General features: G+C 40.0%; 6 protein-coding genes across 8 annotated transcripts; 1 reads left to right on the top strand and 5 right to left on the bottom strand.

Annotated features, from left to right (window-relative positions):
* Nucleotides 1-4327: 4327 nt before the first annotated feature.
* On the bottom strand, nucleotides 4328-5398 carry LOC138620181 (trace amine-associated receptor 3). The gene has a single exon (XM_069697156.1). It carries the CDS (start codon nucleotides 5396-5398, stop codon nucleotides 4328-4330), a length of 1071 nt encoding a protein of 356 aa, XP_069553257.1.
* Nucleotides 5399-13396: 7998 nt separating this feature from the next.
* Nucleotides 13397-16617, bottom strand: LOC138620389 (uncharacterized). Its single transcript, XM_069697562.1, has 8 exons — nucleotides 16488-16617; nucleotides 16134-16330; nucleotides 15702-15766; nucleotides 14968-15116; nucleotides 14521-14849; nucleotides 14240-14304; nucleotides 14009-14148; nucleotides 13397-13766 (listed from the first exon to the last, which is right to left on the bottom strand). The coding sequence occupies exons 1-8, from the start codon at nucleotides 16591-16593 to the stop codon at nucleotides 13660-13662; spliced, it is 1158 nt and encodes a 385-aa protein (XP_069553663.1). The 5' UTR covers nucleotides 16594-16617; the 3' UTR covers nucleotides 13397-13659.
* On the bottom strand, nucleotides 16611-20536 carry LOC138620180 (mucin-2-like). Its single transcript, XM_069697155.1, has 7 exons — nucleotides 19399-20536; nucleotides 19010-19215; nucleotides 18422-18486; nucleotides 17775-17923; nucleotides 17579-17650; nucleotides 16684-17345; nucleotides 16611-16619 (listed from the first exon to the last, which is right to left on the bottom strand). Exons 1-7 carry the CDS (start codon nucleotides 20534-20536, stop codon nucleotides 16611-16613), a joined length of 2301 nt encoding a protein of 766 aa, XP_069553256.1.
* Nucleotides 20537-31429: 10893 nt separating this feature from the next.
* mettl14 (methyltransferase 14, N6-adenosine-methyltransferase non-catalytic subunit) lies at nucleotides 31430-39368 on the bottom strand. Its single transcript, XM_069697561.1, has 11 exons — nucleotides 38984-39368; nucleotides 38440-38528; nucleotides 38017-38104; nucleotides 36907-36984; nucleotides 35298-35385; nucleotides 35118-35208; nucleotides 34714-34855; nucleotides 34206-34298; nucleotides 32567-32683; nucleotides 32104-32314; nucleotides 31430-31967 (listed from the first exon to the last, which is right to left on the bottom strand). The coding sequence occupies exons 1-11, from the start codon at nucleotides 39047-39049 to the stop codon at nucleotides 31660-31662; spliced, it is 1371 nt and encodes a 456-aa protein (XP_069553662.1). The 5' UTR covers nucleotides 39050-39368; the 3' UTR covers nucleotides 31430-31659.
* Nucleotides 39369-40444: 1076 nt separating this feature from the next.
* prss12 (serine protease 12) lies at nucleotides 40445-61952 on the top strand. 3 transcript variants are annotated; one of them, XM_069697559.1, is made up of 13 exons: nucleotides 40445-40954; nucleotides 42450-42588; nucleotides 43809-43981; nucleotides 44230-44377; nucleotides 45096-45274; nucleotides 46144-46285; nucleotides 46383-46603; nucleotides 50344-50485; nucleotides 53998-54203; nucleotides 54800-54878; nucleotides 55753-55875; nucleotides 58709-59010; nucleotides 60842-61952. In XM_069697559.1, exons 1-13 carry the CDS (start codon nucleotides 40624-40626, stop codon nucleotides 61162-61164), a joined length of 2508 nt encoding a protein of 835 aa, XP_069553660.1. In that variant the 5' UTR covers nucleotides 40445-40623; the 3' UTR covers nucleotides 61165-61952. The 3 variants fall into 3 exon arrangements, with proteins under 3 accessions (XP_069553660.1, XP_069553659.1, XP_069553661.1); XM_069697558.1 differs by having other exon boundaries at nucleotides 40446-40954; nucleotides 44227-44377; XM_069697560.1 differs by having other exon boundaries at nucleotides 40447-40954; nucleotides 44227-44377; nucleotides 58709-59004.
* A 2600-nt stretch (nucleotides 61953-64552) lies between these two features.
* On the bottom strand, nucleotides 64553-106799 carry ndst3 (N-deacetylase/N-sulfotransferase (heparan glucosaminyl) 3). The gene is given in 16 exon segments (XM_069697546.1): nucleotides 64553-65676; nucleotides 66569-66679; nucleotides 68092-68194; nucleotides 71213-71322; nucleotides 71808-71978; nucleotides 72389-72489; nucleotides 72492-72562; nucleotides 73068-73191; nucleotides 74176-74272; nucleotides 74772-74954; nucleotides 85449-85577; nucleotides 91155-91340; nucleotides 92592-92746; nucleotides 93770-93857; nucleotides 103254-104540; nucleotides 106382-106799. Coding segments are annotated over 15 exon segments (2637 nt in total). The 5' UTR covers nucleotides 104253-104540; nucleotides 106382-106799; the 3' UTR covers nucleotides 64553-65667.
* Between the last annotated feature and the right edge of the window lie 15268 nt (nucleotides 106800-122067).

Here is a 122067-nt window from a genome sequence, read left to right as displayed (position 1 = left end):
TCACCTAATTCCACCATGAGTTTGCTCAAATCTTTTCTTGACCTGAGGGAAAGTCAAACAGTGGATTTAATAATTTTTTTCTTTCATTTCTATCCCTTTCCAAAACTAATACATGACAGACAGAAATCTCTGTGAGGAGAAAAAGAGGATGAAAAATTAAAAAAAAAACAAAAAAACACTGCTTATCTTTGGATTTTATGGGATCATGAAGGAGTGAAATGCTAAGTAAACACTACAAAAAAATACAGGAACTGCTAACACTTGTACAAATACAAAGTATTCATATTTATATGAAAATAAGCAAGACCAATACATTTTACAATTTACTATTATTCACCCTTCTGTTCCTCAGATACGAGAACAGACATGAAACAATATTACGACTCTTTTAAAGCTATTTTGTAACTCTCATTGCAATGTTTTAATGACTCTTTCCAGTTTGCAGTCTCCTAAAACAAAAGAGCCAAGAACTAAACAAATAGCCACAGTCTCGACTCCTTATTGTGCAATGACAGCATTAATGCTGTTTTTTATTTTTTTTTATTTTAAAGATATGGCATTGACTGTGGCTCAGAGCTAATACATAGACTGCAGCTAGACATTTAAGTTCATCATTTAAACAAAACTGTCTGGTCCTTGACTATCCTGAGGAGATCTAATTTGTTATGCACTCTGAGTTCTGGGTTTCTAAGAGCTTCGCAGGATTAGGTTTCAAGAAGAACGAGGCAATCACACTTTCAAAGAAGCTACTTAGGTTTCCAGAAACTCTTTCCACTGTCATTGCTCACTTTACAGCAATGTTAAACCTTAAATTCAGTCATGTTTTCTTCTGTTTGTCATTTGTCAGCAGATGTGATTGTTTATTACCATGGAAACACAGCCCGTAGCACTCTCTGAAATAGCCTGGGGTTAGGTTCGCTGCTTTTTCAGCCTTTAAGTTGAACATTTGAGCTTTTTAGTCAAAATCAGCCTGCCTTTGTATTTGTGCATCCAACCCAAAATCAAGGAACAAAACTGAGACTGGCTATAAAAGACCTAAAAACATTTACAGTGATGACTAACAGATAAACACAAAAACACAAAACAACTAATACAAAAACAACAACACAAATAGCAAAAAACATGTTGTGAATGAGATTTTGGGATCAGATTAAAGATAGGTGAAAAGTAAGAGAGAGATTGGAAGTGAAATTATAGCTTTAATAACAATTATCTTCTGTTATAAGGCTCATTTCTTTATGATAACATGTCATGACAGGATTTTGGCTGACCTAAGATTAATACTTAAAGAATAATTCTATGTAAATAAATGTGTGATTAAGACAGATTACAAAACCATAGCCAAAAAAAAAGAAGAAAGTATCTCCAAACCTACAATATCATCTGGCAGTGCCCAGTAAAGCTGTCTCAATAGAGTGTACGAGTAGCTGGTGTCATAGTGGGACCACAGGAAGGAAAGGACAATATCCAATCACCTCAAATAGAACAGCACATATATGGTTAGAGAGATACTTTAGGTTGTGTCATTCCACATAATTTACATGATAAGATGGCCTTTAATTTATGTAATCAATGTATGAAGTCAAGCACAGGTTTACACACCAAAAAACAAACTTTAGCCATGTTTGTGTTATGGTTAACATTTTATATTCACATCAGTTATTCTTTATTTAAACATTCAACATGTACAGTACGTGTAATAATGAGCAGCCTGTATCTTACACACAAACATTTCTGAATCCACATTGTATGATCCCTGCATCTCTACTGTTTTTGCTTGTTTGATTTTTCTCATAGTTTGACGTATAACATGTCTATACACAACAATTTTAAGGAAATTTACCCTCACAAATTGGGAGGGTGAAAAACTACCAATTTAGTAGTTTATACCTTGGTGTTCAATCTGAAAGGATCCTCAGGTTCAGTTTATGTTACCATTATAACAGGCAAACCACACAGCAAAGTTATGAAGATGATTATTTTTAATTTTAACTATTGCACCCTGATCTTCAAACTTGTGTAAAATCCCCCTTAATTGTCAGTCAGTTCGGTCAGGATGTTTTTTTTTTTTTTACTGTCTTGCAGTTGCCTGAAGTCCTGCTTTTCTTTCCTAGTTAATGTTGACCTGCATGGCTTTTTCTACCTTTAAAATAAATCAATTTCATTTCACACATCTCACTCTTTATACCAAAAATCAATAATCCACATGTAAACACAGGAGTTACCCTATTATCAGAAAAAGATAATGAAACAAAGTCATGAGTTTACTTTCAAATTAAATTACCACTCTGTTTCCCAAAAAGTTGGGATGCTGTTCGCTCATATAAAGCTGGGTGGTCCCTCTCCTCTTTAGCCTGGAGTATGCAGCGTCCATGATTTCCAAATAGAATTTCAAATTTGGATTTGTCAGTGACCAATGACAATTTTCCACCTCGCATAAACCCATTTTTAATTAGCTCGAGCCCAAAGAAGGTGGCGGCATTTCTGGATCATGTTTATAGATAGTTTCTTCTTTGCATGGTCAAGTTTTAACCTGCATGTGTGGATACAGCAATGACCTGGGTTCACATACAATGGTTTTCAGAAGTGTTTCTGAACCCCAGGCAATAATTTCCATCACAGAATTGTGGCTGTTTTTAATGCTGCCTGAGGGTGGAAGGGTCACGACCATCCAATATTGATTTTCCACCTTGTCCCTTGTGCACAGAGATTTTTCCAGATTCTCTAAATCATGAAATGATGTTATGTACCGTAGATGATGAAATCCCCAATTTTCTTTAGCACATTTACATTGAGAAACATTATTTGTAGATTGTTGCAGTATTTGTCTGTGTAGTCTTTCACAGAGTGGTGAACCCCTCCCCCCCACCCATCTTCACTGCTAAGAGACTAGGATGCTCTTTTTATACCCAATCATGTTACTGACCTGTTGCCAGTTAACCATAGTTGAGATGTTTGATCAGTTTCATTTAGCATTACACAACTTTTTCAGTCTCTTCATACCCCTATCCCAACTTTTTTGAAACGTGTTGCTGCCATGTAATATAAAATGAGATCATATTTTTTTTATAAAACAATGACATTTCTCAGTTTCAACATTTGATATCTTGTCTTTGTTCTATTTTCAAATACATATGGGTTTACATGATTTCCAAATCATCACGTTCTGCTTTTATTTACATTTTACACAGTGTCACAACTTATTTGATTTTATATTACAACCAAACTAGACAACTTATGGTGTCAAAGGTTTGTGCACTTCACTAATGCTTTTAAACAGGAATAAAATAGACCTTTGTTTTTATGATTTCATATTTTGTCTGTTTGGACTTTTTATTTATTTTTTATTTTAAAATACTTGTATATGTATTTTTATTTTAAAATTATACAGGAGATACATCAGATAAGGTGAGGATACCAAACGTTTCTATGAACTTCAACAGTTTACCTTTGGTTTGGAATCGAAAGGACAATATTATAAGAAAAAGGGGAATTCATAAGCATATGTGAGGTTTTTACCTGAGATATAAATCTGCATGTCATCCACGTGAAGCTTCATTATACCCCTTTGATGTTGCCTCTTCAAGTTTTGCCTTGCAAGTCCCAACCTTTCCCCTTAATAGGTCTTGGTAATTGTTTTCTCTTGCATAAAACATGTTATCTGTGTAGGAATAGTTTGGTCCTCCTTCTCCATACTGTATGTAGATTGAAAAAAATAAATAGGAAAATATTATCTCCCTGAAATGGTCATACAACAGTTTGATTATAGCTATACTATATGTGGCAGTCATTTAGATGGCTTCTCTACAACGTTCAGACATACACATGATACAGGGATACACCGATTGTCTGGTAAATAATAGATGCTAAATAGTTGGTACATGCCAAAATATTCCTGCAGGTACACTTCCTACATTGAACAACTAACAACCAATCTTTCATGGTTAGAGCAACATATGGAATTCATCCAAGCTAATTTACGTGTAAGTGCTTGAACTGGGAAAATCTTTTGTGACCGAATCCAACTGGGTTCATTTTCTGTCAGAAAGTCTAAATATTTGGACCACAAGGAACACACTTGGAAAGACAAGAGGTGATTTTGTAAATTATGCTTGAAGGTATGGGTGTTGGAAGGCCCACCTCATTAATTTCCAACTTCTATAATGCTAATTCTTCCTAATTCAAACATTTTCTGCCTTGCAGTTAACAAAAATTGTTGGCTACAGCAATGAATAGTGCCACTGATTCACAAAAACATAGCCCCTCACTGTTCACTGATCTGTCTGTACCTACACAAAATGTAGAGATATTCTCATTATTTTCATGGTTAATCTGCACATTCATTTGCCTCTTTCCTTGTGTGCGATAAATCCATCCCGGGGGATGATCCAGGCAGACATACCCTGCAGCCCATGAACATGAGGAATGCCCTACGAAAGGAACGGTTGAAGAAACCATACAGAAAGGGATTTAGAGATGAGTTGATATATCCTAACCACAAAAATATATCCCAGACGACCACTTCCGTGCTGTAGTCAATGAAGGGGTCCACAATGTTGACTGTGAAGAAGGGCATCCAGAAGATAAGGAAAACTCCCATGATGATACCCAAAGTTTTTGCTGCCTTTCTCTCCCTCTTCATGGTATTCCGATGTCTTTTTTTTTTGCTCGAATCTTTGCCCACTCCAGCAGCCATCTGGCTTTCCATGGCACTGATTTGCATGGCTTGCCGTTTCGCAGCTTTAAAGATCTTCCAGTAAGCCACTAGCATGATAGCCATGGGCAGGTAAAAGGCTACCAATGAAGCCATGACGGCATAAATGCGATTTACCAAAAATACACATACATCTTTCGGAATTGGTATGTCTACACCTGCGATATGAAGATCTAGCATTATGGGGCCAAAGGAGATGAGCATGGGAACAGCCCAACACACGGCAATAAGGAGAGTGACTCGACTAGGGGACATCTTTAAGGAGTAAACTAGTGGGTTGCAGACTGCATAATAGCGGTCAAAGGCAATGCAGCTGAGATGAAATATGGAGGCAGTGCAGAGCATAACGTCGAGGCTAGAGTGAAGCTGACAGAAAAGGGAACCAAAGTACCAGCATCCCTCCACAGTCCGAATCATACTATAAGGCATCACTACCAGGCCAACAAGGCAGTCAGCCACTGCCAGGGACATGACGAAGGAGTTTGTGGGGGAGTGCAGCTGCTTGAAGTAACCGATGGACAAGACCACCAAGAAGTTGCCCACCACCGTGCAGATGATGCCGATGGAGAGGAAAGCATACAGGAAAATGCGAGACGCCTGGTTCCTCAATGTGGAACAAGACTGAAGCTCAATCTGAAGGGATATGTTGGCATCTTCGGGCCATCCCAAGCTGCTGTTATCCATGGTCTAATCAAAGCTGTCAAAACACACAGATACCGTTGGAAATAATGACTTTGCAGTTAGTGAGGCATTTCAAAGCAGCTTGCACCTCTTTGGTACATTAACAATGAAAAAGTGGACAAACCACCCAGAACTCTGTTTCTTTCAGACTCAATTGCTGAATCACAAGAGGACTATGCACTCGGAAAGATTTTTCCTGGTGCAGTTGCTTTATCTAACATGCCATCTATTTGGTTGGAGTGGTGAAAATAGGTCTCAACACAGATCTCGACATGAGGAAAAAGATGATTACTTTTTGCACGTTCTCTTTAATAATTATACAAACAGTCTAAACTGTCAAATAATATGCTGAGTGCCTCGAGAGAATGGTGAGTTTTCCAAATGAGTTGACTGTCATCGGGTCTGTTGGAGTGGAGCTTCTTTAATAACTACAACAAATTATGACAAATACTAAAGATATATAGGAATTTGAAACTTTCATGTTAAATTAATATCTATATATGTTGAAGTTTGTTAGAATGTCAGTAACGCATTTGATTTCAGTGTTTTTCTGCACATTTCCGTGCATTACACGTCATAGTATCACACAGCAGAAGAATCTGATTACATTTCCAGTGCCAGTGGAATGAGTAGGGAGCAGATGTTCCAGCTGTCATGGAATAGATTTTAATGAACACCGTAGGGACAATGCAGTGGTGATGGGAAATGATAGAAGACATTTTTTTTCTGCTCTAACAAGTCAAGGTAAAATAGCTGAATATACTGATTGAAATTTATTCAACACTGTAAAAAATTTCAACTTACATTCTTCAGTATAAACCACTATTGAAAGTTATTAGAACTTAGTAAATTAGATTAGCAACACTTGCAGTAAATACTGCGGTTGTGCCAAGAATTGAAGCTACTTTCATGTTTCAATAAAAACTGAGTGATAGCTTTGGATTTTAATGAGTCATCACAAATTGAGAGAGCTCTTAAGTTTCGGGCTTTGGTTAAGGAAAGCAGAAAAAAACTTGTTTTCATTCACTGTACTTGATGTTTTGTGCTATGAAATCTCACAATTAATGTACATTTCTTTGATTAATAATTTCATCGAACAAGACAAAATTATATTTCAAAAACAAATTCATTATCACTTTCAAAGCTTAAATTATTTTGTTCAATTGAGTGAATGTCCAATGGATTGTTTATTTAACTCATTAAGTTACGAGTTTATACATCCTAGTATGAAATATATTCATTCATAAAGTTTCCAGAAATCCTTTATTTTCTGATATGAAAATATTAATTTATAATGGGAGCCATTATGTGCCTCTTTATTCAAGTGTTTCAGAGGAGTCAGACGGTTTGCTTTGTGATCCAAATGAAAAAGATGAAACCATCATGAAGACAGAGCCTCTATATCTCAGACACTTCTGCCGCTGAGGATTTAATCCTCAGTGTTTGTTCTGAGAAGAAATGTTTCTGAGATTAGGAACTAATTGTAAAAGCAGTCAAAAGAGCTTAAAGTTTAACATGATCATTTTAAATTAGTTGTTTTCTTTTTCTTTCTTCCTTTCTTTTTTTTGCTAAACCGAGAATTTAAAGAAAATAACATATAGAATTGAATGACTTTAAGTTTTAGGTTATAGCAGAAGACATACATCTTACTTCTGATTAAAAAAAAGGATTTTTTTTTTCTTTCTTCCATTAACGTTTTCCACTTTTGTTTGCTGCCTTAAGATGTTGTCTCATCCTTTCAATCGTATCTGTGTGTGTGTATTAGTTTCTGCTGTGATTGTCATAAATTCTGTTTATCTACAATATTAATAATTTTTTCAGTGAAAGTGGGTGTGATTGCCTTTTACTCTGATTTTCACACAACATAGAGGGAAAAAATAGTGTTGGTGCAGCTGTCTCCACACCCGACACCACTGCATACACTATTCCATTTCGTCCATCTAATTCTTCTGTTTATCATAAATCCATCCTATCGTCATATCTGATCCAAACCTCCTCACTGCCACAAAACCATCTTTTTTATGTAAGTCTGGTCATTTACATGATCAGCAGACAGTAATTATTGTTTTATTATTGAGAAATAATTTTATAATGACTCCATGTCAAGTTTATCAAACTGTAATTCAGTGTATACAAATTACATTTACATCTGATGCTTACATCTGTCGCAATGTAGCAAAACTGGACAATATTAGTATGATGTTGGCACAAATAAAATGAAAAATGGAATATGAAACAAGGAAGTTCCACTTATCATTTCGAAGATAATTTCTACAACTCAGAGAAAGCCACATTTAAAGTATTATAAATTAAATATAATTCTGCACCTTTCTATTTGATGATTTTACCTAGAGTGTTTTAGCACGTGACTCAAATTAACTTCCTTATTGATGCAAACATTTCAAACAAAGTCTTCAGAGAACATTTTAAAAACAAAGATTTGTTTACTGTAACTGGTTCACCTCAGGTTCTAACTGAAAAGTAAGAAAACAATGACACTCACCTTAAGAGGAGAGGGATGATCGTCTGCCCTCATCTCTGTATCATACTGCAGATCTGTCAACCTTGGTTTTACACAAATGAGAGGGATGGGAGAGGTGGGAAGTGGGCTGTAATGAACGCATGCAACAATAACCACAGAAACAAAACACAGCCTGCTACTTACTCCCTTGCCAACTCAATCCTAATGACTGTAGAAATGGCAACCAGGGGGCCTACATCTAAAATTTTTGGATGATATGACCATTCTTATTGAACTTATTGAACTGTGTTCAATAAGGGAAAACCAGCATCTGTATGACTTTAAATTGTTTAAGTCTGTACAGCAGCACGCAAAAAATGTACACAGGAAACTAGATTAGACTTTACAATTAAGAATATTGATATACACAACATACTATACAGTACAACACACTTTTAATTTTTTCAAGTGTAATCAGGGAAAATTCTGATTGTGTTTGTGTGGCTCAAAGCATTGTGTTTTTTTTTTTTTTTTTAGTGACACCAGTAGTGTGGCTTGACTTGTCCTTAATTCAGTCCACCACTCTCCTGTGGCACAACTAGCAGGTTTTTAGTAACTGTTGGATGGGCTTGACTCATACATTTGTGTCCCCTTCAGGATGAACTGTGATAACTTCACCGGGCAGTGACCAATCTAACTCAGTTCAGGCCTCTTCATAAAGAATGAGCTTTGCCTTTTCCCCCATTACATCAGGATGAGCTGCTGCAATGCACAATTGGTCTTCACAAAGGAAAACTTTGATTGCTGTCACTGTTATCTAAATTAAATAATGGCACACCAAATGCATTTTGAAAGTATCTTAAAAGTAGGAATGTCTTTCAACAAGTAAATATGGAAGTTGGCAAAAAAAAAAAAGGGCCAATAGCTGTACAGTAAATACAAGTAAAATACATTGTTTATGGATTACTTAAGCATTGTGTCTATGCCAGAAAGATTGCACGGGAAAAAAATGTGAATGTGTTGCTATGTATCGTTTGCTCTTCTGAAATATTGTGCAATACAATCTTTATGAATTAATTAAAGGGAAAAAAAACAAATAAATCCACTAAATAACACAGTATCTAAACTACTATTGTGCACATACAGAAATAATGTAATAAGAACAATTTACAAGTCAAACCTAATGAAATACATTTTTAGTTAATGCATTTTTAATAAGTCTTCAATGTCTATTTTATTGAACATGTCTGCATAGACCTCATGTATTATATCATACTCTTCAATTTTTGTTAATATTTTCAAAACCCCTACTTCTGCTGAAAGGAGTATCATATAAAATAATTGCACAGCGTGACTGGCTGTTTTGCTGTATGATAATAAACTTAAAATCTTGGTATAAAAAAATTAAGGCAGCATATTTACTTATTATATGCAAATGATTTAAAATGAGTTTTGCATTGGTGCAATTCATTTTCTACATACCCCTAAAACAGCTCTCACCATCCCTTTCATGTGTTTCAGTGTGCAATAGACCACAGCCAATCCTGTTGAGCTTGAATACCTTGGGCCTCAGCCAGTGACAGACGTATCTCAAGTGTGGCCGATGCGTTCTAATTAAACATGGGGGGATTTTTAATGAAGGGTGCAATAAAAGGCACATTGGCTCAATAACTAGTGTTTTTTCAAACCAGTCATTCATATGTGTAATGTAAGTAGTCCTGACAGACAGAATAGACTGCTGCACATCTGTCCTTTTGTTTCTGAAAGAGAAGTGAGGAGAGGTTGATTCCAGCGCTTTGTTGCGTTTACCAGAGGGCAAATATAGTGATCTATCTCATATGATTACACATTTCATTGTACTACACATTTATTGGTTAATCGTTCAAATTTGTATTCTTTCATTGCCAATTAATTTTGTAAGAATATACAATCTTGTCTCCTTTAAATTATGATCATTATTGGCAATAATGAATTGAAGAGAAATGTAATGCTATCCAGTTTATTCTTTTATTTTATATCAGCATGATTAGGAACTGTTTTAGTGAACAAATGAGACAATTTGGAAACAATGTCACACTGAATACAACTGCAAAGTGTTTACAGACAATGTATTCCATATGCATATTAATTTTACTGACTTGCATACAAGCTCTTTCTGGTGTGGAGCAAAATGTTGTTTGGAAACCTCAAATGTCACTTTCCTTTGAAAATAACTAGTAACTGACAAAACAAATGAATAGTATATTGGTGGATAAGTCTGGTAGACAGGGCTGTAGGAGACCAAATGCCACACCATTGTTGAATGGAGCATTGTTGTTTTTTTAATTGCAGTGTTCAGTAGCAGCAAGCTCTGTACAAGCCAATTTGTCAATTTCTCTATTTATCTATAAAATAAAACTGAAAAATGATTTCAGGATTGTAAACATTTTTCTCCAGATATTTGTTTTTGTGGAGATCTTTCTCAGAGGTCATCATAACTTAGAAGAAGAATAAAACACATGGCTATAGTGTGACGTGAAACCTTCAACAGTACAACATCAATTTAGTAAAATTTAGGTGAATATGCTATGCTATGAATATGTTGAACAGTTGTCTACATTGAGAGTGGATATGACATGAGCGTCAAGGAATGTTATCACAAATTTACTTGAGTCCCAACGGCTAATCTAAACGTCACATCTGCTAAATACGGGCTATATGCATTTTGACTCTTTTTTTTTTTTTTTAGATAGCACCAAAGCCTGCTTTTTAATCAAACAAGAAAATGAAATCAGAATCTATACAATATAAGACCTTTAGTTTTTAAAACAATGGGTCTTTGATCTCACTCAGAAGTAATCAAAAGTACTATCTCATCTGTAGACGGCAACAGTGGAATCTTTTAGCTGAATTGACAACTGAAGCTATCATATTTTATTAATTAATGGATAGCGTTAATAGGTAGTTTAAGCTAACAAGTCTAATACAAACTCCACAAGTTGGTTGAAAATGTCCAGCTGATTTTTTTAATTCTGGCAGCAAAAAAACCCCAAAAAACCCAGGTCTATTATAGGGTCTGCGCCACAGAAGAAGAGGCTGCTTATCCCTGGAGGACTGATCTCGTCTGGTAAGTCTGATATATTTGCTTTCTCCCTCACCACGGGGTTTGGTTATTTATCTTCCTGAAGAGTGCGTTTCTCAAGTTGACTTTGTCCTCAGTTTAACTTTCATAGAAGACTGAAAAGACGTTCTTCTAGTTAGTAAAGTCAATTTCAATATGTCCTGAAATGACAAAATGTGTAGAGTTCAACACCCTCCGGAAACCCTCACTCCAGCAAAACAAAAGCACCAAAAAAAGGGGGATTTGCCAGAAATGAACCATTTCTCACCCAGTTGTCTCCATTCCCAGCAGTAAGGACCTGGTTTAGGTCTCTGTAAACATAATTTGCCATAAAACAATAAACAATAATAATTAATTGAACAATTTTGATTCCTCCCTTAATAGTTATAAAATGGTAAATTATATTAACCAGTTGGCATTAATTAGTTATGGTTGCAGCACCTTAATGTTGCTGATTAGTTACCATCCTGATCCCCTTTTATCAGAATAACTGATAATATCACAGCTTTGAAAAGTGTTCTTTTTCATCTGAAAACCTTTCAAATATATATGTTTATATATTTCCTTCTAATAATCCAAATTAACTTTTGGGTATAGCATGTGGAGTCCATGTGTCTTAATGTATAAAATATAATTTAAGAAGACGAGGTATAGGTATCGCAGACATTTTCAGAATAAACTTCTTCACAACAGTTACCTGAGAGATAATGTCTGATTCTTTGGTTTTTATGGGAGGAACTGAAAAAAAAAACATACTAGGGTAATTTTCATCAACACAGAACCAATTTTGCTCTGGTTTACAAACCTAAATTCAAATAATTGGCCATGCTCCACCAAAAATACAACAACAAAAAAAGTGGAGCCCAAAATGTTGGTTGGGTGCGTGGCTCTCTGGTTCCACAGTTCCAGAGTTCTCAGATGAATGTGCCTTTCTCTCCATTGTTCTTGTTCTTCTCACTGATTCTTGTTTTTTTCCATTTCAAATAGTTCTCCCTGACTATTTGTTCTAATCAAGGCTAAGTCCTGGTCATGGCCAGGGGTGATATTGGGGCTTTTTGTCATTGACTCACAAAGCTCACAAAATTGTAAATGTAACACTTTGGAGATAAAGGCAGTGCACACACAAGTTGAGATCATCCTTGGGGCAATGCAGCCCTCCTCTGGTAAGTCATTGTTATTACATGTACACAACAAGAACATGGCAAGCCATTGTCAAGAGAAACCTATAAATGATTCTGTCATTGTTCATAATATAATGCATGCAATATTGTGTATGCACAAACTGCACAAAGAGTATTGCTGTTCAGATTGATTAAACTTCAATTCTGTGTGTGACTGATTAACGCTCACACAAACAGCCATAAAAAGCTCTTTGAAATACATGCAAAAACAGTGTGTCAGACTGTTTGAAGGGATATTTGTTCCACCAATCCCGTGCAAATGTCAGTAATCTCATGCAGAGGTAAAAAATTGCTACAATTCAAAACCCTGTTGATCTGCCACACATAATTATTGCGTTCTATTCATAACCCAATAATGAAGAATTGGGGCTTTTGTTAGTAGCTGCCAACTGTCTTGCATCTATGAGTACCAACAGTCATTTCAAACCAGTCTTGCTGTGAAGATACCACAGCCAAAGCTTATTATTGTTTGAAAGGACTGTAATAAATTTGCCCCAAATCCACTCCACAGCCTTTTACCCTTGCAGGAGGAGCTGTTGCTACTTCACCATGGCAACTACTATAAATGCTGAAGTAAAAAAGAGCCACATGTGAAAAAAGTGTTATATTCACAATTTATCCTCTTGGTCAAATGATCTGGATCAACTGTTGTCTTGCCAACTATTTGTGAAGTTGGTTTCTTTGAATTACGATAAGTATAGATGAGAAAGAAGCAACATTTAAGAAGAACTAATTAACCTTAAAAAGGCATTGCTAATTGTCAATCATGGTTTTTTTTTTTGTTTGTTTGTTTTTTAGACTGTTTTTTTTGCAGACTGGTCACCATCAGATTGCACACATCATAATGCAATCATAGCCCAAGTATCAGAAAGATGATTGATTATATTCCTCTGAAATTCCCTGTAATTCGTAATGATGATTATTAACCTTGTTACAAATAAAAATAGTTTAAAAAAAAAACCCTATAACAAGCATTTCTTTCACACCGCTGGTAATAAATGTTTAAATTTGCCAAAAGCAATTATTTAAAAGTTAACATTTTAATACTTTGTTGATTAATAATACAATTTTAGCATTCCCATTTTCAAAACAAAACCAAGTTAATATAATAATAATAGTACCTGCACATTTATAAACTAGTATTCAGCAGCTAATTGAAAAACACGTTCTTTTCACTTGATACTGGATGATTCTGCAAAACGCAGCACATTTAAAAACCAAGCGCTAGCGGTTTTTCCAATACTACTCTCACTACTATTAAAAACTACAGAAGGAAAATATCAAATATATCTCATTTTCATGTATTAATGATGAGGAAAGTAAAATGTAACATTGAATTTGTAAAGTATCTTAAAACACTCTTAAACATTGATACATAGCACACATCATTTTACCACATTACATTGTACTGGTAAATTTCATATTGCACACTTCTGTCTTTTGTTTGTTGATTCATGGTTTTTCCACATTTTATAACAGTCAATGATGTTGGTCAAGTCAGTGTATCTGCCTTGGGTGCCAGCTATAACTCGATCAGCCTCTGTGCCACAGCCAGCAGTGTTAGTGAAAAGACTGCCAATGTGCCCATTGTCGGCCGAGGAGGACTGCTTGATGCTGAAGATGTTGACTCTGAAATATTTGTAAAAGCAGAAGTATTAATTTATGAAATTCTAGAGGGCTTAAGTTACCTCAAAAGGTCAAAATTCAGCTTTAGCAGGAAGACATTTCCCAAAATAGAGCTCTTAATTTGATTTTAGGTTTACCAATGATGACAGAAATGCGATAAGATATTGTGTCCCTGAATTTACGAATTTATTAGATTGATAATGCTAATGATAAAATTCCTAACTTTTAAGTCAACAGGGACTTACGTGCAGAAACACTGCCGGGTATAACATTCAGGGAGGAGCTGCTAAGTTCAGTGCTGAATTGTGAAGTTGCAGTGCTTGCTGAAGGAACTGAGTTTCCGTTGTTGAACACAAGCGTCATATTAACTACCACTGATCCACTCCTACAGTGAAAAAGAGAGAAAGCAACATTTATTAAAATCAAGTCAAATGCAAATATGTAAAAAAGTAAATCAAAAGTTAATTTTGTCTTACTGGAATGAGTTGACGATGGAGCGAACGAAAGATGTGCCATAGAGCCTATTACCAATTACGTTTATCTGAAAGAAAACAATACTGTCACATGCTGGCAAGTACCAAGTAACGGATTGGAAAAAGTTAATAATTTCTCTGAGATCTGTATCCTAGAATTTACAAGCAGTTGGTGACATTATTATCTGCATATACTGTTCTTTCAAGGCCTGCAAATACATCTCTGTTTATTTACAGTAGGCAGTTTTGTTGTTTCACTCATTTATATTGTGTTGACATCTTACCGCTTCAACCACTGTTGCAGCTAAAGTTGTAAAAGCTGTTGAGGATGAGATGGCGAGATCCGGTGTAAAAGTTTGGTCGAGACTAAATTGTAGGCCAAGCGTTCCCTCACTGGATGTAGGAGGATCCGTTGATGCAGGGTTTGTGGCTGTAGTAACGGTAGTCATCACTGCAGGCGCAGTAGAGGCAGCAGTTGCAGTGGGAGCCATGGTTGGAGCCGCAGTAGAGGCACCAGTTGCAGTGAGAGCCATGGTTGGAGCCGCAGTAGAGGCAGCTGAGCTGACAGGCATTGTCGGAACAGATATAGGTGCAGCTGTTGATGTTGTAACTCCTGCAAAAACAAAAATCTGATTGTTTTTGTATTTGCTTTAGCTTTCGGTGCAGTAATAAATCCAGCTTTACATACTGTATTCCATAATAGTAACCAACACGTATGAAATAGCACTTACTGGTTGCAACAACGCTTGATACATTCAGAGGTAGGGAGAAGCTGGAATTGCTGGGTGCATTCACCAGAGCATTTTCCACATCACTAGATCCTGGCACTGAAGTGGCATTGTTAAAGAGCAGCTCAGCATCTACCACAACTGATCCTTGACTGTGAGAGAAATTATTGTAATAAGAATTATTAGAATTATTTGTGTTAAGTCAGTGTAAAATAAGTGTACTGTCGATATTTTATAGCAAAACTGTTTTTAAGCAAATTGTGGGACAACTGCAAAGAGTGTAGTTTGTGGGTTCTGCTGTGTAAAAAACTAGATTGCCAATCCAGCTAAGTGGGCAGCTGCCATGGAGCCCCGGATTCTGACCTTTGTCCATGCAGTTGCTGGGAAATATACATCATTTAAACATAATAATAACTGAGCTGGTGATGCTCAATCATCTTGACTTTTATTGAAGCTCAAGAATCTCTTTAAATGGCCCCCTATCAAAATCTTCACTGTTTATTCTACTCTCAGTTGCCCTCAAGACCCATTTTATTTATTCACTATTTTTTGTTTTTAATCGACGCTCACTGGCTAACTGAAAACCTGTATTACAAACTGTTGAATCAGAGTTACTTAGTTTGAGCTAGGTGTTCCTAATAAACTGGAAACTGAATGTATATTCTGACTAAATTTGATGTAACACAATGCCATGCATACGACTTAATTATTTTTCTTATCTTGTAATTTTACAATACCTGAAAGAGTTGATCAGAGCTCGCAAGAAAATAATTCCAAATATGTTCCTGTAGACTTCATTGAGCTGGGAAAGGAAAATGACAGGCAGTTCAAATAATATCTAAACTGAATGATGAAAAATGTGCCAGAAATGTTATAAGCACAGTATGACAATTTAGTTATCCATTTTCCTGAATTATTTCAAAGTTGCATAATGTATGCCCACTTTCTATATGCTTATTAGTACAGGTTTGCTAAAATATGGATATACTGTATGACCTTTTTCCAATTAATGCTTACTCATTAATACATTACTCATTAGTGTTGCAGTGTGTTACAGGGGGGAATTCCCATTGTTGACCAGTACAAAATCCTTTGCATATGTTTAGTAACTGGTATTATTATTTCATTTAGAGTGGAATTAAGGAAAATAAAAATGTTGAGGTACTTACTGATGTTACCACTTTGCTTGCTAAAGTCTGAAACTCTTGAGAGGATTTGTTTTCAAGTTGTGGTATAAAGTCTTGCTGCAATCTAAATTCCAGCATTATCCTTGATTCTGCTGATGGGGCAGCTGTTGTAGCCGGAGCACCAGTGGTGATAACTGGTTGTACTGATGTTCCATTTGCTGGTGGAGAGGTTACATTTCCTAGAAGCATATGAAATATTAATTAAGTTTACAATTACAAGGTGCCGGTCAGTTAGGACGGTTTTGGTACTGATGTCATATCATGAAACACAAAGTTTTATTTAGTAAGTAAAATCAACCAGTGGTGATGTATTAACTGTGGGAGACTTTGAATTACCTGGTGGTGACATTGTGGTAAGTGGGGGCGCCGAGGTTGCATTGAGAGGTGGTGAAGTTATGTTGACTGGTGATGAGGTCATGTTGTCTGGTGGTGGTGAGGTCATGTTGACTGGTGGAGAGGTTACGTTGACTGGCGTTGGTGAGGTCATGTTGACTGGTGGTGGTGAGGTCATGTTGACTGGTGGAGAGGTTACGTTGACTGGTGGTGAGGTCATGTTGACTGGCGTTGGTGAGGTCATGTTGACTGGCGGAGGTGAGGTCATGTTGACTGGTGGTGGTGAGGTCATGTTGACTGGTGGAGAGGTTACGTTGACTGGCGTTGGTGAGGTCATGTTGACTGGTGGTGGTGAGGTCATGTTGACTGGTGGAGAGGTTACGTTGACTGGTGGTGAGGTCATGTTGACTGGCGTTGGTGAGGTCATGTTGACTGGCGGAGGTGAGGTCATGTTGACTGGTGGTGGTGAGGTCATGTTGACTGGTGGAGAGGTTACGTTGACTGGTGGTGAGGTCATGTTGACTGGCGGAGGTGAGGTCATGTTGACTGGTGGTGGTGAGGTCATGTTGACTGGTGGAGAGGTTACGTTGACTGGTGGTGAGGTCATGTTGACTGGTGGAGAGGTTACGTTGACTGGTGGTGAGGTCATGTTGACTGGCGTTGGTGAGGTCATGTTGACTGGCAGAGGTGAGGTCATGTTGACTGGCGTTGGTGAGGTCATGTTGACTGGCGGAGGTGAGGTCATGTTGACTGGTGGTGGTGAGGTCATGTTGACTGGTGGTGAGGTTGCATTGAGAGGTGGTGAGGTTATGTTGATTGCTGGTGATGAGGTTGCATTGAGTGGTGGTGAAGTTTGGTTAACTGGTGGTGGTATATTTTGATTAAGTTAATAAGATACAACATTTTCCTCACAACTTATCAATGTCTACAACCACAGTTCCCTTTAAGGCAGAATAATTCATACCGTACAGGTGTTAGTAAACTTGTCTTACAATCCTGTTATTCCATTATCTCTAAGTGGTGATTTGATCCTTATTTGATCTGTTAATCTAAACAGAGTTATAATTTCATGAACTGTTGTTTCATAATAATACCTGATGTGGCAGTTGAAAGCACCACTGTTGAAGGCACAGGTGTGGTTGGCGCTTGGGTTGGTGCCAACACAACTGAAAACAACAATTGTCAAATAAGTGATTGTGTTGTCCTTCAATTATATTCTTGAAATTATACATTCAGTATGTGCTTGCAAAAAATGTTTCTCAAAATGTAACACTCAATAAATAGCTTTACCTTCTGTAATGATCGATGATGTGTTGACATTGAGGGTAACATTTCCACTGGCAACAGCAGTTGTTAAAGCTTCCGCCACAGAACTGGCATTTGGTAGTGTTGTCACATTATTAAATATCAGCTCAGCATCTACCACAATGGATCCTTGACTGCAACAGAAGTATTAAATAAGATACTTTATTTTATTTGACTGTTATGGCCATTGTTGTTTACCTAAGGCTCCACGACATTGAGGAAACAATTGGTTTACATCTGTTCATAATTGCCGTGGCTCATATCAGTTTGTTTCCTATTACAGTTTTGTACCATTTTGGTCATGGTTTTCAGATCAGTTCATTACACTTTTGGTAATGTTAACCTGTGTAACCTTGTCCTTAGTTATGTATCTGGGTCCAGTCTATTTCTGCTGTCAGTGTGACAGTACCAAACAATAGAGACATGCCCAAACAGTGACCAGAGAGCCCACTCGGTTGGCGAACCATTCTACCCCTAGTTCATAAATATTGGAACACCCAAAATACCAATGATAAACCATATGATTACCAAAAAACAAAGGAATTATTCCTCTCAATCGATATAACAGGCCAAAGAAAAAATGGTACATTAGCAAACAAGTATATACAGGTTATTAACATGTAATAGTATACCTGAATCCATTGATGACAGTGCGATTGAAGAGAGATCCGTATGTTTGTGTATAGACTGCGTTGAGCTGTGAATGAATATTATGGAAAAACATAAATATATAGATCATATATAACATTTCAAAATATTTAATGAATATAACCTTTTCCTCATATTTCCTCAACTCGCCCATATACTTTCAGTTTTACTCTGTTTTTCGTTGACAGCTTTTGTGCCTGTGTGGAGTTTGCACCAACCAGTTAGCCACAATAGCAGACCCAAAGTTTCTCTTGAGAAAAGTTTTAGGTGGTGTTTGAAAATTCTCTAAATATTTTAGTATGTGTATGTTTCGTCCATCTTAAATGATATGTTTTTATATTTTAAGTGAAATCATTTTTTTAACTGCGCATTAACAGTGTATATTATATTACCTGCTACAGTATCTTAACAACTTGTTCCTACAACAGGTATCAAAGTTGAATCTATTTTCAGAGTTTGAGGTTCTATTGTCTAAATGTTTCATTTATTATTTAGAATGTGATTTTGAAAAGATGCAAAAAAAATTCTATATATTTCATTGATTCATTTTTAAAAAGAAATTGTAAACTCACCTGTGTTGAAACATTTTTTTCTAGTTGTCGGAACTGTGGTGATGATGTGTTTGTGAGCTCTGTTGTAAAAGTTTGTTCCAACCTAAATTCCAACTTAATTTGTGACTCTGGTGGTGGGGCAGGTGTTTTGGTTGTAGTTGGAACAGCAATGGTAGTGATTCTTGGTGGTGCTGATGTCACATTTACAGGTGGAGTGCTTGCATTACCTGTAAATTAATTCAATATTTACCGCCAACAAATATGATTTTATAGCAAAACAAGCTGCATTAAAAGATAAATGTATTTCTATTTTATCTAGAAAATAGTATTTCATTGACTGGTAGTAAAGCTGTTGTGATAACAAGAAAAATCAAAGCCTGGAAAGGCCATACTGGCTGAAGTTGCCTTACCCGGCAATGTCACAGAGGTAACTGGTGTTGGTGAGGTCATGTTGGCTGGTGGAGAGGTTACGTTGACTGGTGGTGAGGTCATGTTGACTGGCGGAGGTGAGGTCATGTTGGCTGGTGGTGGTGAAGTCATGTTGACTGGTGGTGGTGAGGTCATGTTGACTGGTGGTGGTGAGGTCAAGTTGGCTGGTGATGGTGAAGTCATGTTGGCTGGCGGTGGTGAGGTCATGTTGGCTGGTGGTGGTGAAGTCATGTTGGCTGGTGGTGGTGAAGTCATGTTGACTGGTGGAGAAGTTACGTTGACTGGTGGTGGTGACGTCATGTTGACTGGTGGCGGTGAGGTAATGTTGGCTGGTGGTGGTGAGGTCATGTTGACTGGTGGAGAGGTTACGTTGACTGGCGTTGGTGAGGTCATGTTGACTGGTGGTGGTGAGGTCATGTTGACTGGTGGAGAGGTTACGTTGACTGGTGGTGAGGTCATGTTGACTGGCGTTGGTGAGGTCATGTTGACTGGCGGAGGTGAGGTCATGTTGACTGGTGGTGGTGAGGTCATGTTGACTGGTGGAGAGGTTACGTTGACTGGTGGTGAGGTCATGTTGACTGGCGGAGGTGAGGTCATGTTGACTGGTGGTGGTGAGGTCATGTTGACTGGTGGAGAGGTTACGTTGACTGGTGGTGAGGTCATGTTGACTGGTGGAGAGGTTACGTTGACTGGTGGTGAGGTCATGTTGACTGGCGTTGGTGAGGTCATGTTGACTGGCGGAGGTGAGGTCATGTTGACTGGCGTTGGTGAGGTCATGTTGACTGGTGGAGAGGTTACGTTGACTTGTGGTGGTGAGGTCATGTTGACTGACAGTGGTGAGGTCATGTTGGCTGGCGGTGGTGAGGTCATGTTGACTGGTGGAGAGGTTACGTTGACTTGTGGTGGTGAGGTCATGTTGACTGACAGTGGTGAGGTCATGTTGGCTGGCGGTGGTGAGGTCATGTTGACTGGTGGAGAGGTTACGTTGACTTGTGGTGGTGAGGTCATGTTGACTGACAGTGGTGAGGTCATGTTGGCTGGCGGTGGTGAGGTCATGTTGACTGGGGATATAGTCATGTTAGCAGATGGGGAGGTCGTGTTGACTGGGGATATAGTCATGTTGGCCGATGGGGAGGTCGTGTTGACTGCTGCGGTTGAGTTGACAGGTGATAAGGTTGCATTAACTAGAAATGAAAACAAAATTACTTTAAGATGGAACGCAATATACAATTCATACAATTAAATGTCCCATTTGATAGAATTAGCATAAACAACTTCTATATTTCTATCTGAAAATGTACATGCTTTGTCCATAAGACTTGTTAAATTAATCTAGAAGCCTTTCTTTTTGCATACGCCAAAAATGTGACAGAGGCGTGAGTGAGCAATAATGTACGAGCCAAGAACTTGTGGCAACATATTTGGGGCCAGGGGATAAGGGGGAGAGTGCTTCCTCAGTGAGTGTAGTGTGGACAGAGATGTAGAGCTTGCAGTCAGAGCTAACCAGCCATCTGATGCTATTTCATAAACTGACAAAATGGACTTTAAGGTCTTACTTTTAATATGTCATGAAAAGGGAGGGGCCAGAATTATAATCTGAACCAAATTTTTAAATCTAAGCAGAAATAAACTAAATCCCTCGGAGCAAAAAAATATTTTTGCGAACAATGTTTTAAAAAAGGGTAGTTACTCTTTAATGACAGCTGGACTCTTCACTGCTAGCACTTAACACTATATGCAAATTTAAGTTGGAATTTGGACAATTATTTGGTTACACCAGTGATGCTTAACAAATGCATTATTTATTTTATTTTATTAACAAAGAGCAGTGTACAAAACCTTTAGCTGGCAGCTTTCCCATTTTTGCTCATTATTAGAGTAATAAATCATGTTGCTGGGAGAGTCGTATTCTTCCGGTTAATATTACAATCTTATCAATAATGTAAGTTTATCAATGTTATAGTATTGAATTAGAACCAGCCTGTTCCACCCGTTGCCTATATCATAACTGGCCTCTGGTGGCCCATGTTGTGCACTATAATTTATCACAATAATCGCTTTGCCTTTTAACAGAAAAACAAGCATATATTTTTTACGCTATTGAAAATCATTACAATTGGATTTCTAAATAGCATGGTATACCATTGCAAGTGATGCTACACAGGCCTACAATTACCACAATGTGTTAAAATGTATATAGTATCAATAAAGTATGGTATAAAAAGTACATAAATATCAGGGTCGCGATGTTATTAAAGCAGAGTTCAGCTCAGTCTTTTTCAGAAGTTTTTACCGCCTTGATTTAGATCAAACAAAGTTTCCCCATCTCTTCATTGTGGTTATTAGAAATTATGATTTGGATTTTTTTTATTAATGAAACTGTTCGCTTTTATTCGGCTAAAATCAATGGGTCCACCTGCTACCCTTTGATGATAGGCCAATTAAAATAACCAACTGGTCACATGTAACTACAAAAATACAATTTATTTTAGGGCATTGTTCTGAGATAATTGTGCCTTAAAAGAGATGTTGTCTTGAAAGCATTTACAATAGTAACATAACACCAATATTTCTGGGTTCTAAATTAAGACTTCTCCACTTTCCGTGTTACCTGTTGTTGTGTTCAAAGCTGATGATGATCCCAGCAGTCCTGTGAACAAAAATTTGATCAATGGTCAAATTTGAATTGAGTCAAATTCAGAATAATGCAATGAATATTATTTGTAAATATCATATATTTTTATACATTCATTCTCCCTTAATTACACACACACACGCACGCACGCACACACGCACGCACGCACGCACGCACACGCGCGCGCGCACACACACACACACACACACACACACACACACACACACACACACACACACACACACACACACACACACACACACACACACACACACAGAGAGAGAGAAAAGCATGCCCTGTAACAAATACCTCCTAATAGGAGAAGGAATACGAAAGGTTCCATCCTCTGTGTCTCGTTCCTGTGAAATATAACTCACTATAATTACATCTTTCAGACATTCTACCATATAGAGCCCTCCAAAAGTATTTGAACACTCTAGTATTTATACATATGTACAATATATGCATATCTATATATTTATATAGTTATGCATTTATATGTAAATAGTGTGAAATCCAAGTTCTACTTTTGTCTAATTGCCATGTTTTGATTTCAAATTCAAATGCCTAAATTAAAACAACAAAATTAATTTTCTACTGTTAACTACTATTGGAGGGCACTTTATAACATAACAACTCAAATGTCATAACAGAACAAGAGTGCTTTTAACACGATGAGTGGTTTTCCATCCTCTTCCTCTGTGGCAGTAATTCACTTATTATTTCAGAGTAGATTATTAAAAGAGATTGAAGACACTTAAACTCATTCTCAGTGTGAGACATATTGAATCAGGTATGCCAACATTCCTCAGAGACAAGTTTGCGACAACGTCTCCCATCTGCAGGTATAACCACCACCTACAGGACTATTCAAGATTTTCAAAAAACATGATCTTTTACCAGCTTAAAATGTATTCACACCATAACAGTATGTTGTGATCCATTCATGTTATTCAAAGGAAATTCTTTGCATTACTACTGGCCAGTCTTGTAGCCGTAATGTTCTACTCTTTATTTGTGGATTCAAATGTCTGCCACCTGATTATTTAATTTCTTTGTTTGAAAGACTCTACCAAAGTATTAGAGAGAAGAGGATGTCTATTAGCCACATGTGATATCACTTTCACTCAATAGACATGACAACACAAACTCCTTTTCTCTAATTAAATTAAATATAAGTATATATTTGTCAAATTAAACAAATACCTGAACATGAAAAAAAAAACACACTGCAGAAATCACAATTAGAAATTGATAGGTTTCGTCCAAATTCATTTTAGTGACTCGTGATGCAAAATCCACAAATTCAAATGAAGGATCTATACATATGTATATGAAAATGTGAAAATAAAGCAAAAGCTGTGGTTCGTTAACAGCCTCTTCAAACATTTTTTTAAACAATTTAAAATACGTTCAGCAGACTTCTGTGATGATTGCTTTTTTGAATATTCAGTTGTATACAGCAATGTCAATATGAAAATTGACTTTCTTACCCAAGTTGAGTCCAGCTGTGCAGCAATATTCTTATATTTACAGCAGCCTTTGTATAAAGGTTGACACTGAGAAGGCAACAGACACCTTACCCGCTTCGGTCCAAAAATGGAAGTGATAACTTGTCCGTGACGCAGCTTTTTGTAAGACGAGAAATTCTTGCTTTTTAAAAGTTTGACAGAACTTGCAGAACTTGTTTTTATGTGCATAGTCTCCATCTGAAAATAATGAAGTCAGGCTCACGGCAAAAATGTGGGTGTAGGTGGGGGGTTGGTTCAGCTTGAGTTGAGTGATTTAAAGGCTAATGTGGTGTAAGCAACGAAAGCAATTGCAAACATGCATAAAGTATCGGGTTGGCCAATGTATAATTCACCAGCAATTGACAATGTCTACATTGAACCATCACGATAGAATATGACATCAGCGGGTTGAAGGCGAGGGGGATGTGGTGGGGGATGTAGCTTTTATCGTGCACACTGTAGCTCAAACACCAGTGGTGCCTAAAACTGTCAAAACCATCTTAATGGTGAAGTACATGCTCTTTAACACAACAGCTAACAACTTTCCGACTTTAAATTACAGTTACCAAAACAAGTTGGATTACACTGTCTGTCCTACAGACAGATCAGGTGCCAGCCAAACACATCCTGAGTCCTGACCAGGGTTTGAATTGTGGCTCAGGTCCTGGATATCTACTGAAGAAGAGTCTGATGAGGTGGCTAGTAGCAAATTTGTTATAAATGTAGTAGCTCAGCTACTTGTACACAATACAAACAACAGGTGTGGCAAACGGGTTACCATATAAACCTTTTCGATAAAAACATTATCTCTTGTGTATCTCTTATGCAACAGTAACTTAATTGTCGTCCAACTGTTGTTCCCATAGAGGCATGAAAAAAATGATTTTCAAATAATATAATTCTCTCATATGCACAGTAAAGTCAATTATTAATCAGTGTGCAATATACTATTAAAATGATTTGCAAATGTATGTAGCTGATTGTTTGTCTCTTATGGTGCAGCCAGGATGAAAGCAGGTACCAGCAATGAGTTCAGCCTCATGATAAAGTGTGACTTAATCCATCTAATGTCACTGGTATACACACATACTGTGGTTTCTTTAATGAAGGACTTTTGGCATTTATGTATAGTATTTAGACTCCTTAGTTTTGGCCTAAAATCTACTTTTTGAAAAACATTTGCATCACAATGTCTGTACAGGACAACAATCACTTAACATAGAAACCCACCATCTAGTCTACACCTTACAAAACAATAAATATGTGAACACATAGTTCCAGTATGCGGCGTTTCAAAGGATGATGTTAGGATGACATTGCCATTCCTGCCATGACGTAAAAGATGACAAAAGGAAAACACTACATGACAGAGATTAAGCAGCAACACTTTTGACATGTTTTCGTGTACCTAATGACAGTAACTAAGTAATTTTGTTATTTTTACAGATAAATAAATTGAAAGATTACATGTTACATTTCTGATAATTAGAATATGCACTGGTTCTATCAGTAAGTAGGGAATCTCTTTTCAGAGCATGTCTTCCAGCATTAAGAGTGATATCTCCACACTGGTATTAACCAGTCCAGTATTGGATTGTTTCATTTCCAACACCTGCCTGGGTGACATGTCCAGAGCACATGGGTTAATTGGATAACACACAAATGACTGAAAGAATGATGTCCAAATGATATTTATCAAGTTCTTAAATCAATCTGTACTTAAACTAGTTCCCGTATGGTGTCACAACATTTTAAATCTGGAACAAATATATCTGTGTCTGTTTAACATTACTTGTTTTATTAGTTGTTCAAAGTTAAAACAAGACAGTACCAGGGAACTTGTCATTCACGAATTCATACTTAATAGATACACCTAATTATTTTGTGTCCTGTGTAGTTTCACACAAGTGATTTTTTGCAATTCTAAAATATGGCTCATTGCAATTTATACTTTCCTTGGACACTGACTTTTTTATTCAATTTTGGTAACTTTTGAGGGCAATATATACTGCATGCATTTCACACGAGGAATTTACAGTCTCTCTGTTCGTGAAACGCTGATTAGTATTCACATAATCACAAATAGTCACACGAATTAGATTCATGACATCTTTTACTTGTCATACCAGGATAATCTCAAGTGGCGCAAATAACATTGACAAATGGGACATTTCATTAGTTGGGGGGCCACTGGTTTAGTAATCAAAAACATTGAACAGCCTTTGTCAATTTCAGTCCTAAAATATGTCTATGAAGAAACTTGCTGGCAATCTGAATCTCTTTTCTCACGCAGGTCTTTAAAATAGACACACAATAGAAAAACATTCCTTTTCTCAGATACACCTGCAAACGTTAAGAAGGTACTATTTTTTTTACAAAAACACTGAAATATATGATGACATTAACTCATTTTAATCCTCATCACAACAATAAGTGCACTTTAGGTTTGCACTGACTATTAACATGTTTATTCAGGTGTGACCTTTACAGATATGAAGCAACATGATTATATAATATTCCTATTTTTAGATGCAAGGTAATAAAATGACACCTATTTTTCATGTGTGCCTCGTGGTTCCATTAGAATAGACAGGAAAACAATCTGTGATCACATGCTGTATATTATTGTAGCAAAATGCCAGTGTAAGATCATGATCATAGTTGAACAGATAAAGGGCATCGTTTTCCTGGTGCTCTCTTCCTCTCCAGCTCTTCTCTCTGTCAGTGTCTTGCTCTGAAAGAGGTTAAACAAAAATCACATGCTGGCTTTTTGGTTACAATTTTTAACTTGTTGGACCTCAAACATTTGATTACTGATGGTCATTATTTAACAAAAACTCACTGATTTAATAATAGGACTGACAGCCGCTGGTGACATGAAGCCGATGTGGAAACACATGCAAGTGAGCTGCGGCTGTGCAGCACAGAAGTACCTCACACTTCTAATGGATAATTCTGATTACTTTATGATTTATGAAGTATTACTTAAGGGATAAATGTTTTTTTTCTTTACAATAAGGGCCATAAAGTGCATTATTAAATGGTTAAGTTAATGAAAGCACATGTATCCCTTGTGTAATTTTAGGGACACATTTTTCTTAACTAATTAGGGTCACACCTAAGTTAACATGAAAACTTTTAATAAATAAGTATTTACACTAGTACATTAGTCAACTGTTAATTAGATGTTAGTTTATTCTTATAACGACATAGTTATATAACGGCTAGTTGATGTACCCTTATTGTCAAGTGTTACCATTATGAGTTTCTGATGTTTAAATTTGTGTTTTTTTTCTTCACCACAGACTTACTGTAGACCAGAACAAAGTGGCTCGGGGGAGTACACACTGAACTTGTCTGGTTTATGCTTTTAAATAATAAAAGTTGTCTTTGTTTTCTTGTGCGACTGCAGAAAAGGATGTGAACAGTATATGTATGTGATTTAAAGTCATTTATTTACAGGTACTGCTGCACGAGAGCGTCGGTGTTGGGTATATTTTTATTGCCTCTGTAATTTGAGGGAAAATGTTGACAATCATTTTCTGGAATAGTGAAGCGTCACATTACAACGGGGACTTTGCCTGTATGTGGGGTGTTGTGTTCCTGCTCTGAGAGTGGTAAGTATATTCTACTGACAAAGACATGGTTTGGCTCCATTTACATTTACATTTGACAGCCAATGGCAAAGAAATCTGTGTCTTTTCTGTTAGTGAAAAGCAATTACCTATAATGCACAGACTGGGTAGAGAAGACAAAATGCAATAAGTAATTACAATAGATCATATGTTACATTAGATGTAATACACTGAAACAAATCAAATCTGATGTGTAAAAGCAGTTTGAATACAAATGTGACACATTCTGTTGATAATTGTCCCCAAATCAGAAGTGAGAGTGTTAAGTTAGCATGTTGCAAAGAGCCCCATTGATAAGAAATACAATGGTAGCTTTAAACAAGAACAGGAACAGAATTAAAGGAGCCACCGAATTCGATTTTCCAACATTCTCGAGAGATGAGTCAAAGATGAGTTTAACAGCTTTTCAACATTCCACCTGCAGGTATATTTTTTAAAATTGTTATGTAGTTTCACCTCTCTTTCTTTAGTAAATGCCTGTAAACTGTATACATACCAAAATGTAGTCCACCCATCCTACAATGATAACAATTATACAAGGAAAGAGCTTGGAAGATTGAGTGAACAGTCTATTGTTAAGAAACCATGAACTTTTACAGGTAAAGGAAGTCACTTGGGAATTATTGTTCTGGGAAACAACACAGCTAGTGATGAATTGCTACACGATGACAGCTTATTATCATAAGAGTACAATAAACGTCACTGGCACATTTGTGAATTCCCCTTATGACATTGTGTGTCGTCCAAAGCCATTTGATAGCTTTAAAAATACAGGAATGTAAGGTTTGCTAACATTCTGGACAGACAGGTCCAGATTAAGTAAAGAGCTTTGGTGCTTCAGGGGTTTTGCAACATTCCACATGCAGTTGTATGTTTAACACGGAGGAGAAGTTACGGAGTTTTCTTTTTATTTGTATCGTAAATTGCTGATAGTTGCATAACAATAATGCACACCAAAAAGTGATCTGTCACACAGTGATTTATTGATTAAATATACATCGAAGCAACCACATCACTTAATTTAAACTTTAACAAATGTTATAGTTCTTTTTAAACTGTGCTGTTTCCTTGTCAGAAGCTGTTGTCAGGTAACAGATAGCTGTATTTGTCAAATGAAGTTATTGTTTATACAAGCCTTACGTTTAATAGAGAAACGTAAGCTGCTGGAGTTCTATAGCCAGCTGACAAATGATTTATAATTTCAAAAACATTTAAAAAAAAAATTACAATTCTAAAATGTTTGTAGCATATAGCTGTATTGATATTTACAGTTATTTTCAAAACCATACTTCAATGCCCCTCTCAAGGCCATGTAGCAGAATTGCTCAACCTGAAAACCTCTGCATGGCATTAATTTTGCAGGACCTACCCTTTTGATGTGCATATACTCTCATGTCTAAATCATGCTGCAGATGCACCTAGTTAGTCCCTAAACTTCTGAAAGGGGTTTGATAATCATATACACATTTTAATATTTTGTCTGAGCCTGGTGCCTAAACTACGTGGTACTAGACAGTGTATAGTAGAGTCTTGTCCTCTTGTATCTGTGCTATTTTGCACCTCTTCTGTATGTTCTACTGTATAAACTGTATTTGTCTTTACTTTTGGTCCGACTCGTAAACAAACATTTAAAATTATTTATGTAAAACTCATGCTTTGAAAAGCTCCAGGTAACTACAAGAGGATTATCCTTTGATATGCAGTTATATACTAACTCAAAATATACAAATAATGCTGAATGGTGACATTATCCCGCCAACTGACACATCCTAATAAACTGTGAGGACTTAATGTAGAGTTACAGTTGATTTTATTGTAAGCTCAAAGGTCAAATAAAAATGTTTTTGAAAGAACAGGATTAGCATTGACACTTGCAGGAAAATAATTCCTGCTCCAACCTAAGCAAAGATAAAATGAATGTATAAGAAGGCAGAAGATACAGAGGAGGAGATGAACAGTAGAGAGAACGAGTACCGTGCTTGCTGCTCTGAGGAAAGATTAAAGAGAACAAACTTGAAAACCAATCAGGAAATGATTCAGAAACGAATAAAACCGATGTTACAACACTGTCTCATAACTTGACTGAACAAATAATTGCGTTGACATCATCAAAGTGCTATTCGCATGTTTTATAACCAGCACGTTGCCAACAAGACAAACATACAGCTGTTTTTTTCTAGACATTTCCTGCTAGGAACAGCTATCAGTTTGAATGGCAGCGAGCCAGCAGCCAGTTCAACAGGGTATGTCACTTTTGGCTTCTCACATTCTTTGTGAACTCCCACGATCACAATTTTGTTATACAAAAAAAACAACCTTACAGACTTAGGTTCACTGTTTTGGATTAAATCCTTGTTATACTGAATCTTCACTTTCTAGCAATAAATTGCATGGAAACAGTCTACTGTTTCCTTTGCCAATTTTATGACGTTTGACTTAAAGAGGAAACTGATAATACAAGTCCAGCCAAGGTAAGATTATGATAAAAAGATAAGATAAAAAACAAAATGGTTGACACAAAGGCTCAACACTAGTTTGCAGCTATGCCAGTATCTCTTGAGGTGGTTCTTTTGCACAAGCTTAATGTGAAATACTGTACAACATGCTAACGTGCTCACAATGACAAGTTTAGCTAATTCATCAATTAATACTGAGGAGGATGTGAAGGTATTCACTAAATTGAATATCAGTTCATCCAACAGATCTCTGGACTGAAATATTGTTGACCGACATTGTTGCTCTTAAGCTGCGAAGGTGGCTAAAGAATTTGAAATGGATTTTAAACAGTTACACACAAATAACTGTTAACCAACACCAGACCCACACTCAGCTTTACTTCAAAGGAGTGTGTAAGTGTCTCAGTCGCATGAGTGGCATTCCTCAAACGGTACCATTCCTTAAACTATATTTACAATCACCACACCTGCGTGGCAGTACGTGGGAAGAGCATGACCTGATTAGAACAACCAATCGGCTTTAAGTAGAGATTATTTGCTTCCTGCTGTGACACAAATGTTAAAAAATGTAGAGCACATTTAAGCAAAAAGGCAATTCAAAGTGCTTCACATAAAACCATTAAAAGCATCAAAATAGAAGGCAACAGAAAAGGTCATTTAAAAACAATTGAGAAAGGTGATTAAGACATTAAACAAGTTACAGTGCAGTTTAAGAAATAAAATACAGTAGTAAAATGCAGAAATGCAATAAATTAATCAACATTCTTGAATCTGGTTCAATTAAAGGTAGCAGCAAATAGAAAAGTATTCAATCTTGATTTAAAGGACCTGAGGGTCTCAGCAGACCTGCAGGTTTCTGGGACTTTGTTCCAGATATGTGGAGCATAAGAACTGAACGTTGCTTCTCCATGTGTAGTTCTGACTCTAGGAACAGAAAGGAGACTTGTCCTAGATGACCTGAGGGGTCTGGATGGTTCATAAGGTAGCAGCAGATCAGAAATGTATTTCAGCCCCAAACCACACAGTGATTTCTTGACCAACAGCAGGATTTTAAAGTGGATTCTTTGTTGGACAGGAAGCCGGTGTAAAAACCTCAGAACTGGAGTGATGTGATCCAGTTTCTTGGTCTTGGTGAGGACTCGAGCAGTAGCGGTCTGAATCAGCTGCAGCTGTCTGATTTACTTTTTAGAGACCTGTAAACACACCGTTACAGTAGTCGAGTCTACTGAAGATAAATGCATGGACAAGTTTTTCCAAATCCTGTTGAGACATAAATCCTCTAATCCTTGATATATTCTTCAGGTGATAGTAGGCTGATTTTGTAATTGTCTTGATATGACTGTTTAGATTGAGGTCTGAATCCATGACCACACAGATTTCTGGCTTGGTTTGTATTTTTTACCATCAGTGATTGAAGCTGAGAGCTGACTTTTAATCATTCTACCTTGGCATTAAAAACAATTACTTCTGTTTTATCCTTGTTTAATTGAAGAAAATTATCTAAAGGCAGTAGAGGTGAACACTAGTGGAGCCAAGTGTTTGATAGACAGTATAATACAAGCAAATTATATATATACACACACACTCTTTTCACTCCATACAGTACTAAGGAAGAGATGTGCCTATTCTATGTCTCAACAACAATAGAGTGTTTTACGGTCTATCTTTTAAACATTAGTTTAAATCACCTGCTCTCTAAATAGTATAGCACCATAATATAAATATTATTGCCTTAAATGCAGACATTCAAGAACAAGACCCAAAACACAGATACAAACAGTTAAAATAATGTTTATTCTTATTCAATCTAAAGTATGTCAGTGGAAAAAAATAGAAAGAAACCAAATTAAAAAAATTAAAAAAAAAAAAAAAAGGCTGATCACACTCCCTAACTTCTCCGCTGCCACATACTAACCACACCAGCTGTGTTACAAATAAGCTTGCTTCTGCAGATAGTGCAAATTAGATTTCCTCACATCAGTCTGGTTGGGATGAGTTCTTTGATCTAGCGAGGTGGAAAGCCCCGATGTGGCCCTCCCCTGCCTCTGAACCCTCCTCTGTCCCCACGGAAATTTGGTCTGTTTCTTTCTCTGCCCCTGTCTCCACCTCTTCCAGCGTTTGGCCCTCCGCGCCCCCCTCTGGGTGCTCCGCCACCACGGTCCGACTTTAGCTTAGCAGGGGGAGATTTGGGCCGCAGTCGCTCTATTTCCTCAGTGCAGCCGGATAGATGAGAGTTAGGCAAAGCAAAATGCGAGGCATAGGTTTCCGGGTTAAAGTTGGTGTTTGTCAATGTTGGACCCACTGTCAGCCAGCCTAGACATGGAAAGGTGTTGAAAAAGCAACAACAGTGGGAGAGAAGTTAACTAAAAGCAAACATATAAACATGCTGTTATCACCTAAATTCACCTGGTGAATGTATTTCTCCAAAGAAAGAGCTTGTCAATCTCACCCGGTCTGATGGTTGAGTCTCGTCCAAACAGGTGCAACCTCCTTCGGCCCAAACAGAAATGCTCAATGATGTGGAAGATCTCCACTGGCTTCTCCACATTTCCCATCTCTGGCTCTTCAGTGATGATTAAGTCAATGTCCACGTTGGCGTGGATAAAGTCACCATCAGTGCTCCTGCGGACTGTTCCTTTGATTCCCATGAGGCAGTGTTCCTGGAAGGAATGTGTTGTGTGTCACCATAACTTGTATTATACTATTAACAGCGGTTTAACTTTAAATATATTGTGTGAAGATGCGTCTTATTGACTATTAACAGTAGATCTAACATCAACAGATTTTTTTAAGAGAAACTGATCCAAAACAAGATAAACTATATTATACTTTCGCTATTATCAACATATATTTGACTTGTTTTTTTTTTTATTCTGTAAATGCACGCACGTGTGAGTGTGTGTATACTGTACCTTGGTCCTCTGGAATACTGCCTTTGGGTCCAGTGCCTTGGTCTTGCCTGGGTTATTCTTGTTGGTCTTGATCCAACAGATATCCTCACACCTCCTAAAGCCCCACTTCCTCAAACACTGAAATCAGTATAATGACAGTGAGTACTGTAGTACTTGGCTCATACAGCACATGCATGGGCTAAACAAGTATTTGATTTAGGGCTGTTAAAACTGACAGGTTAATCTAAGGGTTCTACATAACTTTTTTTTCACTACCTGGCCGGAAGGTCAGAGTTTTACTGGCCTTTTGTATATTTTCACAGGCAAAAAATGAAAATAACAATCCATAATTTTTGTGATTTATCATACGTAATATACACAACAGTGATGTTCCCTTTAGATTTGGTTGTTTCTGATGTCAGAACAGAATTTATGATAATAACGTGTATAATTATGGATGACCTTAATAATAAACTCTTATATCAAGAACTGAAATACAACCAAGAGGTCTCAGTATTTCCCACAATAATTTGCTTGCGGTGGTGGGTGGCAGACCCACGTTCACGCAGAGACTCATGCAGTTTAGAGGGAGAGAGTGTAACTCCGGTTATTTTCTGCAGCTACAATTTAGGTGAGGTGTTCCCTACACACCTTACATGCATAATATTGGTAGACACTACAGTTTACTGATGCTCCCCAAAGGGCTCAGGGTATAGTTACGCCTAGTTAAACCACATTTCTGAACATGTGAAAAAAACCATGGCTTCGTCGGTGGTTCCACAACCATACAATGTCAGTCATCCTTTCATTTTACTTGTGTCAAAGTTTCCGCATGATCGACACAAAACATACTGTGGCTTTCATGCCAGTTTGACTTGTTACAAGTAGGATTAACTCTGTGTTGGATTTCATGATGGCCTTAGCAAAATGTTCAAAACAGTTAAACACACATTTTACTTTTTACATTAGACCAAAATACCTCTAGTACTGTCATCAGTCAAACATCATCTCTTATTTTCTCTTCAATTCAAATATAAAAGTTTACATCTGCTGGTCTCAATAAAAATGTGAATGTTAAGCTGAATTAATATTTAGTGAGATAGTAAGTTTAGCTCGCCTCCCAAAGTAATGAACAGACAATGGGGAAAACCTTGACCACACATTCTAAATGTGAAACACAAAATCTTTCAGGAAACACCATGTGGTGTCAACATATCTGCTCTGATAGAGGCTGCAGTAACATCTGTTTTCTAACACAAAGGCCAGGATTGTGAGTGACTGTTAGTGATTTGCTAAAAGAGAAAACAACATCACACCAATATCAGAAAATAATCTAACAAAGACACTTTGTTTGACTGCTTGCTTGACATGAACAATGTGTCTCTTGTGAGGGAGTTGAGGCTTTAAATAGTCCAGGTGTGAATGCACATACTTCAAAAGGCAGTGACGGAGGGCTTATTCACCCTTTAGTCATAACATTACCAAAACAAATGCATATCTCGGGTATCAGCTGCTCACTGGACCAACGGGTTCTGGAGTGATGTCAAGAACATCATTTAGAAAGATGTGAAAATGAAATGAATGACTTTAGATGGCAACCAGGAAACGTGATTTTGCCTGTATTAATTTCTGCTTCTAACTGAATGACGGATTGTCTTACCATTCTCCCCAAGTCCAGTCCTTCACCAGAGCCACACCACAGGAAGACAAAGGAACGAAGAGCTGATATTTCCTCAATCTCCAGTCTCATGATCTACAACAGAAAAAATGTAAGGGGGAGTGTACATGATATCATAAGGAAGTCAAATCTACTTTACCGTCAGTGAAACAATTGTTTTCCCTCAGGCCAAGCCCTTATACTTTCTCAATAAAAGGACAGCAAAGATGCTTGGGCCATTACAGACAGGCTGTCATTTCTGCTCACTGGCAAGGTAATTTTAGATCCTTGTTGCCATCTGTGGCAATTTTACTCATTCGATTTTTGTCTTGCATGGACAAGACATGTCACATCAGCCTTTATACACTTTCATATATCAATGAAGCTGACATCAACACCTCCTTTCATTTTTTAATTGAATGAAATCCAGTTTATTGAGGAGTTATTTTTGGCCTTTATTCACATATTAGCTTGAAATTCTAATTGCAAACAACTACAGAGTCATACATACATCATCCCAGGTCCAGAAACGTTCAGTGTGGCTGATGCCTGATTCTCTGTAGTATTCCTCTAAGGGAGGCTCAAGCAGAATCACATCAAATTTGCACTTCAAATCCTGCAGGTCAAAGTGCTCTGGGTCAGCCTGGAGGTACCTAAACACACACACACACACACACACACACACACACACACACACACACACACACACACACACACACACACACACACACACACACACACACACACACACACACACACACACACACACACACACACACACACACACACACACACACACACATCGTTAATAGAGCCAAGTCTTCTCAAACCCGTTGATGCCAACCTCAAATGTTTTAAGTGTAATTACACTGACAATCAGTTAAACATTAACATTTATGTTATCATTTAGCTTACATGGGAGGGATGTTAGTGGTGGAGATGAGTTCATCCTTCAGTCTGATCAGCTCTCGAAGTTTAGGGTACTCCTCAAATCGGTCAGCCAAGCCTTAAGCACAGAAGACATCGAGGGTCAGAGCGACACGCACACAAAAACACACATGTACACAAACACTCACACAGACAGCAAACACTCACCAACATCTCTGATGAAGTTTTGTGGCCTGTGGCCCGTGTCCACAAAATGCTGACAGTAGTCATTGTGAGGGTTCAAACTTTGGGTACCCTGAGAATGAAGAGACAGTAAGAGGAGCAGGGACAGAACAGAGTGAGAAAGGGTAATTAGAAAAATATAAACAAGCATATGAATAGCTGGAGAGTTATTTGTGTATTCTATTATGAATGTGATGCATACAAGTAGAAAGGCTGAACAGAACTTCCAAGTTTATTAACAATTTCTGTAACCTGTATATTTGTGCTCATGTAAGGGACGAAGTCTTTCTCCAGTAAATAAAGGTGTAACATCAACCATACGATTCATTCCGTTTCTTGATTCAAAATCAATTCTTGAGTCCATAAACAGAAAAAAGGACGAATTCTTCCTTGCGCTGTGTAATTAATCTTATGTCTGCAGCAGTGGTCAGAGCAATCGTTATGCAAATTGCTGCACAGGCTCAAGACTTATAAAACAAAACAGACTATATAAACAGGGTTATTGTTTTCAACCCACCAAGTTGATTAAAGTTCTGTAAAGTGCTGCAGTGAATCGGTCTGAGCTTTCAGTGCTGGAGTTTGGTGCTCTGCTAACAGTGATGAGGTTACGATAATAATTCATCTTGCAAAGCCTATATTAAGTCATAAATCTAAATCTCGTTCAAAAGCTTGCTTTCTGTGAATATGAACTACAAGAGAGCTTTAATGTTTGTGTGCTGTAAACAGTCCAGGTAATGCACTGTGACATACATTTTTGGCATCAAAGTTGAATCATTCACTCTGTCATGTCATCAGATAAGCAGTGCTTACAGACAGCTTAAAGACAATGAACAATAATGCGTGACACCAGAGGTTTGTGCTTTACGAATCGTGAACAATCAATTAGGAGATTCAAACTTGTCCTTTCAGTTTGTGTGTGCACCTCATGCGTCCCTGCTTCTGGAACTGGAAGTGATGTTGCTTTGACAAACACGCCAAACTCTGTTTATTGTTCTTGATATTTAAACATTTTGTTCACCGAATTTTGGAGATGAACGCTGCATTTTATGGACTTAAATCTTTTAAGCTTAATCTGCAGGTCAGCAATTCTCTTGCTGGCCTCGAATCTGACAGGTTGAACTGCTGACACTCTTTCAGGGATCAGACTCACTGTAAAGTATATTCATTAAACACATCACTGAGCATGCACTGTTTTCTTGCGGTAAAATGATCTGAGAGAGTCCGAGCAGCACCAGTGAGTTTCAACATCAAACCAGCCAGCCTTAGACTTACATCTTAAATTTGTGTTTATCAGGGAATTATATTTAAACAACAGGAAACGTAAAGATATGTAGGTTTGCATTTGTTTGGCTTTGATTATTGTGCTAACTCGCAGCTACATTAGCCACTAGTCAGAAACTCTTGCTTTCGAACAACTCATTCATGAATGACACAACACTGTGACAAACATTTGTGTTCATAGGGCTGGCCCTACTGTTGCAGGTCAGTCTAAAAATGTACAGGCTACAGAAACATAATAACGGAGACAATTTTTATTAAAAAAAAAAAAAAAAAAGAGGTTGCATGTGTGCAAAAGAAAGAAGAGTTTCCCAACCTTCAAGAAAGTACTTGAGTCCTTGTACACCTCCTCATATGGGTTGCTTTCATCTGGCTGCTGCACTTCCACTTCATCCTGATAAAGATACAAAAGCACAATTACATTTCTATTTTTGTCTATGACAGAGCACATCTCAGCTACGTAAAGATCAAAATATTTTGATCATCGAGAAATCTAAGAAAGAGAAGTAAATCCATAGCACTTATTAAGTCAGCTAGAAAACAAAGAGTAAGTTGGGACATTGTCGACCTCCTTACTCTGCCCACGGGTCAGACTCAGCTCAAAAGTCACCCAAAAGTAAACTTAAGTTTTTCCATTGTGATAAAATATTTAAATTGACACGTTAATCAATCTGTTTCACACAATGTTCAAATATTTAACACAATCAATCCACCTTCCACCATAAAATTCATTAAACCTGAGGTTCTGAAATCTGTTAACACTTTCTGTTGGTTGAGAAAAGAGAAACAACATTTTTTTTTGGTTGAGAATACATTTATGTTCACAGACAGCAACAGACACCTAACACTGACATTTTAACATGTTCACCAATTATATGTTAATTAAATAGCTGATACATAAAAAAGAGTTTTATATTTTTTTTTATCTTAATCTCTAGATTTTTGCTATACATAATTGCATTGCAGAGAAGCGATTAATACCCAGACAAGATACAGTAGATTCACTTTCTCCTGTTGCCAATGTTTGGAACAAGCGACTGAGAATAACACATAGTTAAGCAGTCGACTCTTGAGACTGCTTTAAAAACAGCCAGCTATTAGCCGGAGGCCACTGTCAAGACTACGCCATTGGTCACCACCATTTCCTCAAGCTGTGAAACCACTTTCCGGGAAGATAGATGTATTGCTGATGGAGGTTGTTCAGTCGGTGACCTTTCAAAATATTCACCAATAAATATTTCCTCAACAACTTGTCCTTATTTTAGTTGGTTGCGCTTTTAGTGCAAATATATTTGCAACGTTTGCAGAAAAAGTGCTTCAGAAATCAGGTTTACAATTGTTATTATCATTATATATGAAGTGTGCGGTGGAGACTTCTTTAGCCTGTGTAGATTCATAATGCTCACTCATACGTGATTACACTCACTTTTTGTTCTTCCACATCCTCCTCTGTGTCCTCTCCCTCCGTCTGGGCCTTCTTTTTGGAGGGGGGCGCTGAGCTTTCATATGAAGCCCTGTAAGACATATAGATTGATATATTTCTGCCTTCCCTGTTTCACTAAAGCACAAAATTAACATTTGGCAGTGACAATGATGAGACAAAACAGGCATAAAGCAAACAATAGTATGTGAAAGAGGAGCAACGTATTGACTGCAGTAAATGCAGAGAACATCCATCGTAAGGAATCAGAGCCTTTATGTGTTTATTGGTAGAATTGTGCATTTATTGGGTCACATTGAAGATGATAAATCGTGCCCGCTTTCACCTGAATCGCTCCTTTCTTGTTTTTGCTCACGCTGACCCGTTTGGCTTTTACACTTCACGGAGGGGGGCCGAATCATGTCTTACCTGCACGTTTCTCTGGTTTCTTCGATCTCTTTTAGTTCCTCTTTACTGTTTAGGACAGCTCCAATACTGTCTGCACTTTCAGCTCCCAACTGTGGATAGAAAAGAACAGTCACGTCATATGTTTGCGAGCTAATCATATGATGCATACTATCAACAAATACCTCCCGAGACCGCTGTTACATAACATATCCTCAATCAAGTATTTGACAGCAGCTGTAATGGTTCAAAGAGCTTCGGCATGTTGATGTTGTTGTTTTTTTCATTTACATTTATATTGAAGCTATTTCTCCTTCAGTCCACTAAAGGGCGACCGGTGTAAATGTTTGCATCAGGTCTCTCTGCTTTATTCTCATGAACGCATTTCTGCAGCAGAACTCTTTATTCCCTCCAACATGCGTTTCCCAAACAACATTCAAATGTAGCTGTCTTGCAGCTTCAGAGGTTATCGGCAGAACTACGTCAGCTGGCTGGTTAAGTTGATAGATAACGGAGCTACTTGCTATAAAAAAAAAACCCAAAAAACAAAAACAAACGGTGTACTTGCCTGTTGAGCTAAGAGCTGCCGCCTAAGTTTTTGTTTCTCACGAATCTCTTGAAGCCGGCTGTTCATTGTGTCCTTGTAATGTTTTCCGATCAATTAAATACCCGTGATTTTTCTCACGAATGTGTCATATAATTCGGATAGCAAGCTCTAAAGGGAGCCAAAACTCCGCCAATGTGGGGTAGCCGCAAAAAAAAAATGTACAATGGGCGCACTCGTAATGTACAGCGTCACACTCGGGCTGTATTTTTTTTTGTTTTTGTTTACGCCGGTGTAAGTGGAGCTAGTTCATTAAAAATGCGTAAAAGATGCCGAAGTTTTGCATCTATGACGGCTGCCAAGTGGGCGCAAGGATGCTCATGGATGTGTTAAAGAAGATATGATAAACTGGGGAATAGAAGAGTGACTTAAAGCACGCAGACTCCGTCCGCCTGGACGAGTTCCGACGTACGCCGGTCAAACAATTAAGTTCACGTGTTTGTGGTTGAATGGACGCTGGCTGATGATGTCACCAGCCAGATACGACGCTTTTGTTTGACGTAAGTACATTCCTCTTCCAATCAGAAAACACTAAAGCACGCGCGCACACACACATATGCTCTCTGGAGAACTATGTCAGTCTGACACACACACACACACACACACACACACACACACACACACACATAGGGAGATGGATAGAGTTAATCTATTCATATTTAATAATTTATTCACTCCTGTTCTATGTCAAACTGCAGAGTGATCTAAGTTCGATAATGTGGTTCTACATTTTACAGACTAAACAGTTAAGTTTAGAGAAATAGTTCAGGATGTGGAAGGCGACTACTTAAAAATGAAGAAGAGCATAAAACTCAACGCATCAAAGGGTTCTGCGCTATAAGGGCCCAGAGTTTTGCCCATGGTCGTAGCTTATTATCTCAACAACAGGAAATGTTTTAAAACTTGGACGTGAACACTGGAGATTTGGTGAGATGAAAGATCCAAGAAGCAGCCTAGTGCAGTCTGACAATGCAAATAAATGCCCTGAATTCAAAATGTTGGGTCTTTAAAGTAGTTGAGGTTTGCTGTTATCCTACAAAAAAGTAAACGTAATTATCCTGCAGAATACCTCGTTTGACAATGCTATATAGCGTTCATATTTTAAGTTAGGGACTGTGGGGCCATTATTAAAATCTGTATATGGTCAATATTGATAAGCATAGGCCTATAGGCTCTGCACAATGTCATATAAATAGTTATGGCTGAGCTGTAAGGTAGAAGGCGATAAAGTGACATAAAAGAGATCTAACCCCAGTGAAGTAGTAGGCTCTGTCAAAATTGTAAATGTAGGCTGTATACAGACCCCCCCCCCCCCCCCCCTCCCCTCCCACTGAATGCTATAAAATCACCACATAATGGAAATGTTAAATGGTATAAAATCGCAATAAAGCGGGAAATTAGGCTACTCGGATCAATGGTAGTGAGATTTCGTTGGATGGCTTCCTGCCCATCAGCCCACGCAAAACAGGAGTTTCATCGATCCGCGTCGTGACTCGTCTCACTGCCGTCCCACGGCCGGGCAATGAGGCTGACTGGAAACCGTCAGCCGATAGACGCTACTGACATTTCTGCTGCTATCAACTGCTCACAGTCATAAACCCAACATGAATTTATTTCTTGCTTTAACAGCCGCACTTTTGGCTGCGATCTGCGGCTCCTGTTATTCCAGCAGCGTCCCTTCATTCATCCTGCCGTTCACCGAGTGCGTCCGGAGCCGCGGGAAGGACGGATTCTACCGGGGAGCGATAGACGTCACCGAGTCCAGCGCCCGGTGCATGAACTGGACCGAAGTGGCCGGCTTCAAGGAGCGCTACCCGGGCAAAGGAATAGGAGAGCACAATCACTGCCGCAACCCGGACGGCAGGATCCGACCCTGGTGCTTTTTCAGGAACCACAGAGGCAGAGTAGACTGGGGGTACTGCGACTGTAAACAAGGTAAACAGAGAGATGGGTAAACATGCAGGCCTATTGACCAGCAGATACTCTGTACTTTACAGCATCCTAAATCTCAAATCTGTAGAATATGGGGGGAAAAAAATAATACAAACAGAAACAGCACTTGAAATCCCCAAATGAACTGAATAATTTAAAGTCAATGCAGGCTATAAATCTCTGCAGGCTACATACAATATTATTTTCTATTTGGGCAGATGAGGAGCAGAGGAATCTAAAGAGGTTTGTGCAGTGCTGTGCAACAATAATATAAGCTACTGCATCTCCAGATGTGTTCAACTCAGTGTCCATCCTGAAGCAATTAAAAGGGACACACCTTCAGTTTCCCAGGTGTGACTGTGTGGTGGCAAGTTTAAAATGATTTGAGCAATAATGAGTGGGATTTGCTCAAATTATTTGAACACAGTCTGGAGGTTGGGATAAATTGTAGTCATGTGTCATAAAATGAGGAAGTAAAATGAAAACCTGAGACAAAGTAAGCCTTTCATCTTTGGATTAATGAAAGTGGAAATGAGATGTGAGAGAGAGTGGTGAAAGGAATAGAGTGTGTGATTTCCATCTGGCACCGGACGGGCACTCTGGTATTTTTAGTAGTGGTGTGTGTCAGCACAGTGTGGATAAGGTAATTAATACAATTCATTCATATAAATGAATTCATTTATTAAAGATATTGGAATAATTATGTTCGAGTAGGTGATGTGTAGAGACTGTGTGTTCTGTCGTTATAGCTTTTGGGAAAAGCTACTGACTGGGAGGGTTTCATATATGCTGATAGCAGTATGAGGCAGACATCCACCTGCACAGATTTATGGTATGTGTTTGTCAGCATGGACATGCACTAATGTAGTAATCAGGTTACTCCAGCAATAAACAACATGCACCAGACACACTGTAAATGCTGTATGTCTATCCTGTAAAAACTTACATGCTGAACAAGGTTTATGAAATAGAAACACTCAGGACTAAATCCTATCAAGATTTGGATCAAAGTATTAAATCAACAGTAGGCTGGAGTGGTTTTCACTGAAGTGTGGGGCCTTACAGGGGGAAAGCTCTTTTATTCTGTGGAGCAAAATTGGTATGGGAACAGATGAATGTGAAATGCTGCAACAATTAAAAAAAAAGTCAAATAGTCAAGCACATGTTTATCATACTTTATGTACTATTTTGTTTCGCCCTTTTTTTGTACAACAGTTGTGATGTGGCAAAACACACATAAAACATGTTTATGGATGTCATGAACTGAAGTGAAACATTCATTTCAATCTAGACAGATTTATTGGTTTTAAAACAGTGGTAAATGCGTCTTCACAGGTTCAAACGCAATCTGTCTTTTTTTTATCTCCTGCAACCAAATCTGCTTCTTTTATTTTACTCGGTTTTTATATTTGTTTGGATATTTTCCAATACATCTTTTGTCTCGTATTATATTTTGCTCATCCTGTATTGTTATACATCCACTGTTTTCCAACCCCAGGCGCAGTGCGTCTGCAAGGAGGCCGCTCCAAGCTCGACGGCAGGGTGGAGGTGTACCTGGGAGGAGTGTGGGGGTCCGTGTGCAGCGATGAGTGGGGGGATGAAGATGCTGCAGTGGTTTGCAGACAGCTGGGCAAAGGGTGAGACAGCACACATGCATATACATGCGCTCAGATGTGCACTGTTTACTGCTCTCCTTTTGCCTCTCCCTCTCACATACATACTCAGACACAGGTGCAAGTACAATCACCATCTGCCATATAAATTCACAACCCCAAGCTGCTTACAGAGGTCTGACAGATGGTACAGTGCAATGGAAAATTGGTGGGAATGTCATAGAAGTTCACAACACTTCACACATGCAGGCACGCTCTTCTTTTCTCTTTATAGTCTTTGTACTTTTCTTGGGTGACCCTTGCATACCAACCCTCCAGTCCCCAAAGCTATTTTAATACCTTTAGTGCTCAGCTATTTACGTTGTTACTTGTGCTCTCCATCTCACTGTCTGTCCATTTGTGTTTCACACACAGGTGTGCAACTCTGTCCTGTGGTCTTGACTATGAGATGCTGTAATGCTAGAAAAGCTCTCGAGGGAGCCTGCAGGCTGATTAGACAAATCAAAAGTGCTCATAAGATGGGGTGTAGTCAGTTGACAAAGCGTCATGCTTTCCCTGGAGAACAGAGACAGTCTGTGCATATATTACACTTGTTGTCGCTAAAACCAGCGCTGGCACACAGGCTGACATGAACGCACGCCTGCGTGCATTCATGTCAGCCTGTGCATATTCACACAGCAGTCAATGAAGGTCCACAGCAGAAAGAAAAAAGGGCAAATGTCAGCCATATGTCAGCTGGAATCATGGTTGATGACTTTCACATGGACGGTTATTGAAAGATGTTGGGTGTAAAACTGCTGACTGCATTGCGCATGAAAATGCAGACTATGGACATACAGATAGCTCAAGGTGGCTGTTACCTGGTTAAAACAGATGTTTTACTTTTTGCTCTGAAAAATTATTACCAAGCCACTGTAATTCAGAATTTAATAACTTTCTTAGCAGCTGTTCTTAGGTGAGATTGAGTTTCATGTCAATTTTGGGGTTTAAAAAAGGGTTTCTGATTACTGGAGGTTTTCCGGGCACGCCCAACTGGCAGGAGACCCCGGGGAAGACCCAGGACACGCTGGAGGGATTATATCTCCCGGCTGGCCTGGGAACGCCTCGGGATCCCCCAGTATGAGCAGGAAAATGTTGCGGGGGAGAGGGAAGTCTGGGTCAGCTTGCTGGATAATCAGAAGATGATGGATGGATGGATGGATGGATTAGAATATTAACTTGTTCTCTTATTGATCCCCTATCAGGATCTCAGGCCAGGCTCGTGCAGTTCCCTTGTTTCGTCCGGGGATTGCAAAAGTCCATTGGATCGCGGTCCGTTGCCAGGGAGAGGAGGCAGACCTGCTCCAATGTACCAAGACTACCTGGAATGGAGAGGAGTGTTCACTGGCTGCAGCTGTTACCTGCAGCCAACAGCAAGGTGGACCCGCCTTATGGGGAATTATGGGTTCAGAGATAGATGGATAGAAGTTTGCGTAATTAACATGACATCTGGTAAATCTGAAAATCCCCTACAGTTCTACAACACCTACTTATCTTTAGAATTGCCCTAAATATCCAGTATACTTTAAAATGAAACAAGTCCTTTCACCGTGTGTGGGCCTGCAAAGATTATTAAAGCAGACTGTGTGTAATTGTGTGTATTTATGCTTGTGTTCCCTTCAGCAGTCGTTACTCTCCCGATAAGGCTGGTGGGAGGTCGATCTGGGTCACAGGGCACAGTAGAAGTGTTCCATGCAGGACAGTGGGGTTCCATATGTGATGACCAATGGGACGACAGTGATGCAGAGGTGGTCTGTCGACAGCTGGGGCTTAGGTGAAGGGGCACCCACCACCTACACACACACACACACACACACACACACACACACACACACACACACACACACACACACACACACACACACACACACACACACACACACACACACACACACACACACACACACACACACACACACACACACACACACACACACACACACACACAGATATTAATATTCACATTCAAATGAATTCAAACTGAAAATTAGCATTAAGGAAATACATTGTGAACCTGAGAAAGTGAGGAAAAAGTGTGACAGAAAGTGAGGGAAGCTGAGATGAGTTATTGTGGGTGTCCAGCCTTCTTTCTCTCCCTCTGTCTCCGAAAGTATGACAAGTATTCTTTCCATTTGGACACACAGAGAGAGGAGTGAGCAGTAAAGAACATCTGGGGGTCAAATAGTGAATCAGGCTCATTGTTCCTGCATGAATTCTAGTGCCACAGAGATATGCATATTTAACAACACCACACTCTTAGCCAATGTGCTGCAATGTTTATGTTTGCAAGAATGTACGTGACAAGCAGCTTCGCTATAATTAGATTGAAATACAGTAAGTTTATTCCATACAATCAATATAATTTCCCAATTAAACAAATACAGTATCCTCTACCCTGTACTTTGTATGTCATGGCCAGTCAGTACATCTGTTTTCCATTGCCTCCATTATTAATACAGAGCAAATATTATATTCTTCTCCTTCCTTTGTAGTGGTGTTGCGAGGGCATGGAACCAGGCACATTTTGGCAAGGGTTCAGGCCGTGTGTGGTTAGACGAGGTACGTTGCACAGGAAATGAGCTCACTCTGGAGCAGTGTCCTAAAAGCGCTTGGGGAGAACACAACTGTCTGCACTCTGAGGATGCAGGAGTGTCCTGCAGCCCTCTTACAGGTAGGCTGGCAGGTGTCACAAGTACAATGTAATCCATAGTACTATCTTAGACATGCAAGCGGAATGCACATATGTATGTTGCACATCAAGATATATACACCTTACCATCGTGCATAGAAAGGTTAGCATGAACCCATTACCCTGACAACTGTTGTTCAAGACAAAATATCTTTCTTATCACAGACATTTTGACTCATCTAACACAGGTAACTGATAAAATGAACAATGGTTGCATTGCATTTACATTTTTCGATGTGTGATGAAGTCTCCTGTTGTGCACTCTAGCTCTCTGGAATCCTGGAATTGAAATGGTCACTGTTTACATATTTGCTTTTCCTGCTCTCACAAGTCAGAATATTTGGGAAAGGTTTGGCAGATTGGTTTGAAGAGACTAAATCAAATAGAAGGCCGTCATGAGGAGGGTGCAGGGTGAAAACCTTCCCTTTCCCATATTAGCTTTTAGAAGACTTTATGATGACCAGACCTGAATATACAGAGCTTGACCAATGCTCAGCCTGAGAAAACATTGTTTGAGAGGAGTAAGAATTGGATGTGTTGCCAAGCGACCAATGCATGAGGACAGAAATCTTAAGGACTGAGCCCTGGCTATGTAAACTAAACAGGATTCTCCTGAGCTTTTTTTTTGTCATTACTGCCATCAGAATTTACTGCAGTGTCTTCAATTTGCAGCTGTGTTTTGCTTTCATGTTTGTTGCTGTATTGTGATAAATTATAATGATTTAAAATGTGCAAGGCCCTAAAATGATCCGTATTTGAATGAAAGAATGAAAAAAATATATGCTTTCAAATGTTTCCTTATAAAAAAAGGACATTGCTGACTCTCTCTCTGTCTTTCTGTTTCTCCACAGATGGTTCTACCAGGTTGGTCGGGGGTGTAGGCAGCCATGAGGGACGTTTAGAAATTTTCTACCGTGGTCAGTGGGGGACGGTGTGTGATGATGGCTGGACAGACTCCAACACACAAGTGGTGTGTCGACAGCTTGGTTACAGGTAATGCGTATTCATACACATGCACATTCACGTGCACTTTTATTACTCTTTTATGGAGTAGAAAATGTGGATGTGTGTCTACATGTCTGCCTTGCAGGTTAGGTGAGACTCTCCTTTCTGAAGGACTTGACATCAGCCCAGTCCCACGCTTCGGGGTGGGGTCAGGTCCTATTCTTCTGGATGATGTGAGCTGCACAGGGAAAGAACCGAGCCTGTTGCTGTGCAACAGGAGGGAGTGGCTCCGCCATGACTGCACACACCATGAAGATGTTAACATCGCATGCAACCCTGAGCGCAGTGGAGAGAGTCTTCCAACTAGTAAGACAATATCTTATCTTACTGTAAGATCTACTTACAAGGTTAGAGAAAGCAGTGTGGAAAACAGAATGGCCAAGGAAGGTTTTGTGCATGGTTTTCTATGTGATGAGATATTATACTGTATAAAGATGTAGATGTCACTGTTATTGGATTTGTGTGACTGTGTGGTTAATATCCGGCTCCCTTTGGCCTGTGTTCTTTCTTTTGCATTTTGATTCATACAGTATTAAGGCTTTTGATATTTTTAATGATTTGCCTTTCAGCATCTTGAACATTGAGTGGGCATCTGTATTGTCTTCAATTGGTCTCAGCCATATCTATATTTTATGTTGCCTGCTCTGAATATAAATCATCTCATTTGAATTATGAGGTTCCCAGCATTTAGTCAACCTTTTTTTTTTCTTCCCCTTTTTAATAAACACATGCTTAAAAATGGTTTTCATTCATAGGTAGATACATTGAGATATGGTTCTGTTTGGATTCTAGAAACCTCAATCTGCATGCTGAAAATTGACAGTTTTTATGTCTGTGAATCCCCCTCATTTTGGTTGAGTGTCATCCAATATAATCAATAATACACCTCACTTTGAGGGTTATTTTTTAATGGTAACATCAACACAAATCAGTAATTTAATCCTATTCCCTGCACTAATATCAAATGACAAGATTTAATCCTTTTAATCTGGATTATTGCAATGTTCAACTGGATTAGTGAAATGCTCAACAGGATATTCCTGTTTGAGACAATGTACAGTAATCCTCACTTTAATGCTTTTAATTATTTAAGGATACCACTGCACAGTTTCTTTGATATTTCAGTTTCGCCAACTGAATAGGCATATTTTAACATCTTTAAACTGGGTACAGTGGAATGTGGAGTTGACATTAATGTGGATTTAAATCAGTTTTATAGCTCACATGAGTTTAACCCCAAACTACTACTGACCTTCTGACTCCATATTCACACTGAGATCATCTGGTGGTTCCTTTGAGGCTGAGTAGGAGACAAAAACTATTAGGATTTTCCATCAGGAAACAAAATGATGAAAGAATCTATGTAATTTCCCCTCAGTTTATTAAACCAGGTAAGAGTAGTGGAACTTAATCTGTAAGTGTCTCAGATATCTGACAATCTCAACCTGCAGTCAATTAGATCTTATATTACATAGAAAAGGAAAGCCAACATTCTCCATGAGATAGACAGGATGATATAAACCATGCTAACTCTAATACCCACAGCTGTCAGTTGGCCTGCTCATTCCTATTAACCGGACTGCTTGTAAAGTCATCACAAATCCACTGCAAACCTTTGCCTTAAGTAAGTCCTGACTGCAAACCACCAGATACCAATAGGTACAAACAGTATTGCCACACAATACAGGATCAGTGTTACTGTAAAACTGCACTTCTTACCCTCTTCATAAGGAGAGACATACAGGCTCAGCAGTGTTGGAACTTGGTGAAACATTGAGGAAGGGCTGAATGGTTACACCATTAATCAAGTCAATGCCTACAGACACCAATAAAGACATATACGGACAGAGATGGATGAAGCAGAGTAGTGGCTCAGATCTCACAGCATTAATGTTCAATTCTCTGCCATCTGTCTTGATGTTGTATATCACACATATGACCCTGGTAAGTCTGGTCAATGTCACAGAAGTGATACCATGTGGTTTTTATATCCAAAGCGGTGATAAGTGGGTAGCATATGACTGAGCAGGGAGGACATAAAGACTGAAATGGCTGTTTCATCTGGTGGGCTTAGTAGACTTATGTTGTTTGGCACGAGCCGAGGGACAATCACAACACCCCTCAAAAGAATCATGTCATTACCACATAGCATGTGTGTGTGTGTGTGTGTGTGTGTGTGTGTGTGTGTGTGTGTGTGTGTGTGTGTGTGTGTGTGTGTGTGTGTGTGTGTGTGTGTGTTTGTTTGTGAGTGTTTATGTGTGTGTGCAAATCCCTCCTCCCCCCTCAGTGCGCCACAGGCAGATCCTTCTGTGTTGTTTTTGGAAAAGGAAAAGACGGAGATAAACTAAGCAGCGCTTTGAACTGTCTCCCCTCCACTTTCACTCTCTATTGTGAGAGATCATCACATTATGGCTGCATCAGAGCAGTAATGAAATGTCTGTCAGTGTGTGTGTGTGTGTGTGTGTGTGTGTGTGTGTGTGTGTGTGTGTGTGTGTGTGTGTGTGTGTGTGTGTGTGTGTGTGTGTGTGTGTGTGTGTGTGTGTGTGTGTGTGTGTGTGTGTGTGTGTGTGTGTGTGTGTGTACTTGTATTGCTGTGGGCACATAAAGCTGTTTACGCAGTCATACATTTTTTCACTTCAGGGGCAAAAAGCAAGACGTCATAACGTAAACCATTAAAGTTAAGAACACCTACAGTTGTAGGTAAAGGTAATGATTTGGGAAATTAATGTAAATTATTGTAATGTCCTCTGAAGGGATGGAGACACAACTGTGTGTGTGCGTGTGTGTACTTGTACAACTATCTTTGAGAGGAACCGTTTTTGTTTTAAACATGTAGACAGGACATTTTGACAAAGTGAGGACATTTTGGCTGGTCGTCACTTTCTCATGCCTTCAAACTGCTTTTTGAGGGTTAAGACTTTTAAGTTTAAGGTGAGAATGAAATTCAGGCCAGGCTAAGTTTAAGTTTTAGGCACTTAGTTGCTGCGTGTGTGTGTGTGTTACAAGAGAAAAACTGTTTGTGTTTCTAAGCAAGAGGATCTGAGCATTTCCTCAACAGCCAACCACAACTAAACATTCCCCCAATTAACTCCCTCCCTATCTTAATGTTGTCTCCTACAACTCTTATGTCACAAAAATTCACAAAATGGAGTAGGACCTGTTATTCAAACTAATACAGCCACCAAAAATAAATGTAATGCTGACGTTTTTATAGAATTCCTGGCTATTACATGATTGTGGAAAGAACATGCAGGGTATATGATAGTTTTAAAATGATGTGTTTAAAATTAGGAAACATTTTCATGACCTCTTTCTGTCTTTAGGACCTTAAGTAGATTCAATGGCAAACAAAAATTTTGATTGACCTGACACTTGGCGAGAGTGTAAACTGATCCTGAAACTGTCAACACATGGAAAAGACATTAGCATTCACTTAAATGAGATCAGTGTGTGTATGTCTGGGCATCTGTGTGCAGGCAAATGATAGATTGTTTCAACGTAAAGCTCACTGATTTGATTAACAGTATGAGTGAACAGAGTTTGAGAGAGAGACAGAACAAGAGAGAGTGTGTGTGAACAGCAGAGAGCCAAATGAAAAAAAAAAACTCTTTTTACAGAGTGACTGGAGCTAAAGAGTTTCACCTTCTGGACTCACACACACACACGCACGCACGCACGCACACCCACACAAAGGAGGTGCGGTGGTCTTGGCAAGAAAACAGACAGGTGTTCCAGCTACTTTGTTTGTAGAGCGCATGCATGCACATGCCTCCATTTACTATGTTAGCCCACAGGATCCGGTTTGTTAGGGAATGTGTGTGTCGTTCTTTGAGCATGTCTAGACTTTGCCAGCAAGGAAGTCTGTGTATTGCCAGTCTAAAGTGTGTATGTATGTATGTATGTATATGTGTGTGTGTGTGTGTGTGTGTGTGTGTGTGTGTGTGTGTGTGTGTGTGTGTGTGTGTGTGTGTGTGTGTGTGTGTGTGTGTGTGTGTGTGTGTGTGTGTGTGTGTGTGTGTGTGTGTGTGTGTGTGTGTGTTCTTCAGGTGTGCCAGTGAGGCTCGTGGGAGGAGAGAGCCCCAGGGAAGGCCGTGTTGAGCTCTATCTGTCCAGTCAGTGGGGGACAGTCTGTGATGATGGATGGACTGATCATGATGCTGAGGTGGTGTGCAGGCAGCTGGGCTACAGGTATGTACATATGTATGGAAATACATGTGTGTGTGACTAACTCTTTGTAAGCTTACTAGGTAACAGGTTGAAAACAACCAATTACAGAAGCCATGACGCACACACAAGATGTTGTGCTTGTCATACGTGCAGACAAAACTGTTCCACACACACCTACTGATGATGAAGAGCTAGATATGAATGGAATGAGTAAAGATTAGCTGTAACTGCATTTCAGGACATTTTGCAACTACTGATTATTTTCGGCACTGATTAATGTGATGATTATGTCTCTTTTGGTTAGCCAAAATGTCAGAAAATAGTGAAAAATGGCAGTCAGTCGAAAACGGCAACAATCCAAAGTTATTCAGTTTACCACACAGGGTGAAAATATTGCCCTTGAGAAAGTGGCACCAATGTTTTTGGGGTGTTTGGGCTTTAAGAATGACTGAAATTATTAATAGTGTGCAATGCTCTCTTGATCTACTTAATGATGAATCGAATAATCATTTCAGCCCTAGTGCATTTATATCTTCTGAAAAAAATATCAGATTACAGGCTGCGACAAAATTTCTCTGGGCTGTGTTGCACCTGATCCTTTCAACAGGACATCTATCCAAGCTGACCGAGATGCATGAAATGTATACAGTAAATGTGTAGTTGCATGTCCATCAGGACACTTTTGTTTCTCCTATCTGACACTTCTTTCTTTAACTCCTACTGTCTCAGCTCAGTTGTCAGTTGTGCCATGACAATGAGATCACTCTGTACATTATGCTCACTTAAGTGAAAACAGGCTGCCTACTCTGTTTGCAAAATCCATCACCACTTCTTAGACTTAGCATCTGTCTTATGCTCACGCCCAGTTTCTCAGTCTGTCTTTCATCTCTCCATCTCTCAATCGATCTGTTTCCACTTCACACTTCATCACACGGTTCTCCCGTTTTCAGGCTAATCTACAATGGAAAAAACATATTGTGCTTTTGAAACATTTGAAGTTATTACATTTAATGAATTCATCTTTTAAAATGGTTTACTCACAGTTTTAAACACTTGTTATGGTCCTGATGTGCTGCCAACTGCTTTTATTAACAATTTTATCTGTACCATTTCGTATAGCCAAGATAATAACCAGATTCAAAGGCAGGCCAATTGTGCCGTGACAGATACTGTATGTTGAGGCACAGCAGACAACTTGTGTCCCATCATCTCTTCCTTCTGAGACACTTTCTATTTTTTTCAGAACAATGACAAAGGGATGGCAAGGGAAAACTCTCCCAAAACAAACTGTCTTCATTTTCTCTCTCATCTCCTCAGCGAAGGATTGTCATCCCATAGCCACCCAATCTTCTGTGACACATCTGTGTGTAGATGAAAACCACATCTGGAGTGCATAAGTATGAGAGAGTCACAGGAAGCGTGTTAGAGACATGTAAAAAACATGTTTGGATCATCACTGTGTCTCACTGGGTGTGGTGAGAGGTCATTACATACATAGCAGGTCCCTACGGGTGAGAGGCTGCTCTGGTGGTGACAATATAACATCAACAGACACACACACTTTCATACAGATTAGATTCAAAGTCAACAGTTTGAGCCAGAGTCATTCTGAAGATGGCCCAACATGAGACTGAACTATTACTCACACACAAACACACTCACACACACAGAAATATGAAATGGCTAGCATGGCAAAAAAAAACATCACTGGGATATAAATAAATGCTGAATGAAGCCAAACTACATAATTTTGAATCTTACTACTGCTTTCTACTACAACTTCAGGGAACTACTGGAACATTAATTAAAGTTCTCATTCCATATACGACAACATTAATGCACCTGACTAGAACGTTTTCTGTCCGCCGCCAGTAATTTGTTGCTTGCTGCACCAAGAGCTGTCTGTTGTCAGAGCCTCTAATGTTTGCATAGTTGTGTCTCTGTGTTACAGAAATGACACAGTAAAAGAGTTTTCTTAGTTTAAAGTTGTTGGAAGTTTGTCCAAAAAGCACTTGTGTCTGCAGCTCCTCAACCGACTATTTACATTTTTTCCCTCACAATATTTTGAACTGATGCACTGACAAAGATATCTTTTGGAAAATGGGTATCAAAAATGAATTCAAAGAATATTAATGGTCAACGGGCAGCACATGAAAAATTATGTGCAAATACGTGGCTCCCTTTTCTAACTCGAGCAGTTAGTATCCAAAGCAGATTTTTAACTGTGTTGCTACAGAAACACACCAAGCAGACTGATGTCAGTCTCTCGGCATTGCTCCAAGCGACTCGGAGGTTCACCCTCTGCATGCTAAGTACTGCTCGGGGAGCAATTGAAACACGGATACCACACTAGATGTCTCAGGAAAGAGACGTAAGATTCCCGATGGATGACGGGGGATGCAAGACGTGTCACCCACCTAACTCCAGGGATGCAACATAAGACCTTGTCTTTCAGTGAACTATCAATCTTAATTAAAATCACAGTTGCAGCCTACACGTACGCAAGCACACCCTATAGACTTGTGTGTGTTAACTGTTGGCTAATTAAAGTCACAGGTCAGATAATGATACAAATACTGTTGTTATCAGATTGTAGAAATTGTATGACCTGGTTTGCATCACAGCCTGAGAATGTCAAACCATAACATCTGAATGTCATCACCGCCTGGGCTTATACACTCACATACACAGAGAGAGATGTAGCACCGAATCATTCAAGTCTTCATTTATGACTAAGATATATAGAATTACACAATTTTAAAAGTGCAAAACAGCTCTATTCACCTCACCAAAGAAGTTATAGAGCCCAATGAAGCATGAAATATAGAATTAAATCGAACCTACACATACTACGTATTGAAAATGTCATTCAACTGTTAGACAACAGATATTGATACATTTCAAATACTCACAGAAGCTGTGGCTCGTCAGCAAAGGGTTCAACAAGCTGCAGCTCGTCTTCTAGAAAAAACAAAGTGGAGGAAACACATTGCTTCACTGTTGGCCTCCCTCCACTGGCTGCCAGATGAGTTCAGAATTCAATATACATTTTTATTGCCTTTCTGGCTGTAGCAGAGGCCCAAAAGTACATTTTTAAATGTCTGTATCCATGATGTAATTTAATGTCTATCAAACCGGCTGAACTGCATCTACCGGATGGTGCCAGGACTTTAAAATGAAAGGAGACCGAGCATTTGCTGTCTTTACCTCAAAACTGTGGAAGTTTTGTCTTTATCTTTCACAGTTAGATCAGCCAATTCAACTGAATCTTTTCAAAGAGCTTTATGCATACAATATATTCCCCTTGGTTTTCTTAACTAATGTTTTGCTTTTTTAGAGAATTATTTTAACGTTAAGTACTTCTGTTTTGAAAAGTAAAAAAAAAAAAAAATAGACTTTACTTACATATCTCTGCATTTGATTTCCAGCCTTCCTATGTTTAATCGTTTTGACAGTTCCCACAGTTTTTTTTGTTGTTTGCTTTGTGTAATTGAAAAAGCAACGGCAATAAAATGTGTGTCTACCCTCTACAGTGGCGTTGCAAAGGCCCGCGTGATGGCGTACTTTGGGGAAGGGACGGGGCCCATCCACGTGGACAACGTGAAGTGCAGCGGCGAGGAGCGTTCGCTAGCCGACTGTATCAAACAGGTGCCCGGCACTCACAACTGTCGCCACAGTGAGGACGCTGGGGTCATCTGTGACTATGGTGAATCGCAGCCAAGCTACAAAGACGTCAAAGGTCAGTCAATTAGTGAGGACTGTTTTTGTCTTGATGTTGCTCTTAAAATGAATAGAGCCTCTATGATTTATATGGAGCATTATAGAAGCTATAACATGTTTAGCAAACACTTCCATTTTGTTGTATGCACTAAAAAACTAATGAGAAACAAATGAGTGAAGAAAAGTAAGGAAGTGTGGGACTTGTGTGAGTGTGTATATCCAGATGTTAGGATGGAGAGAGCTGTGTTATTGCTTCACCCTGTCTGTCACACATCAGACTCAAACAAGGCTATCTATTACCTGCACATGTGCTGCTGCTACCATTTCTCACATGCACATACTGTTGAAAGACCAAGTGTGCAGGAGGGTGTTTTTCCTCCTCAGTGTTTGAACATCACTCCCACACACAGACTTTAAAAATGATCTCTCATTTATTTATTTTTGTATTTATTTCTTCTTCATATGTGGTATTAAAAGATGAATATCAAACTTTATTATGTTTTTGACCAGTCTAAATGTTTAACATCTGAGCTAAAGTGTATGGTTTAGCAATCATCACCCTCCCACACACTCTCACATACACACAACCAACGGTTCCTCTTTTGTCTCTGTCAGATCCTGTCAACTCAATTTGCGGTCTGCGGCTCATACACACTCGCCAGCGTCGAATCATAGGAGGAGAAAACTCTCTGAGGTAAGCTGGGCGAGACGGGGGATTAATAGCAGCATAGAGAAAGTCTGCCAGGGATATATAGAATAAAGAATGATGGCCACATTTTCAAGTCAACAAGCCTGAGATGGAAAGCAGCTGAACTGAGGCTGCAGGCAAAGAAATCTCCCATTGTGTGAACAGACAAACATGAAGATACACTATATGTGGATAAGTAAAAGCATGCAGGTAAGTATGTGTGAAATACACGTAGGAATGTGAGGTTTAAATGTGAGTGTGTCATCTGGATTGTTTCACACTATATTAAAAGAAAGAAGTGTTCTTCGCCAACACAGAAAAGTCTTTTGAATTAGACTAAAAAAACATGTTATTGGGACTTCCTGTCTCTGTTTGCGTGTGTTTGATAGAGAGAGACAGAAAAAGAAGGCAACTCCATGTGTAGATTTATAGATGTGAATCTCATTCATGTATTTCTTACTGTATATTTTATGTGTGTGAATGTTTAGAGGACATGCTGCATGTTTACAACACATTAATGTTTCCTATCCTCCCCCCAAAAAAACCTATTTGGAAGTTGGTATGTTTGCTAACTGTTTCTGTTTCTATGAATCAAGTGTGCTGACTTTTTGACATGGTAAAATGTAATTCAGTGTCATTTTTTTAGTATTCTCTAAATAGGACCCACTTTGCTCTTGTTAAAATGGAGAAATATGGATTGTATTTGCTTATATCTGTGCACTTTTAGAATTGTGTGTGTGTGTGTGTGTGTGTGTGTGTGTGTGTGTGTGTGTGTGTGTGTGTGTGTGTGTGTGTGTGTGTGTGTGTGTGTGTGTGTGTGTGTGTGTGTGTGTGTGTGTGTGTGTGTGTGTGTGTGTGTTGTCGGTGTGGGTGTTTATAGGGGTGGCTGGCCATGGCAGGCTGCAATTCGTCTGCGAGGATCTCGGGGAGACGGGAGGTTGGTGTGTGGAGCAACTCTCATTGACACATGCTGGGTCCTTACCTCAGCACACTGCTTCAAAAGGTAGAAAACACACATCCACTCATAGACAAACACAACTATTTTTTTTTCATTGCATTTACATTGTATATTCATGTAAACGTAAGTGTGTGCTTATGCAGACATTTCTCTCTGGCTGTTTCCTCAGATTTAAAGATATTTAGCATTAAATTGATGCTTTTGTTTAAAGTTTGAACTCAACTTAAACTCGGCTACACAATTTGTGTGCATGTACATTACATTCAAGTTGGACAGAGGCCTGGGAACCTCAACAATGGGAAGATTAATCAGGTGGTTTGGCTGTGGTTGTGGTGTAGGTTACCAAGATAATTACTTCATCTCAGCTTCATCTGGTCTGGAGCTTCTACATAGTGCCATCAACTTAAAATCTATCACTTAATGCATACAGTTGATAGTTGTGAGTACACCAACCATTAAATCTGCATTTAATGTTTATATAGTTAATGTACATTTGTCAGTACACTATTTTACAGATAATATCATTTTGTATTATTACCAGATTTCAGTTTGAATGCTTGGGCTTGGTAAGAAAACCTTACATGCTTACAGTCCTCAGAGGCTCCACTACTATAAATCCTAATGTTTCCACATTAAAGAAAGGAAGTCATTCACTAAATCTTTTCCAGTGCCATTTCAGGAGCCATTCCCAGGACGCTTCCACCATCAATGGTATACTCTTTAAACACAAATCTCTACTCTGCAACGTGAAGCTGCCATACGTTATTAAAACGACACTCAGGAGTTCTGTGCTGCTAATTAAGACCACTTGGGATACAGCAATCACGATTTCTGGAAGTGATTCATGGGTAATTGGCTGATCACTGGTGTAAACACAGATTGAAATGAAGAATTTCACTCTGACTTAATAGTAGGTTATTTTTTATGATGAGCTGTGCCAGATGGGGAGAACCTTCAGTCACAGGCTCACCCTTCCCAGGTGCAAGACGGAGCATTTAGGTGCTCCACCAGCAGAGACACCGCAATTCTTTCTCACTTGTCTTTCTTTAACACACACTTTTATCCACCTGGTTATTAATAAATAACCTGGTTATTAATAAATAACCTGGTTATTATTAAATAAAATTATATTATTCAATAAGAATCACTGTGGAAACAATAGCATTGTTTTAATAGTAAATGCCAACTATGTGTCATGAGCCATCCTGACTGCTGCAGTTTGACTCAGGACCCATGATTGACACACACTCTCTTTAATATAATAGTCTAACAATGTTTTTTTTGATGCTCAAACACTAGGGGAAAACATAAATACCAAACATATTAAATGACAAATTATAGCAGATGTTTTTTTTTTACCTAATCTTAGGTCATCATAAACATTGTAATTAGACAAGAATTGTCACCACTACAAAGTACTTTTCTCGCCTGCCTGATCACACATGAGTCTTCAATGCTGCGACCTGTTAGCCTCAGCTGTGACAGCTTAGAAAAGTAATTTGCTGCATGCAAGCCAGAGCACGCTGGCTGAGACAGGGACTTCCGGCTTTACAGTGTCACCTTTCATGTACGGTAACCAAAATAGGGTGATACAAACACAAGCACACAGATACACACAGCGACAAACTAACAAACACACCTATGCAGTCACACACTACAGAGAAAATCCATGAATAGATAAAAAGAAGTTGGTAGCTCTACTTGTTTGATTTTGCCCGCAAGCACCAATGATTTAATGATTTAGGTAAAACCATCCAACATTAATAGCATGATCACATTACTGGATTCCTTACACTACCATTAGTAGGTTCATAAAAATTAACCTCAGGTCAGCGGTCACATGGTGTCAACATATTAAACCTATTTAAATCTAGTTTCTGTACAGCTGGCGGCTTGTCAACATTAATACAAGCAAATACTTAACTACTTTTAGCAACAACAGCAATCTGTGAAAGGTCCATTTAAAACCTGGGATTTTTCCTTCAGCACAGGATCGAGCCCAGCAGTCATATTACCACTCCGTTACCACTATTAGTGTTGCGTAGTCAGAGGGAGTTCTTGGAAATCAAAACATGCGCGCCTGTGTGTGTGTGTGTGTTTGGATGATTATGTACCTAAAAGGCCAGTAAGCAGTGTCTTTGCTCTGCCAGAAACTCAGTGGCATTCATTCATAGGTCAGGTCAGCTTTCCGGAAACTCTCCACCATATGTAATCGGACACAGAGACTTGGCTCATTCGAAAGGCCTCCTTCTGTACCTCCTCTCGTCTTCGTTCTACCTCCTCTCATCTTCGTTCTCTTCCCTCCGTCTTTGTCCCCAGCTCACCCGACTCCTCTTCTCTCTGTCTCCTCCACTACACTTCAAAAAGGGCAAACATCTCTGATTAAGGAAATGGAAAGCGTAGAAAAAACACTGCAGCTATGAGTGAGACACAGCGACATATTTATTGCTATCATTCCTGGCTTCACTTATTCTCTGTCCAAGTTTCAAAGTTTACCAAACATGACTCACCCTTGGTAATTAGGTAAACAATCATGAGACCGATGCATGAAGAGCTCAGGCTCCACCGTTGCTCGTAAGAGTCAGGTTTGATGTATCCTAGATATTGCTGAGAGAATAACACTATTAAGTCTTACACATTTATATTAAAACTTTGAAATCTGTTCTAAAACCTACAGGAAACCAGTGCAGAGGTTTTCACAGCTGTGTGCTCAGTGTAATGTGCTTGTACTTTTGCCACCTCTAGTCAAACTATTGCTAAGGTAGTAACCCCTGTCAGAGCCTGTACTATTATAGCTTAAGGTTTGGGTAGCAGCAGTGGGATTGCTGATACAACACACCCTCTGTTTCTGACGGCTTCTGTCTAATCCTTCCCATAGGTATGGAAACAGCACCAAGCAGTATAAAGTCAGAGTGGGCGACTACCACTCCCTCGTCCCCGAGGAATACGAAGAGGAGTACGGCGTTGATCAAATCGTCCTCCACCCGAGCTACCATTCCCATAGCAACGATTACGACCTTGCCTTGGTTCGTCTGTCACCGGGGGCAGTGGGCCAGATGCCGGGAGAGTGTGTGTCATTCAGCCGTCATGTCCTCCCCGCCTGTCTGCCCATGAGGAAGGAGAGAGTGCTCAAACAAGCCAGCAACTGTCACATTACCGGATGGGGTGACACAGGTGAGCGTGTGTGCGTGCGGGCCTGTGTGTGTGTTCAGTGGAGTGCTTAACATAATTTCTTGAAAATGAAATTAACAAAAAAAAATAAAAATGATTTGGTTTGAAATGTAGTTCTATTTGAGTGATAAATGTTTAGCATCTCAAGGTCAAAGTTTATGAAAATATGTACATTTTTAAATCAAGGACCTAAAAATTATGACTTAATAGATTCAGAATTATTTGACTTTGTACTCATTCTCTCATTATGTATGCGTTTCATGAAAATTGTTAATTGGAAAAACTGTTCCATAAATGCACGAGTCCATAAAAACACCAACTTGAATAATTGCTGGGACAGTTGGAAATAATCAGATGTCTTCCAGTGTAAACAAAAACTACTCACCAATCAATAAGCAAGGCAGTAGCGTGGAACAGTGAGGTAATGAAGGAAAAAAATAAGCACGAAGGTCAATTATACGCTTTTCAAAGACAGCACAACTATCCATCTCGATCCAAAAGTAAAATACGAGAAAATTATTTTGAAGATCAACTGCAAAGCCAGATAAAGTAGAACCGTTTACTTGTAACTTGCACTTGTTTGACTTGATCTTTTGTGTCCATCCTCTTAACCATCTTCACAGACACACATCTGTTATTGATCTTTGAATTACACACTTATGTCACTGATCATAGCAACTTAGTCACAAAGGGCTACAAAAGGTCAGATTGCACGCTTATGCAAAAACATGTGCCTCACTTAAGGCTACATGTCTGGCTTTATACAGCTGCTTGTGTTTGGCTATCTGCCGCTCTGTTATCACGCACGTAAGCAGATTTTACACATACATGCCACCCTAAGCTGCTGTGAATAGTTAATGACACTGTGCGGTCCTGGAGAGAGTCAGGGGGGAAAACCAACCACCACGGCAGAGGCCTGGGCTCCGGTTTCAGCGGTGGTTCCCTCTCGCTTGGTGGTGGGTTCCAACGATGCAACAGAATAAAACAAGGATGGATCAAATCTGTGTCGCTGCCGGTTGTTTAAGTTTCTAGCAGATGTCTGCTTGCAAGGAAACCGGATTTTTTTTAAAAAAAGAAAGAAAGACACAGATCGGAAATCTCTGTGGAATCAAAGAGAACTGCTTTTATGCTTGGCCAGAAATCTTGAAATTGATTCATCTGTATATTGAAGACCTTTAATGCCCTTTATAAGAATGTGACGAATGGAACTCAGTCAAGTGAATCCTGCTGCATACTGGCAAGGATAGTAAAATGTATTTACTTAGCTTTCTATAGCATTTTACTAAGCAATTTATCTAGCACAAGTCATACTCATGTGAAACAATGTAGACATCTACAAATGTCCAAAGGACAGCAATGCTGTCCTTTTGATATTTTTTCATTTATAGTGTCAGTATGCTTACATTTGCTATTTAGCTCTAAACCCAGATGGTTACGCATGTTTTATGTCACAAACCAGTGTCTGGATAAATTGTTGATCTAATGACACAAAAAGGTTTCATCTACAATTCATCCTCAAGGGACCATGAATATCCGTACTGAATGTCATGACAATCGATCCAATAATTATCCGGGGATTTCACTCTGAAACCCAAATGTCAGTCTGCTGGTGGTGATATAGAAGTCAGAGTATTACCATTTGTGATTAGAATATTTTTTTCTGGGAACCATGAATGTGTTTACAAAACATGGTGCCAAAGCCATGAGATCGTTCCAAATGCAGATGTTATAAATAGTAGCAGAAAAAAAAAATATTTAGGCTGCAGCCACTTCACATGAAATCACAGATGCCCACACAAGCTCTTCCAAACTTTTTATTCTGACCTCCCTCCTTTTTCAGGCCGCTCCTACTCCAAGACCCTCCAGCAGGCTCCTCTGTCCTTACTTCCCCGTCGCCACTGCCAGCAGCACTTCCATGGTGCCTTCACGAGTCGCATGCTCTGCGCCGGCAGCATCCAGTCCGAAAGGCGTGTGGACAGTTGCCGTGGTGACAGTGGAGGTCCACTGGTGTGTGAGCGTCCAGGTGGGGGTTGGGTGGCTTATGGGGTCACATCCTGGGGTCATGCCTGCAGGACACAACAGTCCCCTGGCGTCTACACCAAAGTCTCCGCTTTCAGCACCTGGATCCGCAAAGTAATTGGACGTGAGGAGAAAACACGATGAAAGGTGAATCACAAACTGAAACAACTGACCTCCCAATCACAATGAATGACTCTCAAGACTTGAGACAGCTGATATCTGATATCATGATATTCTTACCTGGTTATCTAGTGATGTTAGTTTAAAAAGACTTTCAAATGGAACATGCAAGAAGATGATGCTGGACTTTTTTTTGTCCTGGAAATGTTTTATATTTCTTTGGAGAGGAAGGCAAGGTTTTTTTTGTTCTCTCATTTGAATAATTGGTACTTATTTTAAATATACAAAAATGAAAATAATAATTCAAACATCTTAGGAGCTGACAGATTTGGGATGATATTGAATCAAGAAAACTCAACAATATGCCATAACAGAAACATTTCTTTGTTGTTGTCACGTTGCATACTACACATTTTTTTTTAAATAATGTTTTCTGTGCTTGCTTTTATTATGAAGTTAAATTGTAATTTATGATATGAAATATTTGACTGAAAAGGGACCACAGTGCTAAAACAAACATTCAACAAGCAACAAGCACTCATGCAAACACAGTAAGAAATGGCATGCCTCCAATTTGCATACTTGCACTAAGAAACCGTCTTCGGTACGTGATACTTTGGGTAATGCTTTGGTAATACACGCTATTCAGTGCCTGTGTTAAACATTCAAGTCATATTGACATTTTGCCAAAGTGAAACATGTTTTCAAACCTCATCTCATTTTTGTTAATGTAAAGTTTCTCCATTGTGCTTTTAGTTTTACTTTGTATTTAAAGCAGATTTCAGGTTTTTGTCATTCTCAGGCTTTTTTAATATACAGTGAACCCTCATTTTTCGCGGGGGTTACGTTCCAAATAGAAACCGTGATAGGTGAAATCCGTGAAGTAGTAACCTTTATTTTACAATTGAAATAGATAGAACTGGACATTAAATATATCTACGTTACATATAGTCGTAATGTGATTTCAATGCACGATGCAAATCCGTGAAGCAGCGAGACCGTGAAAGGTGAACCGCGTTATAGCGAGGGTTCACTGTACATCCAAATCAGTATTTTGTCTTTGACTCAGTGCTGCTTGACATTTGCATAGAGAGGATGGGACTCAAGTGTTTCTCAATCAAAGCACAAAACATTTTTTTCTAAGTGTTGATGTGTCAGAGCAACAATGTCAATTCAAGTTCTTTTGTCCAGGTGGGGTAATAAAGTGTTGTCAGGCTTCAGACAATACTGAACGAGGACAATCTGATACACTTGAAGAAAAAAAAACAAAACACTACACTGCTGCCTATTTGGCGTTTACTGACTTTGTGTTGTTCTAATTTACTGTAACATTTCTTTATAAACTTAACTTTTATAAAAAGTCTGAGTTTGTCGTGTGGTTAATTAATACACTTAAAATATTTTCACCATTAACGCCTTAAATTGTTTAATGTAAAAACATGTTACTGTGTATGCTCTCTAAATGGCAGCTGCACTTTATATTACTAGTTCTGTCCTTCCGGTATAGCTAACAGGTGAAAGCAGCTGGAACAGTGGAGCTCTTTCAGGTTAGTTTCTGACTGCAAACTGTCAAAGTGAGCACCCTCATGTCAGACAATGTATATGCACACACATGCACACACAGTGTCGCTGGTATGTCGCACAGTGTCTACAAGAGTGGCAGCCGGTTTCTGAGTCGCCCTCATTTACAAGGCAAACAACATGTGGGACCAACTGTTCCAGTGAGAAGCTGCATGAAATATTGGCGACATTTCTGGTGCTTCAGATATATGTTAAATACAGTTATTAAATTGTTGAAATGTTATCATTATACCTTTGCTCTTTTCTTTTAAGCTTCTATCTAATTTGTTGTGCACATTATTTAAACTATAGCTTTGAATCCCCATAAACCAAATACTCCCTCAGCAGTGCATAGAATACAGTATGTTAATTTGGTATGTTTTTTAGTGTCTAACAAAAGAGCACCATCTTCTGGCTATCCCATGAAGTGCAGTTGCATCCATCTGGAATTAGTATTTCTTGACTGGTTAGGGGACCAGCCCCGTGCGGTGCGAAGGCCCTATTGTAATGCAATGCATTATTATTTTATTTACTTCTTTTCAATTCAAAAAGGTTAAGATAAAGTAAAATTACTTTTATTAAAATAAAAAAAAATATGTGATTTTTATTTTTGTAAGCTAAAACTACTAGTCATAAGTTCATGTTTTCTGTTAATTGCATGTGAAACGGCAGGTGCTGACAATAAGCTTTAAGCCCTCAAAGGTTTCTGACAACCATCATCAACATAATTAATTTATCTTGCTTGGGATGTGGTGATTGATTGGATAGCTGCCCTGGCTATACTTTTAAATAAGGCTGAAAAGTTAAATTCTTAAAAAATATATGTGTTTATTGGAAATAAAATGTCACCATGCATTACTGTCTTTGTATCTCACTCTTTTTCCGAAGCTATTTGCACACAAATAAGGCCAGAAACAGCCAGTTCATTCAGTAATGAGTGCAGAAGACACATGTTGCAGGAGAATCCACTCTGATCTTTGTAGTTTTTAGACCCCAAATGCATAAGTCTGATGGTGTTTGCCCTTTCTTTTTTTCCTCCATGGCTAAACATCGTAACCTGTTGGTTTGATAACATCGAGGCCCTCCATCACATTCAAGGGTTATTGCAAATCTTCTATGTTTTATGATGTGAGAAAAAACCCCAGCTGAACAGCAGGTTGACAATAAGATCTGACCTGGCAACCTTCACTGTACTATATCATAACAGTTTGCAAATTTATAGTCTCACAGCTCAACTCTGACTTGATGTGATTGCCAGGTTTTGTAATGACATTATAGGGATATACACAACTGATTTTATTGTATTACATTTCTGTGTCACTGTGTACATGCACTGGGCTTTAATGTTTAGGTCAAGACGTAACTATAAAAATATACCTTATGTACTAAAAGTGAAATAGTCATAATGCAGATTGGCAAATTTTAGAATAATGTATTGACTGATTATAATTGCTGATTGTCTTGTGTGTAAATTACTTTGATGTTGGTAAAAATGTAGCTAATCTTAATTACTTTATATACCGCTGCGTGACTTGTGAATTTTTAGTAAAAAGTACAATACTTACTACTCAGTAACACTGCTGCTCTGCGATGCATTTGATGAAAACAGGAGTAGTGAAATGACTTTGCTGATTAATCTGAACATGATTTAACTCTATGTTATTGAATTGGAACTGAACTTGACAGACACAAACTGTCATGTTTGTATTTTTACTTACCAGTAGACAAAACAGTCCATTGTCAACCATTTAGACCAAATGTGACTTCACAGATGTGTGTGCGAGTTTATGTTACTGCACAATGTGAATCACGTTTGTTGGCATGCTCATTAAAAACCATCGTATGCTGTCAGTCATATCCATTTCTTTAATTTTGGTTTTTGTGTTTGACATTTAGGAGTTTTTTTCATTGAAACTGAAGCTAAACAACTTAGGCCACTGGTTTTAAAAAAGGAAAAAAAGAAGGTTGAGACATTCTCAAAACAAAAAAAGTGCCTGCAGTAACAGCAGATACTCAAAGAGTCTCGGTCAGTCTTGTTACAACAAACTCGTTTCCTCAGTCCTTGGAGCTAAAGTCATCAGCACTCATTCACTGCTAAATGTACACAGCGCTCTTCTGAGTGACGTGTCACAGGAAAACAACGAGCGGGCGATGCTTTTTGCTTCAGTGACTCATTTCTAGTCCAAACTTTCCAGTGAAAGCCTCAACTGATATCTCTAAGGGTGAACAAGGCTACCAGATCTAACAGAAACTAGCTTCACTTAAAAAAAAGTTAATTAAAAAAACCAATGAGAACCAATTACGGAAAGTAACAGCCTGCCCCCCCCTGAGTCTGTGCAATTTCCCCCAGCTGATTCTCTTACAAAAAAAAAAGAAGAAAAAAAAAAGAAGGGTAAAACCAAACCATATCGGGTGTGTTTTTTTTGTCATGGAGATACATGGAACAGAACTTAGTGCAAAGTCTTCTATATGGGAACCACGCACAGCTGACCAGCGCTGTTCTGGCAACATAATTTAAAGGTGAAAAATAAAACAAAAGTTAATAACCATCGAAGTTACTGCAGGTCTGCATGAGAGTTCACCGCAGTTCAGAACAGGTTGTGGGCATCCAAGACTCAAATTGTCTCTCACAGGTCTCCTCAATGTTCAAATGTGGTTCTTCTTTTTAGTCCCACTTTCTTCAGAGCTGTCTTCACCTGGAACATCCATCCATCCATCCATCCATCCATCCATCCATCCATCCTTTCTTCCGTTTGATTTGAGCTCACAAATTTTCTTTGCCCTTTCATGACCTCTGCCCCACTTCAGCAGCGTCACAGCTCCCAGGTGAAACGAGGCACCCCGTCCTTGCCTTCACCTTAGGGTGCACTAAAAGGCCACAGACTGTGCATCTGAAGGTCAGGTGCTCCTGGTTGCTTCCTGGTCTCTGACCCCTTGACCTTTAACCCTGGCTCATGGATGCAAAGGTTATCTAACCTTCAGAAAGCGGTAAAGGGAGGAAGGGGATGGAGGGAGGAAAACAGAGAGGGGAGGGGAAAAAAAGTGTGAAAAAGTCATTTAATTGTGCTTTGTTTACTTATTGATTTAAATGCAAACCATGGAAATAGAAAGAAAACATGCTGTGAATGGACTGGGAGACCTAAACAGACATAACAATTGGCTGTCTGATTTCATAAACAGTGAGTACGCACACAAAAATCCAAACAGCGTTGAGCACTGCAGAAGAAAAGGGGCTCTGCAGAGATCAAGGTGAGACTGCCACTTACATTATGGAGCCTCATGCATTAAGCTTGCTTTGAATACCTTGACAGGATTACAAGGTAATCCGGTTCGGAAGATGACTTTTTCTCAGCACTCACCACTATTTGAAGTCCTTTGTGTTTTACAGGAGCAATTCCACACAAATATTTAGCTTCTGCTGTTAGCTTTCTACTGTTTGACTCGGAGCTTAGAGGTCCTGACCAATTTTCTTCATCAGGCTCTTACTATGAATGATGGAGTCATGACATTTTCCGATCTGTTTCACATAGACACTTCTGTGTGTTGCTGTAGCAAATGTAGCAACATTTTGATTAAATCCCAAAAGTAATGGAAAACAATAACACAAATACAGTCAAAACAATCCGTTGTCATGGATCATTTTATACGAATGGATATTGGATAAAGTCACCCTAGTTTGACCATGGGATTGTCAAATTGTCAAAAACGTGAATTTAAAAAAAATATAACATTTTAGAGATGAAAACTAATCAAAATTTGCAGGTGCGTTAAAGTCAAAATATTCCACTGTTCAGTATAATTCACGGTAAATTTGTTTTGGGATATTTAACTTGCATGTCTGTGCTGGTGAGATGAGCATGCTGCTGACCTTCTGCAGCTCCTCTCTTAGCCAAGAGGGAAGGGGCTGTCCGAGGCGATGCAGCAGCTTTGACAGCTCCACATTGTGTTCCCTGTAGTACCTGGACAGATATGCACGAGCCTGAACAAAGGAGCAAGGGGAGAAAATATTTTTTTAAATTTGAGAGATGAGAGTAAATTATATAAGAAGATAGGATTTGATGTGTCGTCGATGGAAGGAGGCAGGTGAAGGGATGAAGTACATGAGATACAAAAAGGTTTGGAAATGGGTTATGTAGAAGAGGAAATAAAACAGAAAGAGTTTGAATAGGGACAAACAAGAAGCAGACAGAGATTAATGATGTCCCACAATCTTTAGATCAGTTTATTTCTCCTCAATAGGACTTTAGGGCCGCTAAGTGCCGAGTGGAATGAACAGAGCTAAGAAAAGACAGTTCAGAGAGAGGAAGAAAATTACATGAAGGATTCATAATATCCATTATCTGTCTTTTTCTTCTGTGTGCATCCCTCATCTCTCCCCCTCTCTTCTCTCTCCTCCCTGGTGTTCCCTCTATCTCCTCCCTCATCTGTCCTCCTCTGTCCTCTCCTCCTGTCCCCTTAGTGGAAACTCAAGCAGTTTAATTACATGTGACACTGCTGATTAAACCACACATACTAAAAGTAATCCGTTTAATAATGTATTTTCAAGTATATTTTGCCAGTTAGTCCTTTACATTCAACCCATCCATGAGAAGTGAACACACACACACACACACACACACACACACACACACACACACACACACACACACACACACACACACACACACACACACACACACACACACACACACACACACACACACACACACACACACCTCTTGACCTCTTCATGCAGACATGTAATAGTTATAAATATAGTTTATTGATTAGTTAATACAGTAATCCACCGGACAGCTGCAGCTTCCAGGGAGCAGTTGTGGGTTATGTGCTTTGCTCAAGACCACTTCAGTTTATCACTGTAAGACAAAGGAATTGAGCCAGCGACCGGTCGGTCCCAACCTCTGCTTATCAACCTCCAGGTCACAGCTCCCCCAATGTGGGAAGACAAATTATATCTATATGTTTGTCATCATGTGAGGGCAAATGTGTGATTCATTGTCTGGAGGTCTGGTCTCTCCTCCGTGGAATCACAAGCCAGGACAAAGATTTATGGATTGGATTTTCTCCTCCTACCTTACTCCCTCCATCCTATCCCCCCCCATCCCCCTCATTTCTCTCTCTCCCTCTCTCGCGGGTGTTGTGGCACTATTGAGTCCTCATAATTAGGTTGTAAGTTTCTGGCTGGATCTGATTGGGTGACAGTTTCCACCCCTGTGCTGAGTCCTGTGGGAAATTTAACCACAGCGATGGAGGGGACAGTGGCCTGTCGCTGTCAGTCAGGCTGCTGTATTTCCTTTTTTTGTTTGTCTCTTTTTCAAACATTTCATTCAATGCAAATATCTTGTTTTCCCTGAGCATAGATGTGTTTTAATTAAAACTAAATAAGATTACCTCCGGCTCCATAGGAGGGTACTTCCTTCCTTTGCTTTTTCCCAAACATTTGGTCTTTCCTCCCTCGAGAAGTTGACACCAGAAGCCCTTCTGAGGGTCAAAGCTGATAAAGGAGAAAAGCACAAAAGAAACAGAAAATATGAGAAAGGGGGAGATCGAGAAACACCTTAAAAAACTTTAAACTAATGGCTTCAGAAATACACTTTAGTGCTGCTGTGTTGGCCATAATATTTAGAAGCCCTACACCTTTTACACATTAATCCTGAAAAAGAGAAGACATCTTACACGCACGAACCAGACAGAAACGTTACTACGAATTCAACACACTCTCTGACTCTTACTTTTCTGCTATCGGTTTTTCTCTGACTGCTGTGCTGTCTCGTTTCATCTCTGTCTCTATTGCCCTCCTTTTTCATGTCTGTCATCTTAGTTATGCACCCTCTCTCTCTCTTTATTTCTCTTTTTTTCATTCGACCCCTCCATGCAGACACACAGAAGTTATTTGAATAGTTAATTGGTTGGTGAATGCAGTAATTCACTGGCAATGGGGGTTCTTTATGTGCATAAAGCCATGTAAAAATGTAAAATGTGATTAACTTAATTATTAGTTTATATCATTATGTATAAAGACACGCCAACGTCGGCAACTGGAATTAGATTGAGAAAGGGTTTGTCCTATAATCAAAAGCATACAGCCAATCTTATTTGTGTTTCTCAAGACAAAAACAAGTGAAAGAGTATCTTGACTGCCAAGAATGAGAGGTAAATAACCAGGTACACAATGACAAATCAGGTCACCAGGATGCAAGACTCCCAAAGCAAGAAACATGAATGTGCCGAGCCTAATGTGAAACCACATTTCATGAATGAATGTGAGAGGGAGATAGGTTTTGCTGAATTTGATGTGTCCATAAGGTTCCCTGAATGAGCATCTCCTGTGAATCCAAAGTCTTGTTCTTATTAGCAGACTGCTGCAGCCCCCACCGGACGTTTTGTGACAACCTGTCACAGACAAGGAGATGATGGTGGGTGACTTTCAAAGCAAAGTGCCTTTGTCAATATGCCCTATGTTTGCATGTACTTTTGCTTCTCTTGCTAACGTATAATATTGATTTTTTTTTTAATTTTTTATTTAATTTAATTTTCTAGCACTTCTATGAGACGTTTTGGTTTTTCATTTATATGTTTATATTTATGCTTGTTTTTGCATTATACTAGTACAAAGTAAAGATAAAAGAGAGAGGAAATACATTTTTTTTTTTTTTTTAATTAAAAAGATTTACATTATTGTTACCGGCAGTCAGGATAGGGGCTTATGTCAAAGTGATCGAAAGTTGCAAATAATTATTTATCTGCATGCATCAGTGGGTGAATAAAGAGGAGAAAAGAGTTAAGTGGTTCTTCTTCAGTTTTCCTCTGACAGGACAGGAGGAAGAAAGGAGAGGGGGATTAAATAAATAGGCTGCAGTGTTGAGGATCTGTCAGACCGCTGCCATGTCAAAAGAATGAGGAGAAAAGAAAGATTAGGCTTTTGTGTAACTCGGTCTTCAGCCAAAAACACAAACTCTCATGCGCACACACACATCTTCCTTATTATTCTGTCAAAATGCATCTCTTTACAAATTATTTGTATGCATATGGTTGTGTGTTTGTGATTCAAGACCGTCTCTGTCCCAATCTGAGCTACAAATTCTGGATGTCCCTGTCTCGAGACTTGAGGGCTCACAGGCAGATTGCATTCTGATGAGTGGTGCTTGAGAGATAAACAGTTTAGCACTCCTCCAAACCGTAAAGGTCACATGCAACATCTCTAATGGAGGATAGGTTGAAACAGAGTGTCATGTGGCAAAAGCTAATGCTCTTGATTTGTATCAAACCTCCGGAGAATTTGGTTGACATTCAAATTTTAGGCATCCAATATTTTATACATATTAATATTTGAAAACATTTGTTATACAATATATTATTTACATCTGCATTACAGAATAAATTGTTCTCGTAATAGCTATTGAGAATGTCCCTCAGGAACAGAAATTCCAGTATACTAAAAGGGTTTTTGGCTGTAGACATTGACTATTGGCTGAACAATTATTCCTCACTTGTTCACTGCCCATTTATTTTTTATCTGCTGTGAAAGACTTCAACACATTGGTTTTTGATTCATTATTTATTTTGGTTACTTGGCCTGATGTCTTTGCTATTTTAGCTCTTTTGAACTGACACAGCAGACTAACCTTTTGATATTTGAATTTTTTTTCAGACAGCTTAAATGCAGACAGAGAAGCAGAAGATTGTAAATATGAGGACAGCCATGGCTCTGTAGGCTGACACTCAGGAGGCTGAGGCTTCAAAGCTTGACTGACTTTTGGCAAGATTGGACAAATAAATGTTGTTGCGAAAACTAATTTATGCATTTGTTATGTAATAAAAATATCATTCATGATTACACACATAAAAGTAAAATAAATGCCTAAAAATGATTGTAAACCAAATCCAAGAGTCAATCGTTAATTAAGAACTCAAAATATATATCAGACTTCCTTAACAAAACTAATGCATTACAAAGAAGTAATTGTTACGTTTTGACACCCCATTGTTTTGTTAATTTGCCGTTATGTCAAATAATTTTGGCCATGCCTTCTGCATTTGCATGCATCAAACAGATACCCCCACTTATCATTTTGCCACCCATTTCTTCTGTTTTGTTTATATTCTCTTTTTTCTGTCTCGTGTCCTTTTATAAATATCCTCTATTCTCTGTCTATTTTGAGCACACAAACATTTTTCTTTCCTATAAATACTGACAAAATCTAAAACCCAAATCTGTGTGCAGCTGGACCTTTAACAGGTCTTAACAAACAGCCATGTGATATCACCGTCTGTTGTATTTTTTAGAGAACGACACCACTTGGCAACAAAGACTGGAAACCAGAAGATGGCCAGCTCAGTGCTTCATTTGTCACCAGTAGATGTCAGACTTCACACAGCTTTGGGATTGGGGTCTTGTTACAGGTTTACATCTGTACTATCATTTCTACGACAGGTAGACAGGTGAAAGGTGCCCTTACTTTTACCTGAGAAAGAGAAAGAGAGAGGAGCTGGCACACAGTGAGAGACTTACGTAAGAGCCTGGGAGTAGTTGAAGTGAGGAGAGACGCCCAGGAACTTCTGTACTTCCTCCATCACTGCTGCAGGGTCTGTTCTGAGCTGATGGCCGTCTATGATCATCACCTACACACAATTACATTCACAATGTAACATGGGGTATTAGCTAATTATACAGGGCGCATGCTTCAGTGCTACTGGATCCTCTTTAATGATAGCCTCAAAAGTTAGAAAACTAAACTCTGATAGCCGATTTATTACATCACTCTTCTCTTTTCCTCAGGGACAAATGAGCCGTTGGTGATTCCTACATGCAATCTGCAAAGTGTTATTGCATGTATTTACATCTTAACAAAAATAAGGACATTTTGGATCATGCAAAACACTGTGCATATTTTTTTTTTCAGTGTCCCCTATTATGCGTACAAAAAACACCAGAAAAGCTGTTAATTAAAAAAAATTCTCTGATCTCATGTTTATTTGTGTTTTCAAAACCACAATTTCCATATTACTGAGTAAATGCAAGGCTTCAACATTTCATGTGATTGTCTGCATGAAACTGTCTGCTTGCATGTGCATGTTTACAAGTCTGTATCAGTGAGTGTGCATACCTGGTTGGCAGGGTAGTACGTGAGCCACCTCTCCAGGTGTGTGGCGTACAGACCGGGGATGAGACAGCGGCTTTGCAGGGAGCGCAGCTCAGCTGGAGCTCCTTGTCTCGCGCTGATGACATCATAGAAGGTGAACCGAAGGGCTGCGTGGTCTTCGTGAGCTCTTTGATGCTGGGGAGGGTTCACAATTACCAAATGAGCCTCAAAGAACTGACCCTGGACTGTGAGTCTATTTCATTGTCTTACACATTGATTAATATGTTCACATCTTCACATGAGAGAGTTTTTTTGTGGACAGTTACATAGTGTTTAAGTTGGCACGTTGTTGACATTCACATCTCACTAATCAAACAGGCTTAAGAAGAAGATTTCAAGATCTTGTAACATTTACTTTATTGAGACGCATAGATAAATACATAGATAATCAGGTTCATTAACTCTGCAGTCACAAATCAGTCCAGTACAATCGTAGACAAAAAAAACTCAATTAAAATCCATACAGAGATGTAGACATCTAAAATAATACACGTGCAATCACGAGCATCTAATATATTCTCTGTGTGTTTGTGTACGCTACTTACCTGATACCAGCTGTAGGCCCTGTCGGAGGGGTTGATTAGCAGGGTGATGATCTTGGCCTTGGGCAGCAGGGCAGCAGCTCGCCGTGGGGACTCCTCTGAGGGAAATAGTTAGCGCTCTTCTCAAACAGGAAGTCCGTGCTAACATTGGAGGGCACAGGGAAAAACTCCATGTACCTGAGACAGCAGACACATATGCACACACTCAAGATTACTGAAAACTTGGTCACCCAGAGTGCACACAGCTACCTTTTTTTACACGTTTTCCAAAGTCAGAAACAACTTCTAAAGTCACAAAGTTACAGCCTTTATCTTAGACAATGATTATAAAATAAACTTAATGATGTAATTTAAAGTGTTTAATGAAGAATTTTCAGCGTCAAGTCTTTGTGGATGACTTTGGAGAATGCACCAGCTGTGTCTCTGTCAGCTAAGTAACCCATTTATGGGTCAATTTAGGCAGCCATATGTCTTTTGGCTTATGTTTGAAGGCTTCAGAGATCTTTTTGAAGATGTTGTTGAACTGCTTAATGTATCACCGGCGTCTTCAAGACACATGGCAGCCGACAACAACCACACAACCTTTGTAATGTAATCTTTCATTTCACCTTAAGTGCCGACGAATAAAAGGCAAAGACAGAAACTGAAAGACGGGTAAATGTGTGTTTTTGTTTGACCACACCAGTCAATTCCTTTGTGGTAGTTGTTGGTGTTGAAGAACTGGACCTCTTCATACGTCTTTGGACTGGGGAAGTTACTGGAGATGGAGGGATGCATGAGTAGGAAGAGATAAAGTGCTGTCGTTCCTGGAAGAAAGGGCATAATTTATAACAGGCTCGTTAATTCTGCTCGGCTGAGAGTAGTCTGTGTGTGTAAGTGTGGATCAGTGAGTGCATGTGTGTGAACTGTCATCCACTGATCCATACTGGATGATTTTTTTTTTCCCCTCCACAAGATTTTTATCTTGCTGAGAATTCACTATGTGTGTGTGTGTGTGTGTGTGTGTGTGTGTGTGTGTGTGTGTGTGTGTGTGTGTGTGTGTGTGTGTGTGTGTGTGTGTGTGTGTGTGTGTGTGTGTGTGTGTGTGTGTGTGTGTGTGTGTGTGTGTGTGTGTCTGCAGCAGTCATTGGCCTCCCCATCAAATGATTCAAAACCATTTGACACCAATCAGCGCTGGGGCTCTGGTCATGCCCCCAGTCTCGCCCCCAGCAGCTCTCTTTTCACCCAGCTCCCCTCATACTTTCTCCCACACATCCTGACACATTTCCCCCTCACCTTGTTTCCTATTTGCTCCAACATCTCTGACATACCCTCTACTATAATGAGAATTATAGTGCTGTAATTGTTGCGGGGCAGGTAATGCTGCTACAATAACTCCCGCTCCCATTTGGGAGATTATCACCTGGTTAATTAGCAGCTATGGCGGACTTTCTCACCTCTAACCCTGCAACACCGGCAATTAGAATTCCTGAAATCACTTGTAGGCAACGTTTGGGACTCATGTCATGCATACACGTTTTTAATAAGCTCCTGCCAGACGAAGCAAAGGAAAAAGAAAGAGGGAGAGGATGGGAGCTCTGTACTGTATCTCTACGCATCTAAAGCAGAAAGCATGTGGGTGGAAGAAAGGAGGTAGGAGCCTTCTCCTTTGTCTCCCTTTGACAGAACCATAGAAGCAAGGGGGATTAAATGAATAGGCTCTGATGTGGAGGATCGAGACACCTGGGCACACAGAGGAAGTCTCTTTTGTTGCATGTGCATGTGTGAGTGTGGGTTCGTGTGTATCTTACCTGTTTTCTGGGGCCCTATGACCATGAACTTGGGTAATCTGTCGCAGGTTTTCTCTTTAGACCAGATGTCTTTATGTCGTTTGTCATCGCATGGGTTCTACAGAGGCATAGAGAAAAGGATCAGAGGTTAAATTAATCATGTACATACATATAAAGAATAAATTCTGATTTGCTTTTTGCATCATGCACACTATGTTCAGCCTGCATTAGCTTACAAGAAACCATAAATGCATACAATGTGCATGTACTTAAACAATCCATTAAAAAAGTGAAAAAGTAGAAAAGATCTTTCAGTCAAATCCTCAGGTTTTCATTTTCTAAAACAAAATTCATGAATCACTGCAAAATCCATAATAAAGCAGAGAAAACACTCCCTAAACAGTTAATCTTGCCTTGTTTAATTTGTTTTTGAGACAGCAAATTTAAACTTGTCAAAATTTAAGCATCATTTCAATTCTTTATCATGTGTATAGCAAAATATTTCAGGGTTTTGTTTTTCTGGTTTGAATCTGTTCAAAAAGCACAGATTAAACAGTCTAAACATCTCAAAACACACACAAGCCAGTACATGTGGACAAATACCATTACAAACACACCTGCCAGAGAGGGTTCCTTTGTTCAGGAAAAATCTGAAAGTACTTGTGCGCGAGCTGCAGGGGTGGGAGAGTGTGGAGTTTCAGGTTTGTCCACGAGCGAAGGAAGGATGCCAGGTGGACGAATGTATAAAGACCCAGTCGGTCATTGCCGTAGTTAGACAGGTGCGTCATGAATATACTTATCTGGAGTGGAGAAACAGGCACAGAGTAGAGGGTGGGGAGGAAAAGGGAAGTAAATAGGGAGGTGGGAAAACATCCTCAATGCATTTTGCAAAATTGTGATAAAGTCAAAATCCCATTTCCCAAGTTCCCATGTTTGTTGATGTGACTTCAATGAAAAGCAAACAGATTATTTCCCGGTTTGTGATGGTTTAATAGTCACTAACACAGCAGCTATCCAGTGAAATATCAATATTTGTAAACTGACACAGTCACTTTTGTGATGTAAGATTGTACATCGACTTTCAGCTCAGCACAGTTTCAAGTACAAAGAGGCAAACAGATAAACTGATGTTTTCGCCACTCCTGATAGATAAAGCTGAGGAGGCAGCACAATTCTCCTGATAGCCGCTGGGTGAGGGGAGAGATGCAGCTACACATGGGAGAGTGTTTCAAAGTGTGTCTGAGTGTGTTCATGACGGTTAATGTGAGTGAGGAGGAGGGAGAGACTCAGAGGGAGCAAAGGAGCGATAGTGTGTTGGTCCAGGCTATCTAGCCACGCCTCAGTGCTTTTATAGGCTGATCAAAGAGACACGCTAAGATAGCTGCAACAGACAAATGCGCACACACACATACACACACACGTTCAGAGACACACACACGTTCAGAGACACACACACGTTCAGAGACACACACACACACACACACACACACACACACACACACACACACACACACACACACACACACACACACACACACACACACACACACACACACGTGCTTCTTTTGTGATTGCTGGGAGCTTGGCAATGTGTCTGGATGAAATGGTACATCCGCCATTAAGATATGAATTATTTGTTGAATGTGAGCATGTGCTTCTCTATGCGCATGAATAATTGTCTATCAGCATGTGGAAGGATATCTCTGAATGTGAACACACACACTTACACACACATGCAGGGTTGTTTCCATCACTTTGGAGGACTTTACGTTGACTTACAATAATTTCCTGGAGACTTATCCTAACAACCACTTAACTAATCATAAACTTTATGTTAATCTTAACCTAAATTTAGGCTCATCTTAATCCAAGTAATCAAACTACATCGGGTTTTTTTTGGTCTAAAATGAATGCACAATGTGACACAATGTGCACATCATGAGTAATACGAGTACACACGCAAACATGCAAAGAGTCATTCAGGCATACACAGTCAATTTCCTGGTGACAGAGGACTGTCGGTGCTCCTCTTTAACGGCGAAGGTTGCTGTAGATACAGAGCGACACAGTGTCGGGGTTTGATGGATCAGCGTCCGGCTGACCTGGAAAGCTGTTCAGAATACTGATCACCTCCGAATACTGATGGGGGGAATGTGTCCATGAGTGTGTGTGTGTGTGTGTGTGTGTGTGTGTGTGTGTGTGTGTGTGTGTGTGTGTGTGTGTGTGTGTGTGTGTGTGTGTGTGTGTGTGTGTGTGTGTGTGAGAGGAGAGAGACACTGTGGGGGGAGTAAAGGACGCAGATGTGTGTGGCTTCTTTTGTGTATCTTTTTGACATAGAATGCAACAGGGGAAGAAGAGAGAGCCAAGGGTATGCATGTCAGAGTCATTTTTATTGTGCACGAGTGTCTGCACATGACAGCCTAAATGTTTATGCATTCGTGTGTTTGCATGCCAACACTAATATGTGCATCTGCCACTGCCTTCTTATCTCGTGCTCACTCTAAGCAAACCAGCAGTGCACCATCCAGGCTTCATATCAATCTAGCCGATGTTAGAGCAACAATGTGGAACCACTGTCAAGGCGTCGCCAAGCACTCAGCCAGGAACAACAGAAACACATGCCAGTAAAAACTGTTTGCTTGTTTCTCCTCTCCAATGAATTGTAATGTCAAAAACCCAGAAGCTCCCTCTTTGAAGCATGAATGGAGAACTTGATGCACTATATTCTCAGAAAAGTGTCCAAAAAAAAATAAATCATATCTGACCATATATCGCTGGGAAGATCTATTCACATTTGGAATTTAGAGGGAATATTTCACACAGCACTGCAGTACTTTGAAGGGGGTAAAGAGCAAGGTGTGAAATAAATGAAAAGGTTCTGAAGTGATTTACAGTTAAGGCAGGCAAATCTGACCTGAGTAAATGAAGACTTTTTTTTTATTTAATTTTTTTGCCAGTTGTTTTGTGGTTTTTGGAAAGCAAGCAAGCTGATCAAAAAGTGATTTATGTTCCCTTCAAACCACTCAATACCCTATGATGTCTTGCTGAGGGGAAAGGGTCTACTACTGTATGTACGTGTGTGTGTGTGTGTGTGTGTGTGTGTGTGTGTGTGTGTGTGTGTGTGTGTGTGTGTGTGTGTGTGTGTGTGTGTGTGTGTGTGTGTGTGTGGTGTATGTGCATAAAAGACAAAGAGAGAGAATCTGGGTATTACGGAAGATGGAAACATTCATTATGGAGCTTAAGCACTGGCTGCCAAATTAAACAAAAGGGGAGAAAGGAGATGATTTGTGTTTGTAATTGGAGAGCTGCAGAAAAAGAGGACAAAAAAAGTACAGAGGCGGTTGACAAAGGAAGAGACAAAGAGGGTAACCTTGGCAGGTTAGTTTGAATTAAAAAACAAAGTAAAAAAAAAAAAAGACACTTTAAAAAATGTTAACCTCCTGACAGAGTGCAAACTCCAATCCCTTTAGGTGGAGAGACCCACTACTCACTACCCACTACTATAAGAATTCAATTAACTAAACCATATAAAAATGTTCTCGGCACCTCGTGCCACGTCTCATTTCTTGAATATTGGATTGCTTTGAGTCCCATATGTGCCTTTAATAAAGAATACTGCGCTAATAATTTAACACCAGAATTGGGCTCAAATCATACTTGGAACGGGACCGGGAGAGAAGTGTGGAAATGAGAGGAATAAACCCAACCCCTCAATCTCCCTCTTTTAATCTCTGTCCCTCGGTTTTTTTCTCACATTGCTCCTGTGCAGCTTAATTTCCTTCCCCTGCTCTCATCCATTTAATGTCTTGCTCTCACTCTCTCATCTGCACCAAAAAGTCACTTTATGTTTGTTTTTCTCCTCTCTCTCTTTTTCCCACTCTCCCCCCTTCTGTCTCCGTCTCTCTCTCTCTCTCTTTCTCTCTCTCTTTCTCTCTGTCCGATGTCATGTTGACCTAGATGCTCTGATGCTCTGATGAAGCATGTCAGTCCAACATGGACTGATGTTCTTCAAAATACATGCACACAGGAACACAGCCACACAAACACTCACACACTAACACAAATGCCATGTCTTGGAAGATTATGAGAACACCAGTCATGTAGTTGAATTTGTGACATGTTCTAATCCCCTCTAACATGATTGCATTTAGGAAGGAATAACTTTTTTTAGTGGCTTTAGGTTTCGGATGGATTTTTTTCCAACCTTCTTTCTTTCCTTAATTTATTCCTTCATTCATTTTTTTCTTTCATTCCTTCATTTATTCACTCTATTTGCATGCTGCAGACGGAGGACATTAAACTAACTGTGGGTGGTGTCTAGATAGATCTTGCAAATTAAAATTAAAATAACAAGTATTTAATTGTGAGGCAAACACATGCTTTCTCTTTATGAAGCAGTGTCATTTTAATTTCACAGTTTAATTGATTTTAAATTTTGCAAATATTTTTTGGTGGAATAACCAATAACAAAAACGTTTTGCTGTCTGATTAATTTTAAGTGGCAATTTACTAAAGTTGTTGCAGTTTGATTGATGTCCAATGGTGCAATTATTATAAAGTTATGAGTATAAAACAATTGAATTCTTGCTCATTGAAAAGACAGTATACTAAAGTTTGTGTTCACAATTAGTATACAATACTATGTAAACACTTAAGCACTAAATGTAATGTAAAGATACTTTCAAAAAATGCCATGAATTTCTTTTAAATGTATTAATTAACTTTACACCAAGTTCAGTAAACAGACACATAAATCCAATAAAAATCTCTTGTGAACTCCCACTTTTTGGCGGGAAGGTTGTTCGGAGCATCTTGGAGGACTGGCGACAGTTCTTCTGTGGATTTAGGCTGTCTTGGTTCCTTCTGTCCCTTCATGTTTGACCTCATGATGTTGAGATTGCTGAAGATATCTCTTTATAAGTCTGTTTTATTCCTGTCTGTTGGTGTTGTTGTCATGCTGCAGAACTTTTGCACATTACAGTTTGCATCTGATTACCTCACTCTTTGTCCATCTCTGCTGTGTTTGCTCTCTTTCTGTGTATTGCTGTATTATCCTGTTTCCCATTACAGAACACTTAGTATATACTGTACATTTGTCCTTGATTGAAATGTTATTGCCACTAAAAAGAAGCCTCCTCCCGCCCTTCGTTCATTCTCAGTCATTGTCCTCTCTCCACCTATCGCAGTGGCTCTCTCTTTCCCTCTCAGTCCGTCTCACTGTCTCCGTCTCATCAATGGATAATTGAAAGCTGAACATCAATACAGTGTATGATTTCAATTCAATTTATTTTGCCTGCTCCAGTAAACATCTACTGCGCCTTTCCATTCTGCCATTTTCACTGCTTTGTGCTCACTTTCTAATTTGTCCTTCCATTCAGTTTGTAGTTTATCATGTGTGCGTGTGCGCGCGTGTGCGTGTGTGCGTGTGCGTGTGTGTGTGTGTGTGTGTGTGCATTCGACGGCCTGTATGTGTTGATGAGGTGCTGGAGCCTTCAGTTGCAATCAACAGGACTCCGGTGAAAGTGCAGGAGGGAAAGGAAACGAGACCAAAAAAAAAAAGTGTGGAAAGAGTCACATGTGTGAGCAAAGTCAGGTTGAAAATTTGAAAAAAGTCAAGGAGAAGAAAGCATGTCGGAAGATAGGAGGCCTTCAGAGGAGAAGAATGGTGAAAGATGTCAGGGTGAGAAGTGGGTGAAACAGAGTGCTAGGAGGGAGGGAGATTGTGCTGATATTTGGAGTTTGGCTAATAAGCTTAGTGCCAGAGCTAAGCGCTAAATGTCAGCCCTGATATACTGTATGTGTATAGCTCTGCGTATGCCAGCTAGACACACATTTAAACAGAACATACACACACATATATACGCATTTGCTGTTTTGGACACACAAACAAAGGAATCTGTGTGTGTGTGTGTGTGTGTGTGTGTGTGTGTGTGTGTGTGTGTGTGTGTGTGTGTGTGTGTGTGTGTGTGTGTGTGTGTGTGTGTGTGTGTGTGTGTGTGTGTGTGTGTGTGTATGTGTGTGTGTGTGAGGGCCTATACGTGCATCACTTTCTCCCTGTATGTGTCTGGATTCTCAAGTGACACAAGATGCCGTGACCTGAAAATCAAATCTCAATCTGTCTGCCACCTTCTCACCCTGCTCCCCACCCCCACCCACCCACTCTCTCTTTCTCTCTCTCCCTTCTCTTTCACCATCTCTCTGCCCATTTATTGGGGAATGACTTGTGCCCTATTGGCTGTTTGCAGAGTCCAATCAATTGTCGAGTGCTGTGTGTACTGTGCGTGAGAGTTGAGCTCAGCGATCGTTGATGCAGCCCACAATGATGTAAAAGTATCCACACCCAGTTAGACACATGTGTGAACACACGCATACAAGACATGCACATGCACATGCACATGCACATGCGCACATGCACATGCGCACGCGCTCACATCCATTAAGTTGGTTGTTGTCAGTTGTAAACTGCCATCAAAGGCCAAATGTGATTTAAAGTCATTGAACAGGAAGTGGCAATGTTACAAATGTGCAGATCATCAAACAATGGGAAACCCCCGAGGGAGTAAAGCAGTAGGCTACAGAACATTATTGATCACGTGCACAAAGTGCATACACTAATTAAGCTTTTGCAACTGCAAATGGAAACAGTGAGAAGTGAAAGCAAATCACCAGTCTGTGTATATGCTTGTATATGTGTGTGTGTGTGTGTGTGTGTGTGTGTGTGTGTGTGTGTGTGTGTGTGTGTGTGTGTGTGTGTGTGTGTGTGTGTGTGTGTGTGTGTGTGTGTGTGTGTGTGTGTGTGTGTGTGTGTGTGTGTGTGTGTGGACATAGGTCATGGCAGATGGCTCTCATTTAGTGCTGAAATTGCTTTTATATTTAATAGGTCTCTTCATTTAGTGATACAACAAGAGGAGAGTTTCATCACTTATTACACTGATTAAGAGAGGGAGAAAATGAGAGTGAGACAAAGGAGAAATAAATGTAATTAGCCTTGGTGTGTTTCTGGCTCTCGAGAAGAATTTCAAACCCTTACATATATCTCTGTGTGTGTGTGTGTGTGTGTGTGTGTGTGTGTGTGTGTGTGTGTGTGTGTGTGTGTGTGTGTGTGTGTGTGTGTGTGTGTGTGTGTGTGTGTGTGTGTGTGTGTGTGTCACAGCCAGAGAGAGACAAAGAAAGAAACAGCAAGGGTAGAGACACATCCCTCTTGGTTTGTTGAGCTTATGCTGAGATGACATCACTGTGATGTGAGCAAAAACATTGGTCCTTTAAGCAACTATACAGACAAAGCTACACAAATGTAACACACAAACACACACAGCAATCACCGACTCAGGAACACACAGTTTGGTCACAACATGATGACAGTGAGGTAAATTGAAAATATGATGACATGTATTGATGGAAGAGAATATGTGAGTTATATTATTGTCAAATCTATTCAAGGCACAATCAATCTATTTATTTTAATGTAATGTTGCTTCTTATACTTTAAAGCTTGATTTATTTATATTCTATATTCTCATGAATCCTTATTTTTGTATGATGCTATTATAACTTTACAATAATACCATTATAATGAGCATTACTATAATTTATATCACAATAGTTGCACTTAAAACCACAGCATGTCATGTTGCTGCTGCCATTAGCAGGGCTAATATGCTAATATACTATATACTTTAATCACCATTAGTACATCATGAGCTCTGCATTCCCATGTCCACTGGGGAATTATGTAAGAAAGAGGCTACCCCATAATTATTATTGTTGGGCTTTGTTAAGACATGAATGTAAACTTACAATGTAAGTCCTATCAGGAGGTCTGGCGAGCCGATATTTAAATATTCTAACTTCCACTACCAGTGCTTTTTATTCTCAAGTGGTACTTCCAAGTCAGGTATTGGGCTGTGTTTTTAAATCCCTGAACAGATCTTGACTGAAATTTTCTTGCCAACATTTTAGGGATATTGGAAAAAAAAGCAGAATATATAAGCTATGGCTTCCTGAGTGCCATTCACACTTTAAATCGGAGTGTTCAGTAGATGCAACAGGATAGTTTATTTTGGATTACTCTGTCTAATGAACATCTGAGGATCTTCCCTTTACTCCCGCCTCCATTGCCCTGTGTGACTTCCTCCTCGACACTGTGGAGTCCGATTGCTTATATGGGCACCACCCTCTCCTGGGGCCCCAAAACATCAGCTCCTTTACAAAGTAGGCACAACAGACTTCCTGCTGCAGTTGAAGATGTTCAACCTGCCAATGGCAACACTAGTGCACTTCTGCCATTACCGATTCCATCCTCACCTCTTGCATCACCATCTGCTGCCAGTGCCAAGGACAAGGGCAGCCTGCAGTGCATCATTCACTCTGCTGAGAGGGTGATTGGCTGCAACCTGCAGTCCCTCTGGGACATAGACTGACCCCTCCTACCACGGACATAAACTTCTTCAATCACTCCCCTCTGGCAAGAGGCAGAGGTCTATCTTGACCAAACCGTACGCCACAAGAACAGTTTCTTTCCGAAGGCAGCTGGCCTCATCAACAAGGTCCTGGACCCCGGCTGACCCACACTCTGTCCCACTCAGATACACTACGCATCATATTAAAGTGAAATCTATAATCTTATATTGCACATACCATTGTAATTTTTTTGTCACTTTACATAATTACTCATTTTGTTCTTACTTTTAGTTTGTGATTGTTATGGACCAATACACCAACAAAAATATATTGTATGTGAAAGCATATTTGGCAATAAATCCCATTTGAATTTTAATTCATGTCCTTTTGGCTGATTTCAGGAACCAAAAAGCAGAAGCCTGTATTTGTACAGAAACAGTTGTTTTATGTAGATCAACCTCACTTCAGATTTTAATTCTGTTCAAACTGGCCATGTCAGTACTTTTTATAAACTCCATTCTTCCATTATTGTAAATAGTAGGGGGATATTTTCTCATATTATCTCTGTAATAAAAAATGGAGCAGGAACCTTTCCATTTTCTTTTTTTATAAGGCATTCAAGGGGGTCTTTACTTTGGTTATCATTGCATCACTGCCTGTATCTTTGAGAATCAATTTCAAAATACTTTTTTGTGTCTACAGAGCCTTACATAACCTGAGACCTTCCTAAATCAGCAACGGCCTTTCAATTCATATCCCAGTAAGTACTCTCTGCTCCTCAGTTTGCCGTAAGAAAAGCAGTAAGGCTACTTTCTGTGAAACATCCTTTTCCAATGTTAGAAAATAAAAAATATATATATTGTTTTTAACAACTAAAAATTCATCTTTTAACCTGGCTTTTAAATTGGGGTATTTTTCAATTTTACTCCTAACCATTTTAATGTTTTATTGTATTTGTATTAATCATATGATGTTATTAGCATTTTTTTTCTTCATCTCTGTTTCTGACCATCTTTCAGTTTACAGTGGGTGATGTCACGCATGATGTCACACGCTCTAACTTCTGACCCTCTCAAATAAAATAAAATCAAACATTCAGCAGCTGCATTGGCATAGGGATTTTCTAGTTATTATTGTCATAATAATTTTTAATAGTAGTAGTAATAGCATTAGTTTTAGCATTGTTATAATTCTCAACCAAGGGCAAAAAAGTATTCAAACTCATCTCACAGTGTTATTAAGTTGTTTCAGAAGTTAATGGCTTCAGCTGTTGGCTTGTGCTGTTCATGCTAACTACTAGAGTTTTGCTTGAGGCCACATATTTATCACACCATATAATTATCCATTCAATAGAGCACGCTTAAAAGGGCTGTGCGTGGCCACAGGTGACTTTCTTCTGGTACACTTTCCCCAGAGACTTCCTTTATTCATACAATTGGTCTCACTTTAACAATACATAACAGGCAGCCTCTCTAATCACACTGCCGTTAGACCGAAAAATACGCTCTCTCTCTCTCGTTTTCGCTCCGTGCCAACCACATAGTTCTTTCTCTATTATTAGAGAAACTATTATTATTGCTCTGGCAAATGCAAAACACTTATTTTCCAGAGATTCTGGAAAAAGAAAAGAGATTATTTTTCTAGAAAGAACTTACCTGATACAGCGCAATTATAGAAGTTCTGTAAAACTAGATGTAAATTGTTTTTTTTGTTTTTTAGTTACACCAAGTGTCATTTCAAAGCAGAGCAACAACCACAGCATTTCTATGCAAATGTCATGTATTATTATCCTTTTGAAACAGTCAAAACCTTCTGCTCAAAAGAAGATACAAGGATGCACTGACATGCTGTGATGCAGGCGACAGGCTGAAGAAAAGAAATCTTTTTTTTTTTTCTAAATTAAAGAATGGAAGAGAAAAAAAAAGACATTAAAAAATTAACAAAGGAGAAATGAAACAAAAACAAATGAAAAGATATAAAGGAAAGATGTTGAGAAAAGAAGACAAAAAGAAAGGAAGTAATAAATAAATAAAATGTAAACAAAAAGAAAGAAAGACAAAGTGATGCAGAGACAGAAGAAAGAGCATGATTGGGTTTTAGTACGAAGCTGCACCTGGCCCTGTGATGTTCGGTGAGTTCTGACAGCTCCTCTAGTTCAGCACGCCACCGACTGACACTTCCATACAGCCTACTCCTGGTCTATGAGCATCGTACTGTGTTTGTGCACGTGTGGTTTGAGGTGGAGAAAGAGCGAGAGCAAAAGAGATTGTTTGGGGTACACTCCCTGTGACTTTCAGTGACTGTGTGTGTGCATGCCCTTGTGAGCACGTGCACGTGGATGAACAACTTAACTGCCACCAAAACCTAATTCTGTTCCTTAATTCAAAGCAGAATCGAGTTGAGCTGACGTACACAGCAGGAGCAAGTGAGTGGGGAAGGATGTGTGTGTGTGTGTGTGTGTGTGTGTGTGTGTGTGTGTGTGTGTGTGTGTGTGTGTGTGTGTGTGTGTGTGTGTGTGTGTGTGTGTGTGTGTGTGTGTGTGTGTGTGTGTGTGAGACAGCAACCCCCCTGTGGTGAGACCTAATTTAAAGTGGGGAGAGGAACACAGCTCCACAGTGAGAAGCAGACCCTGACAGGAAGAGACAGACAGAGACACACACAGCAAAATAAAAAAGAATGAACCAGACAGTGAGGAAGTGACTTTTAGAGTGAGAGCAGGAAACCCTGTTAGTGCCTCTTAAAGCTGCAAAAATCAAAATAAAACAGTCTTCTTAGTTTCTCGCTTTGCACATTTGTGTGTGTGTGTGTGTGTGTGTGTGTGTGTGTGTGTGTGTGTGTGTGTGTGCGTGCGCGCGTGCGTGCGTGCGTGCGTGCGCGCGCTTCCTTTGACTCACCGGGTTGAGTAGCACAGTGAGGAGCAGTTCTCCCCCATTGATGCTTTTGTCCAGTTCTTTAGGTCCACCAGGGTATTCCTTATAGTAGATGGTGTGAGTAAATAAGCCACACGTCTGACGAGGCAGCACCTAGACACACACACACACACACACACACACACACACACACACACACACACACACACACACACACACACACACACACACACACACACACACACATATAGAGACATGCAATGAAAAAAGGAGCAGTTAATGTCTTTTACGTCTTCTGTTTAAACTGGAAAAATAGTTCAACCAAGAAAAGTATGATTAACAGGCTCCAAAATATGCATTCATGAGAAGAAACGAGAGATATTTGGTTATAACACTGAAAGACTCAAGATGACGAGTTTAAAAAGATTTGTTTCATTCATTCCATACTTGACCTTGCTTGACCTGCTGACTATACTAATCACAATTCAACTTGACCCCAGACAGTTTGATTGGAGATTTGTTTGTGCCTCGCTAGTGGATGCCACTGTAGCCTTGAGACAAGAGCCTCAAGCAGTGATAAAGAGCAAGATACAGACTAGGTCTTGTAACCTCACTTCTTTTAAACAGCACATTGGTCCTATTGAATGTTCATTTTCAAACTAATGGTCTTCAAGTGATGTCAGTTAAGGAAATGTCTCAAACTTCCCCCAAAGGGCTTCACTCTTTGCCTTTTTTTCCCCCACATGATCAGAAATAGAAGACCTGCACACACACATTACTAATGTGTAAGATTGATAGAGTTTTCCTTTAAGTGGCATATGAAAGCTCCATCATTCACTGATTTGAGATTAAAAAGGAAATCGCCGGAGCAGCTGGTTCTTTGAGGGTTTTTTTTTTTTTAAAGTGCTGATCACCCACCTATTTCAAGAACTACAAGCAAAGCAAAGATGGCTAAAAATAACAGAAATAATTCAGATGACAGATGTGAAAAGGAAATTATGATGAGATTAAATAGAGCTACAGAGCCAGGCTTGTCTGCACAATAAAAAAACAGATATAACGCTAAAGCAGGTCAGGGTTGTTCAGTGTTGTTTCTTACACCATATGGCATTGATATAGCTACAGATGTTCAGTTTGCATTCTTGCAAAGTGCAACAGAACTTTTTCACAATTGGCATTTTGACTTGTGACATAAAACGCTCAGGTGTAATTACAGTAACACCATAAATGACGGCTCTGATCCATTTAGGTGTTCCACTTCCAAGACTTTGTGCATGCTGGCTCACTGACACTTCAACAAAGAAGAGTCATTATCGAATATTATTAGCTTTACCTGCACTTTCCCTGTAATGACAAGTCAATACATTTGCAGAGGAAAGAGTTTATTCAGGTCAAATTAATGGTGTCAAAAGACACACCAGTTATAGCCTCCTGTGTGCTTGAGCTATGCATCCGGATGAGGCGTCCAGCCATGATGACTTCACTACATATATTTTCAGGCAGTTGGATAGCACAAGACATTAATTTGCACTTGTGATTAGTTACATCTTTTTGGGGCACTGCTCAGTTTGTTTTCCTCCTGTTTACTGAAGCTGCAAGAGATGATAACAGACTACTTTTAATGCCACCTCGAGCAGGTGAACTGGGCACCCTTGGTCCTGAAAATACACCCCCAAAAAACCCACCACAATGCCCTGTAAGTTCTTTACTGTGCCTGTTGGACTGATGAAAACTGGGTCCAAGATGTCAATTTCTCAGATTGTTTTTATATCAATTATTTCACCAAGATTTAGATGTTTTTGTTCTTATGTTCATAGTTTACCTCAACTGTAATACCCGCATTTGCAAAGCATTTGTCAAAGTAATGAGACTTAGTCTTAAGGCGAATGTAAATGTCTATTTTAATTAATTTATGCAATAAAAGAACTCAAATGATGCGCCCAGAAAGATATAAACAACCATGAAAGACTAATAGGGTGCTAGAGCGAGGGCTTAGCAGCTGATGAATTAAATGCTTTTTCATTAGTTCATTAAATGATCAAATGAGAAGAAGAGAAGAGAAGAGAAGAGAAGAGAAGAGAAGAGAAGAGAAGAGAAGAGAAGAGAAGAGAAGAGAAGAGAAGAGAAGAGAAGAGAAGAGAAGAGAAGAGAAGAGAAGAGAAGAGAAGAGAAGAGAAGAGAAGAGAAGAGAAGAGAAGAGAAGAGAAGAGAACTCCTTGTGGAGCACTTCTCTGTATGAAATAGAGAGCACAGATATTGGTTTATCTATAAAACACTGCAGACTCGCTTGTTCACACTCACACACACATGGGAGAGAGAGAGAGAGAGAGAGAGAGAGAGAGAGAGAGAGAGAGATGGAATGAGAGAGTGAAGGAGAAGGCCACCAGAGCCACAGACACTCAGCACTATTTCACCAAACCAATTATCCACAGCGCTATAGCTCAAACTGATATAGTACATTTTAAAAAGAAATATACACACACACACACACACACACAAGTGTTTGCATGTTTGTGTGGGTGTACACACACACACACACACACACACACACACACACACACACACACACACACACACACACACACACACACACACACACACACACACACACACACACACACACACACACACACACACACACACTTAAAGCACAACCCCATATCTCAGTCTGATTTGTTCTGATACTGTGGGTCCAGTGGGTGGCTCTCAATCTGCTGACAGAGACACACAAACACCAATTTTACAGCCTTAAGACAACTTCCTGTCCTCCTCTGAACAAACAAAGATGGAGTGAGCGGCAGGGGAGGAAGAGATTAATAGACAGAAATTGCAAGAAAAATTGGAAGTGAAAAATGTGAAAGGAAGAGAAAATGGGAAGGATGTGGGCGATGTCCCGCAGTAACATTACAAGAGGTCAGGAGGCGAGATAAATGATCAGAACCTAAAAGTTAATCAGCAAAGTGACTTAAATTTAAATTTACATGCATAACCCACCACGCAAACTGCCTCTCAGAAAAATGTTCCGCCTCCATGAGCTAAGTTTTGATTTTGTTTTCCCTGTATAGCCTCCCTTTGCTATTTAGTCAGTGCAGCATGCAATGTCTTGGAGCAAGAGATGTGCTTTTCAATATTTTCTGCAGTTTATTAAATGGAATTTGACAGAGCAATGTCACCTTGAGGTCTCCTGGGTAGCTGTTTAGCTTTCAGTCATATCACATGATTTTCATCAGCAAACAGTCCCCATGATCTTGATGAAGACCATGTGATTCCACATGGTCCTGATGAAGATCATGTGGTATGATTAAAAACAGCTACTAAATGGACCTTAAAGTGAGATTATTTTTTCAACTGCTGTCTTTAAAATCACAAATGAACTGTGGAGCTTCATCAAACTGAACATTCATTAGTAGCAATTCATTTAAACACATTGGCGGCGAGGTAAAGTGAAGTCTGCTGTCTTGCATACTGTACATGCATTGTCTTGAGGGAAGCTGTAGGAGGTGGGTGTGAATTAGATGCAGCATATAAGGGGCACCTCCGGGACCACCAGTGCCAGATAATTCTGATCCACACACTTGAGGTCCACCTGATCTTCCCAGAGGTAATTTCAGCATACCTTTTTTCTCAACATCTGAACCAGCTTGCACCAGAGCTGAGCTGAGTCTCTGGAGAGTCTTTACCCAGAAGTGAGGGGTGTTTCCCTCAGTCTGCAGTCTGACTTACAGTAAGCAACACGATCAGCAAGTCACTGTAAGCCCCTTCATTTCTTGACAAAGCGGAGTGACCAGGAAAGCTCAACTGAATGGATCTGATTTGCATATGTCCTTGCTTCCCTGCCAATGTGAATCAAACTTACAACTGGAAATACAGAAAAGAAGTTTGTTCCATTATTTAAAAATGTATTGATAACTTTTAGTTTTACTTGACAGACAATAGGAACAAAAGTTGTAAAAGCAACGCTCAGAGAACATCCATCATTTGTGTTGATTGTAAGTATGACAAACATTTTTGGGTTATTTTATTTTATTTCAGTCTCTACTTCCTCTGCAGCTTTTCTGATAAAAAAAAACAACAGAAGTCTTATTGTTAGTTTCTGCCAGTTTGTTCTTTGTTGTTTCTCCTGTTTCCTGTTTCATTGTGATGTATCATGTAAACTGTTGGTCTTTGTTCAGTGACTTGTCATTTTATTGAATTTAGTGACTCACTGATGCTTCTCAAAACCTTTCATAATGTAAAATGACACATTATAGCCTGTCAAATGAGCATGTTTTTGTACAGACACACGTAGGATTAAATGGCTGTCTTTTATGACGCTGTGACGAGACGTCAAGAAATAAAAGCTGACTTCTCAGACTGATTAGAAAATTGACAGAGCTGTCTGTTCAAATTGTTTGCTAAAGATTCAAATATGGCAGAAGAACATGAACTGGTAATTTCGGTGTCAGACGTGATTGGTTCTTTTGTCAATAAGGGAACAGTTGTGCACACTGACAAAGAGCCTGACTGACAAATGAATGAAGAAGAAGAGGGGAAGGAGGAGAGACGAGGTGGATGAAGACAACTTGTTTGGTGAAATGGGTGGCTAAAGTTTTATTCTATTGTTCAGACAGTTACAGTCACAGACAGTGACTGATAAATTATTTACTGGAGTATTAAAGCGTAAAAGTGCTTTCATTGCTAAGTCTTTAGTCTGTGACACACATCCCGCATTTACAAACACACACACACACACACCCACACACACACACAAGTTCAACCCTTAAACTGCATTGGGAAACCATTAAATATTGAATTAACGTGGCACTGGGCATGCTGTGGCGAGACAAGGTCAAATAATTCATATCACATGCACGCAAACATATATGTGTACACACACAGAGGGTACGCAACACACACAGCATCATTGATTTCCTGTTTAAGACCACAAGAAACAATCAGCACACAATTTACTATTTAGCAAACACGTATTTGAACAGGGAGACAGCAATCAAACAGTTATTTCAAAGCAAGATTAAAAAGAACAGAGCAGCAGTACGACATACCCAAACAAACTCTTGTGGGTAAAATATTTTGCATTGAAGGTAACTTTGATTTAACTGCTGTACAAAATTATAATTTACTGTTTTAATTTCAGTATGAAGAATTAAGCAAATATTTTGTTTTGTATGTGCTGTGAATTTTAGATTTGACTCATGACCTCTGCATGAATCAGAAGCATCATGATAACATACAGAAGGGCTTTGAAGAGGCACATGGTTGTGATATTGATCATTTTTATCTCACCGACCTACCTCACCTTCTTTTGTCAGACAACACACACGTGTGCTTTATCTACCAGGCCAACAAATCTTATATAACATGTCTGCACAGGGCACCACGTCTGACTTGTATAATACAGCTGATGAATACTTTTCCCTCCGTTTACAGAAGGAGGGAACAAACAGGAGGGGAAATATTAAATAATCATGGTATGAATATGTTTCAAATGAGACCCTTGGATATTATTTTGGCCTTTACCTGCACAAAGAAGATGTTCAATTATGAATACCCAGCATGAAGATGTGAAGAGGCTGATAAATGTTCATGTATGTGCAGAAATATGCCAATTGATCAAAGTGCAGTTATGAATGTGTGTGAGGCTCAGACGATTTGCATGTGTAAGCAGGATGTTAGGCTAATGCACCTTTCAGGCGTTCCATGAATTCAGAAATAATAATTTTGTGTCCTCACCATTATGTTGTTGTGGATGAAGCCCTTACGGTAGCGGGCAGGTTTGAGGTGGGGGTACTCTTCAGTGCTGGTGACCCGGATGTTCCACACCTGTCTCCACGCCTCGTACAGCTGTAGGTGCACTGGGTAGACGCCTGAGTGGTGAGGGGCCACAGCGTAGCCCATGTCCACTGGGATGTTGTGCTCCTAAAGGCGGGGAGACAGATATGGACACGTACATGAGGGTTATACACATAAACAGAGAAATTATGGCACATTTACAACTCACAGACAAAGGACTTTGTAGCACATAAACACACACGCAGTCTGACCTTGTAGCGGAAGCACGTGCTTTGTGTTGGGTTTGATATGATGCTGGCCTTCGGCTTGGAAATTAAAAAATATATAGTTTGTGTGAGCATGTGTATGTGTGCGAGCGCGAGGGTGGATGGTTGCTGGCTGCGTCCCGAAGACTGATGGTGTTGTCCTTTGCTCTGACACACACCTACACACACTGTCAAAGCTAAGCATCAGCGGTCAGGGGATGAGGGAGTGATATGTGTGTGTGTACAACAGAGGTTAGTGATCACACTTTATGTTCACGCTCACCTTCAACAGCATGAACCAGCCCCCCTCGCTGTATTGTATGTGACACCGCGTTCCAACACGGTCATACAAATCAACCTCTCACACACACACACACACACGCACACGCACATGCACACACACACACACACACACACGCACGCGCGCGCACACACACACACACGCACGCACGCACGCACGCACACACACACACATGCCAACAAAAACACAGGAAAATTACAGAGCAACAAAAGCACTCAGCCTTGTGGACCTCAGATTAACAAGGAGACATTAAACAGGGCTCAGGTGTACCTAACAAAATAGGTGCATTGCTCCCAACAGGGATATGACATTTGTTTGTTTGTCTCCTATAAGCCCAAATCACATCACAGTCTGGAAAAATAGATCATGTCACTAATTTGCATTAGCTTACTATATTAGATGTAGTTTACCTACAGCGTTGGCTTGTGGAATTTGAATGTAAATCTAACAACATGTAACAAACAAAACAGAAAACCTGGTTTTCTGGTGTCAGTGTCCTATAATGTAGGAATGTCACACTTACAAGGACGATACAAAACCTTGCAAGTAAAGTGTATTTTTGTGCTACATAGTACATAGCATTGTGAAATAAATGTGTATTATTTTCCAGCTTCTGCGTAAAGCAAGAACAGATCTTGCGTTTTGACCTCAGAACATTGTGGCTGTAATCTGCAGCGGAGATGAAATAACAATTACTTTCAGCAACAGACGTCCTTGGATAAAAACCCAATCATGGAAAATGAGTGTGATTAAAAGGACACACGAGAAGAAAACAACAACGAAACAGACAGCTGCAAGATATGTGTGTACATGCTTGTGCATCTATCTCACCAGAGCGAACTCCTTGTTGAGGACCATCTGCTCCAGCAGTGACGACTCGTTGTGGAAGAGGTGAGGCTGCATGTGGCTCCACATGTGGGGGAACCACCAGAACTCATCTACATACTTCAGTAGCAGATCGTCACCCTCGTCCTCCTCCCCTGTGCCTGCACACACAAAGACACGCATATACACAAGGACAAAAGGACAAAGAATGAAACATGTACAAAAACAAGCAGATTCCGAGTACATTAAAATATTGCCATCATTTCTTGCTGGTGTAAGAGTTGAAGAATATCAGCAACCAAATGGGCTGTCTTGAGGTTGTGTTGCTAAATAAAGTAGTCTGATACCATGGTGATGAAAAGTGGTGCCATAGTAATAACAGATGCTGCCATAATGTGTTCTATTCTGTACCAGATTTCTTCTAATTATAATCATGTTCAGTCTCGGCTCAATTTTTCTTTTCCAGTGTATCCCACACCTTTGTTCTCTGATGGCAGATTTAGACACATTAACTATAATATCAATAAAATCTGTCCTTGGAGCCACAACACAGCCGAGGATTCAGCGCTGTGTCATGACCTCATAATTATGCCTAGATAAATATTACTGTGTTTAAATATAAAGATAGGATGAGATCATTTTATTAATGATGGAAGGACAACAGACTATGAGCTAGATGTGCAACCTTTTACAGAAAATACTTAAGAACTGTGTAAGAACTACTGTTCAATAGATGTTTTCTTTGTAAATTATAATTCGACATGTATATAGTTGTTGTTAAGTGGTATATCATTTTTCAATTGCTAGATTGACTCAGGTGCCAATTTTTAAATTAAAAAAAAAGTTTCATTGTTTTAAACCAATTATGTTTTAATGTCAAAAGTGAAACTTACATGTTCTTACATTAAATCACCTGAAACTTGTGACTAATGTTGTTTAAAACACAAGGAGACCTCTAATCTAATAAAGACAATTAATATCATCCAAAAATTATTCCACTCTGAAAATTTACACTTTGAGTGTCCACAGAAACTTACTGTAATGAATAAAGGAAATGTATGAATGATTAAAAGCACAAGTCTAGATGCAACGTTTTAAAGCATATTTATATTAAATGTATTTCCAACTTTTGTGTGTATCTGTCACTAATATGTTAGAATGAAAAACATATAAACAGAACTCACCTGTGTGGTAGAACTTCCCAGAGAAGCCCAGATTGAAGGTAAAGTTGGAGATCTGAGAACGCAGCTGTTTCTGAGTATCAAGGAGAGCCTGCAGATAGATCGATCAAATTGATTAGATAAATGAGATATATAGATGAGACATGAGAATGATTGACAGATGAGAACAGATAGATAATATTAGATGAGCAGATATAGATAAGATAGATGTGCAGCTATAGATGAGATAAATAGATGAGATAGATGAGATAAAATGTATGAGATAGATGTTTAAATAGATGAGATAGATGAGCTTAAATAGATGAGATAGATGAGACAAAATAGATGAGATAGATGAGTTTAAATAGATGAGATAGATGAGCAGATATACATGAGGTGAGATAGATGAAATAAATATGCGATAGATTTGAAGCGTTACCATGTAACACATGTTCAACAACAAAAACAATACCCCTCCCTACACACACACACACACACACACACACACACACACACACACACACACACACACACACACACACACACACACACACACACACACACACACACACACTTCTCCCCATCACCCTATCTGTATCAGGTTAATGTCTCCCCAGCCTGCACCTGTACCAATAAAAACCTGATCTGTTTGATTTAAAACTCGTGTCTATGTTGTATATCTAAGTGAACTCTGGTTCCTGCGAGAACTATCATGATGGCTGTATGAACTCATCAGTGCTTATCCTATGGCTTGACAATGGAGGCAGTCCCCAACACACTGTTGCAGTGTGCTATTTAGGTCTGTTATTCTGTTTGCTGTGGGCACAAGTCTCCCAGTGGCTGTTCCTCTCCTTAAAGGTACCGCAATCTCTGGTTTCAATACTTGAATCAGGATTTTCCTCACTTATTTAATGACTTCATTAGTTTACTGGCCTTTAAACAAAGACTCTGTAATGAGTGTTAACTAAAGAGAGTTGCACACTCCACACACACACCGACAGTAATGCAAGTTAATGAAGGTCAGTGCATTAGTAGCCTCTGGAGGGTGGACTAATAACCCCCCGCCCCCCAATACACACACACACACACACACACACACACACACACACACACACACACACACACACACACACACACACACACACACACACACACACACACACACACACACACACACACACACTCTCTCCTCCCTTCTCATCATTCTCTCCATCCATCCCTAACACTACCAAGTAAAACCCTGCACCCCCCCTTCCCTCCCTCCTCCGCTGCTACCACCTTTCTTTCTGGTTCTCCCTCTATTCTTCCATCTTCCCGCTTCTGAGAACCTGCAGTCCCCCCTCTGCCCCCCCTCCCCATTTGTCTTCCACTCCTCCCACCCTTCTCTCAACCTCCATCTCTCCCTCGCTTGCTCCGTGAAAATGTCACATTCTCAGGAGACAGGGCTGTTCTAATTTGAAAGGAAGGCTGAAGCAGCATGGAGGAAAGATCGCTCTCTCTCCTTCTATAACTCTACACCCCTGCTCGTTCTTTTGAACTCTCCCATCCCCTCTTCTTGCTATCGTTGCACTTCTCGCTGTTTGCCCCCTCAAATATTTTGCTTATTTACAAAACTCTTATAGTTCTCTTTATATTTCAACCTGCTGGGTCTTTGTGTTGGGCTACGCGCCACATCTCTACTACCAATCTTTGTCATGCTGCTTTTAATCGATCCCCAGGAACCTTTCCTGATTTACGAGGCCTGAGCAGCTGAAGTCAGAGCAGGGAATTGGTTCCAGGCACTTTCTCTCCCTCTCTCGCTCTCTCTTTTTACACCCTCACTCCTCCTGCCTGTGTCTCCTAAACTAACAAATATACCGACACATGCATAGAGTGTCTTCATTAGCTCTAATCTAATGGTGTTGAAGATGGCTGCATGCTGACAGATGTGCACAGATCCCTAATCTGATCCCCTGCCTCCTCTGCTATGACATCCTCTACATCTTACACACACACACACACACACACACACACACACACACACACACACACACACACACACACACACACACACACACACACACACACACACACACACACACACACACACAGGCAAATGTGTGGATACAAAGATTTAAGAATTAAATTAAGTTTGAAGCTGAGTGCTTTGCATTGTAACTCAATATACACTCCCTGATGCACTTGGTCAAAATGCATTATTAACGTGTGTGTTGGTATCTGCGAAAGTCAGCGTAGGTGTGTGTCCAAGTGTGCAGTATATTAGTTTAAAGCTCTCATTTGTATTCTGCTACCAAACATCCATAGCAGAGAGCAGAGGTAGGAAGTGTTTGTGGTGAGACTCTGAGCCACAAACAACTGCTTTTGCATGTTGTAGCCCTTTAACCTTTTGTTACCTCTATTTTTGACTTAGAAAACTTGTGATTTTACTGTGCAGCAATGCAATTGTGAGCAAAAACCATTTTTGTCAGCACTGCGCTGACAAGCCATGTTGTAGGAAATTTGAAACCACACCACCAAAAACATGCATGTTTTGAAAGGGACAATGTGAAGTTGGCAATTTATTGTTCAGCAGCAGCACACTCAAATCTTACACGTCAGAGAACTAACCGACAAGAAACACTCTCTGTCTGCAACCACAGCACAGATTACAAAACGTTCACAGGCAACAAATTACTCACTGAGGTAGACCAGCGTTTTCAAACAAGTTTCAGGTCTTAAGTGGTTTTCAAACCATTCCAAAGCTACATTCAATAGAAAATAAATAAAGTGAGCTGAGAGAGAAGGTCAAACTCTGGTTCGTTTTTCACCTCCCCAATCAGGGTATGAATGTCAGATGGTTGGTTTTGGAAAATTACAAAAATGCTTAGACATGGGGCCCACTCATCAGAAAGGTATGAGTTGAAGGAATTTCTATTCAACTATATGTAAAGCATACTGGGATTTTAAGAGCCTCTCTAATTTGCATAGTAGCCTAACCTCCTGGCATTTAATTTTGGTGACTCAGTGTAGATGCCATATCCAGCGGCTCTCCAGACAACAGGGAAGGTTTGTTGGCCGGTTGTGTTTTATAGGCAATATATGGGTCATCAAAGCTGCAGGTTATCAGCATAATATTCAAAGACACCCACATCAGGACACTAAAACCACATAAATGATAACAGAATGATTCAAAACCAAATCAAGCACAAAATCAAAAGCAATCAACTGGGTTAATTGTGGCAGGTTACTGCCCTCAAACTCAACCTGAGCATCACTCTCAGCATCCTGACTTTTAGAGAGCTTATAGAAGGACTCCTGTATGACGAGCAGGCAGAATTGTGTGTACAAACTATGGCCAGCAATAAAAAGGGGGTACACTTCTCGGACAGAAACACTCACACTGAGCATATGACACAACCCTAAGACTGGCTTCTGAGGGACTATGAAGTCCCATCCTGCTGTTATTCTGACAGTAACACCTGCAGATCTGGGGAAAATAAAACAGAGCCAATCTGTCCCCTGGACACGGAGCTCAAAGCTGAAAGTGGTTTTAAAATGGTTCATAAGGGACACTTTATAAGACAGATTTTGATGAGCAGGAGGTGGGACCACGTAGCATGTGAGAAATCTTGACAGTCCTGGTGATGAAAGTAAACACACACACTGGGATTAGTGGTTAGTGATAGCACTCATTTCTGTGCCCAATCCCACAGCTTCCTAACACTGCTCATGTCAGATGCAATGCCAGTTTGTTTCTGTGTGCGAGAGTGACAGCGCGTGTGTACTTGCGTGTGTGTGTGTGTGTGTGTGTGTGTGTGTGTGTGTGGTGAGCACTGGAAGAAATGCCAGCTAGATGTTGGGGTTCAAACAGATGGGAGACAGGCATCTGGACAGCTGGCATTCACTGCCTTTCAAAAACCCTTTACACCAACCACCTCTTCACCATATCCCCATTCTGTCATTCTCGCCTTTGCACTGTTTCTTTTCTTCTCCCGAGCCTTAAGCCTGGCTAAACTATTAGTAATCATGAAATAGCTTATTTGCGAGTGGGATTTTCTACACAAACAGATTTAAAAGCAAGTAGAGAAAAACAAGAAAATGTGACATGTGTGGGGTTTTTAATTCCTCTGCAAAACCAGGTCAAAGTTCTTGATTCATCTACACGAGTGCTTTGTGTGTAGATCTGCGCATGTAATGTGAACACTAGACCAGCAAATTTAACTGGGTCAGGCATCTCTATTTGATGAGCAGAAAGAGCACCTTACCAGTTAATGGCAGGCTTCCTTTTGCTTACTCCTCCCTTCTCCGTCTCATTTCGGGTCCTGCTTGTCAGATTCCAGTAAGTGTAGTTTATTATATTGGGGCATTTTACCAAATCATCTATTCACTTGCATTTACGTATCCAAGGTACTTGTGATTGTTTTGGCATCGCTACTTACACAAAACTTGGCAAGTCCTCAAGGATTCTGAGTTTCAGTGATTGCTGTGACTGCAAAACCTGCCTCATTTAGTGGAAGACAAATGCTGGCACACATCCACGTCTCCAAGTTTATTAGGAGTAAATACAAGAGCACTGACAAAAATTATTAATTAAACTGAACTGAAGATATTAAGATAATTTTTTTTCTTGACAAATGCTTTTTTTTTAGAGTATTAACTACAAGAACACCATGACAAATGTCTTTTTTGTGCTATATGTTGAACAAATGAAAACCACTCATACGCAAACCTTTGCTTTTTTTCTTTCTAATAGCATAACAGTAAAACTTCTGTGATAATTGTCCTGACCAGGGGGATGAATGAAAGCAGATGTCAGGTTGCATAACACTAGAAGCATTATCCTGTTCTCCTCCGCCGTCCTATATGTCATCTTCTTTTTTTGTCTTTCCCACCTGCAACTTTGTCATTTTAAGAACAGAATCTAACGCCTCCGATTTCCTATCAAGGGGTGCATGAGTTAAATGAAAAGCACCCCACAAATTAAAAAAACAGAAAGGGTTTCTGTGCCTCTTGTAACAAAAGACCAAAATCAATCTCCTTTTTCTCCAATGTCCTTGTCTCTCCCCTGATTTTTAAATCTTTCATCCATTGTTTATGTCTTTCTTCAGGACTTATGTAATAGCATTTGGCAAAGTACAAAACGGATATGGAAAGAGCTTAGTTTGATTGACTTAAGCAATAAATATGCATCATACTTAATTAGGTCTAAAGATTAACTCTAAATGGGGCCGCACAATAAATTATTGACTGCTTAGCCAAAAAACCTTCTGTGAAATCTGAAGTGTGTTCATCTTGTGTTATGCCATTTTTGTTTCAACTTTAGCTCAGAACAAAGTGATCATAAGGACATGATAAAACACTTTAACCAAAGCCTTTATACTCTTCATTTAATTTGTCCGATTGATCCATCATGTGTCCCTGCTATGCAGTAAAATGTAAGATAACTACCTTCTTCCTGGGTAAGATGTTTAAACAGGCTTGCTATTCAGTCCTTCAGGCGATCTAGTACTTTATGGCTTATTAGGTCACATGAAAGTAGTAATTATTTGACTCGGCAAATTGAATTAAGTGATGAAAATGGCAAAAAGTGCCTTACTGTGTCTTTGGAAACACATGTTGTCGTCAATTATACCCAATTAGTCTGTTTTAGGAGGAAAAGATATGGACTGCCACAACATTAAATTGGCAAAACGCAGGGGATTTTATCTGACATGATGTCAGGCTGTCAGCGGACACGCTAATGAACACTCACACAGACATGGTGGGAGTTTGCACGAAACGTTCGAAAGTTCATATGAGGTAACTGCTCAAATCAGTTAGCCACTACTTGCCATTAGATACGTAACAGTCTAAAATATCTAGTTCAAGTCAATGCAACCAAATGTACTGAGACAGTATCTGTGTCTTGGCTTCTGAATTCATGTACAGGATGCGTGTTCACGTGCGTGTGTCGTCTAAACTTAGATGACACGACAGCAGAATACACCTCGGGGAAGAACAGAGCGAGAACGAGTTGAGAGAGGGATTTAAGGGAGGAATACAAATAGGTCGGAGATAGTGATCAATGACTCAGGCATTGAGGGAGTGAGGAGGAAGGAGAGTGGAGAGGAGAAAGGTGGTGATAAAGAGGGATCTGAAGATGAGGATCTGACACCTCCCTTAACGACCACTCGGAGGGAGAGAAGAGGAGAAAACCCGCACGCATGAATTAAAAAACACAAGCGCTGGCACGAGTATCATTGATGGGAGTTTTTGACTGGCATCATCCCTCATTCTAAGAAATGTCATCCATGGGGTGCCTCCCTGTGAATCATTCTAATAGAGGAAATACAGCTGTGTGTGTGAGTGTGTGCGCAGATAGAAGGAGGTGCAGGTATTGTTTGTCACCAGATGAACTCGTGGGGTGAGACTAATGAAGAGTGCCGAGGAAAGGAGGGTGGCATTTTAATTGGCCTCTCCCTCTCTGTCTCACTCCTCTCTCTTCCTCTCTCAGGCAGAACAGGAGATTGAATTTTGGCTTTACAGAGGTAAGAAGGGATTTCAAAGATTGGCCCTGCAAACACCTTGTTCTACTAATTGGTCAATAACACCCCCTGTTACATTCTTTGATACAATGCTCAATATAAGCTGTTTTTGAAGCACTGGGGACGAGGCAGGATTTACATTTTTCACATTAAGTGGGATTTTAATTATTCATTGTGATATCTTTTTCCATGGGGTGCCTTGTTTTGTTATTTGCTTTTAGGGAAATAAATTGATAGGGCTACATTTATACTTCCTTGAAAAGGATGTTTTGATGGACCTATCGAACACTTAATGATCCCACAAGTTGAATTTGGGTATAAACCTGGTGCTTGATGACATCATGGCCATCAGTAATTCTGTTCGGATTAGAGTTTTATCGCCCAAAAAATCTACATATTTTACTCCACAAAGCTATCACCAGATCCAGACAATTTTTTTTAACATGCAAAATATTTTTTTTCGGGACATAATAATTCCCTCAGTTCAACAGCCATTCATCCTTTTTAATAAAGAGATCTCTTTTCAGCTGCCACCTTCACCTAAAGCTAGATGCAGATTTGACATGTGGTCACCTAATATGAGTCATCCATTCAAACAGCTTTTCAGTGACAGTTTGCTAGAAGGGAAAGCACCCATCTGAAAACTAACCAACACTCAAGCAATCCCTGCATTATAACAAACATAGCCACACTGGGATCTTTTTCTGCATATTTCTCTGGCTCTGGAGCTGCATGTCTCTGTCTGATCTGCAGTCACTGGCCCCACAAACCTGACCAGTGCTAATTCTTTGATGTTTCTCTATGCTGTTCTTTTCTCACCTCGCGGCCCACCTCTGAGGCTGCTCACTGAGTTTTTCCTTCCAGCTGTCGCTCATGTGGGAATTGTAAGATGACTTATGATCTGATTTGGCACCATGCAAATACAAATGAAATGAATATAAGACGCGCAGAAAAAAATATAAAGTATATCTGTTGATCATATGATTATGACTATACATGGTTTACTTCTGCTTACACACCAGGTACCTCAAATAGGCCTTACTCAAACTTTAATCTGACAACTCTACCTGAGGCTCTCTGAGGGGAGGGCTGCTACAAATCATCATATTCCTACTCCCCCGCCACCCCTCCTCTGCTTCACCATTTCCCTCCAGCATTTTGTTTCTCTGAAATCGCAAAGTTAGCTGCTGGCTCTTCCTCTAGGCATCATATTCCAGCTCACTCTCCCTCCCTATTTCGCTTCAACTATTTTCCGTATTTTTTTTCCTCGAGTCTTCCTCTGATTTGTGATTGCCAACTATCCTGACGGAGAGAGATGAGTAGAAATGTGGAAGAAGTGTGAGTGTTTCAAATGGCATCACTCTCTATCTATCTATCTATCTATCTATCTATCTATCTATCTATCTATCTATCTATCTATCTATCTATCTATCTATCTATCTATCTATCTATCTATCTATCTATCTATCTATCTATCTATCTATCTATCTAACCACCCTCCCCTCCCCCTCTTCCTCCATCCCCATCTCCCTGCCCTTCTGTCATGGCACTGGTTCATCCTCATGTATATTTATGCTACAAAGCTGAAGAGTCAGGCAGACTTAAAATGAAAACTCCAACTAGAGAGCGCTTGCGTGCTCATTTTGTGAATGTGTACGGGCACGTCAAGATGTGCACTATGTATGTGTGTGTGTGTGTGTGTGTGTGTGTGTGTGTGTGTGTGTGTGTGTGTGTGTGTGTGTGTGTGTGTGTGTGTGTGTGTGTGTGTGTGTGTGTGTGAGAGAGAGAGAGAGAGAGAGAGACTGTGTGTGAATATGCACTCTTTTATCCTTTTTGGATACAAGCATCTTTTTTAAATTCAAGGGTGGGATTCCTCTCCACTTCGCCACCCACTGCATTCCTGTTTTTTTTTTTTACCCTCCCCATTCTTCTTATCTTTTGGCCCACTTTTAGCAACGGACAGGTGGCTCATTTTTTGTCAGTGAAACTGAAATTCTAATCTAAAGTAGTGATTCAAACAAACACATAAAAACACAGTTCCCATCTTGTATGTCCTGTAGCTGCAGTGGGACACGCAGACTCCTCTGTTCTTAGCTCATGCATGAAACCACAGAGCAGCATTAATCTCACCTTTCTTAGAGTCCCCCAACACTCATACAGACACACACTCCCACTCATGAAAGCCCACCAAAACACAATGTATTTCCCTTGAACGTCTCTGAGTGAGAACGCAGTGGGAGAGTGTGACCATTGATTTCAAACAAAACTCCTCCTGCAGAGTTTATCCACCCTCCAGCGAACCGCAAATGCTTTTTTCTCTTATAAATATTGCATTGCCACATTTATCAGCATTTCAAGCATTTGCAAATACTGTATTTCCATAAGTGTACATGTGGAGAGGTGCACGGCCGTCTGTATGTGTGTGTTTGCTCATGCAAGCGTGTGTGTTGAAACAATGGCTGTCTTGAGAGGCGGGCTGCATGGCTGACTCTCCTTTAGTTTCCCTAAGAGGAGGAACGTGGGAAAAGAGGAATAAGTGCCATTCATCTTTTCACTGGTTCATTCACTACCTCTCTTTCTCCCTCTCACCCCTCCTCTTTCTCTCTTTCACACCACATCTTTGTTCCCTTAAATGGCCTCTTTTGGCTAAACCTCCATTTGAGAGTACCCTCTCGTTGTACCCCAACACATATGCACTCGGTACACAAACATATAGAGGCATTACACACATAAGCTATTCCAAATAGCTCCTCGATGCCCTCATACTTCAGCTAAAATCCTCTGAAATACACGCCTGGAACAATTTTTTTCAGAGGGGACTCGCACTGCAATAAGTAAACCTGCTTTATCTTCACCGCTGCACTGCCATCAATTACTGTTCTTAGAGGGTTGATCGCAGAATGGAAAATCAAATCCAACACGACTAACCTGGCATGAAGTCATCCTCTTTATCGCACACTGTCTCTCTCTAACACACTTTATTGCACACCCATCACCCCCAATACCTTTACATCCTTGGCGTTCATGCGCGTCCCTTCTTTCCCCACGAAAATGTCATCTATATCCACCAGTATGTGCCGGTCCAAACCCAAGGTAAGCTTCCTGTCTGTGAGGTAGGAAATGGCGTCCACCAAGATGAGTCTGTGGAGCCAGTAGCCCAGTCCCTGGCCAAAGAGCACTCTTCTCACCCCATCATAGAGTCCCATGTCCTGTACCACTGTGGCCTGTAGGCCGAGACTAAAGCCAGGCCCTGGATTATCTCCACTGCCCGCCCCCGCTCCCTCCTTCGCCCGTGCATGCAGCACAGCCTGGTATGTGGAGTGATTAGAGGAGAATGAGGTCCAGTCCTCCCCAGGTAAGGCCCCTCGATCTGTGCCGGGTTTGGTCAGGTGGAGGAGAGGTGAGCTTGACACCACACAGCAGTCCCACAGAGCCTGGTTGGTCCTGAGCACCAGCGGTAGGCCTCGCAGTTTGAGAATGGATGGGGAGTTCTCAGTGGAGCGGAAGAAACCGATGATGCCAACTCTGTACTCAGTGCAGTATTGATGCAACAGCTGTCTGTTCCATGTATCTGCATGTGCATACTTTAACAGATTCTCATAAATGATGAGAGAATATCGTCCGCGACCCTTTTCTGTCAGCGGCGGAAGGTCACCCTTTCCTGAGGCAATCTCCATACGAAACTGGAAATGTGCTGACTCCAATATAGCCACAATGTCCTGACCCAGCTGGGAGTACTGGGACTCTACGAGCACCAGCACCACCGGTTCAGTGTGGACATGAGTGTGAGGTGGGTTGGGAGGGTACGGGTATGGGAGCTGACGGTACGGCGATATGGAGAGCGGCTGGGAGCAGGCAGGCTCGGCAGATTGTCCAAGTTGCATGGAAGGGGAGGAGTTCGTGAAGAGAAAATAGGCAGAGAGCAGGAGGGAGAGGAGACAGCAGGAGGCCAGTAAGAGCAGGAGCCTACGTAAGTGGCGACGGAATCTCACGGCCACTGTCATCGCGAACTGGGGAAGTATTGTGCGCAGGAGGAAGAGATGTCTTTTTCAGTTTGCTGGAGCTTCAAGCGTGTGTGCAAGAGTTTGAGGAATCAGAGATTGTCTTATGTGTTCACCACACAGGAGCAAAGACACTCAGGGGTGTGTCATGTCACCATGGCAGGTGAAGAGAGGAGCTGTGCTGGATGTCAGGGAAGAAAGGTCTTGATTGAGGAAATGCAGTCGAGGTTCTCTCCTTCCAATCCTCACGGAGGAATCACGCGCACAAGCGTAGCAAGAGATGATTAATATCTGCAGAGAAAGGGGACAAGGAGAAAAGAAGAAAGAGTGAATTTGTTGGGCAAGGTTGAATAGTATGCATTAGTTCTCTGTGTGCATGCTGGCGGGTGTGTGTGTACCTAGGTTGTGCCACCCTAGGGACTGTGAGGGCACAGCTGGTAACTACAGAGCTGATTGAAAACAACTTGCATCCTTAGGGCTTAGCCAACCTCTGGCACACACACACACACATACAAAATGACATCACAGTTAATAGCACAAACACAACACAAAAGTCAATCCTCACAAATAAACAGCAGCTGGTTGTGTGTTAAGATGGTAGTGTGGGGAGGTAGAAGGGAGCTCAACTAATCAGTCCCATAAAGCCCTACAGAGAATTCCTCTAATTGTGCCAAACTCTGTGCACCTCTGTCCTATTTCTGAACCTAATCATCTGAAATACTACAAAATTGGAGTTGGAATCCTTTTGCCCGAAGCACTAATCTGGGGGGAGCCCATGACAGTGCAGAGGAAATGAAGAGCTGTAGAAAGTGCAAGAATAAGGGAGGCAGAGAAAAAGAGCAGAGAGAGGAACAAAATGCAATGAATTATAGAAAGAGACAAAAAAGACCAGGATTAGCATCTTAATGTATGTGCCGGGAGCCAGAGAGAAGAAAAGATCCCACAGCATCTCTTTCTCTCTCTCTCTCTCTCTCCCCCCCCTCCCCCCATTCTGGCTTTCTACACCCTTCTTCTCTCCTTCTGTCTGTTTGAATATCAATAGTCTTTCCTCACGTTCTCCATTCTTCTTTCCGTGTTCCTTGCCGTTAGTGAACACATGCAAGCAGAAGAGGAGAAGGTCATAGAGGATGGACTCCAGTCATATTACTTCAATATAATACAAGATAATATTTTTTTTTTAAAAGAAAGAAAAGAGTAGTTTTCTTTCTTGCTCTGCCAAAAGAAGAAAGAAGAAAGTTGCAATTTTTGCTTTGATAAAATGTGTGTCATCCTAATTGGCACTTGAATGAGAGGACTATCCCAGATAAATGTGGTGGTAGCAGGTGTTTTAACATGCAACGAAAATGTGAGAACTGTCTCACCTACTAAGCAAAGGTGTATCTGAAAAGTGATTAATTCAAACTGATGATCAGAGATCTCAAAGGAGAAACTACTGTACAACAGAGATACAGCTGAGCCACTGAACTGCGCGTGAGAGCAGGTTTAACCTCTTACTATAGGTATGCATATAGCTCACTACTGAGAGCCACAGGAGGGCGCTTGAATTGGATTACCACAGGCACTGCACGTGGACGTTTTCGCCTGTTATTTAATAACTCAGTGGTATTATAAAACATCTAATAAAAAAAATAAAAAATATGTATTGCCTACAGCTGTTGTTTCAAGTATTTTGTAAAAATGCTACATGAAAAAAGTTTAATTTTAATTTCAAAATTTAAATTGGAAATATTGTGGACAATCAACAAATGTTTTGCCAGTTTGTTGTTCGTCATTTTAAAAAAAATATTGGGCTTTTTAACAATTTATTGTTATTTCATCTGCAATAATTTATAAAAGCCAAAGGAAAAGCATGCCATTTTAAAAGCAATGAAGTATCGTGGTGTTAAGTAGAAACACCAAAAAATTGGAATAAAAACAAAAGCGGTGCTAATTTAACATTTCTTCTATTCTGTTTCGACCTTCAATTGAAAATAAAGGCTAATAATAAAAAATTTAAAAAAAGAAGGCACCCGGCAGCAAAAACACCGAGGAGTTCACATTAAAGACAAATTAAGTCGTAATTCCAGAGTTTTCCATCCCGCTTCCTGATGCTGAAGTTTATGTTAAGAACGAGCACCGGCTCGCCGACTTACCTCTAACCGAGGCTGAGGCGCTGTCGCACGGCAAGAGGCGAGGCGGTAGAGCAGTGAGTGTGATGCTGCTTCTGGTGAGTCCAGGGCTCCGGTCTCGGCGGCGCACCACTCCCGTGTGTTTTGGATGCTGAGGCGATGTGCCATCTCCCCTCCTCTCTACCTCCACTAGAGCAGCAGGGGCGGCCAGCCGGAATGATCCGCTCTCCTCCCCCCTTTCATCCTTCTTTGCTTACTCTCGTCTCCCCTGCTGTCTTCTCCTCCCTCCGAGTAAGTCCACTTGCCCCTTTATCTCGGTTTATTAAGGTGGAGATTAGGCTGGAAGTAGACGGAGGGAGCACCGATATCGGGCTGCCCGTTAACGACTGACTGTCGCGCGTAAATGCTCTGGTTTAAGAGCGCCTACACAAGTGGAGGCGATCGAGGGAGAGAGAGCGGGGTGGGAGATCGAGGAGGGGAGGGAGGAGGCTCCGTTTGATTGACACAAACAGCCTTTTTCTCGAGCATCAGCGGTCACGGGCCCGGTAAAAGCTCACGGCCCGTTAGTTGGTGTTAGTTGGATGAGGGATGTCACACACCGATACGCACCGGTGCAAGTTAATGGCGCGCCCTACTGATTCGCTCGCTCCTTGCACAAGTTGTAAGGATAAAAAGAAGGAAACGGAGGAACGCCTAGAGAGAAAATAGATTTTCACAAGAATGAACAATCATGGGACTGAACACTACATTTCTGGTCAACACTATTCAAATACACTCGTGCATGTTTGTCCCATGTCCGCCCTATTAGGCCTACTTCTACACAATGTCAATCAAGCAGCCACAACTTGTCAATCATCGTGTTTTTAACTTGATTAGGTTTTCCCCTTTCTCTCCCTAGAGTTCATCAATCTCTCTAACCTACTTGCACTGACACACTCTTACTCACACAAATCTCAGTGGAACTGGAGGCCCCCTTCATTCACATTGTAATGGCCTTACAATGGAGCGTATTTAGTGTGTGTGCATGTGGTTTGTGTTTAAGAGAGGGGGCACAAGTCAGACCTGTGAGGAAAATGTATCAACGTGAACAGAGACACAGGATTGTGCTGCCAGACTGCAAACAATAACTCACCTAGGGCTGACTACACATAACTTTAAGCATGAAGGGCTATACAAACACACACACACACACACACACACACACACACACACACACACACACACACACACACACACACACACACACACACACACACACACATATAATTTGCATAATGAAGAAGGCGCATTGAGAAGAAAACCTGTTTTCTTTCTGTTATCATATTCCTTTCACTTACCCTTTACTTAATTTAAGAAATTTACACGTTCTTGTGTGATATACACTCATTGGAAATGTCCTTATTGTGGCTCTCACTTAGTGTAATGACTAAGCAGTGGTGGTGAGAAACAGAGCTTGAATGAAATATAACAGCCAAAATAGCATGCCCTACAGAATGGAATCCAGAGATAATGAAGGTTTGGATTGGAGTGCGATTGTGTTTGTATGTAAATTAGTGTCAGTGGGTGAAGTGTAATTAGAGAGGCTGTTCACCCATTTCCTCCATATTACAAGTGAAGAACCACTTCTTCTATGGTGCTAGCCGGAGACAACAACCCAGAAATGAAAACTAGACGGCTGCACGAGGGGTACCAAGTGGGCTATAATGTGGATGTGTTTCCGTGTGTGTGTGTGTGTGTGTGTGTGTGTGTGTGTGTGTGTGTGTGTGTGTGTGTGTGTGTGTGTGTGTGTGTGTGTGTGTGTGTGTGTGTGTGTGTGTGTGTGTGTGTTAACTGTTAAATTACAGGGACGGTCACTGCCACAAACCACAGAATAATAACTGCTGTGAAAGCTGAGAACAAGAGGGCATGATCACACATGTGTAAGCATATGCATTTTCTAACACGTAGCGTTACACACAGGGATGCAGTCACTCACACGAACACATGTGGGAGCACCCATAACAAAGGGCTATGTGAAAAGTGTCAGAGCTGCCATGTTCATCTAGCACTCTGACTGTTAAACAGAGGAGAGCATAGAGATAAATGAGAGAGAGCGGGAGAAACAGAGAGCGGGAGGGAGAACACTTGTTGTCTTCATCACAGGCTTTTGTTAAGTGAGAGATAAGAGAGGAGGAGCGACTGATTCCCCCTCTTCTCTGTCCCTGCTGAGAGCTAAATGGTGTCTCTGTGAGTTTCTACTCCTGTGTGAGGCCTGAAGAGAGGCAAATGGAGCTGAAGTGTAAAAACAGGGGAAGACATTATCATCATAATGCATCACATCATCGCAGGAGTCAGGGCGGGAGCCATCCAGACAGTGCAACGCTATACCCTCCTAATTAAAAACAAAAACAAAACATTGGACAGATTGTGGCCCACTTCCACTGAACACATACTGGAACTTGTGCCCTGGCACTAATAATGAGGCTCTCCTCTCCTGGCTGTTTCCACAGAGCGCAGGATATTGCTCAAACCAGAAGCTCTCGGAGATGTATCAACTCTTTGCCTCCCACAGTGTAAACAACAACATGCTCGCTTTGCTAAGGTGTGTTGGCTGCTTGATGCTGTTGCTATTTCAATGATTCCTGCTCCTTCTTTGGTGTGTGTGTGTGTGTGTGTGTGTGTGTGTGTGTGTGTGTGTGTGTGTGTGTGTGTGTGTGTGTGTGTGTGTGTGTGTGTGTGTGTGTGTGTGTGTGTGTGTGTGTGTGTGTGTGATTGAACCACCTACCCGGTCCTGATCCCTCCCCATGCCTGGAAATGTTGACAGATAGATGTTCTCTTAAGAGCTTGGAGGCTAAGTGAAAGCTGCCCCCTCTGCTCCTCATCCCCGAGCACATTAGAGGAAATATATTTTAGCCAATCAATACATTACTTGCAGATTGGTAAAATGAAGCACACACATGCAGGACAGCACACACATGTACACATGTGCACACACACAAAGATATTTTCTTCTTCCATATAGTGTATAGAATAACCAGACCTGAATCAATCTATTACTGGAATGCTGCCAGTAGTAGGATTACCATAGCAACATACACCAGCAAACTATGCTCTGCTATGAATAATATCAAATGTATTTTGTATTTCGCAGACCCAGATAAAGTGCTAATTTTAATTTAATCCATCCCACAGTAGAACATGACACTCCTATAGAAAACGTATGTCTCACTGTGATAGAAAGAAAAAATAATCTACAGTGAAAGGAGGGCTTGGTGATGATAGAGAGCAACATTTACATATTAAAAAAGAATATAAAAATAAATACCATAAGGGAAAAACGTCATTGTTTAATATAAGATTACAGATTGAAAGATTTAAAGTGTTCTGTTTTAATGTTTTAATGTATTTTAATGTATGTTCTGTATGCACCTGTGTAAAACTCTCAATGTACCAATTTCAAGATATTTTTTTGTTGTGAAAATACTGGCTTTTTTTCCTCACTCAAGAGCATTTCGGCAAGAACAGCAACCTCATTACAAAACAAGTATCGGCTAACAAATAAAAATGTATTGATTCATTTAGAAAACGTGAAATGAACAATACAATTAAATCAAACATGTGTACAAGTGAGCAGGTTCACAGCAGTGTGTTTTGATGCAAGTGTGTTTTTCTATGTGACTCATTGAAAGACAGGATGTGGTTGGCAAATAAGAACTTAGTTTTTGACATATTCAGGAACAATATTGCCTCCACACAAACAGAAACACACACATAAATGCACACACATACCCACAAGATCATGCTTAACGCCCACACATCTCTGTAAACAACCCAACACTCCCACACTTTTACAAGCCACAGACACGGGCAGGCTTGTTGCTTGTTAAGAGTGAAGAGTGCACCTTCATTTTGTATCATATCAACACTTCATCTCCCCACTGATTATTGTGATGCTTCTGACAGACAAAAAAGCACCAGGCACAGGCAAGCTAAATGTATGCAGAAGCATGTGAAGACAAACATGTGTCCGCTTGTGTTGCATATGGTCCTATCGTCATATGAGGATTTAAAAAATAGAAAACAGGAATGAGTGGAGAGAGAAAGACGGGGGAGGATGTCAGAAAGCACAGCAGTGATCAGATCGCACAGCACTCAAGGGAGGGAGGGGTAAAGTGATCCATCTCTGTCTCTCACTGACCTTGTTCACTCTCGCCAAAAACCTGACTTACAACCCCAAACTAAATATGATATCGCCTCTTTTCTGCCCCCCCACCCCCTCGTTCTCTGGTAATAAATCGTGTTGTAATTACCAGGCAAGATCAATAACAGTCACATCACTCCTCTCCTCTGCTCGTCTCCCTCGTCTGCAACTGACACTAACGTGTTCATCCCTCGCTGTGTGCCACCATCACAGATCTGTGAGTGATAGATCGGATCCTGTTTCGTCTGTATACACACAAACACACATGCAAAACACAGGTAGACACTCAAAGGCTGCACACACAGGCATGAACCCAGACAAGCACAGACAGACATGGACACTCAGAACCACAAGTAGGAGAGCTGCACGCCACAGGAATCAGGCCATAGGTCTCAGTTGCTATTGGAGACGTCTCTTCAGTTGAGCAACCAACAGAGTTACCTTCCTCTCCCAGAATAGATCACTCGTCCCCCTATCTAATGAAACAGTGGACAAGAATGAGACTCACATGATCAGTGTGAACTTAGTAAGTTTATCTTTGACAGAGTGTGAGGGCATATATGTGCGCGTGTGTGTGTGTGTGTGTGTGTGTGTGTGTGTGTGTGTGTGTGTGTGTGTGTGTGTGTGTGTGTGTGTGTGTGTGTGTGTGTGTGTGTGTGTGTGTGTGTGTGTGTGTGTGTGTGTGTGTGTGTAGTGTGCATGTGCACGGGTGTCGTTTCCATGCATAATCATGCGGGTGTAATGATGTTTAATAGGAAATTAAAAATATCCTGGAGAGCAGGAGCAATTTTCACACCTCAAAATTGCTGACTGGTATTATTCACTCACACCCACACTTCCATACACTTGAAGTGTGTGCGTGTGTGAGAGTGTGTGTGTCCCTCTGCATATCATATCAGCATGAGGGCTGAACAAGGATGGTTTGACTTACACATTAATTTATCTGCAGCCTTCAGGGGAGTATCCGAAACATGAGAATGTGAACAGAAGGTGTTTTCAATGTTGTGGTTGACATCCTGAAACCAAACTCTCTCCCACATGTTAAATGCACCACATGAATTCAATCTTCTCTACATGACCCAACTCTGTTCACAACACAAAAGAAAGAAAACACTTAGCCTGATCACAGTCTTAATAATCAAATGTCTTTGTTCGTGGTGGGTGGATGCTGCCTATTTAAAACTTATTTTTTCCCCAAATGAACCACTATTTAAGTTTATATTTACTGCTGCTGTATTTATAGTATTTTGTGTTGGCTTAATTTTGCTTTTGATTTTAAATGTTTAGTTTGCTCTTTTCTCCTTATGATAAAGTCTATTTGACTGTTTAATTCTGATTAGTTAATTGCATCACTTTGGTCAACTTTTGTTATGTTTAAATGTGCTATATAAATAAATTTGACTTGACTTCATGTTGTCTGGAGCTAATCAATAAATATTAAATTATTTGTAGATCTGTTCAGCACAAACCAAAGTTTGTTAACATATTCAATAATGTGCTGCCATATAAAACACACGTCTGCACATTAACCATGGATGGAAGTTATGGAGTCTGCTACTAAGTTGATCAGATAGCCCTGACTTATTAGGTTGCTCCTGTCAAAGCTGACATTGCCAATAAAGTTCCCCTAAAACTGAGCCACCATACAGGAAGCGACACATTTCACACCACATTTGTAGTTTCACGCATCAAAATCAAGCATAAGCCCAGCAGGTTCACACTTCACTAGCTGAGATATTTTCCAAGTCTTGAAAAGGCTGATTCAAATAAAACACAAGCTTCCTCACAACCTTTTATAACAACTTTGGTCAATATTGCTGAAGATCTGTCGCTGTGGGCGAAGGCGACAATGTGTGGAAAGTTACAGAGCTTTAAAAGTGCAATATTAAAGATCTAAGTCCTGTCTGTAATGCCAATTTGATGTTGAGCAGGGAAAGTGTGTCACTATGGCACCCAGTCGGCCCTCATTCCGGCTCTCAGAGTTTCAGCAGTTTGGTATAAAATTGCTGTTGATTGTACAGTTAGATTATAGACCCAGTGGTGGATCACCTAAAAAAATAAGATAACCCTACAATTTATGTTTTAGTTTGCATATTTGCATTTTCAGCAAAAGCATAATCGCTAACAGCCACAGCAAAACCATGTATCGTGAGTATTTATAATACTCCCTTTGGTATACACAATCTTGTGACTTCCGATTCATCTGCAACCTAATTAGATGCTAAGCCAATACATTGTAATCTTTGTGATATTGAGTTTTTCCTTCATATCTTAACAATACATCAGAGGAAAATCCAAGAAGTTCCAACAATGTCCTGTTATCTCTCTGTCATTATGCCTTTGCATTTCCAGCATTACCCATCTGCTAACTTGCTAAACGGTTAGCCTCTGTGGCTTCTAGACGTTGTCTATGTTGCAGCTGCTAAGCAACAGTGTTCTCACAATTGAACTAAGTGAACGCCAAGCGTACGGTGCAAATGAATTCCATTTGAAGGCAGCATAACAGAAAATTAGAATATCCAATTATATTTCTACTTCCTCTCATGTTGTTCTGAGTGCAGGTTGGACACCACAGTGACTCACTGACGCCTCTTAGTTATGTAGGGTGACAAGACGGGATGGGGCTGACATGTCAACTTTAGTAGACATCTCTCTAACATAATACTTATAGGCTGGATGTATTGGACATAACATGAAAACTGTTATTTCTTCACCTTATGTTGATGATTTAGTTATTATTTTTAAAACAGGGATTATTTCTGAACTCATAATCGCCATAGAAGAAGACATTCAGCCGCAGGCACAAACTCACAAGCTCCTGCATCAGCAGCAGCCTCCACAGACCAGAGTTAAAGACACTTTACTTCATGACTAAAAGGGCACTCAGTCAGTTTTACACACTGAGATCAGTTTACATCGGCACAGTTTCCTAGGTGGCTCCAGATTCTCAACAAAAACTGCAACTACAGGCTTTTTTTGGTTCTTCACAGTTGCATTATATTTTTCAAAAACAACTATTGTGAGATTTTTGCAAGTGCAGACAAGTTCACAATGTTTCAAATATGTCTTAAAACAATAATAACGGGCACATTTTACCACTGAAACAGATTTTGACAATCCTTGCTCCTGCTCATGGCCATGTTAGTATTGCGAGACAAAATCCACTCAACACTGAATCCTCACTCAGTGTAAAATGTTTATCTGAAGGTAATATAAAACTTCAGCAGTCTGGGTTAATAAAATGAAATAGACATGTGCTCATACAAAATTCACCGTGTTCAAATTACAGGGCAGCAAGGAGGGGTTTAGCGCCACTGAAAGAGACCTGAGTTTCTCAAGTAGCGACACAATTTGGGGTTGGGTGGGGGTCTTGAGAAACAAAAAAAGTAACCATTTCCATTTCAATTGCTACAATAAATGATAGAAGAATTGTTTTTAAAGTCAGATCAAATCAGATCTAATACGCAGTCATCAGTAAACTTTAGATGTAAGTGCACAGCTCTAAACTGGTTAATGAGCCTGTCCCTCTCTGCCTATATAAAGCCTGTGACATGATTAATCATGTGGATGGTGTTTTTATTTATTTATCACGGCTCATGGACTACTTTCATGTGTTATAAGTGCAAAGATTTGGTGTCAGAGCCACAATTTTCAAAAACCGGCTGTAGCTCATTTGGTCCAGCTGCCTCTCCCTCATCTCATCAACGCCCTGCCATTGCAATGTTTTCAAGTAACGATGAATGAATCATGAAACAAATTAGTTATGAATCAAGAAACATGCCTAGATTTCCTATTAAGTATTAAGCTTTTATTTTCCCATTTCATATTTTGTATTAGAGACAGCAGTAACTTAATGAACCTCTTTCAATGTAACTATGTTAAGAATTATTTTTTCCGTGGCCAGTATGAACGGGAGGATGGAGACCAATGTTAAAATTGGCACCCAACAGATGTAAATAGCTTTAAGCTTATCCTTTTCTGCTGTACTCCTTCAGGGATGTCACCCTAATTCTGGACCTAAAGTGCTGTTGATGGTTGTATTTACTCTAATGTCCACTGTCCAAAAGAATCATAGTCAACCAGGAAAATAATTTGCCAAAAAGAATAATACACCTGTAACCACCCAAAAGTTATATCTCGCATTATCATAAAGTACTTCAATCATTCACTGGTGCTTGCATGTTAAAAAATATTCTTTAGGTTATGCACTTGAGTTTATAAAACTCACCAAATATCAAGGCAGGAAAAGAAGAGTTAAAAAAAAAGGTGAAAAGAAATGAGTGAAAAATAGAGGTGAGAAAGACAAATCCTCTGTTTTACTGCAAATGAAGATGTACAACTGGGCACATGTGTGCCCACACAGACACATACACACATACATGGTAATGCACACACATAGGATGAGATCTGCAGAGAGTGTATGATTAACTGTTCTGTCAGACCTGAGAACTCTCTGGGGCGGGAAGGGCAGCAGAGGGGGAAGGATGGAACAGAGGAGGGGGTGAACTGGAAAGGGATGGAGGAGTATTAGCATGGAGGCGGAGGTCTCTGGGGTCTCTGAAAGGAGGTCTCATGGGTTTGTGGAGGCAAGTTAGAGCCAACTGTTACTTTTGCGGAACTTGTGTGTTGCTTTATTTTTGTGCACGTGCAAAAGAGTGAGTTATTTTGAGTGTTCGCAGAACCCTCCTCACAGATTATCTTCATTGCAATCTGTATGCAGAGCAGAATGGCCACGGCAGTATGGAATGGAAAGTTTTTGATGAGGTGAATGATTGTGTGTGTATCCGTGTGTGTGTGTGTGTGTGTGTGTGTGTGTGTGTGTGTGTGTGTGTGTGTGTGTGTGTGTGTGTGTGTGTGTGTGTGTGTGTGTGTGTGTGTGTGTGTGTGTGTGTGTGTGTGTGTGTGTGTGGCCCTTATCACAATTTTGCACTGCAATAGAGTCAGAATGGTTCAACTGAATCTCCCTCTTTCTCAACAAATCAGAATGGCAGAAGTGGAGCTGAGGACACACACACATGCTCACACACGCACACACACATCGCTACTCCTCTATTTTCTCCCATTCGTCACAGGGCTTGTTGTTCTAATGCCACGGATAGGTCTGCGTTCAGGGTTCCCATGCTGGGCGGCTTTGCTCATAATGACTGGCGTCTCCACATTTCTCACCGAGTGTGGGGGAATAGTCTGACAGAGAAAGTGAGAGGCTGACAGAATATTTTTTTTTGAAAACATAATTAACAAATACAAACTTGAAAAGTTCGAACTGACAGCCTCTTGTTATCAAAGTGGGTGTCTAGTTATTGTGTTTCTTTACATTTGTAGCAGTTGGGAAATTATTTAAGTTGCTGAACATAACTCAAAGCTCAGAGGGAGAAATGAAAATCATCCTGCAAACCTGCAGCCAGCAGAGAGAATCTGCAGATTGTTTACAATACAACCCTAAATGCATACACAAAAACACCAAACACAGCTTCGGGATGAATTTGAACACAGTACATAATGCAATTATCCTTCAGAGAAAAGATCCTGTCGTGCATTTTGTAACCGAGACAATACAAGACCTAATTAATGCACTAGTTATAAAAAAACAACAACTTAAAACTAAAATGAGACAAAGAGCATCTCAGCTTTAGTTTTCCTTTCTTCTGTGTCTGCCCCTCATTAGTTTTTCCTCTATCTCCCTTCTTCCTCTCTGCTGAAGTCTCTCCTTGCACATAACATTTTGCCCCACTTCAGATACAGATCACAGTCCTACATAGTTCTTCTGGTTGCTGAATGTTGCGTATGAAAGGGTATTGTTTGTCCACTTCAGCTGATATGGCCTCGGAGCTGTAAATCACCAGTTACTACTTAGCTTACTAACACTTCATTCAGGAGCCGGGCACAATAGATCCACAACACATTCATTCACCCACTCTCTCACTCCCGCCCTCCTGCTATTCAACTTTACTCTCCTCCTGCATTTCCCCTTTTCTCTGTCTTCCCTCCTGCTACGCTAAGCTGTTTTCTCTCCTTCCCCCTCTTTCTTCAGCATTTCTTCCCCCATCAATTCCACCACTCTAGTTCCTGATGTGGTTTTGTCTGTTGTAGGGGCCAACCGTTTCCCATGCACCTGCTTGGTTGTAGACATGTCAGATTGCACACACAGGCTTGCGCATACACACAAATGCATGCACAAAATCTGCTTCAATTTATCCTTTTAAAAGTTTGGCCTGAGCTTATGAGTGAATTTTAGGCCAGTAGATTCCATCTGTTAAGAGTGTCAGTGCGTGCCATTGTTGTTTGCAAAACGGCCAACACACACACACACACACACACACCATCCAAACTCACAGATCCAAACAGCTCGGCAGTAAGAAGCATCACTTCTGATTGGTTTTGACATTTAAGCAATCGTTTCTTATTGGCTGTGGCACTTCCAGAGTATGCAGTTTCACTCCCTATCTGTTGGGTGTTAAAGCAGTGATAACCGCACACAAACCCACACATGTGCACACAAACATGCATGCAAAGAACACCAGCATTGACTGTCAGGCGCAATCACCTCAAAGCATGCTCCACGTCCACACAGCAGGTAAAAGCAAGGAAAGGAGAGAGTAAGAAGAAAGAGAGAGAGAGAAAGAGAGAGAGATGCCAAGCAGTGATTTATGACCTGAAAAGACAGATTAACTCCACTGGCTGCCTAACTGGCCCTGAAACAAGCTGAATTACAGCCTGGACCAGGAAGAGAGGAGAAGCAGAGAAATGGAGGAAGAATGAAACTGAAAGGTCAATAGTATGGCAGGATTGAGAAAGAATAGACGACAAGATGAAAGAACAGATTGGTATGAAGGAACTCAAAAGTGAAAAGGTCAGAGGTAAAGAGGAAAAGATAGATTGAAGACAGCAGGGGTAAATAGAGATTGAGAGCGGTGTGCTTCGTCCAAAAAAACAGACTCCGGTAGATGTGGATTTTGTACTTGGCCCAAAAGTTTGTGTGATCTGATGAACCCTATCAGATTCCATTTCCTTTGCATGCTTCAGAAAAGCAAGGTTAGGGTCAACTCCATTTCACCTGTTTTGTGGCAGGAGGTGAAAGGCCAACATATGATGCATGAGCAATCCACACAAATCACCTGAAGCTGTGAGCCCCCAGCTGATTCAACCCCTGCTAAGTCACCCCTGTGAGTTGGACTGAAGCAATTTCCTGTGCAGAGAAGTAGGGAAAGCCACAAACAGTCTTGGTCTGAGTCACATTCAGCTGCGGGACGAAGCGTTACTTTAGCTCTCTCTGCAAATTAAACAAATAAATTAAATTGAAAATTCACAGAACTCTGGCTAATATGTTAGCATTAAGCTCTCCAGCCAGAATGCTTTATCCACTGTCTGTATGTCACCAAATTTCAAGGACCAAATGCTTGGCGACGACGCACAGATGGATGTTTTTGTGTGCCACTTTTTGGTGTGATTAGCTGTCATTGTTCCATCATGCTACAAAGGTGAAAATAGCAGATGTCAAAGTGGGGAGACAAAGTGAGATGCAGACAAAAAGTGTTGGTGGAAAATATGGAAGTGAACACGTGTGAATGAGGCACTCAATGCACTTAATTGTGAGCTGTAAAATTCATTAGACACCTTAGTCAATGTTCACAACATAATCAGAGACTATCCTCGCAGGGCCGACAAACACAAACACAATTTAATCAAAGCAACACAAACTAGCTGTGAATGTCTAGCTCTCCCAATCATTCAGATTGTTTACAGGGAGCATGCGTGCACAGCCTGTCTCCTAATTACACAACAGAAAAATTATATTTCGTTGTTGTTGATGCTGGACATCTCCATTTTTTATGAAAGTATCTGGGGTGACATTCACCAAAATCTTGTCTTACCACTAGAAGCCCTTCTATATGGCACTTGGGAGCTATTCACAAAGCTGCTGACAGCAATCAAGGAACAAAGGAAACTCATGAGCTAAATGAAAGGGTGAGGTTGTTATGGACATGATAGCTTGGCAGGTGACCAGTCTATATCAGGAAATTCATTCATATGAATACACAGGAATTGGGAGTGATGGATGGATGGATGGATGGATGGATGGATGGATGGATGGATGGATGGATATGGATGGATGGATGGATGGATGGATGGATGGATATGCTGCCTTCAAATCAGCTCGTGTTTACCATGTTATTAAATCAAATGAACCCCCCACTTGTGGTATTCCTGACCAGAACATTTTCTGTGACGTGTTTGCTGATGTTTTCAAAAACGGCAGAGGTTTCCACTAGAAGTTGATCTTGGATTCAATGGTAAGTTAATATATTTAGTAATCTTAGCAAAATAGGGTTGTGTAATTCAACTACTAATTTACTAATTTAATGACTTTGTAATTTAATAATACTGAGGAAATTCTGAGGAAAACCTTGATGTTCCCAATGGTCAGTCTGTAAATATGCAGTTGCATATCTTGCAATACATTACTCACCTGCCAGTTGGCTAAATTCTTAGCCTCTGTGGCTTCTAGACGCCAACAATGAGGTATTTTGGCATCCATGTTGCTGTTGCCTAGCAATAAATAGACAGACAGACAGACAGACAGACAGACAGACAGACAGACAGACAGACAGACAGACAGACAGACAGACAGACAGACAGACAGATAGATAGATAGATAGATAGATAGATAGATAGATAGATAGATAGATAGATAGATAGATAGATAGATAGATAGATAGATAGATAGATAGATAGATAGATAGATAGATAGATAGATAGATAGATAGATAGATAGATAGATAGATAGATAGATAGATAGATAGATAGATAGATAGATAGATAGATAGATAGATAGATAGAAAGACAAAAAAACCTTCTCCTTCTTGGTCTTTTCCACTCCATCTCTCAGTTTAACAAAACTGGCGTAAACAAATGACAGTAAAACGGTCGTAAATACGAGCAGCTGCCTTTCAGCGAGCGATCAATAACAGCTGGTGACAAATAAAGTAGCTGTTCACCAATTGCCCCGGATCCTGTTAATGTCTCTCAAGTTTATTAACTTACTGTTTTTATGGTTATCCTGTGCCGTATTTCAGCATACACAGATACACACCCTGTGACACGTCTTGTTCCATTAAGCGTGAATGCGTTTATGTATGCCTGTGTGTGAGTTATGCGACTGGTCGCTAATTGCAAACAAATCGCTTTGCCGCACACAATCATTCCTGTTTTTTTGATGTTTAATTTCACCAGTTGATTACCGGCGGAGTTTAAAGCCGCCATTCCTCTTCCTCCGCCACAGGGACGACTCATCTGTCTTCTTACACTCTCTCTGTTGCGCATACATAATGAGCTCGCTTGGACGAACAGAGGGATGGATTTCATAAATCATGCTCTTGTTTGTAACAGCTTTCCTCTCTCTTTCCCTTTCAATTAAAGGAGCAAAGCCCATTCTAAATGTTGAGTGCCTAGAGACGTACAGTCCAAGTGAATTACTTCCTGTGTAGTTTTTTGATTTGAGACAATTTTGTTGCCCCTCTCAAAATATCCTCCTCACTACACCTGACAAATGACACTCCAAAACATTGGCTGGGCTTCTCTACTCCTTTATGACTGTTGACTTTCCAATAATAAGTGCCATAAAGCGAGTCAAGTACAGACACGGCATACGGACAACAGTGGGCCAGGGATGGGGCTATAACATTGTTTCTATCTGCACACATACCATAGTAGATATTTCTGTGTTGTTAAATGGAACCCAGTGGGCTTTTATTGGTTATGACATTGTGCATCTGCTAGGTGAATAGAAACTCACATTTCTGCCACAAGCACACACACAAAAATGCTCTTGTCGCTGATAAAGGCAACTGTCTTCCACAAATATAGTCTCACACACACACACACACACACACACACACACACACACACACACACACACACACACACACACACACACACACACACACACACACACACACACACACACACACACACACACACACACAGGCTATGCACATAAACGAAAAATGCAAGCGAAGCTTAGCATTTGTGTAATACAGTTTTTATTACTCACTGCTCTCTGTGATCGGAAAATAAATCTGGCAACTAAATTGATTTATTTGTTTTTATCACTTGCTCTGTTGCTCAGCCCCTCCTTGTTGCAGATTGGATTCTTGTATAAGCCCGAGAGATACATACTTTTACAACCCAATTTGCGGGCATGCTCAGAAAAATTGTAGGGGGTGTGGGATGTGTCTGCATGTTAGTGTGTTTTATTTAGGCTCAATTTTCTTTTGCAGCCTACTGTCTTTACACCTCACCCTCTGCGACCTCTTTAAAAGAGCCTTCCTGGGTTAAGGAGAGAGCTGGTTCTCTGGCGGTGTTGGTGCCTCTCCCTTACAGCCCCTTTACTTACAGGTTCACTCTCATCAGCTGAATAAATAGCACCCTTCACTGTTCCCATTCAACACACCCTCCGGCCACATAGGTTCAGTTATACAGTGTGTTCGTGCACATGTGTGCAGCTGTCTGTGGTGCGGCAGGAAATATAGAGAGTGGGTGGCTTGGTTTGTGTGCAAGCATACACCTTTTGTCTAATGTTCCAAATGATGTGGTAAGCTTGCCCTTGGCGTGGAGGAAATTGGTGTTCGATCCTAGTAAGGCCGGCATGCCTTCAGGCTAGCTATTAGCCATGTGCTAAGCTAAAAACAATGCAAATACAGCCCCAGGGTCAAACACAGGATCATTAACAGGCACTCAGCCTCTTCAATTATACAACAAGTGATTCATGGCAGTACTGAGGGGATGCTTACACCAATTGTTCCTCAATAAAACTCCAGTGACACACTAACTTACTCAGCAAAGGGTCAAGGAAAGTGTACCACACTGAGAACGTTCTGAGAGGTGGAACTCATGGTGCAGTCTATGTTATTAGAAGCCTGAATGCAGTGTAGGATGTGTTGGTTTCATTTGAGATATACTGATAAGATCTGGACAGGTGGCAGTTTCAAGAGATTTCAGAAACGGATCAGGGAGCTCTGCACTATTCAAACTCTAACATGCTGATATACAATATGTGCTGCTGCTTGAGATACAGGAATACACTTTGATAATGCTGTTCTGGGAGGACATGTGTCACTAGCAGGTAAGAACAATTAAGCTACACTGAGCTTTAACTCCAGGGTGACTATCCATCATGACAATGGTAGGTATTGACGATTCTCCTACTGGGACTGCAGGCATGTTTTCTTTCTTCCTGTCTGTGTGTGTGTCTTTCTTCCTTTCTTTCATCCAAACACACCCTGCCCCGTACAAAAGACGGTGCCTGGGATAAATGGGTGAATGTGTAGTGTCGATGCTGGTGAGCATTGATGTTAATTCATCCAGACTATGTGCACTGTGAACACTAATAGACTTTGGCTGCAAGTGTGTTTGTATACGTACTGTAAGCTCAGTGTGTGACTGTGGCTCTCTGTTAACATCAGAGAGAGAGCAATTTACACATCACCATACCACCATTTACCTATTTTATCAAACCTACTTTGGTCCTATA

This window comes from Brachyistius frenatus, unplaced genomic scaffold (assembly GCF_029030835.1).
Source record: "Brachyistius frenatus isolate BFR_SWC_R1_liver_20210118 unplaced genomic scaffold, ASM2903083v1 Contig_23, whole genome shotgun sequence".
In the NCBI taxonomy this organism is placed as follows: Eukaryota; Metazoa; Chordata; class Actinopteri; family Embiotocidae; genus Brachyistius; species Brachyistius frenatus.
Note: the sequence above shows the minus strand (reverse complement) of the source record. Positions and strands in the feature narration are given on the sequence as shown.

What these genes read in the sequence shown, in the direction of transcription:
- prss12 (XM_069697558.1), top strand. Translation starts at nt 40,624, where the DNA reads ATGAATTTATTTCTTGCTTTAACAGCCGCACTTTTGGCTGCGATCTGC. An exon ending in GTACTGCGACTGTAAACAAG is followed by an intron (nt 40,955 to 42,449) that starts GTAAACAGAGAG and finishes TTCCAACCCCAG; the next exon opens with GCGCAGTGCGTCTGCAAGGA. An exon ending in TGCAGACAGCTGGGCAAAGG is followed by an intron (nt 42,589 to 43,808) that starts GTGAGACAGCAC and finishes ATCCCCTATCAG; the next exon opens with GATCTCAGGCCAGGCTCGTG.
- mettl14 (XM_069697561.1), bottom strand. Translation starts at nt 39,049, where the DNA reads ATGAACAGCCGGCTTCAAGAGATTCGTGAGAAACAAAAACTTAGGCGG. An exon ending in CAGTATTCCAGAGGACCAAG is followed by an intron (nt 32,315 to 32,566) that starts GTACAGTATACA and finishes CATTCCTTCCAG; the next exon opens with GAACACTGCCTCATGGGAAT. An exon ending in AGACTCAACCATCAGACCGG is followed by an intron (nt 31,968 to 32,103) that starts GTGAGATTGACA and finishes TTCCATGTCTAG; the next exon opens with GCTGGCTGACAGTGGGTCCA.
- LOC138620180 (XM_069697155.1), bottom strand. Translation starts at nt 20,536, where the DNA reads ATGACTATATCCCCAGTCAACACGACCTCCCCATCTGCTAACATGACT. An exon ending in TACCTCTGTGACATTGCCGG is followed by an intron (nt 19,216 to 19,398) that starts GTAAGGCAACTT and finishes ATTAATTTACAG; the next exon opens with GTAATGCAAGCACTCCACCT. An exon ending in AAAAAAATGTTTCAACACAG is followed by an intron (nt 18,487 to 19,009) that starts GTGAGTTTACAA and finishes ATTCATTCACAG; the next exon opens with CTCAACGCAGTCTATACACA.
- LOC138620181 (XM_069697156.1), bottom strand. Translation starts at nt 5,398, where the DNA reads ATGGATAACAGCAGCTTGGGATGGCCCGAAGATGCCAACATATCCCTT.
- LOC138620389 (XM_069697562.1), bottom strand. Translation starts at nt 16,593, where the DNA reads ATGACCTCACCACCACCAGACAACATGACCTCATCACCAGTCAACATA. An exon ending in TCCATCGTCAACTCATTCCA is followed by an intron (nt 14,149 to 14,239) that starts GTAAGACAAAAT and finishes TTTTCACTGTAG; the next exon opens with GAGTGGATCAGTGGTAGTTA. An exon ending in ACCCGGCAGTGTTTCTGCAC is followed by an intron (nt 13,767 to 14,008) that starts GTAAGTCCCTGT and finishes CAAATATTTCAG; the next exon opens with AGTCAACATCTTCAGCATCA.